Below are 107,220 nucleotides of genomic sequence, written 5' to 3'. Positions count from 1 at the left end.
ACCTTGCCTGCACACGCTTGCTTGCTCGCTCGCTCTGCTGCACCAGGTTCCAGCTGACCCCGGGCGTGCTTGGGGGGGACAGACGAGGGTGGGCTGGGGTGTGCTGTGGTGCAGACCAGCTTCCCCTGGGCCATCGCTGGGATGGACCCCACTGGCTCTGGGTGCAGATGGGTCCTGTAGTCTGTCCCGTTCCCTGAGCCTGGACAACAGGTGTTCTTCCTCTCTCCCCAACCCTCCTCCCGGTTACCGGTGACGAGAGGCAGCCATAGCTGGGGGTGGGAGGGATTCCAAATCAGCTGAGAGTCAAACGATGTTTATTTTCCAAATTTGCCATCATTCCCATAATTCCCCTGACTGGGGTCTTGCTTATTCCTTCACTCTGTCCCTAGAAAGGTTTCCTTGGGACATCCTTCCGGCAGTCTCGTGTTGGCATCTTGGGGCCCTGGCTGGACTAGCACCTGCCAGTGTGGGAGGTACAGGGGCTCGCAGGAGAGGCTGGGCCTGGGGGGCCTGGGGTGTGGCCTGCAGAGGGGTGCTCGCTCTGGGCTGGGGTTGGGGAGCCCGGGTTCGAGGCTGGGGAGCTGGGGCTTGGGGCTGGACTTGATGGTTGTTTTCCAGAGTTCGGGGGTTGCTTCCGACTGTCTGGGTCCCCGGGCTGCAGAGGGAGGAACAGGAGACAGTCTGGTCAGGTCAAGGTCACTTCGGCCCACCCAGAACCCTAAGTCTCCATTTCCCTGGGAGAGGTAGAGTCGCTGGTACATTGACCTCCCCGTGAGCTTGGATCAGCACCACTTAGTGCTGTGCGTAGGATGTCCCTCAGGTAGGATGTTCCTCAGACCCACATGCTCCAGGACTAGGCCGGGAAGATGATGGGGCAGAGCCCCTGCCGAAAGAGCGGGGGAATAGCAGGTGCACGCTGTTGGAGTTGAGACCTCGGGGTTTTCCGTGCGGTGGGAGGAGTAGGTACCTTGCCCAGGATTTCTGGACACAGCCCGTTGGAGGCCTTGAGGAAGGCGGGATCCTTCTGTATCCATGTGGTGAGGGAGGCGGCGGCGGCAGCGGAACGGGACGTCAGAGACACCCGAGCAGGGGGAATCTTCAGAGGCATCTGCCAGGTGCCCACGAAGGAACCCCAAGGACTTGCCTAAAAGGAAGAAGACATGTCGCTCACCCCCAGAAACTGACCTGTTGGCAGGACCCGTGTTCGCTTATTTCCACCTTTACCTTTGGGGTGGGGTAGAAATGAAACAAGTCCAAAAGCATCCCCCCACCCTGCCCAGGTTACCCTGTTTTGTCCGTTGACCCTTGCTGGCTCCATCCTGGGTCCTGGGGCTACACCGGGTGGAGTGCCCACTGGTAAGTGCCACCCACAGGCACTCACTCGATACAGGTTGTCCTGCTGGGGGAACTGGCGGGAGTCTGGGGCGCTCACGTTGCAGTATGAGTTAGAAGGAATTTTGGCAGCCGGAGATTCTCCCCCCTCTTGCTGTGGGTCTCGGAGAGAATGGAGGTGAGGGTCTTACCTTGGAACGGGGCACTGAAGGCAGCAGGTGACCACGGTCGTTGGCGATGACCTGGGTGTAGCCTTCGTGGGCTGGGATGCGCTGGGGTGGAAGTGGGGGGAAAGTGCTGGGGGAATGGGCTGGGAAACGGGTAGCTGAGGGCGAGGGGTGTGTGGGGAGGGAAAGTGAACCACACAGCACCGAGCACAGAGCCAGAACCCGGCCTGGGGGCGCTGAACTGAACGGGAAGGAATACCTCCTTGGTTGGCTTGGCCGGAGACCAGTTCTGCAAGTACTTGGGTGAGAAAGCTTTTTCATACTGTGGAGAGAGCCGAGCATTGCTGTGAGGCCCCCAGACCCCAAGCCCAGGAGGTGGCGATGGGAGGCTTTAGCGAGGACGTTGTGTGTTTGGTCTAAATGTGTTTGGGTCCCATATGGAGCCTCCAGCCACCCACAGCCGCTTTTGGGCACTTGAAATGTGACAGTCCACAGGGAGGTGCTTTGTCAATATCAAATACACCGGATTTTAAAGAGTTCATACACAGAAGGGAATGTAGAACATCTGATTATAACTCTTAAAGTGCTGATTGAACCCTGGCTGGCGTGGCTCAGTGGATTGAGTACTGGCCTGTGGACGGAAAGGTTTACGGTTCGATTCCCAGTCAGGGCACATGGGGCCAGTCCCCCAGTTTGAGAGGCAACAAAGTAATGTATCTCTCAGACATCAGTGTTTCTTTTCCCCTCTCTCTAAATAAAATCAGTTGATTAAATGTTGAAATAATATTTTAGGTTTATTGGGCTAAATCAAATGTTTATTTTAAAAAGGTTTATGTAGCTACTAGAAAATTAAAACTGCATTTGTGATTCACAGTCTTTTTATCAGACAACTCTTTCCTAGACCGGTGGTCAGCAAACTGTGGTGGTGGGCTGGGCCCGGTCTGTCTGCTTTGGGACCACCCGAGAGAGCCATGAATGGTTTTCATAGATGAACGTTTGCAATTGATTTGCTGGGAGGAAACAGTAACTTTGAGTCCCAATTAAGCAAAATGTTTCTCCCAAAAGAATTTTGTTCTTTTCATTAGTATTGTATAAAAGTTGCTCTCAGTTGTATTTTCTGTCATTAACGTGAGTACCTACACGGTACTTCTGATGTCATTTGGCCGACAAAGCCTAAAGCCTTAGGCCCTGGCCCTGTGCAGAAAGCTGGCCGCCTTCCGGTTCAGACCTCACAGCCAGCCGGGGTCGCCTCCCGCGGACCCTGGGCCCCCTGCCCAGTACAGTCTCGCCCCACCTGCCACCCGCGGGGTCCAGCCCCAAGACAGACTCTTGAAGGCAAAACTAAACCCGTCAGAGAACCGGCGCTCACCTGGTTGGCGCTGTAGTTGGCCATGGTCCTGCGACTTTAGCTGTTTACCTTGGTTGCCTGGCAACCACGAGGCCCGCCTCTCAATGAGGCGCCTTTGGGGGCGGGGGAGGGGGGTCCTCCCTCGCTTCTGCTGCCTTGGACGCTGCGGCCGCCCCCACCTTTTTCCTGGAAGCGAAGAGGAAATGCACACCTGGAACTCGGCGGAGCTGCGGCCCTGTCTTCCTCTCTAGCACGCCTCACTGCTGCTGATAACTGCCAGGGGCCTTCGACTGCAGTCCCGCCTTGGTGACAAGCCCGGCGCTGTCACAGCTCAGCCGGGGGCGGCTGCATCTCCCAGCACGTTGACGAGGAGCAATGTTTCCAAAGGGGTTCGACTCAACATCTGCCCCCGAAGGAAGAGCGTAAGTTTTCCGTGGTCGTCAGGGGGCGCCGTGTCCTCCGTCCTCGGGGATCACAGGTGAGCTGCTGGTCCGATGCAGCAGGTGAGCAGCGGGGGCTGGGCCCTGGCAGCACCGCGACAGAAGGCCTGTGGTGCCGGGACAGACGTCTGGCCTGCCATTTCCTGTGAGGGCACCGACCTTCCTCTCTTGGAAACTGCTGTTAATTCCCCCCAGTCCGTGCCCCGTAAAAAAAAAATAATTCTTTTTAAAAATTACTTATTGATACTTTTAAGAAGGGGGAGAGAGAGAGTGTGCGCACAAGAAACATGGATTTATTATTGCACTTACTGATACTGCTTGTTGCTGCTTGTATGTGCCCTGACCAGGGATCAAACCTGCAACCTTGGTGTTTGATGCTCTAACCAACTCAGCTACCTGAACAGGGCCAGGAAAATATTTTTGATAGCGCTTCCTGAGGAGTCTAGAGGACAAGCCGCAGTCACCCAGAACTACTGAAGAGAGACACTGGTGTCTGTCCCTGGCAGTGACAGTGAACTTAGGTTTACTTGCGCAACTGAGAATAGATGGGTATAGTGGAAACTGTGGCATGTGCTCCGCAATTACAGGGTGACCTCGGAGTCTGGAAATGGATACTGCCGTTTCACCCTCTGTGTGTAAAGCACAGCTGTCAGCGCGGGAGAGCAGGGGGGCTGCGTGAGAGGCAGAAGGAGCCCTGTCGTCAGAAAGGGGTAGTAACAGGGAATAGAAGCGTCCGCCTGGGGTCCGGTGCCGGGGCGGGGCCATGGCAGGGGCACTGAGGTTCTGTGCGGGAAGCCCCCAGCCCCTTCCTGCTTCTCGCCTGTCAGACTGCAGCACACGACACTCCCAACACCAGGTGTGCGGGGTTTTCCTCGCACCAGGCCATCCTGTGACACCATTTAGCTCAATTCTGACACCTGGAGAGAGCAGCTGGCCCCGCCAGTTAAGGGCTCAGTCCCATGAGGTGGCCCCCACCTCAGATGTAAGTCCAGCTGTCCCCTGTGCTTCCCACTGGTTCCCGTGACCCCCTCCTCGGGGCTAATTGATTTGCTAGGGCAGCTCACAGGACTCAGGGAAACGCCTAACTTACTGTTTGCAGAAGAACTTACCGATACAGGTGTGCGTCCAGGTAGGAGAGACGCGAGGTTGGGGACTGCGCGGAGGGGCCAGGCCTCCCCTCGGGCTCGCCTGCACCGACCACTCACCCGGGAGCTTCATCACACAGGCACATGGGAGAATGGGGCAGGGGGTTGGGACTGAGAAATCCCACGTTTCTGATCGTGGCCTGGCCTTCCAGGTGACCAGCCCCCATTTGGGAGCCACCCAGAGTCACCTCATTAGAACAAAGACAAGTCTATCCCTAGGAAATCGCAACAGTTTCAGGAGCGCTCTGCCCGAAAGGTGGAGGGAGGGCAGAGACCAGTGTGTCAATGCACACTTACTCTGTCCTCACACGTGCTCCAGCAGACGATAGCCCAAAAGAGGCGTGTGCGTTGCCTAGAAGTATTAGCATAAAGGTGACCATTAGAATGAAAGACAAACTCCCTAAATCCAGAAAGTATGTTTAAAAGGGGGAGGGGAAGAGGAGAAATTTTAAAACAATGAATTTTACTCCTGGGTCAAACAAAGGGAAAATTCAAATAGGGTTTTTTGAAAATAGTAGTAATGAAAACCAGAATCTATGGGAAATAGTTTAAACAGCTATTATAGAAGGATTTATAATATTAAATACCTACATGTACGTTAGAAGGTGAATTTGTAAGTAAACATACTTAGAAAACTAGTGGCAAAAAGGTTAACCCCAGGACAGCAGAAGAAAGAAAGGAGAAAGAATGAGAGAGACTAATGGGGTTTGAACACCAGCAAAAATAGCACGAACAAATAAAAAACTTTCTTTGGGAAAATAAAATTGATAGCTAAGCTACTCAAGAAAAAGGGAGGCAGCACAGTACATGAAATTAGAAATAAAGAGACACAAGAGGAAATAGTAAGAATATTCCGTGTAAGTATATTGGAAAATCCCCATTAAATGGACAATTTTGGAGAAAAACAATTTAACAAAATTGACCCCTGGGGAGAAAGAAAATCTAAACAGACTATTTAACATAAAAGAATTGGAGTTTCCCCACAGAGCAAAATAAGCCCAGATAGTGACACTAGAGGATTATATCAAACTTTGCAAAAAAAATTAACTTACAAAATGATTCGAGAGCAGACAAAGGAAGACTCCCACAGTCATGTTGTGAAAGAGGTGTGATATTGAGTCCCAACTCTGCCCTTTGGAACTGTGACAAAGACTATAACAAAAAAATACTGTAGACATTTCATTTATTAACACTGATGCAAAAATGTATCCAACATCATGTTTAAAAACATTAAGGCAACGCCCTTCTAGTTGCTCAGTGGGGTGCTGCCCAGTTTGTGAGTGCTTAATAAAGGCAATTCGATCTTCCAGTTAAAAAAAGTTATGACCAAGTGGTGAAGCAAGGGCAGACAGTCACGTTAGGGAGTCCATTAATGTCATCTATCGTATTACTTGATCCAAGGTGAAAGGAAGTATGATTATATCCACAGATGCAGATTAATGGGTTTTAATACAACAACAAAAAGCAAAAAGGCAACTGAGAAAAAATAAGTTAAAATTCTATTACAGAGTGTTGATATCTCTGATTTTTAAAAAGCTTCTAAAAGTACAGAAGAAAAAGACTAAAAACCTTACAGAAAACCGGGCTAGATGTATAGTCAGACATACCACAGAGAAAGAAAAATTTTTGTTAACCTTATGAAAAGATGTTCAACATTGCTCAAAAAATTTTTTTAAATGCAAAATAAAACTCATGAGACTGGCTCACTTGCCCTGACTCTGAGGAAACAAGCATCCTAGCAGGAGGCTGCACGTGGAGACGAGAACTGGCAGAAGCTCTGTGACGGGGAACGGGGCGATCTCTGGCCGGAGCAATGAGCAGTGAAGCAATCCCACGCGCAGAAATCTGTCCCAGAGACACTCTGGCAAAACTACGAAGAGCGGTGGACGCTACCAAACCCAGCATTGCTTGTAGCTACAGATGGGAGACATCCCACATGTCAGTCAAAGACCCCAGAGCCTCCCTCCACAATACTGAGTATTGGGCAACTTTCAGAATCAATGAGAAATGCACTGCTATAGAGTCATCCTCAAGACATACTTTTAAGTGAATAAAGCAAAGTGTAGGGCATGTGGATAGTATGCTATTGTTTATCAAAAAAAGGAGGTGCAAATATATGTATTTTAAATATAAAAGTGATGGAAAATTAAATGGTATAATTAAACAGTGATTACCTCCAGGGAGAGAGAAGATAGAAGGTGGAAAGTGTGGGGTAGAAAATAAACTTCTTTGAATGTACCTTGTTCTGCAGAGTTGATTTTGGAACCACACAAACATTTTACACAATTACAAAATAAAAGCAGTTTCTAAAATAAAAACAAACTCATTATTTTCACAAGTTTTTTTTTTAAAGAGATAGTTGGCTACAGTACAAAAGCTATATAAACAAGTTAACATCACCTATTTCCTATCGTTTTCTTTCTTGAGACCCAGTCTCCCTCTAGCGGAGGCTGGTTTCAGAACTAGCTGCCCACATGCTGCCCCACACAGGAAGAAAAATCTTTTGCACATTGTCTGCCGCAGCCACGCCGTGCAGTAACTCAGGTACCAGAGTCCCCAGGAGGATACAGGGGAAGACAATGAGCAATGGAACAGCAGAGTCAGCGTCCGTCAAGCTTTAGAAGGAAATTCGGGAAGAGAGGTGTGAGAAGCCCTAAGAACCAGGAAGGTCTGGGTTGCTCAGCTCAGCATCGGGAAGAAACTTCAGCTTCCTTAGTGGAGGGTTCCCACGACCTCTGGCCAGCAAGAGGTCATACACACGCCACAACCCTGCGTGCAAGGGAGTAGCTCCCTACAAGGCTGAGGGAGAAACCCTGGTGAGAAATGGTGCTGGGCAGGAAGGAAGTCTGACTCTCCTGAGCCAGACCCTGCTGAAGGGGGCGAGTCCAGGCCCCCCTCTCAGCACACAGGACTGTCCCTGTCTCACCAACCACTGACGTCAGGAGGTGATGAGGGAAGGTGGTGGTAGGGGCAACCAGAGACTAACCAGCCTGTATCCAAAGTGGCCTGTAGGGGGAATGAGGACAGAGACCTTGTGTCCTGGGCCACCCTGGGTCTCCTCTGGTCTCCACAGCGGAGGACCCTGTCTACGGGGAAGCCTTTAGGGTGGGCTGGGGAGGCCTGCGGCCTCCTCATGCGTCTCTGACCTTTACAGGTTTCAACAAGAATACAAAAAGCAATGATCATGAAAAACAGCCTAGTTTCCTGAGTTCATTTTCTGATCCTATAAAAGCTAACTTCTTACATAGTGAGATCGAATGCTATTTGTCTTTCTCCAACTTCTTTTCGCTTAGCCCAACTTTTTTTCACTTAGCCCTCAAGTTCATCCATGCTGTCAGAAAAGGCAGGATTTTATTCTTTGTAATGGATTGATAGTATTCCATGGTGTGTAGCACATCCTTTTTATCCATTCATCCGTCAGCAGATGCTTAAGTTGTTTCTAGGTCCTGGCTATTGTAAATAATGCTTCAATGAATGTGGGGTGCATATATCTTTTTGAATTAGTGCTTTTCTTTGGATAAACACCCCAAAGTGGGATTTGCTGCATCAAAGTGGGTAGTTCTCATTTTAGTTTTTCTGAGGAGCCTTCACACTGTTTTCAATAGAGGCTGCCCCAATCCACGGTCCCACGAACAGCACATGAGGGGTCCTCTTTCTCCACATCCTCCCTGGTACTTATTCCTTGCCTTTTTGACAACAGCCACTCTAACAAATGTGACATGGTATCTCATTGTGGTTTTGATTTGCATTTCTCTGCTGAGTAATAATGTTGGCCATCTACAGATGTCTTCTTTGGAAAAATGTCTACTCAGATCCCTGGTTCACGTTTTAATTGGATTTTTTTTTTTTTTTTGCTGTTGAGTTGTATGAGCTCTTTATATATGAGCATTTTGGATATTAACCATTTATCAGATATGTGATTTACAAACATTTTCTCCCATTCATTGGCCTGCCTTTTCATTTTACTGGTTTGCTGTGCACAGAGTTTCTGAGGCCGATGTGGTTCCATTGTTTAGTTTTGCTCTTGCCTGTCTTCCCTTGGAGGGAGATGAGAGTTAAACCTATTCAGGACCCATCTTCTCTCCATCCCCCCACGAGGCTGCAGTAGACAGATGACTGCTCACCTCCTAGTCATAGGGCATCTTTTATGTATTCCCTCGGGAGTGGGAGGCTCAGCGCCCTTCCCGCACGGCCCCCCTTCTGGGCTTCATTGCGATATTTGGGAGCTTCCAGCCAGGGGTGTTGGGAAGAGGAGCTGTGTTTGCCAAAGGGCGCCCCCCACGCACCTCTCCGCAGGCGATGCCCCTCTTCCCCGGGAGGCGGCGCTCACGCCCCCTTGCTGGACTTGCCCCTGGCAGCTGCCCCTCCCTCCCAGGACGCCCAGGCCAAGTGCGTACTTGGTGGGCCTGGTCTCGTGTGACGCTTTGTTGAAAAGGGGTTTGTGGGCAGTCGGGGTCCCTGGCCCGGGTGGGGCTCCAGCTGCACCCCTGCCCCGGAGCCTCCTTAACGTCAGCGTCGTGATCACCACGTGAGGCTGTTACTCCGTGCGGGGCTGTTAAGTGCCGAAACTCAGCCGGGTGCAGAGCGCCGAGCTACAAGCCCCGGAAAGCGCGCGTTAGCGCAGCAGAGCCCCCAAGAGCGCCGCTGGCCTCCGCGGGCCAGAGCGGTCCCCAGAGGCTCTTCCACCCGAGCCTTTCGGCGAACGGGTCAGAACGAGGAGGAGAGTGGACTTGGAGCAGCCGGGGCGCCGAGGCAGGCGCGGCCCCCCAGCGCCCCTGCCCGCCCCTCGCCGCGCCCCGCGCTCTGCCCGGCTTCCATCTCGTCGGTGCCTGGACCGGACCAGGTCCTCGTGCCCTTCAGTGTCCGGAACTGAGGACAGCCCTGCCCCGCTTTGGGTCCTGACAGGCGCGACTTACTGGAAGGCTCAGGACCGCCAGGGCAAGACCACGAGAGGGGGGCGGAGCCGTGGGCGTGGCCCGAGCGTCTGTGGGCGGAGCTGGGTCCCGGGGTCCGCGGGAGAGGAGGGACTGTGGGCGGGACCCGAGCGTCTGTGGGCGGGGCTGGGTCCCGGGGTCCGCGGGGAGGAGGGACTGTGGGCGGGGCCCGAGCGTCTGTGGGCGTGGCTGGGTGTGGCCCCGCGGAGAGTGGGGGCGGGGCGGGGCAGGGCAGGGCGGTGGTTACGGTTTTAGGCGAGACGGCTGTACCCTGAACGCCCCAGGGAATATGAAAGGAATCCATGTGACGAATGATTTTGGGAAAATGCGCGTTAACATGTCCATATTTTGTCTTTGTAATAAAAATTTACTCGAATTTACGTAACCAGACTGCTCTTTTCTTGTGGCGCCTGTTTTTTTTTTTTTTTTTTACCAGGCTTGAAGTTTGTGTTGCACTGAGTCAGGTCACGCACACTTCCTTTTCTATTTCTTCCTCGTAGTTTCTTTTTAATTTTAAAAGCTTTTGATATTTTTTGGAAAGGTACTATTGGGACGTAATAAAAATACACTCAAACCCTAGTGCGTGGAAACGGAAGTCTTTCCAGCTCACTCCGCCAGTTTCCACTCCCTTTGCCCGAAGCAGCCGCGTTACCAGTTTCTTGGATGTCTCGTGCGTTCTCTGTTCCTCTTTGGCATTTCTCTTCTTCTTTGCGGGGAAAATGCATTTCTCAGGCTCCCATCCCGTGCACAGTGAAAGCCAAATTCCTGACCATGCCCTACAAGGTACTTTGCCTTCCCCAGCTCATTCTTATCCAGCCACCCGGGTCCTTTACCTTTTCTGGAACACAACAACTAACTCCTGCCAGGGGCCTGGGTACTTGCTGCCCCTCAGCCTGGAAGCCTATCCCACAGATAGCCACATGGCTAATTTTCTCCTCCTTTCTTTCAGGTTTTAACTCAGAAGTAAGCTCAGGGTCTTCGCTTTTGCTTCCTTGGCCGCACTGAAACATAATCATCTGCTCCCCCAGACATTTCCTATCCTGCTGCCTTCTTTATTTCTCCTTAGTACTTAACATCCTTGAACATAGTGCAGTATGCATTTTATTGTGTTATTCTAGAATGTAAAGTCCAGACAGGGATTTGTTTCGGTCTGTCTTTTAGCTACGGACCCCCAGAAGTTAGAACAGTGCCCAGCACACAGCCGGCACGCTGTGAATATTTGTTTAATGAGGAATAGATGGTGGCATTGTTTGTCACAAAAGGGAGTGGTGACAACCTGGTGTCCATTTCAGGGGAAATGAAAGTAACGTAGGTGGGTGCACACTGTGCAGTTGTCCACAGCAGTTAGAAACAAGGACAAACATGCAGACAGCAATATGGGGAGAAGTCCCAGTGCTGTGTGAAAAAGTAACAGACACAGTGAAAAACAATTACGCCCAAAATAACCGAACATTTTACAAAGATACAAACAAGATACATATCAAACACACTGGAGAGGGGATGGGAGTAGACAATAAGGATAAAATAACAAATTAAGACCAAATAAAGCAAGAGTCTCATACCCTCGGTGCATAGAAGGCAGCGGAATGAGACTAACGCTGTACCTGAGGTTCACCCGCAGATTATTTAATACTGTGAGCATATTTTTGTTGTAATATAAACAAATACCTTAATAAGAAACTTAAAAATATGTATGTGTATGAGTATCCAGAACTGGCTTCCAATATTCTTTCTGAGAAATACTAAAACAGTTTTTCAAAGCTATAATAAAGCATAATTGACATGTGACATATTGGACATATTTCTCATATAAAGGCACTGGCCAGGTGGCTTAGTTGGTCAGAGCGCCACCCCAGTACACCAAGGCTGTGGGTTCCATCTGGTCAGGCCACACGTGAGAATCAACTAGTGAGCGCATAAGTAAGTGGAACAGACTGAGGCTTCTGCCTCTCTAAAATCAACAATAAATTTTTTTTTTAAAGTACAAGTGGTTAAGTTTTGACACATGGAGAGACCTGTGAAACCATCCTCACGATTGAGGACTGTCAGCACCTGTGAAAATGTTTTAGCTTGCTTTAAATTCAAAATGCTTTAATTTTTAAAAGCCTTTTAAATGTAAAGAAAATAACATTTTATATCAAAGAGAAATTTTATATATTAACATTTATACCAGTGCAGTTGTAAAATATTTCATATTCATATATTATTTTTTATATTTAAAAATCTTTTATGACAGGACGGGCCCATGAAGGTCAAAGTGCCTAGGAGCCAATGAAAGTGTATTGCAGCCTTAAGACAATTAAGATAATGAGCAAATCCATCACCTCTCCCAGATTTTGGGGGCCCCTTTATAGAATGGCAAGAGAACCTGCCATTCTCCTCCCCGTACCAAGTAGCCTCTGATCTGTTTTCTGTCATAGTTTTCATTTTCTATAATTTTCTATGAATGGAGCCATATGGCACTCTTTTTCGGTTGGGCTTCTTTCATTCAACATAACTATTTTGAGATTCATGCGAATGAACAGTTTGTTTCTTTTCTTTTTTTTTTCCGCCTGTGTGTTATTCCAGCGTATGGACAGACCACCTTCATCTTCACCTGTTGGTTGGTACTTGGGCCGTTTCCAGTTTGGGGCTGTAGCGAAAGAAGCCGTCACGCACCCTGGCGCACAGGCCGCGATGGTCAGCGCCCCGGAGGAGAGCGCGCTGGGGTCTGAGCTGCTTCCACTCCCCGCAGCAGTGCGCGTGCGGGGCCACCTGCCGCGGCTGACACGCGGGTGCGACGGACGTCTCCGTTTCTTAGGAGTCCTGATGACCGACATCTTTCCGTGAGATCATCTGCGGTCCCTCTGTCTTCCTGGTGAGGTGTCTGTTCAGCGTTTGCCCACAGTTTGGGGGGAGGGTTGGGCGTGAGAATAATTTTTTAATTGGAAGAAAGTACCCGTTGCTTCCACCTGGTTTAGGACCGGAGACATCAGGATTCCGGGTGGGACAGACCGGGAGGTCGCGGGGAGCACTGGGCGGGTGGCGGCAGGAGGCCGAGCAGGCGGTCGTGGCGGCGGCGACTTTCGAGGACGTGGCCCCGAACTAGACCATGGTCCTCGGGTCCGGGCGGAACGCAAAACAAAACGGAGCACACCCGCTGTTTCCGCCCGGTTTCGAACCGGGGACCTTTCGCGTGTGAGGCGAACGTGATAACCACTACACTACGGAAACCGCCGGTGAACTACGCCGCCAGGAGCGCCCTTGACATGCGCCTCGGCGCGTCCCCGCGGCCCTGAGCAGCCGCAAGGCCCGCCCCGCCTGCCGGCGGGGTCCAACGCTGGTGTCTGGCGCCCCAGGAGCGGCGGTGCGGGACCCTGGTTCCCGCCGCCGCCGGCACTTGGCGCCCCCTCCGGGCACCACAGAACCGACACCAGGCAGCGGGAGACGCCCGGGCCTGGCCCACATCGGAACGCGGGCTCCGGTTTGAAACAGTAACAATACTCCGTCGGTCGGCCAGCGCTTCTGCAGGAGACGCGAGTCGAGGAAACCTCACGTTGCTCCTTCCTATGCCTTTCTTTTCAGAAAGTCTCTGTCACTGATCACAACCCTCCCCACCCCCCGCCGTTAGCCGTGGGCCCCCCGGCGCCGCCACAGAGCGTTGCTGGGTGTGGGGACGGCGCCCCGCGCTGGGCGACCCGGGGCGGCGCGCGGGGAAGGAAACGCACAGCCGGGAAGGGCCGGGGTTTTCCCTGCGCGCAGACGGAGGAGACCGAGGTCTCCCTCTCCCGCACATTTTAGAACCCTGCAATTACAGAAGTGTTAGAGGTAGTTTAAAATGTGTAAAGACAAAAACGAAAAACGTGTCAAAACGAAGAGACGGAGAGGAGTGAATTTGACTTGAATGCGACGGCCAGGTCCCGGCATGTTACCCAGGGTCCCGGGGGGCACTGGCCTTGGCGTTGGAGGACGCAGGAGGGGTGGGCGCTCCCGGCTGCGGAGGCCCGAGCGAGGGTTGGCACCGGGCGGGGCGTGCGAGACCCGTGGACGGTGTCTGGGACCCCGAACACCCCGTGGGAAAGGACAGCCGAGGTCATGACCTCCTTTTCTCAATGGTGTGGCGGGAAATTGTGTGCGGAGGCAGGGAGTGGAGACAGTTTGAGGACGAAACAGGTGAGAAAGCCATCAGGAAAAGCAGAAAGGAGGATGAGGGAATCACATGTTGGGTGAGGCTAGTGCCTAGGGGACTCGAACGGCGCTGCCCTGGCCGACTGCTGCGGGAGCTGGGCCCTGGCAGGAGCGCAGAGGAGAGAGTGGGTGTCGGGTGAATGAGCCCAGGAGACGGCCTGGGGACCATAGGAGAGAACGCCAGGGCCGAGATGACATGGGCTGAGCCCGTGCAGAACTCGAGGGACATCGGAAATGCCAGTGGACTGGGTTCTCAGCGAATGGTAGAGAGTCTCCCAGGTGGAACCGCTTCAGCAGAAAATCCGGAAAGTGCTTTAATAATTAGGGGAAACATGACCTCATATTCCTTGGTAAATCTGGGCTTCAGGCAAGTCTTGATCCAGGCCCCCCCCAATTATCTTCTTTCTCTCGGTCCTTCTTCCCTCAATGTGGACTCTTTCTGAGCAGGTTGTCCACTCATGTTTTCAAAATGCCATCAGCGAGTTGGACTATGGGCTTCCTGCTTCATGTGCTGCAGGAGGAGATGTTTCTCCCAGAGCTCATTATTGAATAGGTAAAGGAAGAGGATGTGCTACTTAGTTTACCACGTCAGGGTTTCTCCTGAAGTCAGCAGTGGGATGCATCCCACTCAAAACCTATGGCTGACTGGTTCAGGCGTCTCCAAGAAGGAAGAAGGAGGTGGAAATGCCTACCTGGTACCCCAAACACTCTATACAGAAGGGAAGACCCACAATATGACAGCATAGGGAGAAACAGTCACTCCCGCTCCGGTGCGTGGGCTGCGAGGAAAGAAGGAAGTCTTGGCTCAGAAGCCCTTCGGAGGAGGGGCTGGCGCACCCCACGGGGCTCCGCCTGGTTGTAAGTAGGCAGGCCAGAGTTTGCAGAGGCTCAGAGGGTGCCAGGGAGGAGCCAACCCTAAGGTGGGAAGAGCTGCAATGGACGTAAGTGGGCCTGGACACCTGCTTTTGCTTGTGGAACTAAAACACTGGGCTACTGCTAGGAGTAGGGATTGGAACCCACACCTCCAGGTGAGACTGTGACCTGGACGTAGAACCTTAGACCGCTCGGCGATCCTGACCCGTTGGACACATCCCCACCCACCTGGCTCTCACCGGACCTCCCTCTGGTTGGACGGCTCTCCACGGACGGGACCCGCGCGGGCCGATAGGAGTAAAAACGGCCGAATGGCCGGCCACCCACGGCCTCTCTTCCACTCTAGGCCGCGGCACGATGCGCGCCCACCTGCTCCTCCTGGAGGCTTCGCTCCCCATCTCGGGCCTCTTGGTCTTGGCGCGACGCACGCGTTGAAGGGACTGGAGTTTTCAGCGCCACCCCTGTCGGGGTGGGGTCGGGACAGGTTTGGGGGTCAGTCTCCGGCTCCCGCTCTCCGGCTCTTTGTTGGAGGACGCGGCCAGTTCAGTGTCAGGTCGGGCGCGGGCGGGAAGCCTGGCTCGCACAGCTGGTCCAGGGCAGGCGCAGGCGCCGGCAGCCGGTGCGCGGAAAGTAGAGGCGGACCCGGGCCGTCCTCGTTAGTATAGTGGTGAGTATCCCCGCCTGTCACGCGGGAGACCGGGGTTCGATTCCCCGACGGGGAGGTGACACAAACTTTTGCTCGCTGTCTCCCTTTCTATCCAGCAGCTTCACCAGATGGGCTTTTTTCTTTTATCCCTGTCGTGCATCCCGAGTCGGTTGCGGCGTGGAGTCAAGGGTCCGGGACGAGTCCGGCAGCCAGAGACCCCCGAGAGGCGGCGGGGCTGGCGGAGGAGGCGACAGCGCGGAGCCGCCTGGCGAGGGAGGCGCCGGGGACGGCGTGGCAACTGGGGTTGGCTTCCCGGCCGACGCGAAGGGCTGCTCTCTCCGGGGATCCGGAGAACCGCGCGTCCTGTGCGCGCGCCGGTGCCTGTGGGTCTTGGGACCTGCGACGCAGGCCCGAGCACCCGGGAGTCAGGAGCCCGGCGGCGTGCGAGTGCGGGACGAGGGGCGTGCGGTGTCCTGAGGGTGTCGCAGGCAGGAGGAGGCCAGGGCGCGTCGGGGACCAGGAGACCGGTAGGACTTGGGAGGCAGCGCCGCGCGGCGGCCCGGAGGCTCCACGAGCTGGACTAGTGGCCGCGGATGCGGGAGTTCACCGCTCCCTGGTGGTCTAGTGGTTAGGATTCGGCGCTCTCACCGCCGTGGCCCGGGTTCGATTCCCGGTCAGGGAAGCTGCGCGGTTTCCGGCGTGTCCGCTTTGTTTTCTCGGCCCCGCCGACTTCCCGGGCTCCCCCTCTGCTCCGGGACAATCCCACCCAGCAACCGCCTCCTGTGCAGACCTTTAGCTTCGCTGGCCAACGGGCCGCCCCCGGCGTGTCCCCTCCTCCGTCTCCGGGGCCCGCCTCGCTCCCTCCCTCTGCACGTGCAAACCGACCCCGGGGAGACCGGGGCGCGGGGGGGACGCCCCGCAGACGGGCGGGTGGGGGAGGTGGAGGCCGGCCGGCGACCTGCGGACTCCTGGCCAGAGCTGCACCCCCGGCGCCGTCCTTTCTGGCGCATGCGGCGTGGACCTCGCGACCCACGAGGCAGAGGCTCTGTCTGCAGCTGCCAAGAGTGTCCACGTCGGGGTTGGCGACCGCGAGAAGAGGGTGACATCTGGGGAGTGTGGGTTTGCGGGGAGCCAGGGAGCCAGGAAAGGGTAAAAGGTGGAGAGTCAGTGTGTCGTGCGAGGTGGCGTTCGCTCCCTGCAGTGACACGAGTCACCCGAGAGGGGTCAGGCGGTGGGAGGGCGTGGCCTGGGAATCGGTGTGTGACCGCAGGACAAAACACCAAGTGGGTTGCATGGGCCGGGAATCGAACCCGGGTCTCCCAAGTGACAGGGGAGAATTCTCCCACTGAGCCACCCACGCAGCAGCGGCAAAGCCGCTTCGCTCACTGCACTAGTGTTCGCCGTCCGCGGGCGCCTCCCGTTTGTGCAGGAGGACACGAGCTATGACACAGGTTCCCGGCCCGTCGCGGGTCCTAGCGCCGGCCCGAGAGCAGGAAGGGCGAGGGGGCGGAAGAGGACCGGCCCTCTCTCGGCCGCCGGGGCCGCCTGGGTCAAGGCCAGAAGCTGAACTAGCCGGGCCCGCACCACAACCCACGCCGGTTAGGCCTCGTGCGGAGGAAGCAGCTGAGCGTCCGAGTTCCCTTCTGCGACCCCGAGGTGCGACCCAAAGCCCCTTGCGTGCCTGGCGGGGAACCGAGGGTGGAAGGTGGAGGCAGGAGGCTGCAGAGACCCGCGCGGCGCGAGCCAGGAACGGACCGGAGGCCGGAAGAGACTGCGACCAGTGTAGTGACGGGTGAGGAACGGGCAAAAGGTTAGCCAGCTGTCAGGAGTGGGATTCGAACCCACGCCTCCAGGGGAGACTGCGACCTGAACGCAGCGCCTTAGACCGCTCGGCCATCCTGACGCCGCGCCGGCCGGGTCCCAGTTCGCCTGTCTGGGCCGCCTGTGACCCGGCGCTCTCGGCGGGTCGTTCTGGTCGGAGGCTGTCCCGGTGCCCACCGCCTCGCTTCCATCCCGACGCGCGCCCACCCGCGACTCCCGGCGGCCCCGCTCGCTCTCTCGGTCTCCTTCCTGGCGCGGCCCCCGCGTTGGAGGCCAGAGGCAGAGCGCCCTCGGCGTTGTCCGCGCCTCCCTTGCTGGGGTGGGGGCGGCGACAGGCTCGAGGTCGGTCTCGGGCTGGCTCCCGCTTCGACCGCAGCTTCGCCGGAGGACGTGGTGGGTTCGATATTGCGTGGTGCACGTGCTCGCGACTTCAATGCACACAGGGTGGTGAGGCGCCAGCCCCCGCGCGGCGGTGCTCGTTAGTTTAGAGGTGAGCATCCCTGCCTGGCACGCCGGAGACCCGGGGGCGATTCCCTGACGGGAAGACCACCCGACCTTCTGGTTGTAAGCTCCGCCCTCTGTCCAGCAGGCTGCCCGCGTGGGGCCCTCTTTTCACCCTTCTGCCCTGCGTCGAGGCCCAGGATCCGATTCATGCCAGATGTTCCCCAACAAACCCTTCCCCCACCCTTCCTCCTTCAGGGCGCTGCACTGCCACAGCCCAGCCGAGTCTATCCCGCCACCGCAGCGCCTTTCTCCAGGCCTGCACGAAGTGGCTGGCGGAATGGGCTCCCAGCGACCCGACGCTCCGCAGTCCCAGGCTGGCGGGAGGCGGATGAGCGCCCTGTTGCCGAGGGCAGTGGCACCCAGAGGCGGAAGCACGTGGCAACCCCGCGGAAGGGGGACTGGAGACCGGTGATCCAGGGGAGGGCCCAGCGTGGAGCTGTGAGACTAGTTGCAGCCGAACAGCGAGAGCGCCCCGGAGAGGCGGTCGGGTGCGCGGAGAAGGCCACCTGCGTGGGCTCGGTGCGGGTGGGGCGCCGGAACGTTCGTCCGTGACGACCAGGAAAGCGCTTGGCTGGGGGCAGGCGAGGGAAACAGCGGAGACAGCTGGGACCTTGTGGGCACCTGCGGCGACAGCACAAGTACAGAGGAGCGTCCAGGGGGGTGTTAAGCAGTAGGCGTTGGTGGTATAGTGGTGAGCATAGCTGCCTTCCAAGCAGTTGACCCGGGTTCGATTCCCGGCCAACGCAGAGGTTTGACTTTTTGCCGAGCTGCTGGGCCCCACGCAGGTGGCCTTCTCCGCGGCCGCGCCAGGCCCGCGGCCGCCAGAGTGAGAAGAGCGGGCGCGCAGTGTTTTGAGGGCGCCACGGGCAGGAAAAGGGTGACGTCTCCAGACAGTGGGGACCGGGCAGTGGGTGGCTATACTCGGGAAGGCGGATGCCACCGCCGAGGACGAGCCCAGGGGGGTGGCCTTGGGGTGGTGGTCGCACAAAGAGGAGAAAGTCACAGGCTTGTTCTGTCTATCCCTGGTGGTCTAGTGGTTAGGATTCGGCGCTCTCACCGCCGCGGCCCGGGTTCGATTCCCGGTCAGGGAAGGTCTTTTTTTTTTTTTTTTTTTTCTCCTTCCTTTCACAAGCGCCCTTGAGTGAGCACACCCTTCTCTTAACCGACGCCCCGCACCTTCTGGCACCTACGCCTGCCAAGCCCTCCGTCTCCCCGCAGCCTCGGCCCCGGCACTGCCGGGCCACCGCCTCCCCTCCCAGCCTTTGTACTTGCTCACCTGGGGATGCAGCCCCAACCCGAGGGCCCCGGTGCCGCGTGTCTCCCCGCCGTGGCCCCCCACGCGCTCCGACTCTCCAGAAGCACGGAGTCGGCGGGACAAACCTCACAGAGGTCAGGCGGCCCCTTCGGAAGGCGGTCCCGGAAGGTGGGTTGGAAGGGAAAGGACACCTGCACCTGCGGGTCGGGACGCCTGGCGGAGCCCGCAGTACCTTGCTTGCCATCAGCCATCGCGTCTGTGGCTTTCCCGCAGCCACGTCCGGACCAGCTGCTTCTCCCATGGACTGGTGATGGTGTCCCAGGGACTTGGGGTGTCCCCGGGTGGGGGTGGGAATGGATTGCGGGATGTGGTGCCCCGGAGGTGGAGGTGTGGAGAGGAATCTGGACACCACGCCCCAGGAGCTGGACCACCGAACAGCAGCCAAGGTCAGAAAGCGGAGCTAGAAGAGGCCCGTCCGGAACACCCCGAAGCCGGCAGGTGGGAGGAGGTGGAGGCAGATGGGTGACCCGTGGATTTCGGGACATGTTGTTCAACTCGCACCCCCAACGCTGTCTAACCTACCCCAAAATGTTATGAGGGCACCTCCCTGGGCCCCTGCCCACCAGAGCCCCACGCAGGACCCTGGAGACCTGACTCCTAGCACCGTCCATTGCACCTGCCCTGCCAGCAGAGCGTGTCCGCCAGGCTTCGTGTCTCTGCGCACTCCTGCACCCGCCGCCTGCTGCTGGCGCTCCCCCACCTGACTCCCCCGCCTCCTCTCCTCCCCACCCAAACTCCCTCCCCCGCGCTGGGCAAAGAGTCTGACGTCTGTCCACGCACTGCTTTCTTTGGAGGCCTGGGTTTTCACACAGCCGTGTCCTCGGTGCCAAGGAGCCCCACGGTGGGCACAGAAGCTCCGCCTCTGTCACCATAGGCAGCTCCTTACCGGCCTTGCCCACGTGTCGGGGGTGAGAGTGTGGCCGGCCGAGGCTGAGGAGCGAGGGCCCAGGCTGGATGACCCCACGCACAGGGGCCCGCTGCGGGCTGGAGCTGCAGGGAGGTGCAGGAAGGGGGGCAGGGCGCCCCCGTGGAACTGGGTTTGGAGCAAAGCAGAGGGGGCAGCTGGTGACGCTGGTGGAGGCGGTGATGCTGCAGGTGGCGTGGAGTAGGGTGGGCTGGGCCTGCGGGGTTGGTGGCAGAGGGACTGGGGGTCCTGGCAGACTCGGGGCTGCTGCTGCTGCTGCTGCTGCTGCTGCTGGTCGTCCGCGGTTCGCGGGTGGGGGTTCTCATGGTGGAGCAGCGGCCAGGGTGGGAACAGTGTGGCTGCTGAGCGGGGTGAAGGGCACGTGGCTGTGTGTTGGGGAGGCCGTGGCATTATTTTGCGCCTCTGGCGCATGCGGCGTGGACCTCGTGACCCACGAGGCAGAGGCTCTGTCTGCAGCTGCTAAGAGTGTCCACGTTGGGGGTGGTGACCGCGACAAGAGGGTGCCATCTGGGGAGTGTGAGTTTGTGGGGAGCCAGGGAGCCAGGAAAGGGCTAAAAGGTGGAGAGTCTGTGTTGTGCGAGATGGCGTTCGCTCCCTGAAGTGACAGGAGTCACCTGCGAGGGGTCAGGGCGGTGGCCGTACGAGTCTGAGGTCCTGGCTCAGCGGTGAAGCGAGTATGTGATCAAAATGGTGATGCGAGCTGCATGGGCCGGGAATCGAACCCGGGCCTCCCGCGTGGCAGGCGAGAATTCTACCACTGAACCACCCATGCCCCGATAGCACCTTCCTTCAAGTCCCGCCTATTGGACACAGGCCTCGACTGCACCTGTTCGAATTGTGCGGAAGGCGATGGGCCGCCTCTACCCAAGGCTCCAGGCGTTTAGGGCTTCTGCGCGACGCACGGAGTCTACAGAGGGACCCAGGTGGACTCAGTCCGGCCCATCCTGGGTTTTCTTGGCCGATGGGAGACTGTCGGTGTCGCCAGAAGAGGCCAGGAAACTGACCAAGCCTGACCCGTTCCGGGATCCCTAGCAGGGCAGGCGACCTGTGGCGGGAGCAGGTGAGCGCCCACGGTGTCTTCAGCGACCTCCAGGCGCGACCCTAAGTTCCGTGGGCACCTGAGTTTCCCGCCCATTTGGGCTGCAGGAGGGAGGGCGCGCGTGGGCGGCAAACCGAGGGTGGAAGGTGGACGGGGGCCCCAAGGGTGCTAGTCGGGGACCGACTGGAAGGCGAGGAAGGGAAGCGATGGGTGTGGCCCTGAGCAAAATGTTGGGCAGCTGTCAGGAGTGGGTTTCTAACCCACACCTCCAGGGGAGACTGTGGCTTGAATGCAGCGGCTTGGACCGCTCGGGCCGCTCTGACCGCGAAACCGAAGACGTCCCCGCTCACCTGGCTGGGACCAGACGCGAGCACCTGTGCTCTCACCCGGCCTGGCTCTGGTCAGGCGGCTGTCTGGGTGCCCCACGGACCGGACGCGCACCGGCCGACGGGAGTGAGGACTAGCGGACCCATCTGGCTCCGGAGCCCACCGCCTCTCTTCCACCCTGCGCCGCGATACGACGCGCGCCCCCCTGCGACCCCTGGCGGCCCCGCTCGCTCCCTCGGTCCTCCTCGTCCTGGCGCGCCCCCCGAGTTGGAGGCCAGAGGCAGAGCGCCCTCGGCGTTGTGGGCGCCACCCTTGCTGGGGTGGGGGCGGGGACAGGTCTGGGGTCGGTTTCGGGCTCCAGCTCGCCCGCGGCTTTGTCGGAGGACTTGGTCATTATGCGGCGAGCCCGCATCCGGCAGGGCATCCGGGGCAGGCGCCGGCGGCAGCGGTCGTCCCCAGGTGCGTCGGCGTGAAATGCCACCCTGGTCGCCCTCGTTAGTATAGAGATGAGTGTCCCCGCCTGTCTCCCAGGAGACCGGGGTGCGATTCCCGGACGGAGAGACAGGGGTTTCTTTTGGTAATCGGCTCTGCCGCCTGTCCCTGTCCAGCAACTCGCCCACGTGAGCCGCCTCTCTAGTGCTGCATTCCGGGTCCGCCGCGGCTGGGAGCCCAGGGGCCAAGAGCAGCCGGGCAGCGAGAACCCTCCGGAGACGCGAGCGGGCCAGCGCAGCTGCGCGGGTCTGGGCGGCTGGGGCGTGAGCGGGCGCTGCTGCGATCACAGGGCTGCGGGGCCAAGGGGCGCAGCATCCAGGCAGGGCTGGAGCTCCCTGCGCTTCCCCAGTGGGGTCCACCTTCTCAGGCGAACGGGCCGCGAAGCGCTGGGGGCCGAGCGGTGAGCAAGGGGGCTTTGCCAGCGGTGGCTTTGATTCCAGCTAACGTGGTGCGCTGATGTTTTGGGGCTCCAGGGCCCTCGTGCGTCATCCTCATGCGAGAGCTGGGCCCTAGGCACTGGGCTCTCGTTTGCGTACGAGTGTGGGAGAATGAGGCACACGTTTTTAAAAAAAAATGTAGATTGATTGGGGTGACATTGGTGAATAAGATTATATAAGTTGCAAGTGTACCATTCTGTGATACATCATCTATATATTTCATCTATATATTCCAAGGTCAAATCTATTTCCATCAGCATGTATTCGACTCCCTTTACCCTTTTTTACCCTCACCCTCTTTCTGGTGACCACCATACTGTTGTCTGCGCCTGTAAGATTTTGTTTGTCTTATTTGTTCATTTGTTGCTTTCAGTTTTAAATCCCACATATGAATGATATCATATGGTTCTTAACGTTTTGTCTGGCTTATTTCGCTTAGCAAGATATTCTTAAGATCCATCCATGTCACAACTGCCAGTATTTCATCTCCTGTTATAGCTGAGTAGGGTATTCCATCGTATGTATATGTACCTCATCTCCTTTATCCAGGCATCTATGGAGGGATGCTTCTGTTGCTTCCAAGCCTTGGCCACCATGAATAATTCCACAATGAACATAGGGTTGTATATATTTTTTGTGAATGAATGTTTTCTAAATTTGGGGGTACCTACCAGAAGAGGGGTTGCTGCATCACATGGTATAGCTAGCTCTATTATTACTTTTTTGAGGAGCCTCCACACTGTTTTCCATAGTGGCTGTACCAGTTTAGACTCCTACCAGCAGTAAATGAGGTGGGTTTTTTGTTTTTGTTTTTGTTTTTGTTTTTGTTTTTATTTTTTCCCATCTCCACAACCTCTCCAACACTTGTCATTACTTGTCTTGTTGATAATGGCCATTCTAACAGATGTGTGATGGCATCTCATTGTACTTTTGATTTGTGTTTCCCTAAAAGCTAGTAAAGCTGAGCATCTTGTTCATATAACTGTTGGCCATTTGCGAGTCTTCTTGAAAGAAGTGTCTGCTCAGGTCCTCTACCCATTTTTTAACTGGATTGTGTGTTTGGTGTTGAGTTGTGTGAGTTCTTTATACGTTTTGGATATTAACCCCTTGTCAGACCTGTTGGTTGCAAATATCATCTCCTATTTGGTTGGTTGCCTTCTTGTTTTGCTATGCAGGAGCTTTTCAGTTTCATACAGTTCTATTCATTTATTTTTGCCTTTCCTTCCCTTTCCTTTGGGGTCAAACTTATAAAATCCTCTCTAAAACCAAAGTCAATCAGTTTCGTACCTATGTTTTCTTCTATGTTATTTATTGTTTCAGGTCTTGTATTTAGGACTTTGGTCCATTTTGAGTTAATTTTTGTGCATGGGGACAAACAGTGGTCTAGCTTTGTCCTTTTGATTGTGGCTTTCCGGGTTTCCCAGGACTATTTTTGAAGACGCTTTCTCTTCTCCATTGTCTATTTTTGGCTCCTTTATTAAAATTATTTGCTCGTTAACACTTGGATTTATTTCTGGGCTCACGATGCTGGGCCACACGTCTGCGTGTCTGTTTTTCCGCATGTGGTGTATTCCGCTTGCCGCGAGCCGCACAGGCGGGCGGACGCGGCCCTGGGCGGCGGGACTTGGCAGAGGCACAGGCCGGCTGTGGAGACGCTGTCGGCGGCCCTCTGGTCCTACGTGTAGAGGACACGCGGCAGACGCGCCAGCCACCGCTCCCTGGTGGTCTAGTGGTTAGGATTCGGCGCTCTCACCGCCGCGGCCCGGGTTCGATTCCCGGTCAGGGAAGCTCTGCTTTTTCCCAAACTCCGGAGTGTTTTCTCTGCCCTGCCTCGGCCGCCGCGCCGCGTCCAAACCTGGGCCGCTCGCTGGCCCCGGAGGCCGCGGGGTCTGCGCTCGGGTGGGGATGGGCGCGGGTGGCGGGACCGTGGCGCCCCTCGGGCGGAGTGTGAGGAGGAGCCCGCGCACCGCGTCCGGGGAGGCCCGTGGGCGTTGGGGGACGCCCCGCAGACAGGCAGGCGGGTGACCCGCGGACTCCCGGCCAGAGCTGCACCCCCGGCGCCGTCCTTTCTGGCGCATGCGGCGTGGACCTCGTGGCCCACGAGGCAGAGGCTCTGTCTGCGGCTGCCAAGAGTGTCCACGTTGGGGGTGGCGACCGCGACAAGAGGGTGCCATCCGGGGAGTGTGGGTTTGCGGGGAGCCAGGGAGCCAGGAAAGGGTAAAAGGTGGAGAGTCAGTGTGTCGTGCGAGGTGGCGTTCGCTCCCTATAGTGACACGAGTCACCCGAGAGGGCCGGAGGGCGTGGCCTTGGAGTCGGTGTCTGGCCGCAGGACCAAAACGTCAGGTAGGCTGCATGGGCCGGGAATCGAACCCGGGCCTCCCGCGTGGCAGGCGAGAATTCTACCACTGAACCACCCATGCTGCATAGCCCCCCGTGGGCCCAGCGCGGCCCAGTCCCGCGCAAGGCCGTGGCACCGGTTCCATTGGAGCAGGAGGCAGACGAAGGACCCGAAACAGAGTCTGCAGGCGCGTCCAGGGACGTGGCACGGAGACATCCTACCGCGGGGAGAGCGGAGTGGAAGGACAAGAGGACGGAAGAGGACTCGCGGCCGTCCAGGGCCACCGCGACTGTCGGCGTCGCCGGAGGAGGCCGGGAGCCGCACCGAGGCTGGCCCGCGCCCGGACTCCGAGCTGGGCAGGCGATGTGTGGGGTGAGCAGCCGAGGGCCCACGTTCCTTTCAGCGACTCCCAGGCGCGACCCAAACTCTCTTGGGCTTTCGTGTTCCCTGCCCGGTTAGGGCCTTGCGTGGGGGAAACCGGGCAGAGCGAGCCGGCGGAGATCGGAAGGAGACGCTGGAGGCGGGACAGCGCACGGAGCGTACAGACCAGGAGACAGACCGAAGGTGTGCGAACCTCACTGCCCCGCACCGGCCGACGGCCTGGGCCGCAGCCCCGCTGCGGTGGGTCGGCCGGGAGACGGGGGCACGGTGCGGGCTCAGAGGAGCCCTGCGGCCGACGGACGGGGCACCCGTTGGGCTTTGCTGCCGCGCCAGGCCGCAGCTGAGGGCGCAGAGGCCGGAGTTTGCAGGTCCCAGCCTGGGAGCGAGTGTGAGGCAGAGAAGGGCTGCGAGGGGTGGTGTCCAGCCCCGGGCGCGTGCAAATATTTTGGGCGCTTGTCAGGAGTGGGTCAGGAGTGGGACTCGAACCGGAACGCAGCGCCTTAGCGGTCTCGGCCGTCCTGACCGTGCGCTGGGTGCTCCTCGCTCACCTTCATGGGACCCGCCGCGAGCACCGCTGCCGTCCGCCTTGCAGGCCAGAGGCAGGCGCACTGTTTTCAGCGCCACTCATGTCGGGACGGGGGCGGGGGCTTGTTCGGGTCGGGCTGGCCGCAGTCTCGTGGGAGGGCCGGGGGGTTCCGTGGGCGGGGGGGGGGCACGCGCCCACGTCCAGCGGCGCGTCCAGGTCGGGTGCACGCGGCGGGGACAGAAGGGCGGGTGTCAAGAGTTGGCGCGGCTGTCCTCGTTAGTATAGTGGTGAGTATCCCCGCCTGTCACGCGGGAGACCGGGGTTCGATTCCCCGACGGGGAGGCGACGTCGACCTTTTGGTCGTGGGCCCCGCCCTCCGTCCAGCTCCTCGCCGGTCCGGGTCCTTCTCCCCGGTCCTCTGCCCCCGACTTTCCCTTCTTCCCCGCAGGGCACTCCGTCGCCGCAGCCGGGCGACGTCTTGCCCCGCAGCGCCAGGCCGCCCGAAGTGGCCGGAGGAATGGGCTCCGGGCAGGCGGGAGGCCGGACGAGCGCCCTGTCGCTGCGGGCGGTGGCACCGGCGGAGGTGGCCCGTGGCAACCCGGGCCCTGGGGACGCGGGGCGGCCCCGGCGCGGAACCGAGGGACCTGGAGCAGCCAGGGGGCCGAGGGCGCCGCGGAAAGGCGATCGGGCTGGCGCACTGAGGCCGCTGTGTGGGCCGGGCGCGCGTGGGGCGCGGGGTCGGTGGTCCGCGCCGCCCAGGGAAGGGCGCAGCTTCGGGCGCGCGGAGGAGCGAGGAGTCGGGAGGGTTGGGCGGCCGGAGTCGCGGCCGCGTAGCCAGGGAAACCGGCGGCGGCGCGGCGCGGGCCGTGCAGTAGCTGCCTTCCAAGTAGTGGACCTGAGTTCGATTCCCGGCCAGCGCAACGGGTGGCCCTTTTGCGGGGCTCCAGAATGACGTTGTGCTTGGGGTCCTGGGCCCATTCCAAACCCCGGCATGGCGTTCCGCCCGCGTGGAAAACGCCACAAAAGAAAAGCTTTCCGCGTGCAAGGACCCTAGAGGTCCCCTAAGCCTGTGGTTTCAGTCCCGCGGCCGTTGGCCAAGTGGCAGGTACGCGCAACAACCTCGGCCATTTGTGTGGTTTCCTCTCTGGAGGTGCCTTGCAGAGCGGTGACTGCCTGCGAGGGTGGCCCGGGGGCGCGCAGGCCGGCGGAGGCCCGGGGGCGCGTGCGCGTGCAGGGCCCCGGGCGGCGCCGTGTCCGCGTCCCCGAGGCTCCGCGCGCAGAAGGAGCGGTTGGGCGCCACTTCCCTACAGCCGCTCCCTGGTGGTCTAGTGGTTAGGATTCGGCGCTCTCACCGCCGCGGCCCGGGTTCGATTCCCGGTCAGGGAAGCTCGCTTTTTGCGTTTTGGCTTTTCCCCGCGGAGGCGGAGACAGAACCTCCCGCGGGGCCGGGGAGGCTCGGCTCGGACTGTGGCCCCCGAGCCCGCGGGACGAGCCGTTTCTGCCGCTTAAGCCTCCGAGTTTGTGGCGCTCGGTCGCGCAGACCTGGAACACGAGTGGATTCCGGGAAACCGGCAAGTCACCACGTCACCGTGTTAGTGCTTCGCCTCCCAGCGGCGCGGACCCTCCCAGAGCAAACGGCCCGTTCCCGGCCCTGCGGCGGCGGCGGAGGGGGTGCGGCCCGGGGACCCGGGCGACGGGTGGGACGCCCGCCCGCTGGCCCTGCCTCCCGGCAAGTCCCCGACCCGGCATTTGCCCCGAGGTTTTGTGCGTGTGAGGACACGAGTGGACGTGGTCCTGCGCTTTCTAGGCGACACCGGGCGGCGGTGGCCGCGCTCCGGACCTCCGGGCCCGCGGGGACCGCGACTCGGAGCCGGGAAGGACGCCCCCCGGCGGCAGGAAGTGAAACTGCAGGCGGTTGGGAAGCCAGACCTCCGACCGCGACGGCGCCGCCCGCTGCTCTCCGCCGCCCCCGGGACGTCCGCGCGGATTCCAAGCGTCCTCCTCGGGCGATGGCGGGACCCGCGGGAGGTGAGTGGGCGAGGGCCGGGCAGGGAAGGCGTCTGCTCTGTGCTCGCAGTGTCGCCTACCGCGGTGTCGCCACGTCCCCTCGGTTTTCCTGTGTTGCACCTCGCTGTGTCCGAAAACTAATGTACAGCGGATACACTTGTAGCTTCCTCTGTGCTAGAGAGACTGTCCCCTTCAGGGGTGGGACGACTCGTTGTTTGACTTTATTTTGTACTGTTTAAAGGTGGCTACTGGAAAATTGCAGTTTTCTCGTGTGGTTCATGTTACATTTCTGTCGAGCTGTGCCGCGACCAGCGCGGAGTGGGGGTTCCTGAGTGGGGTCGACGGGAGATGGAGAAAAGACACAACACAGACAGTTTAAGGAAAAGCGGGGGCCGGATGGGACATTGTCCTCTGATGGAGAGACCATGAGCCCTGGACATGGGCTCCGCGTTTGTTTTATGGGGCTGGTGAGATGCAGCTCACGGACGTTTGGCAAACTTAGGGAGATGCTGCGGGCACGGACCGTTCCCTTCCCAGGCTGTCTACTGATACATGTGTCTGCTGCACAAGTTACAGCCTCGTTCAGCTGAAGCTTGAGGTTATCTGTCTCCTGTGTAACCCCCGTGGGGTCCGGCTGTGTGACTCCAGCCTTCACCGTCCTCCGCAGGGCAGAGTTGTTGCTCTACAGGTGTACTTGGCCCAAATCACTCCTATCAGGTTCACCAGGAGGAGGTCTTCTCTTCTCCCAGCCGTCTGTTGGGGTGGCCGGGTGAGCGCGGGAAGTCAGCCTGCAGTGGGCCAACAGCAGTGGGCGTTGCCTTTGTTATTCACCAAAAAATTCTCCCTTTATCTGTAAACCAGCTCTCAGACTTCCAAGTGCTCTTTATAAAAATATATATATTTTACTGACTATGCTATTACAGTTGGCCCAATTTTCTCCCCTTTATTCCCCTCTGCCCTGCATCCCCTTTCCCAATAGCGTCCCTCCCCCTTATTCATGTCCATGGGTCGTACATGTAATTTCTTCAGCTTCTCCATTTCCTACACTATTTTTACCCTCCCCCTGTCTATTTTGTACCTACTGGTTATGCTTCTTATTCCCTGTACCTTCCCCCCTCTCCCTCCTTGCTCATAACCCTCCATGTGGCCTCCATTTCTGTGATTCTGTTCCTGTTCTAGTTGTTTGATTAGTTTGTTTTTGTTTTTAGGTTCAGTTGTTGGTGGTTGTGAGTTTGTTCTTATTTTACTGTTCATAGTGTTGGTCTTCTTTTTCTTAAATAAGTCCCTTTAACATTTCATGTAATAAGGGCTTGGTGAGGATGAACTCCTTTAACTTGACCTTGTCTGGGAAGCACTTTATCTGCCTTCCCATTCTGAATGATAGCTTTCCTGCATAGAGTCATGTTGGATGTAGGTCCTTGTCTTTCATGACTTCAAATACTTCCTTCCAGCCCCTTCTTGCCTGCAAGGTCTCTTTTGAGAAATCAGCTGACACACTCATGGAAACTCCCTTGTAGGTAACTGTCTCCTTTCCTCTTGCTGCTTTTAAGATTCTCTCCTTCTCTTTAATCTTGGCTAATGTAATTATGATGTGCTTTGGTGCGTGCTTCCTTGGGTCCAACTTGTTTGGACTCTCTGAGCTTCCTGGAAGTCTATTTCTTTTGCCAGATTGGGGAAGTTCTCCTTCATTACGTTTACAAATAAGTTTTCAATTTTTTGTTCTTCCTTTTCTGCTTCTGGCACCGCTATGGTTAGAATGTTGGATCGTTTAAAGTTGTCCTGGGGGCTCCTTAGCTCTCCTCATTTTAAAAAAATTCTTGTTACTTCCTTCTATTCTAGTTGAATGTTTCTTTCTTCCTCCTGTTGCAAATCATTGATTTGGGTCCTGGTTTCCTTCCATTCACTTTTGGTTCCCTGTATATTTTCCTTTATTTCACTTTGCATAGCCTTCTTTCTCTATTTTGTGTCTGTACTCAACCATTTCTGTGAGCATCTGATCACCAGTGTTCTGAACTCGGCATCTGATAGGTTGGCTGTCTCTTCCTCGCTTAGTTCCATTTTTGGAGCTTAGATCCGTTCTTTCATTCGGGCCAGATTTCTTTGTCTGGCCCTTAGGTATTAGCCAGGGCAGGACAACCCACGTCGCAGCGTTGTGGTGCTGAATGTGGCCCGGGAGGGAACAGTGCTGCTTGCTCTGTTCTCTAGGACCCTGTGGGTCTCTCCAGTGAATCTCCCGTGAGGCTGGCAGTTTCTCCTGCCCCCGCAACCCCCCCCCCCACCAGGTTTTTGCAGTCGGAGGTTCTGGAGCCTTGGGTTGCTTGGTCTGTCTTGCCCCCTAGTTCTTGCCCCCCAGTTTTCTCTCCCCAGGCTTATTGGAATGCAGATGTGGGGCTGCCCGCTCTAGCAGCGGCCGCCTCAGCCTCCCGGTCCTCGCTGCACATCTGCCCCCCCGCCGCCCCAGCCCTCCTACTGGTCTGGTCTGGATGAATGTTCCCACCACTTCCACACAGTTCCGTACAATTCCATTTTCTGGTTCTGGTTGTCATTGTTTAAAGATTCATTTTAGAGAGGGGAGAGAGAGAAGGAGAGAAACAGTGCGTGATTGCTTCTCAGCGTGTGGTTGCCTCTCGCTGGTCCTGTGACGGGACCTGGCCAGCAGCCCAGGTAGGCGCCCTGACTGGGAATCGAGCCGGCGGCCCTCCGGTCCCCAGGGCAGCGCTCCACTGGGCCACACCAGCCAGGGCTTTCTTCTTCTTCTTCTTTTAATTGGTTGTTGTCCTTCTTTTGGTTTGGGGAGGAGGCAAAGCGTTTCTACCTATGCCTCCATCGTGGCCGGAAGTCAACAAGTGCTCTTGATGATTTATTTGGAAGAATTCCCTGACTGTGAACACTTGATACTCGTTCCTGAACACAATTTTAAACCTGCCCTTTAAACCCCAGAACCTCCAGTCTGCTGCCAACGCAGCAGCACACTGTGAGCTGCCCTGCTTAACTTTACCCGGAGTGGAAAGCAACGAACAGATACTAGTTAACAAAAATCAGTCAGTCGGTGCAACATTGTTTTGTGAGGTTCACAGAGCTTCTTAGTGCCAGTTACGCTGAGGGGTTTCTACCTAAACATCATGTTGACTGTACTCAACGGTGTCCAAGTTCAGGGACGAACGTTCTGACTCATGTAAATTGGTGCAGATGCAGCTCATATGGACTTTCTCATCCCAACTTTTAATGAAAGAAAATAGGAAACACCTAAACTCTAGGGAAATGTTTCCCTGCCAGCTGTCATTTTAGAGAAGTGGACACCAAGCCTTCTGTCTGACAACTACTACAAAAAAGAGTCAGTAATTGAGGCCCCTCAGATCAGATATTCTTGCCTTCCCATGCCCATTTATTCAGTTCAGCAAAAATAAGTGTCGTGCATCTGTTGGGGTCCCTAGCCTTGAGAAGCTTCCAGTCCGGCGATCTTACTCTTGAATCATGGAAAGACGAATAACTGAGACAATCGGACAGGTGGACCTGGTAACCCGGAGGTCCTGAGTGGGAAGTGCAGGGGGGGGGGTGGAGAAGCGAGGACCCCAACCTCAGCACTTAAGAGATGTGTGTCCTGGGCCCACTCACAGCCCAGGGCCGGGCCCTGGTTTCACCGGATAAAAATGAAGGGTTTGGATTCCAGCATTCTATTCCTGTGATTCTATAAATGAATATTCTGCCCTTCAATTCCAGTGTAAGCAGCTTGAATCAGCTGTCACCAGATGTGATGCTTAACTTGCTTCTTTTCTTTGATGCAAAGAAGAAACCTACTGGTTTATCCTAAATTCTGGTTCTGAAACAAGGTGCCTGCATTCCGTTCCCTGCTTCCCGGGGGACTGGGAGTGGCTGGAGAGTATTTTGGTGGTACTACCGATGTCCAGTGGTAACACTTTCGTAGGATGAGTAATAAGAACAGCTGTTAAGAGCAGTTGCGATCATGTGAAATGAACAATTCCGGGTATGCTAATGGGGTAATCGGAAAAGACGTTGGAAAGAAAGCTGGGATAAGGCAAGTCTGCGAGTTAGAGAGTCCCGTGGTATGTGTGAGGGAGGCCAGGCTGCAAACCAATAACGAAACTTTGTGTCCACACTTCTGCCTGCAAGGAAGCCTGGGGAGGAAGGAGGGCGTTTGGGCTGGGGACTTCGAGGTTCTTGAAAGTTCCAGGAAGAGCTCTGACTGAGAGAAAAACATGAGATCATAGAGCTGCGGTCATATGGGGAAGGAAGAGTCACACGTCCAGAAACATTCCAAGGTTTCCGAACAACCTTCGTCAGCGCTCCTAAAAGCAAAAGCTACTTTTAATTAAGTACCATTTAGTTGGTAGCAGACAGTGTCCATTTTACAGATGAGAAAACCAAAGTTTGAGAGCCAAGTACCTTGTCTAAAATCCCATAGTCTGACTTTTTTTTTTTTTAAGGAAACTGTGCTTTAAAAAAAAACCCACACAACACATAACTCACTGCCAACCATTTTTCAAAGGGCAGTCAGCGGTGCTCAGCCTGCTGTGCAGCGGGTCTCCGGAACTTCATCTTTCAAAACTGAAACTCTGTGTCCACTCAGCGAAACAGCCCCAGCGCCCCGCCCCTCCCCCCAGCCACCACCGCCACTTTCTGTTTCTGTGAGTTGGGCCGGCTCTGGATACTTCCCGAAGGATCAGTGTGTGTTGTAGCACATGGCAGGACTTTGTTTTTTAAGGCTGAATACACATTTGAGTCACTCCCAGCTGTTGGTTTATTATGGAAAATGCTTCAGTAAACATGGCTGTGCAAACATCTCTTTGAGATCTTGCTTGGAATTCTTTCAGATAAATACCCAGAAGCAACATTGCTGGGTCATGCCGTAGTTCTATCTTTAATTCTGCGAAGCACCCACCTACCGATTTCCGTCACGGTCGCGGCGTTTTAGTTCCCACGAGCGGGCACAAGTGTTGCAGTTTCTGCACAGCTTCCCCAGAGCTCGTTATTTTCTCTCTGCTTTGTGGCCATTCTACCGGGTGCGAGGTGATACCTTGTGGCTTTGATTTGCATGACTCTAACAATCATTGATGTCGAGCATCTTTTCCTGTGCTTGTTGGCTGTTTATGTATCTGATTTGGAGAAATGTCTACTCCAGTCTTTTACTTATTTATTTATTTTTATTTCGAGAGAACGTGTATTAAAGCTGGAGACAGTGAAATAAGGCAGAACCCAGATTGGAGGAAGCTGCAGCAGGGAGAGCAGGCAGGGCGGCTCCACGCTCTAGAAACGCTGCAAGTGAGGGCGTGGCTGCTGTCATTCACTGGAGGGTGGGAAGTGAGGGGCCTGGTGGGCGGGGACGAGCTGTGGGGTCCCTCAGAGTTTAGGAGATGCAGCTGGTGGGGGAGGAAAAAGGGGAAGGGAAAGGCGTGGGTGTGTCCGTTTAAAGTCAGGGTTTTTTTGTTTTTATTGTTGTTGATTTGTAGAAATTCTTTATACATTATGGATATTAAGCTCCTATCAGATAATGATTTGCAAATGTTTTCTCCCATCCATAGGTTATTGTGCCCTCTGTTGACTGACGTGCAGAAGTTTTAAGTTTGATGTAGTTCCATTTGTCTATTCTTGCTTTCATATCCCCCCTGTCTGAGCTTTAACCCAGTACCACGCTGCTCAACCACCTGCACAGGATCCACAGCCTTGGAAGTGACGTCTTTCTTAACAGTTATTCTTGAACTTGAAAACTTCCTTTCGTGTCTGCAGGGTTGGGAGGAACCAGGTGTGAAGTCCAGGTGAAGGAAGAACAGTGGTGTATTACAGATTTTCTGGGGCTGAGTCCTTCCCACAGATGACTACTCCATTGGGCTGTGGTTGTTTAACGTAGTAGATTCTTATTGGCAGCACATATAAACGGGTTTCTTTATCGCGTCTGCATCACGCTCATTGAGAGCTGTCTGTGTGCCCCCCAGAGGTGTGCAGGGGTGTCTGGGGAGGCACAGATCCAAAACCCCACGCCGAGGGCCCAGCTCCGCTTCCCGGACATTCCCCAGCCCCTCACCAGCACGCCCACCCCCCACCCCCGCCCTGGCCCCAGGGCCTTCACCAGCACACACCGGAGTCTGCAAACCAGCAGACTCAGCTCCTGGTTTGAGTTGTTACTGCTGATTCGTGAGCAGAAACAGTCTGGTGACTGTTGAAAGCTGTGACGGCGGGTGGGGGAAACGGTTTCCTTCCTCTTCCCCCAGTTCACCTCCGCAACACCGCTGGACTCCGGCTGGGTCCTGGGTGGACTTGGGAGACCAGCATGCTTCGGCGTGTGCATCCCGGCAGCCCGTGGCTGCTTCGCCTGTGGACAGCGTGGGCTTTGCTGCTGCTGGGTGAGTGACAGTCTCCCCGGGGAGGGCGGTTTCAGCCCCTGGGGTTCGGGTGGTGAGGGGCAGGGCCCTGGGAGCCGGCCCCAGGTGGAAAGGAGGGCGAGAGCCCTGCGTCCCAGCCCGCTCGCTGGTCCCTACCAAACACCCACTCACTCTGCAGGGACGACATGAGGGCTGGAGCAGGGAGCGCGTTACAGGAGATGGAGGGGAACAGGCTCTGAGAGGGGTCCCGGGGGAGGAAGGAGCTGGAACGCACACCCCTCCCCCGCCCCGCAGCCACACACAGTGACATCTTGTCACACAATGACAGCTTCCCCTCCCCTGCACTCACTCACGCTCTTCTCATCCACAGCTGCTGCAGATGGGGGAGCTGGTGAGTCTGCCCGCGACTCCTTGCATTTGTGGCTGTTGCCTGTCCCACCAAGAACCGGGCTTGGGCTCAGCCCAGGCTGTTCCCCGCGTTGGGGGGAGCCTGGGTTTTGATTTGTGGGAACATTTGTACTGGATCCAGCAAAGACCCAGAGAAGTGAAGGGACTGGGCTGCAGGCAGCACACGGGTCCGTCGTGGGGTCTGTGATGGGCTCTGGCCCCCGGGTGCCCCTGGGAGCGCCTTTGCCGTCCGCGGCCCCTCCAAGGTCAGTTACCCCCTCCCTGTCTGCACTCCGCCCCTCAGCAGGTCTCCCGAAGGCCGTGGTGCGCCTGGAGCCCCCCTGGTTCAACGTGCTCCGGGGGGACAGCGTGACTCTGCACTGCCAGGGGCCCCACGGCCCCGGGGACGGCCCCACCCAGTGGTCTCGTGACGGGACCCCCATCCCGACCCAGGTCCAGCCCCACTTCAGCTTTAAGGCCACCATGAACGACACTGGGAACTACAGGTGCCAGACTGACCAGACCAGCCTCAGCGACCCTGCGCACCTGAACGTCACTTCTGGTCAGCGGAGGAGCCCCGGGAGGGTCCGGGGGACCGGGACCTGAGATCTGCTGACAGGGCCGCGGGGGCCGAGGGGCGGGGGTGGCCGGTCCCTGGGGGGCATGGCCGTGAGCTGCCGAGGCCTTTCTGCCCAGTCATTTCCCTTCCCACCCCCAGCCCCCGCCTTTGCTTCCATGTGGGGTGCCTCGGGACTCTGAGGTTGTTTGGCCTCAGTCCTGATTAAGCAAGAAGGTGGCAAGGCCACACGAGGCCACCGGGGGTGAGGGAGGCAGAAGGAGACCTTCCCACCCTCCCGGCACTGCGCTCAACCCTGGGGCAGAGGTCGGAGGCCACGGGTGGCACAGGCCGTCAGGTGGGGTGCTCTGGGCACGCCCGAGGAAGTTTGTCTGCTGAGGGCGCAGGAGGCCAGGGGAGGATGAGGTCGGAAGTGGGGGTGGGCTTGCGGATTGTTGCAGTAACGTACGTTATCTTTGATTTCTGTACATGATGAGGGTTTGTTAGATGGTTCTACTTAAGGGAGTCACCTGATCTGACTCAGGCTTAAGTGTACCCCTGAGTGTCCACCGTAGTAGAACCTGCAGAGAAATCCCCCCAAACACAAGCCCCCCCCCCAGGTCTGGGATGTGAGCACGCGTGTGCTGCGGTTGCCTCCGGCTGCGCCTCGGAGGAGGGCGGCATGGCAGCCCGCGGTGTTACAATCCGCTTCAGGGTGAGTTTCCGTCTCTTAAGGTTCTGGTCTCAGAGAGATCCTGGTGGTGGTCACTTTGTGTTGATGACACTCCATTGAAAAGGGAGTAGGTGTTGACGTGGGGATTCGGAACGGCCCTCCCCAAGGTGCGCTACTTTGCACGTGAGTTATTTTGCGCTGCAGGCAGCTGAGACCAGCAAGTTCATTGGAAACTCTTACCTCTCCCTTCAAGAATTTAAATTAAGAGTTATCACCAGAAATAACTTTTTAAAGAAGACTTTATTTCTACAGAGAGGGGAAGGGAGGGAGAAAGAGAGGGAGAGAAACATTGGTCTGCAAGCCCAGGCGTGTGCCCTGATGCGTTTTAACCGTGATGTGTCTTGGCTGGGACTCTCTGGGTTCATCTTGCCCGGGGCTGTCTGTGCTTCCTGCACTTGTTTGCCTCTCTCCTTCACTAGGGCAGGGAAATTTCCCGTCAGTATTTTTTTCAAACAGGTTTTCAACGTCCTGCTCCCTCTCTCCTCCTCCCAGCGCCCTCCTGACGTAAATGCTGGTTTGCCTGAAGTTGTTCCAGAGGCTTCTTTTACCTTCCTCGGTTTTGAAATTCCTTTTTCTTTGTACTGTTCTGATTGGGTGTTTTTGTTTCCTTATCTCCCAGGTCATTGGTGTGATTCTCAGCTTCCTCCCTTCCACCGCTGATTCCCTGTAAATCGTCCTTCCTTTCAGTTAGTGTGCCCTTCAGTTCTGACTGGCTCTTGTTCATGGTTTCCATGTCCTTTTTGGTGCTGTTGGAGTTCTCTCCAGGTTCACCTACTCTTCCCCTAAGTTCACGGAGCCGCATCTGCTAGACTGTCTGTCTTCATTTTATTTAGTTCTCTTTCTGGACTTCTCTTCTTTCATTTTGGGGCATGCTTCTTTGTCTCCTCATTCTGGCGGCCTCTCTGAGCTTCTTTCTATGTACCAGGAAGAGCTGCTGCGTCTCCTGGGCTTGGTGGAGCGGCCTAATGCGGTCGGTGTCCGTGGGGTCCAGCGGCTCAGCCTCCTCAGACACCCAACCTGGGCACCACAGCTGTGCTTGCGCCCCTTGACTTGCCCCCCTGCCGTGTGGGCTTGGAGCCTGAGGGCGACCGAGTCGGGGCTCCTGCTGCCCGTCGCCACCCAGCCAAAAAGCAGAGGCAGGGACGGGATTGTAACTGTGCTTTTGTTCACATCAGAGGCCGCAGTCTGAGAAGGTGGCAGGTAAAACCCCAATGCTTACCTTGCCTTGAGATTTCAGAAGCAAATTTATGTTGAGGAAATGTGGGAAATTGGGAGGGGAAATTCCTAAGGGGAGCGGAGACTTGCGGCGTTGTTGCTCTCGGGAGGAGGGAGCCGAAAGGGTAGTCCTGTGGCTTCTTCCCAAGCCGGCTCCTTTGTTCCAGTGTGTTCTCTCGATTCGCACCAGAATTCCTGTCTACGGGATGCATGTGGGTTATGGAGGGTTGGGGTCAGGAGAGATGAGGCCTGGCCGTTCGCCTGCTGCTGTGAGTTACTCCAGGTCTTTGGCCTTGTTTGATTGTCTTGTCTGTTTCCTTCCGCTGGCCCACGAATTCTAGCTTCTTACTGTCCTGTCTCAGGCACACGGGGTGGACACAACACCCTCTGGTTGTAGCCGAGACTTGATTGTTGTCTGTGCTTCGATGGGAGGGATTCACCCCCAGGCCAGTTGGTGTGACCACTGACCACAGTAGAGCATCGACTGGGCACGGCCCACCCGCAGAACGGGACGGACTTCAGCCGGCTCTGGTGCCCGCTGAGTTTGCCCTCCGCGTGTGTTGTCTGTCCGGTGGTGGTGCTTTGACGTGGACTGAAACTGCCCACTGCGTGCGCTGGCCACGCGGTCCCCTGGGAGGTGCAGGCCCAGGTGGCCCCACCTGTGTTCTGTCCAGGGCTGCCGGGCATGGGCTACAAAGGGGTCTGCAGATGATCCGCTCCTTGTGCTGGGCTTGGAGGTGCTCAGGTTAGTGCCGGGCCTGGGGCCATTCAGAAAGAGGTGCAGGCCAGATGTCGTTTGTTTGAGAGATTTTAGGAAAATCTGAAGCATGAGCCAAGACAAGCCATTCATATGGAAAAGCCACTGGGAACTGCTTGGGTGGGCCCCAGAGTTGGGTGGGGTGGGGTCTCAGGGCATCACCAGGGTGGGGCAAACAGTGTGAGCCAGGTCGATGGAGACTCAGGCCACCTGCCTGCCAGCTGGCTCTGTGGGGGCGGGGCAGGGGAGGGCTCTTCTGTCCGGGAGAAGGCTTTCCCGTAACTGTTGCCTTGATGTGGACACTTCCCTTCCTGACTGTGTCTGTCTGGTGCCTTTCAAGCTGCTGCCCCAGTGCTGGAGCTCAGAGGGGGTGAGTCCAAATAAGTCCATGTGCGGGTCCTTTAAGAGGAACTGCCTGGGACTCCAGGAACCTCAGTCTCATCCGCAGTCCCCGCTGGTTTTTACGGCCAGAAGTTATGGGCACTTCTCTTCCTGGCACTGGAACCTTGAGCCAAGGGACCCAGTGCGGGGCAGGCACCTCAGCAGCCCAGATGTCCGTCCTGATTTTTACCTGTCACGCAGGGGTGCGGGGCCAGCCACTCTCGTGTCCCCACCGACCCTACCAGTCCCAAATAGATTCTTCTTTAATCCCTTAGCTGTAGGAGTTCCGTCCAGCTTAGCTTCAGGCAGTTCCGAGTGATGGTTGTTCTGCAGTTTAGTTGTAGTTTTGATGTGGTTGTGGGAGGAGACGTACCACGTTTACCTGCGCTGCTGTCTTGCCCAGAAGTACAGAAGAATTAGGATTTAAAAAAATTTGGATCTGAAGGGCGGTTAGAGGGAAACCACCCGGTCTCACCCCTTCATTGTACAAAGACATTAAGCCCAGGGGGGGTCTCAGAGCCCAGAAGTTAATGGTAAAAGCCAAAATCAGAACCCTGACTTCAGATTTCTGTTTTGCACTGTCTTATCAACTATACCTTGTTTGGTCCTGGCCAGCAGGCGGGTGGGTTAGAGCATCGCCCCATACACCAAGGCAGTGGGTTCCACCTCTGGTCAGGGGACGTACAAGAAGCAATCAGTGCGATGTTTGTCTCTCTCTAAAATCAATCGATAAAAAACAAAACTATACCCTGTCTTTCATATTCAGAATATGGTTTTCTTAAATGTTTTCATTTAAACGCGGTGTAATAAATTATAGTACTTATTTTTACAGCAATTAGAGCAATGGGATTTGTTTCTAGACGGGTTTTGGGGAAACATTCCTTGTAGACTTGTCCTCCAAAGTACCTGCATTCTGGAATCTGATCGCTCTGCTGTCAGGAGGGAGGGGTGCCTGGGGGTGGAGCTGTTTGGGGGCAGCCTGTGGCAGCCGAATCTGAACTTGCTCCGCCCGTGCAGAGTCCCATCTGAATCCTGAACTCACACACTTTCACTGCTTTTGTGGATGGAAGATTCCATTCAGGGTGGGTGAGGCTTTCTTAGGGCTCTGCTGGTCGCTTCCTCACTTCCGAAAACTTGGTCAAATGTTGCCATTGAGTTAGTCATCCGCAGACCATAAATGCTGTGTCCACAGAAAGAGAAGGGTTTCAGGTCCTGTTCTGTGACTTCTGCTGCTGCTGAAATGTGCTAATTTCCCTACTGCAGTGCAGTGGGTTTCATTCCTCCTGCCTCACCCCCGTCTCCCCCCGGGGAGCGGGCTCCTACTCTTTGTATCTGAAACCTCTGAAGACTCACAGGGACACTCATCTATCTGCCAGGAAGCATCTTTCGTTCCCCACCCGAAACCCTCTCACCTCCGTGAGCACTGCAGCCCCAGGCACCCGGCGTCAGCATCTTCCCTTCCCTTCCGTGTCCTCCAGACTGGCTGCTGCTGCAGACCCCGCGCCTGCTGCTGCGGGAGGGCGACCCCCTCGTGCTGAGGTGCCACAGTTGGAAGAGCCAGCCCCTGTTCAAGATCTCGTTCTTCCAGGACGGCATAGCCAAGTGGTACTCCCCCGCCAATTCCAGCTTCTTCATCCCACACGCTAACGTCAGCCACGGCGGCAAGTACCACTGCTCCGGATTCATGGGGCGGAACAGGCACGAGTCCCACCCTGTGCGCATCGACATTCAAGGTGGGGGCCAGGGCTGTTCAAGGAGCTTCAGGCCTGGACGGATGGGTAGGGTGGGCTTCAAGGGGAACCCACGGGGTCCTGGCCCAACCTGTGTGCTGGGTGGCCCTGCGGTTCTGTTCCAGCCCCACGGCTAAGGGAGCACAGAAATGGTGTCATTCATTTGTAGTTTGAACTCTCGAGGGACAAAAGCCACCTTCCCATCCTCTCAGGTTCATCTAGCAGGACATCCACCCCCTTTCCCCTCCATTCAAACCACTCCGCTGTGTCCTGTGTCCCCCTGTCTGTAGGACCCCGAGGCCCGAGGGTGCCCCCCACAAGTCCCTCTCAGCCGAGGCTCCGCTCCGGGCTCAGGGCAACCACGTGGCCCAACAGTCTCCCAGGTACAGAGTCTGCTGTTGGGAAGCAGAGCATCGTAACACCCAGACGCGCCTCTTCAGGGGGCGCCGCCAGCCACTGCTGCTTGGCTGGGGCTAGTTAGCGAGCCACACCCAGCCCTGGGCACGGGAGCTGGTGAGAGAGCTGCTGTTGATGTGGTCTGTGGGTTCCCGAGCTCTCCATCCCCGAAGGCCGGGTCCCAGCCACGGAGCACCTCGCACGGCTTTTACAGTCCTGATGACACGAAGGTCCAGGAGGTGCTGTTGTGAAGAAAACGTTTCGACTCAGTGGCATAAGGCGTTTACCAAACCTCCATGCCCACAAAACCGTTTCCTCTGTCACCTCGTGGGGGAGGAAGGAAAATGTCCTTGACCTTTTCACCTGGTCTAATCCTTAAATTGACACGAGACAGGTCAATGAGAAATTGAGCCAATTTAGTTACATATGTGTATCTGGGAACCTCACAGACGAGCCAGGAGAGGTGCAGGGACAGAAAGGGGTGATGAGGGAGAGACGCCGCGGTGAGCGAAGGGCGAGGTAAGAGACCTGGGGCTCGTGAGAGGAGGTGACTGTTAGCGGGATGAAGAGATTCAGTACCTGGCAGTTTTCCTGCCCCCCAGACGGGCCATCAGACGTTATTTCTGGTGATAGCGCTGATCAGGGCCAAGGCCCCTAATTTACATTCTGTAAGGGACAGACAAGAGTTTCCTGTGAGCCGGCAGGGTCTTGACTGTCTTCAGCTGAAAAGCATCCCGGAGTGAGGGGAAGCGGCCCACCCCTGGGAGGGCGTCCTGAACCCCTGACTTGCGTCACAGTCCCTGCTCCCCGACGAGTGCCGGGTGGGCCCTGGGGGAGCGGGCCCAGTGCTTGGCTCAGGGAGATGCAGCGGAGAGAGGTGCCCTGCAGACTCGGACCTGCCTGCTCCCCACCGGGTCCTCGGAGGGATCTCCGGGGCCCGGCGGTGGGCCCCACGTTTCTGCCTTCACAGCTGTCATGTGTCCTCTGCCTCTTCCAGCAGACCCGGCCTTTCCATCCATCGCACCGGTCTCTCTACCGTGGCTCCAGATTGCCTTCTGCCTGGTGATGGGACTCCTGTTTGCGGTGGACACGGGGCTGTACTTCTCTGTGCGCAAGGAACTTTGGAGTTCGATGGGCGACCTGGAGAATGACATGGTCACATGGAGCAAGAGCCTCGAGGACAAATGACCCCTCATCCTGAGGCGTCACAGCTGCAGTGCCTCTTCAGGCCAGACCTCTCCCCCTTGCCCAGCCCCTCAAGCGACCTGGGCTCAGGTGCCCATTGCACAGGAAGGGCCTTAAGCTTCAGAGCCGAACGGCTCCAGGCCCTTACGGACCCCCGAAGGTCTAGGCACGGGCACAGCCGTCCAGCTCTGCCAGGACTGACAGCAAATGTGTTCTCGCGTGTCCTAGACAGAGGCTCCTCAGACACACAAAACTCACTAAATCCTGCTTCTGCTTTCAAAACAAACCCACCCCTCTGACCACTTCTTTGTTCGCCAGCCGCGTCCCTCAGCTGCCATCGTCCCTCGCTTGGAGGGCCCAGCAGCCTTCCCTACGGTCTGTTCTCACAGCTGCCAGTGACCTTTTAAAAATGTGTGTTCACTGTTCATCTGTCACTTCTGTCCTCAAAGCCGCACGGTAACTTCCTCTTGCACTTAAAAGCTACAGCCTCTGCAGTGTGTTTAGGCTCCCCCTGAACTTCCTCCTGCCCGGCTCTGGCCTCAGCCTCGTCTGTTTCTTACCCCCGGCAACACATCAGTCTTACTTCTGCTCAGGCTTCTGTTGTTCCCTGTTTCCCAATGTTCTTTCGTGCAGGTGTCTCATCGTGGTCTGTACCCAGCGCCTCCTGGCTCGGTCAGTGTGACTGCAGTCCCCCACGGTCTCCTAATCCCCCTCCGTGTTTTTCCTCATGGTATTTATCACCGACGGATACACTGTGTGGTCACCTGTGTAATGGTTGATTGTCCAGCCCTCCTGCCGTCAGAATTCACTACTGTATATACTTAGGGTCCAGGGTCAGTGTCTGGCACATGGTAAAGAACTCAATAAATATTTGTGGAATGAGTAACTTCTTTAGTACATGTAGAGAATTTTAAACGCGTGACGTAGTCCAGTCTCCTCATTTGAGCATTGAGGGAGCTGCGGCTGCAGCGCAGAACGACTTGTGCCAGGATGTCAGGGGAGCTGTGCCCCAGACCTTCAGAGACACCGTCTGGGACCCCGGGCCACCTTCGCTCCGCAGCTCGCTTTTGTGTTCAGCCGTAGCTCCGCCCCCGCCCCAAACTCGCAATGTGTGTCTAAGTCATCACTGTAGTGTCTGGCCTGTTTTTCAAGATGCTCAGACTAAGTCCGTCCGCGGGAACGGGATGCTGAGATGTAGCCTCCGAATGAACAGGTAGGGCAGGGAGTGGCGCCGGGAGAGTGTGGTGCGTGGTCCACGTCCGGCTTCACAGCCCTGGCTTTCGGGCTCGGCCTGGGGCTCTGGGCTGGGCGGGTGGGTGTTTGAGGCTGCTGGGGGCTGGGCCGGAGAGGTCGGGGGCGCTTGCACAGGCAGACGCTGAACAGGCCGGGCCACCCTCCCCTTCTGAGTTGGGACCCTGCTCTTGCAGTCCCTTGGCTAACTGTCCCCACTGTGACACCCAGGCCTGGCCGGCCTGGACCCTGAGAATGAATGAAGCTAAAGCCTGCAACTTGCCGAGGCTGATGGCGGTAGCCCTTGAGGAAGCCGGCAGAGCTCTGAGCCTGTCTTCCTGCTCCAAGGCCCCGCAGCTTCCCGCAGCTTCCCCGCCACCTGAGGAGAAAAGAGCCACTTCGGGAGCAAGGGGTTTCGGAGTCTCTTTAAAGAGAGTAGTAGTTTCCTTAGAATCGGGCAAATTACAAAGATTACCTGACAGTCGACCTTAAATGAAGACCCTTAACGCCGGCTGGGGACAGAGACCCCGCTCACAGATGCAGAGCTTCCTGGGCCGAGGGTTCGAGACCCAGGCGCGGCGGGTGCGCCTTCGCTTTCCCGTCCCCCCTCTGGCGTCCCCAGAGCACCCGCCGGCCCTTCAGCGGAACCCCGAGGTCGCGCCGGGCCTTCCAGACACAGGACAGAGAGCTCGAGGCCCCGCGCCCCTCGGGGTGCTCTGTGCTCACTCGGCCTCCTGTCCCCGGGGGCCGCGGGGTCACGCCGGGTCCCCAGTCCCCTGCAAGCGTGTCGGTGATGGAGAGGTGGCTTGTCCAGCTCGGAGTCAGAAGTTCTCACGGTGGCGGGAGGGGCACAGAAAAGGAGGAAAAAGGGAAAAACCCAAAAGCATACCCACGTGCATTGGCCGGGAATCGAACCCGGGCCTCCCGCGTGGCAGGCGAGAATTCTACCACTGAACCACCAATGCGCAAGCTGCTAGGTCCCTTATTTCAGTATTGATCTGCACCTCCTCCGGTCTCTGGCGTTCGCCCCCTTCCGGTCCCGAGGTAGGAGAGCGTTAGACTGTGTTCCGGGCCAAACGGTGTGCAGACTTTGCAACAGAACGACTGCACTCCTGGTGGGATTAGTAACAAGCCTCCGGAGCTGCCCGAGCCGCGGGCTCCCACTGCCGCCGAGTCCGCACGGGGTCCTGGCTCGCCCTCCGTTTGGGTTCCCCTGGCTTTCTCGGTGATCCGACCGGCGTGTGGGAAGGCTGATGGCCTGGGGCGAGTCCCCGCGGGTTTGGGGAGTCCCCTGGGCTCACCGCTGGGGGCGTTGCATCGATCACGTGGCTCAGGTTCAACCGCGCCTGCTTTCTTCGCGTCTCCTGTGAGCGCGCCACCGTGGTCTGCGGTCCACACTTTGCAGTTTAACTTTTTATGCCTTTGTTTTAAGCACAGGGTCTGACAGTGCAAGTGCTCACATAATCCCGAGTCAAGGGAGCCTGGTGAGAAGCAGGGGCAGGATGGGCCAAGTTCAACGTCAACTTGCACAAAGACCGAGGGCATAGACCAGGCCCAACCGAGTTTAATGCGCTTCTGGGACACCTGGGGGTCTCATAACGCGGAGGCCGAAGTCTGAGGTTCGCATTTCTAATGAGCTCCCAGGTTACCTCACTAATACAGCGACTCTTCCTCCGAGTTACTACCAGCAAAGGAAGGCTCAGAAAAATCCAAGTCATTTCCCAAGGCCGTAGTCTAGTAAATAACAAAGAATGCAGTTTGGCAGAGTTTCACTAATCGACCAAAAGTCCTTCCACTCTCACACTTAAGGACCTCACACATCCAAACTCTTTGGCTCGATAGTTCGCCCTCTTCCCCAAAAGATGAGATTTCTCCATAGTCAGCTGCTCCCAAAGCAGAGGATGGTTTATTCGAGATCTTCAAGAAAAAGGAGTTGAAACAAGCAACTCCAAGGCCGTATCTTTGTGACTCCACCCACCCTGTTCTGCCTGGTGAGTTCTTTCCTGCTTTTGGTGATGGGCGCAAGGCTACTGAGTTAGAGCTGGTCGTGGGAGTGGGTCTGGGCAGGGAGCCTGAGGTTTTGACACCAGCCTGTGCATGGAAAGTCTGGCCAACTGCAGCAGACCAGGGGCCCGGGGTGAGGCCTTTTCTTTCTGTCACAGGAGTCTTTTGTCCTACCGGGTATATCTGGTATATGGAAAAGGCTCAGTGCATTGCTGTCAATAAAGAAATCGATAATAGGCACTGAGAAGCTGGAATCTAAAGGAAAAAACTTTTTTTTACAGGGATGGACATTAGTCTCAACTGCTCCCTGATTTCATAGCCTAGTCTCCTGCCTAGAGGGAAAAAAAAAGCCCTATTGTATATTCGCCGGGCAGTACAACCTTCACAGGTAGATACGCAGGATGAACAGGTGGTGATTGATTCATAGTCCTTTCTCCGCGAATTCCTGTTGTTGCTTGGAGGAAAAAAGGAAGCAAGGAAAAGAGAACTGTCAGGAGTGGGATTCGAACCCACGCCTCCAGGGGAGACTGCGACCTGAACGCAGCGCCTTAGACCGCTCGGCCATCCTGACTTCGATAGAATTCTTTTTCTTATTTAATTTTAAATTTCTCCTAGCGTGCTGCGTCATGACGTCAGGATGCCTCAGTGCGGAGTTTATTTACAGTTTTACATAAAGTAGAATTGTCCCTGAACTCTTTGGCCAAGCAGGGAAAGTAAAACTGCCTCCAGGCCCTCTTTCCTATTTCCTCCTGCCTCAGCACATCCTAATCGGTGAAGACTCCTTCCTCCTGAGCCCGGTCTCCGGTGGGGCCGATCCATGCCTGGTGGGTCCCTTGCCAGCGGAGGGAGACCCTCGACCTTCCGCGGCAAATCGTCGTTGGAGTGAGACGCTCGGCGGACCCCAGTGCTGGGGCGCCCCGCAGCGGAGACCAGAGGCCGAGCGCGTCCTGAAGAGAGGGCGCCTCGGGGTTACAGAGAGGACACCGGGAGGCAGGTGCGGAAGGTGCACGGTCCACGCTGCGCTCATGTACCGCATTCCGGGGCAGCTCCTCGTGCGGCGTTGGTGGTATAGTGGTGAGCATAGCTGCCTTCCAAGCAGTTGACCCGGGTTCGATTCCCGGCCAACGCAACCTTTTCCTCGCAATGCCCCCGGTTCATTCTTTCCCAATTTTGTCATTTTTCAAACGCTGAGCCGGTTCATTCTTTCCCTATTTTGTCATTTTTCAAACGCTGAGCTCGGGGGAAGCTTTGAGCCGCAGTCGCCCAGAGTCCCAGCAGGTGCAGTTTGTCACTGAACTGAATAAATGGGCATCCCTGAACCCAACCTCAGTTCATCTCCTGGTGACCTCTGAGCACGTCAGGAGCAGCTCGGTCGTGGGAGCCCGTCCCTTTCGTCGACGAGTGGGTGACATCTAAGTTCGGACCCGGCCTCTCGCTTGGCAAGTGACCCTCCCAGCTCTGTTGTGTTGTGTGTGAGCGTAGCACACGTGCCTGTGTGAATACTAAGTATGAACAAAATCTGATGAATGTGCTGGGTTAAGGATGGAAATGATTGGCTGTTTCTGCTGACTTTTTAACGTGGCCATTAAGAAATTTAAATTCCTGTCCGACTCCCATTACGTTTCGGTTGTCACGTGGTCTACACAGCGAACTGCAACTTTGACAACGACCTGGGTCAGTGAATGCGAACGTGTAAGTAGCTTTATAGGCGCTGAATTTGCGCCTCCGTCCGCGGTTTTCCTCGTTAGTATAGTGGTGAGTATCCCCGCCTGTCACGCGGGAGACCGGGGTTCGATTCCCCGACGGGGAGACATGAGGTACTTTTTTCTTTCCTTCCCCCCGTGTCTCACCTGAGAATGTCGGGGACCAGGGGCGACCGCCGCGGTGGGTGCGCTTTGGCCCTGACCGCGAAATGCGCTGGGCCACTGACCCTTCCTTAGACTTTATACTTTGCAGGACACCGTTGGTGTTTTACACTTTCACTTTAAATTCTCGTGCGCTGATACCCGCGCCTGTGCACACGAATTCGGGAAACGTCCCAGCAGAACCACGGCGAGCGCCCGGCTCCGGTCCTTTCGCCCTCGCCGCGCCCCTTCTGAGCCTCGCGACCCCAGCAGGTGACAGGTGGCCGCGCGGGAGGAGACCTGCGGGGCTCGCGCGGCAGCCGCCCCGTCCCCCTCGGTTTGGAGAAGTGACGCTGCGACGAGGTTCTTCACTCAAGTGACTCGGCGCCGAAGCCACCGATCGCCTGTCTCTGTGGCGCAATCGGTTAGCGCGTTCGGCTGTTAACCGAAAGGTTGGTGGTTCGAGCCCACCCAGGGACGCGCGCCTCCATTTTGAGCCCCCGGGCCTCCGCCCCTATGCCTGCGGCCCCTTTTGGGAGGAGCGGCGTGGGCGCCACGTGAGAGAGCCGAGCGTGCGGGGCTGCACGCGCCCCGGCTGCGACCGAGCGCCGTCCGAGCTCCCGCAGCGACCTCTGCTCGGCCCGCGCCCGCGCCCCCGCGCGCACCGGGCGAGCGAGCAGCGGACGCGTCCCTCGGAGCGGCGGCGGAAGGACAGCGGTGGCGCCGCCCCGGACGGACAGGTGAGAGGGTCCGTCGCTCTGGTTCAGTGTCGTGGGCGGGTTTTCCGTCCTCTGCCTGAGGAGCGAGCAGCGGGTGGTAACACGCCTCACCGGGGTCAAAACCTTTCCGCCGGAAACTCGGACGGCGGGACGGAGCCGCGGCCTTCCCGCGGGGGAGCGGCTGGGAGCCCGGGGACTCGGACGTCGCAGCCGGACCCGGTCGTGCGTTCAGTCGGGGCGCCTGCGGCTGCCCGAGGCCGGGGCCGTGCTGCACGCTCCTGCCCGGGGCACGGGCGTGGCTCTGTCTTTTCTCTCCCCTGTCCCTGCCCCAGCTCCTTTCCGGGGACCATTTCTCCTCGTCGCACGTGAGCACACCATCCAGTTCTGACAGCCACGGCTCCCCGTCCCCAACCACAAACCTAGATTTTACTCGGGCCCCTGGTTTCTAGGGAGACGGACGCCCCAGTGGGGTGTGCCCCAGTCCGCCCTGGACCACCCTGCTCTTTCTTAGCCACACCCTTCGTGGACTCTGCTGTCTCTCCCAGACCCCCCAGCAGTCCCCACAGTCTGAGGAGTTTCGGGGCACCCTGACGGCACCAGCCTGGCAGGAGGGCACCGACCACGGTCCAGCTGCCACTCAGTTGTGATCTGTATCTCCAGTTACTTGAGGAAAATGTTCACACATCAAGGGTCGCCATCGGAGACTGTACTGCTGCTTGGCTGGGGCAGGGGCTGGGACAGGGCTGTGTGGCTCTGGGACCTCAAGTCCTGGGAATGCAGCTGCCCCCAGGGGCCCCCGGGGGCTCTCTCAGGTGCCCCCCGAGGATCACAAGCCCTTTGGGATTGCTTCGTAAAGTATATTAAATGTGGAATCACAATTTAATACACCAAAAACTAACCTAACAGTGCACGTCAACTGTAATTAAAAGCAAACTTTAGAAACCAGATCGAGCACTAAAGATGACAGTAGTATTTGTAAAAAGCAGGCCTTTCTTTTTCACTGGGGACCACGGAAAATGGAGGTGGGCGAAGGGCCCGCAGCCGGGCTCTGAGGTGCCGACTTCCTGCTCTTCCCAGAGGTGGGGGCTGCGGGCCACGGCGTGGGGAGCACAGCGCGGGGTTCGGAGACTGTTTTCATTGCTCCTGCGTGTCCTCAGGGCTCTTGCTCCACGTGGCTTTGTCACTCCTCCCTTTCTTCAACGCGTTTCGAAGGTCCCTCCGCACAGAGAAATACAGCCCCGTGTCCACGGCGAACAGGAGTCCCAGCAGCAGGCTGATGGTGACCAGCCTCCCCGGTGGGGCAGGTGGGATTGCCACACCTGTGAGGACAGGCGGAGGGACAGGAGAACGGCAGCCGTCAGGGCAGAGATTTGGGATCAAGAACAAGGCCCTTCCTTAGCGGAGGGTCCTCCTGACAGTGGCTGAGCCGGGTTCTCAGGGGCAGCGGGGTCTGCAGGAAGCCTTCGCTTCCTCCCAGGCTGCCCCCCCCCCCCCGGAGCTGCCCCCTCGGGGCACAGCCCTCCAAACCGCAGCGGAAGCAGCTTCCTGTCCCAGGGAGGTTGCGCCTGGGGAAGCCGAGCAAGTGAGGGTGTTGGGTTTGGTGTGAATTTACAAAGGTCGTCAAAGTTCAAGTTGGTGTGAGAACATTATGTCTCAACTCAGGAGCTTTATCTCGGGTCGGAAAATGACACTCAGCGTGTGGTTCGCTGTCAGTAAAGGAAATCTGGGAAATGAAGCAAACCGTTGGGATGTGCTCCTTACTGGCAGAAAAACGGACGCTGTTTCTTCGCTGAGAGGCGCAGGGACTCCTCTGCCCCCCAGGAGGGAGCGAGGCGGGCTCGTGGGTTCTCACTCTCTTGGCCCTGGTCGTTCCTGAAAGCCCAGTCCTCGCTGCTGTCTACAAACTGGTGTTGCCAGACTGGGTTTTTAATTTCAAGTTTGTAACTCTTAACTTTGACTTAATTGCAAACTTACGGGAAGTTACCAGAATATTAACGATGAACTCTCTCATATATATATATATCTCCTACCTTTACTAGTTGCTGGCATTCTGGCCCATTTACTTCATTATTTGCCCCCTCTTTCCCTCACCTGTTGAGAGTGCTGACTTTAAACTGAAATTGCAATGGAATTATTGTCACACAAAGTATGGCTTTGCTTTGTTAGAGTCCCCAAAGGTGTGTGTCTCTGCTGCCTTACTGTGTAGTCTCGGTCCGGATGCAGGGGATGTAACTCACGTCCGGGAGTCCAGGAGCACCGTGTGTGTGTGTGGGGGGGGGGGCAGAGCCTCTGACCCCCTCCTCCCCGGGGTGCTCCACAGAAACTGGGCAAACATCTCTCAGAGCACAGGGGTGCCTGTCTGACTCCTTTTATCAGGTGTGACCTGAGGGGCAAGGTAATGACCCCTGTTTTCTGCCTCAGTTCCTTCCTCTGTGCCGGGGAGCCGATGGTGCCCTACCCATCCGCATGGTCGGAGGTCGGGGGTGGGGGGTCCCAGGCAAGCAGACACTTAGGCCAGTGTATGGCCCAGGGGGAGCCCGATGCACGCCCCCCTCTTTGTCACAGAAACCGGGGCTCAGAGAGGCCCGTGGCTTCGCCGCTGCCCAGCCGAGCGCCCCCCCTCCCCCGGGCCGCACCCTGCTCACCAAGCACCAGGACTTGCACGGCCTCGGAAGACTCGTTCCGCCGGTCGTGGATCATCCCCCGGCAGAAGTAGGAGCCGTTGTGCTCGCCCGTTGCCACTGAGATGCGGAACTCAGAGTTCTGGCGGGAAAACTGCCTGCCTCTGCCGTTCTGGAAAAACTGGACCCTGTAGACAGGCAAGTTCTTCCAGCTGTGGCACCTCAGCACGAGGGGGTCCCCCGCCTGGACCACCCAGCGGCGGGCCTGGAGCACCAGCCAGGCTGAAAGACACAGATCACAGGCCCCGGAGGCCTCAGCGATGGGCACAACGCACTCTTGACGGGACCCTGGCCGCCAGATCCCCAGGTGGACAGCAGACAGGGGCCGCTTCCCACAAGCCCCCCCCCCCAGGAAAAAGCCCCCGCCAACCCTCCAGGCCTGCGTGAGAGCTGGAGCCACCCCACGACCTCTGTCTAAGGGGGGTAGAGGGGCAGACACACAGTGAGAACCACGGCCAGGACAGAGTGACTCCAGGACGAGGCAGGCGAGACACCGTCCACAGGGTGGAGGGCTGCCCTTGGTGTGCGAAGGCAGGCGGCAGTGGGCCCAGAGTGTTCTAGATCCCAGAGTCAAAGTGGCACTTGACAATGGTGACCTGCTTCCTTAAAGGAGAGGCAGGCCCAGAAGGGACGTACAGTTTGCTGAGACATCAAGAGATTCCTGCAGCAGCAGCTGGTCCCTGGGTGGCCAGAGGCATGGCTGCAGGTGAGGGACAGCTCAGTCTAAAGGTCAAGGAGCAGAGAGATGGCGTGCCCTTGGGCCTGGGGGTGTCTGGGGGCCACGGGGCCTCCGCGGGCCCGTCTGCACCCCTGAGCTCAGCCTTCAGGAGCGAAAACACTGAGGCCTCCAGCACGCGGTGCTCACAGACTCACAGCGGCCTTGCCCGGTGACCACATTCCGCACGGAGGGAGCCTGGACAGTCACAGATGAGGGGCAGACAAGTTGTGAAATGACACGAGAAACAGTCGTGAGGTGACATTCAGTGAGAAAGACAGGATGCAAAAAGTACGTACTCGCAGAAGCCGAACATGAAGGATCACACCCTTTTTAAAAAAAATAGTAACAGGTGTCCTGTGGTTTGTTTTAATTTTCTTCCTTTTACTTTTACATATTTTTGAAAATGTAATGAGGTTTGTAAGAACAAAACAATAAAACTTACTCTTAAAAAATTAACTCTTTCCATGGACCTGCGAACAAAAAGATCACGGTTCGATTCTCAGTCAGGGCACATGCCTGGGTTGCAGGCCAGTTCCCAGCAGGGGGTGCACCAGAAGCAACCACACATTGATATTTCTTTCCTTCTCTCCTTCCCTTCCCTTCTAAAGATAAATAAATTAAATTTAAAAAAATCAACTCTTTCATGCTAAACAAAATTGGCAGGACATGGAAATTCTCTACCTGGAATGTTTCCCACGCAGAAGGTGGCCTCCGTTGTTTATTAACAGAAACCATGTATCAAAAGAGGCCCGGTGCCTACACGCCCACGTGCCGCGTGAGCAGAGATGGATTCTCTTAGCGCCACACGGTGGTCGGGAGGTGCCCCACGTGCGCCCTGAGGTGCTCCGGTGGCCTTTGCCGGAACACACGGGTCCCGGTCGGCCCTGCCGCTTACTCAGTGAGCATCCCCATGTGTTCGTGGGACAGATGTTTCGTCGAATACGCACTGGGGTTGTGCAGACTGGGGGTACCCGGGAACCGCGCCACACGACCCCGACCTCCGAGTGACTCAGAAACAAACAATCGCGACAGAAAGCGGCAAGTGGGACACCGTCTAAGATCCCAGGACTCTGGGGCGGAGAGAACAGGCGGGGGGCTTCTGCCCAGAGAAAGTCAGGAAAAGGAAGGGGCCTCGGCGGAGAGAAGTGAGGTGCGTGGGGGGCCGGGACTGGCCTGGGGACGCGGGGGGCCCTGGCGCGGTTTCACACAGTCCTCCCCGACGGGACGTCAGAAGCCGGGCCCCCGAGCCAAGCTCCAGGCCGACTACCTGCTCCCGGAGTTGACTGTTCCCTTGCTGCCTGTGGGTGAACCCCTGTCTTACTCTGCCGGAGGTGCCGTCTCTGTCCTGGGGGGCAGCAGACACCCTTCCTGCAGCTTCCGAGACACGTCAGCTCAGTGGGCAGCCAGTGGCTAAGGAGCCCCCAAAACCAGCTGCAGGGGCCCAGCCCCATGGAGCCCTGCTGTGGGTGCGCCTGCACTGCCCCCCCCCCCAAGCCCAGCCAGTGTGTCAGTGTGGTCGCTGTCCCCGGGGCAGGGCAGGGTGGCACCCCACAGAGACCCCGCCTCCACACTCCCCGCCTGCCTGTGGTGCCCGGGGGCTGTGGAGGGCACCCGGCCTTTCGTCCCACCCAGGGGCCGATGGCGCCTCTGGGTGCAGGCAGCCCAGTTACGGGTGAGTCTGCGTGTGGCGTTGACGGGACAGAGATGGGCGGCTCGGCCATCGGGGCTGGAGTGGGGGCAGCTTGGGCTTTGTGTGTCGGAGACTGAGGAGGACAGGGAGGTCTGAGAACAGACTCATTAACGTGCACGAGAAGGACTGGTGAGCCTCAGAGCCAGCGAGCAGGGCGGGGGGGGGGAGGCTGGCGTCCCCTGCAGCCGCTGCTCCTGTGACTGGGAGGGGCAGCAGTTGTGCCCCTGCCACCGCCAGGTTTGACGCAGTGCCCTCCAGCAGTGCAGAGGGACCGCGGATCTCCTCACCGTGGCTCTGATCCCCCAGAATGTCCCCTTCCGGGGCCCCCCCAGCCTTCCCTGGCCTCTGGTGTCACCGGTTGTGGGCAACCCCCTCTCCCATCACCCGCTCACCCATCACCCGCTCACCGGCGACAACTTGCAGCCGCACCGGATGGCTGAGCTCGGAGCGGTTGGTCCGACACCGGTACTCGCCGCTGTCATTCACCCGGGCGGACGCGATGAAGTGGCTGGAGGCCTGGTTGGGCAGGAGGGTCCCATTGTGCCACCACCGTGTGGACTTGTCCTCCTCCGTGTGGTCCCCCCGGCACGTCAGGGTCACGGGGTCCATCTCGAGAAGCCTGTCCCATTCAGGGTACAGGGACAGCTCGGCCTTCGGGAGACCTTCTGAGGAGACAAGACAGTGGGCCAGGGTGGGCGGTGAGCAGCCCCTGTTCTGCCTCCGGGAGGCGCAGCGCTGGGGTCAGCCCCACAGACCACGCGGGTCTGAGACCCTGGCTTGGAGCCTCTTGGCCCCACTGTGGCTGCTCTGCGCCTTCAGGAAAGCTGGCTGGAGGAGCGCAGGGCCAGGCCTCCCGTGCGGGGGAATTGCCCCTGCCCCCCCGGCCCCCCGCCAGCAGTGGCCACAGCCCGTGGCTCCTACGGGCCTCGCGAGGTCAGTCCGACATCCTGAGAGCCAACTCACCAGCCCGTGTGCCCGTGGAAGCTGCGGGAGAGAAGAGGAAGATTCGAGCCTGAGCAGAGACCGCGACGTGCAGAGACGGCCGCTGTCCTCGCTGGTCTCCAATGTCCGTGCCTCCAGCCCCCTCCCCCACGGCTCACCCGAACCCCTGTTTTCAACACCATCCCCTTGCTCCTTGGCCCCTGTTCAACCCCCCAAACTAAGGATATGGACCGACTCTGCCTGAGAGAAAGCTTCAAGCAACGGTGACCCCAGTCCCCTCCCTGGAAGGAGCAGACATTAAAAGTCCTGGAGAGGAGGCTGGCCGGCCATGATGGGAGAGGCCCTCCGGTCCGTGCGTGGACGAGGGCGCTGAGAACCGGGTGTCACCGTCCCCTCCGCCTCCCCAGCATTCTCTGCATCCCCAGTGGCTGGTCCTGGGAGCCGGGCTCAGGGCTGCAGACGCCAGAGGGGCCCCCTCCTGGCCTGACCCCCGGCACCCTGAGTGCCACTCTCACTCACCTAGAAGCAGCAGCGCGGTGGGTGGCAGCAGCTGCCACATGCTGGCCCCGAGAGTGACACCTGCTGTGACTGGCGGACTTGGACTTCCGAGGAGAAGTGAAGCAGCCTCCCCGCCCCCTTTTACTCAACAGGATCCTGCTCTGGGAACAGCACTGATTGTGGAGTCTGACCTCAGGCACGTGAGCCGCGGGCAGGGGGGCGGTGCCTGGAGGGGAAGCTGAGCGGTGGCGTGTCCCCTTGTCCCTCGAGGGCCCTGGTGGCAGCCTGTGGGGCACCCTCGGAAATCTCAGGATATTCGCTCCACCCAGCGGGGCTCGGTCCACCCAGCACCAAGAAGGGGAGAGAGCGGAGACTGGGGACCAGACAGGGACCAGCGAGGGTGGTCCCTGAGGGTCTGCGTCTCACACCTCCTCCCTCCTGCCGGGCCCAAGTGCAGGGAGCAGGCGTGTCGCCCTGGAGACCCTACAGGCCCCTCACCCCAGCGCTGTCTCCACTGACATTGTCTTCCAAAGTTAAAGATGCTCCCGCCTTCTCACTTCCCAGTGTGAATTCGCTCACAAGGCTCCCAGAGTCTCCGGAAAGAAACCTCTGCCCTCGGGGAGAAATGGGCCCTGCGGAAAGCAAGGGGCCAGCGGAGACGTGGGGGGCTGAGGGGTCAGGGGCGAGGGGAGGCGAGGCCGGGGCCCTGTACCTCCACCCCGTGGCACCAGGGCTGGGCCGGGCCACAGCCACTCAGGGGGGCCAGGCCTGCTCAGGGCTTGGGGAGGAGGGGGAGGAGGGGGAGGAGGGGGAGGAGGGGGAGGGGGTGCAGGTGCAGGACGTCCACTCTGTCCTCTAGGTCCCGGTGGTCCGCACGAGCACACCCTCCCACACACCCACCTCCCCCTCGGTCCAAAGCGCGTGAAACTGATGTCCCTTTTCATGCCAGAAGTGGCCAAAACCACTCCTCAGGTTTCGGTTTTTGTTCGTTTGGCTGGTGGGTAGCGTTCGTTCGTGGTCCCTCCCCGTCCCCATCTCTGCCCCACACGCCTTCTTGCAGCCGCCCCTCCCCCGCGGGCCCGGGGACTAATGGACGCCGGCGGGGAGCCAGGCAGGGGTCCCCGAGCGGCCTCTCAGAGGCTCCATTCACATCTTGCCAAATGTGGGCCCCCCCCCCCGCCCACCTCCGCTGCTTGTGGGGACCCAGCAGCGAGGGCACGTCCAGGGACCACAGTGGCTCCGCCCGGACGGCGTTCACTCCGGTTTTCCTTCTGGGAGGATTCACTCCGACTCACCTGGGTGTGGCCTTCCAGGGAGGAAGGACGTGTTAGTCTGGCCGCCAAGACTGGGAAGCACGGCTGGCACGCTGAGGGTTGCCGGGGTGGGTGGGTGGGGCTGACTTCTAAGGTGGGCCGAGGCCGAGGCAAGCAGGTGAGAGAAGGGGGTGCCCTTGGAGGGCTGGTCCCCGCTGCCCTGCCCTGTCCCTCGAGGAGACACCAGAGCACCAGGCACTGGGCTGTGTCTTCCTTTACCAAGGGCGACTCTCATCATCCCGGGGCCCCCGGCTTCCCCTGGGGAGACCTCTGGATAAGCGTCTCCGAGAGCATTTGTGAAAAGCCGTGTGTGCGCAGAGACGGCCGAGGCTCATTCTGTGAAGGGAGGAATGAGTCTGCACGGAAGACAGGACCCTTGGTGGCATCTCAAGAGAATGCTGTGGCTGGTGCGTCTGCAGAGCTGGGCACGGTCCCCGAGATCAGCTGGCACCACGAGGCACCTGGTGGGTTAACGGAGGGGAAGGTCAGCTCCACCGCCTGCGCCTTCTGAGCCTCAGTCTCCCGCTCTGTGAAATGGGGCTGAAAACAGCAGCCTTAAGCCGGAGGAATTGTTGAGGACAATGCCCCGGTGGCTGTCGGTTCCCTGTCCAGACCTGTGCCTGCTGGTCATTGTTTCAAATGCCAAAGGGGAGGTGGGACTCCCTGGCTCCCCAAGTTAGGCTGTGACGCCGGTGCCCTGGCCCCTGTCCCCTGGCCTCCTGCAGGAGCTTGTCGCTTCTGTGGACTGTGAGGTCTTTGAGGGCAGGAATCGGTTCCTCTGGCAACCACCGTGCCCCCAGCATTTCGCACACAGCCTGGAACGTTCTAGGCCCTCCCTGGGTGCCGCCGAAGGGCCCGGTAGGTCATGGTGAGCAGCGGGCGCTTCCCGGGGCTGCCCTCAGAGTGAGATTCACAAAACGGGAAACTGATCATCGAGATTCGGGCCGTCAGGCAACCGAGCAGGTTCACACGGTGGTGACATGACTCCGCCAGCCAGCCTGGAAGTGGGGGGACGTCGGGGTCGTCCCGGTGAGAGAAGGGGGTCCTGTAGGAGCAGAAGGGCTGTCAGGAGGGCAGTGCAGCGGCAGAGCGGGCGGGGGGCGCTCCCAGGGCCAGGAGGGGCGTGCGGGAGGGTCTGGTGGAGCTCAGAGGGTCGGTCGCAGGGGTCAGAGGCTGGCGTGCACTTGGGACAGGCACACAGAGGGGGGGTGCAGGCCCGGGAGGAGGAAGGGGGCGGAGTGAGGGGGTCGTGGTGATTTCGGGTGAGACGTGCAGGAGGCAGTGGGACACACAGCCCTGAATGGGGCTCCCACCAAGGACGCCTTCAGCAGGCCCAGCACGCTGATGTTCTGAACTGATGAACGCTTCGTGCGTCTCCCAAGGAGAAATGCAACTGTCCGTGCTTTCCCTCTCCGGGCGCGTGTGCCTTCCCGGCGCCTCGTCCCCCTTCCTCCCGGGCGTTGCCCGTGCCTTTCCCCCTCCCGAGCTCCAGGGTCCCTTCCGCTGCCCCTGGCACTTGTCTCCCGAGCCCACGCAGCCCAGCTGGCTCACCTCTTCTGCCTCTGTGCTTTCTCAATAAACTTTCTCTCAAAACTCCAAAAAAGAAATGACAACATACACTGCATTTTCCCTGCAATTCCAGATGCCCCCTGGGAGCCCACCCGAGGGCCCAGGCCAGGACGAAGTGTGGGCGAGCGCTCTCTATCCTGGGACTGGGACAGGGGAGGGGACGGGGACAGAGACTTGGCACTCGGCCACTCTCGCTGCATGTGCAAAAATAGAGTTGCTGACAGAGCAGACTGGGAAGGCGGGGCGGCGAGGAAACCGGCCCCCCGAGGCCCCTCCCGGTGTGAAGGGCGGAGGACAAGGCCGGGCTGCCACCCAGGAAGTAGCTGTGGTCTTTGCTGCCGTCATTTCAGGGCTGGGGTTGGGGACAGAAGCCTGACCGCTTCTGGCTGAAGGTGGAGTAAAACAAAACACGGTCTCAGTGACTGACCGGTCCTCTTCAGAACCCTGTTACGAAGGAGCAGTGAGCGGTGGTCCTGGCTCTCCAGGAGCCTCTCCCGCTCTCGGCAGCACCCCATTCTCCCCGGGGGAGCCCCACTGCGAGTCGTCTCAATAGAGAAACCAAAGGGGCCGGACCCCCCTTTCCCACTTTGAGCGGTGGGTTAAACTGGGTCTCCCCGGAACCCGTATGTTGAAGCCCAGGACCTCGGGACGGGAGTGTGTTGGGAGGCAAGGCCTTGGAAGGGACGACTAAGTTAGAAGGGGGACTTAGAGGTGGACCCTAACCCAGTACGACTGGTGTCCTCACAGGAAGCGAGGAGGACACAGACACACGCAGAGGGACGCATGGGGACTCCGGGAGGACGCCCAGGAGGGAGGCCTGGGAGGAGCCGGCCCTGCCCACACCTGGGTCTCGGGCTCCAGCCTCCAGGACAGCGAGGAATAAAGGTCTGTCGTCCAAACTACGTCTGTTACGGCAGCCGGAGAGCAGCCCCGCTTGTCTCCTCCGGGTTGCCGACCCCCCAGTAGGGGACACGGGAGGGAGATGGTCGGGTCTCAGTCGTCACCCCAGTGGGACCGGCTGACGTGCCTGCACTTTCCACGCAGGAGGTCCCTGTCCTTTGCTAATTCCTGTGGTCTCTGGAAGACCTGCTCCCAGTGAAAGCCCTGAGGGACGCCACGGGACGGGAGACTCGAATGTTTATGTCCTGGAGAGGACTGAGGGGAAAAGGGAGAGTTTATCTTGTTTGACGGGAGACTTGAACTTGTTTACCAGCTGCTGTGACAAATGGCCCCCCTTCCCAGGGCCCCGCGCGGGTCGGGCAGTTAGGAGTCCCCCCAAGGGCGGGGACATGGGTCCGGTCTCCGGGTGGAGAAAGCGAAGGACGACCACTGAGAAGGTCGTACTGTCCTTCTAGAACTTTCCCTACACATTCCCATTCATGCGAACGTGCCTCTGCCTGGACCTGTGAATTTTGTCCATTTTTAGTTGTTTGTGTTTACCCATGACATGATTTTCTGCAGCCTGAGTTTTTACAATAATCCCTCATACACACAGGCACATAAACGCACCCACCACTCATCATTTTCCACATTTTTTTGGATTTTTGAAAAACTTCCTTGTTGTTCACTTACAGTTGTCCCGCATTTCCCCCAATTGCGCCCCCCACTCACTCCCGCCCTTGTCTGCGCCCGTGAGTCCTCCATCCACGTTCCTTTGCCTCCTCCCCTTCTTTGCACCGCTGTGCCCCTCCCTTCATCCCTGTGGTCACGGTCACTTTGTTCTCCATTCCCCATCTCAGTTTCTGTCTTGCTCATTTGTTTTGTTCGTTCGCAGACCAGCTCGGCTTAGCCCATTCTGTCTTAACGCACGTCGGCCGGAGTAAGGGCCACTCCTTCCCATCCCGAGTCCACCAAGGGATGACCAGCGAAGGCCACAGAGGGGCCCCGAGACCTGTGATGGTCTTCTAAGGAAATATTCTACTTGCTCACTTTCATGACGAAGTGCAGGAACCTCTAAAGTGCAAACGCAACAGGCATCGAAATCTCTTAGGAAGCACGTTCCCCACTCCATCTCTAGTCAAATGGGGGAGAGCGCTAGGAAAGGAAACTTCCAAAACACGAAAGTGTGTGTGTGTGCGGGGGAGGGTGGACAGGCTGCGAGGGAGGGGCAGAGACACTGGTTGGGGGGGAGGGTGCAGCAGAACCGATAGGAAAAGCCGTGCAGACAAAGGTCCTGGGACGGAGCTGGACGTGCATGTGCCCAGAGGTCTGGAAGCAGATGCCCGCCCCGCCCCGGCCAGGAAGGACACGCGGGGAGGGTGAGAGAGAGACTCCAAACCCAGGAACAGACCGATGGCCACAAAAGGGGAGAAAACCACAGAGAAACGAAAGTGGTTGCATGGGGCCGTCTGTGCCCGCGGCTGTTAAAACACTGTGGCCTGTGGGCCTGGGAGAGCGTTCCGGAAGCTCGGTGCTACCTGCCAGCCTGCCAGCCTCATGTCAGGACACACACAGACCCCCCCGCCACCCCCCTCCAAACTGGCAAAGCCTTCAAGTTTCGTGCTCGTGCTGTGTTACGAGTGGAGCGCTGGTCGGGGGGGAAGTGATGCCGGTTCCGGTTTCAGGATGGCAGCGGCTGGTTGAGCCACTGGTTGCTCCCCAGGCCTTTGCTTCTTCCTCTGCGGTGAGGTCACTGGGCCGCACCGTGTCCATCTGTCTCTGTCTCAAATGTCCTCTGGCTCTGAACGCCGGGTTCCCGTGAAGGTTTCTAGACAACGCAGAAGGCAGCAGTGACTGTCGCGCACACACCCCAGTGGAAGCCCCCGGACAACTGCTGGGAGCCAGAGGGGTTTTCTGGCAGAGCTGGCAAGTGGCTGCCTCTGGGGCCTAAAGTTCGTAACAAATTATGAAAGCTCTTGCTGTTACTCACATGCAAACGAGGCAGAACCTGTGAGGAAGATGAAGGGCATCGGCAAGAGGAAACCTGGGGTTTGAACAGGGGACGGAAGGGCTGGTTCTTGCTGCTCTGTCGTCGGTAACGACCCCCCTGCGGACAAGAGGAAGCCCCCCTCCCGTTCCCAGGGCTTTGATGCAGGCGCAACTGAGAACATTTTGTTTCAAAACATACAAATGATCCCTCAGAGTCCCGCTGTTGAAAAAGTGAAGCAATTCAGAAGTAAATAAAGTAAAAGGGGAAGTGACCTCTGTCCCCCAGCTTCATGCCTCTCTCTCCTCGGGAAGACCGCGGAGAGGTCTGGTGAGCCTTCCAGAACTTTCCCTGAACACTCGTCCTCACGTAAACACACGTCTACCTGCCCGTATTGTATCTTCTTCGCTTTTTGATGTTTATGCTTGCACATTTCATGACAGGATTGTCTGCAACTCGATTTTTTAAATAATTCCGCAGACACGCAGGCACACATGTGAGCACACCACGTTTCCACGCTGTTTTTTAATAGGAGAGCTGCGGAGGGATGGTGGACAGGAAGAGCAGTGTCTGTCCTTCGACTTTTGTGTCCTTAGAAGACTGGGCACCAGGACCAGAGCGTCCCCTTCGTGGGGGTTGGCTACCCCGTGGCTGTTTCTCCCTCTTTTGCTGCGAGTGGAACATGGTTCTGTTCAGATAGGCGGGGGCTGTGAGCCCCAGCAATGGGGAGAACCTTCTCAGCCAGCAGATGACTTTGGGCCGGTTTGGGTCTGTGGCTTTCAAATTTGAGCTGCCCCAGTGTCACCTGGGAGGCTGTGGAGAGCAGATTGGTGGCTTCACTCTCAGATTTCCTGATTCGGGTGTGGGGGCTGAAAATGCACATTTCTAGCAAGTGCCCAGGTGACACTGAGGCTGCTGGTCCAAGGACCACACATTGGGGACCCATTTGCTGCTGGTGATCGAGGATGGAACGTGTGATACCATTCTGGACAAGGAGCCCTCAAAGGCAGTCGGCTGTGGGGGTTCTGGGACACAAGAAGTAATGGGATGAGATGTTTCAGGCTTGGGATGAGATGTTTAAGGACGTGATACTCGGAGCTGCTGCAGCCCTCTTGTTTCCATGAGGTACGTGGCTGCCACGCTAAGATAACAAAGCAAATAGAGGAAAGAATCTGGAGCACCACTGGCATTATTGAGATACAGAGTAACCAAATCTGGAACCACCCTATCTTCAGACAACTTGATATGTACAGTAATGAAATATTCGTTCTCGTCGAAGCCTTGTGAGAGCCATTTTCTGGAACTTGATCCACACGCCTCCCTCTCAGTGCCCAGGGCGCCCCAGCAGACACAGCCGCGGACCAATTTACCTAAAGCCAGATGCTGGACAATTTTTAGGTTGTTTCTGATTTTTGTTATTTTAAAAAATATATATTTTATTTATTATGTTATTACAGTTGTCCCATTTTTTTCTCCCCTTTATTCCCCTCTACCCTCTACCCCCTCCCCTTCCTCCCACCATCATTCCCCCACCTTAGTGCAAGTCCATGGGCCGTACATATAAGTTCTTTGGCTTCTCCACTTCCCCTACTATTCTTCCCCTCCCCTGTCTGTTTTCTACCTACCATCTACGCTTCTTATTCTCTGTACCTTTTCCCCCTCTCTTCCCCTCCCACTCCCCACCGATAACCCTCCATGTGGTCTCCATGTCTGTGATTCTGTTCCTGTTCTAGTTGTTTGCTTAGTTTATTTTTGTTTTTGCTTTAGGTGTGGTTGTTAATAATTGTGAGTTCGCAGCCACACAAATGTGGGCCACTGCTCCGCCAGCCGCCACCCTGCCCTGAGTTCTCTCTGCCTGGCTGCGCGTCTCTGCCCCTGCTGTTGCTCTGGATGATGTTTCTTCTTTAACTCCCTGGTCGTCAGACTTCTGATCAGTTCGATTTTCTGGCAGTTTTGGTTGTTTTTTGTTTTTAAATTTGTTGTTGTCCTGTTTTTGGTCGTGTGAGGAGGCACAGTGTTTCTACCTACGCCTCCATCTTGGCCGGAAGTCCTAATTTTCATTATTTTCAATAGTGCTGCAAAGAGCAATGGTATTTTTAAAAATATATTTTGTCATAGTTCCAAAGGCCATTTTCTGAGAAGTGAAATTATGATGTTATAGGAATATATATACATTCCTAAGATTTTGACGTGTTTCCTCATTTCTTTCTACAAGATTTGTTTGAATTTGCTCTTCACTAGGAAGTCTGTGAGAACCCACAGTTACGTTCTCTCTCTGCACCTCGGGTGAGTCCGCGGGTGGGAAGCGGGGCCTCACGTTCCAGTTTGCGTTTCTTTGATGGCTCGCGTGTCGGATGCTCCCAGGGGCTCGTGTTTCATCGTCTGGGGCGCGGAAGCGTTTGCACACTCAGACGGTGACTGACAATCGGGGTCTTTGCTCGTCTCTGTGGGCATCCTGGCCTATTTATCAGGACTGTAGGTTTTCCTTATTAATTTCTTGTATAAAAAAATTACCTCTTTTGCGAGGTTGAAATTAAATTCTTTTTTTTTTTTTAACAGTTTGCAGTTGGTCGTTTCTTCTGGTTCGATTTTAGTTTTGTGTTATGCAGAAACGTGAGCATTTTGTCCTGTCCTCGAACAGCGGGGCAGATCTCGAGAGCTGTCCCGTCTTGCCAATCTGACCCCCGTCTCCCCTCCTCCAAGCCCTTGGGACCCAGCTTTGTGCCTTCTGTTCCTGTGATGGTCACACGTCAGAGGCTTGAGTGGCATTGTCCGGATCTGTCCCATGCGGAGTGGCCTGTCTCACTCTGGGAGGTCCCCGAGGTCCGCCCACGCCGTAACCTGTGAGAGCACTTCCCTCCTTTTTTAAGGCTGCGTGTTCGGCTGCGGTTACGCGTCCCGTTTTCTTTATCTCCTCTTCCGCTGATGTCCATCTGGGTTGTTTCTGTACGTCAGCTACTGGGAACGATGCTGCCACGAATCACTGTGGGTGCGGGCATCTCTTCGAGATACTTCTTTGACTTTTACCCCTCACGTAACGCAGGCGGGGCTGAGATATTTGGCAGGGAGAACTGGCAAACTGGATGTGGGTTATGGCAGAGAGGAAGGCCACTGTGGTGATGTCCAGACTTCTGGCTTGGGAGCTGCTGATTCCCGAGGCAGGAAATGTGATGAGAAGAAGCGCAGCCGGGTGGCTCTGGGGTGCAGGCTCAGGTTGGGGTGCTCTGCACGTGAGGTGCCCTGGGACCAGCGCGGTACCTGGGAGGAGAGGCTGGGCTAGGACTAGACACAGACGAGAGCTGAAGTGTGCGGAGAAAGCCAGCTAATGCCCTGGCGGTGGTTCCTTCATTGCTGAGGCCTTTGCGGGGTGGGGGTGGCACCTGTTTCCAGGAAGAGGATTTTGAATCACTTAGAACTTCACTTACCATCCTTCACAGGTTGTTCAGAGTGTTTGGTTGCTCCCCAGCAGGGGGCGCTTCCAGCGATCTGAGCACCCAGGGCTGAGAGGATTCCCAGGCTCAAGTGCAGGTCAAGGGCAAAGCAGGCGGAGGGTCGCAGACCCTAAACGCTGGGATCTCACTGCTCTTTTTCTCCTGCACTTTCACGTGCCACGCTCACCACTGAGGGCCAGGCGGTGGGGGAAGGCACAGGTCTGCTGCCGGGAGCCACCACCTGAGGCCAAGAATCACTGAGGCAGAGAGCAGAGCAAGTGGTTTAAAACGAGAGCATCGGCTCCTCACACTCTTCTGGCGTTAAAACCCTCCAATCTGTAGTTTTCTTTCTTTCTTTCTTTCTTTCTTTCTTTCTTTCTTTCTTTCTTTCTTTCTTTCTTTCTTTCTTTCTTTCTTTCTTTCTTTCTTTCTTTCTTTCTTTCTCTCTCTCTCTCTCTCTCTCTCTCTCTCTCTCTCTCTCTCTCCCTCCCTCCCTCCCTCCCTCCCTCCCTCCCTCCCTTTCTTCCTTCTTTCTTTCTTTTGATTTTATTTAGTTTTCTTGAAAACTGGGTACCTTGCCCACTTCATTTCAGCAGAGGGCAGTAGAGAGCCACAAACAGCCCACATTCCTCAGTACCGGGGGGAAAAACACAACCACTCAATAAAATGTCAGTTTGTTACAACATTATGCCAATGTCACGGGGCCCCAAATGCGGCACAACGTACTTCCTGTGTTCTCCAGCAGGAGAGATGTTTGTAGAGGCGGGGCAGGCCCTGGAGAGTCAGCCACGCGTGGTCTTCCTGCAAAGAGTGGAGTTGTGTGCAATGCACAGGCGAGTTTCTGGAGAAGGGGGTGTGTCTTGCAGAATGAGCAGGAGTTGTCCAGATAGCTTGGTTCACAGACAGCAGCGTGGGTGGGCCCACGGCGAAGGCGGGGGGCAGCAAGAGGGGCGGCCCTTGTGAGAGGATGGGGTTGGGGCGGGGATGGCAGATGTGCGCACTCCGAGTGGCTCTGTGGTGTCCTGAGGGCTTAGATGTCGTCCGTCCAAAGCCTGAGCAGCACAGCCACCTGTACTGAGGCAGCGTTGGGTTTTTTGTTTTATTTGAGGCGTATACCGGTGCTGTCAGTCCTTTTAATGTTAGCTAATCAGGTAGGTGTTGTAGGGGAGGAAAATTTTCCCTTCTTCCCTTCTAGGTGCCGTGGCTGGTCTAATTGTTCAATAGATGTAGACAGATTAGCAGGAGAGAAAAAAAAGCAATGCATACAAAGATACAGCCACACAAAGATGCAGACACACAAAGATACTACCACACAAAGATACAGGCTCAAAGAAGCCATCAAGCTTTGGTGCCTCTAACCACAGGAACGATGGATTTCTGAAGACCTGACGAGGCAGAGGCTTGGGCTGAGGGGGTGTGGAGAAGACTGAACAAGTTTTGTTTATACGTCTGCTTGGCTCCAACGCCCCCCTGTGTTCATAGGACGCCCCCTCCCACCGGGTTCAGGGAGGGCGCCTTTCACTTGGGAGATTTACCTGCTTGTAGGAAAGAAGGGCCAAGTGGGGCGGGTCAGAGGGGACTTTCCGCTTCCCCCTCTTTTTTGAAACTCCTTCAGATTAAACTATTCCACGTGCTGAGGTGCCGTATTTTGGAACAATGCGCTCTGAACCTCTTCAGTGTATGGTGATGCTTACTGTGTTGTTAATTTGCAGTTTCTTGATAAGTAATGATGCTTGATGCTGGTCTTCGGATGGACTTAATTGGCCACTTAGATACCATCTTCTATGAAGTGTCTAGTTGAATTTTTTTGATTACTTTGTAATTAGGTTGTCTTCTTTTATTTTTTTAAGTTTTTTAAAAGATTTTATTTATTTTTCTTTAGAGGGGAAAGGAAGGAGATAGGGAGAGAAACGTCAATGTATGGTTGCCTTTCGTGTGTCCCCTGCTGGGAACTGGCCTGCAACCCAGGCATGTGCCCTGACTGGGAATCGAACCTCAATACTCGGGTTTGCAGACCCGTACTCAATCCACTGAGCTACACCAGCCAGGGCTGTCTTCTTTTATTTTTAAGATTTTATTTACTTATTTTTAGAGGGAGAAGAAGGGGGGGAGAAAGAGAGGGAGAGAAACATCAGTGTGTGGTTGCCTCTTACATGCCCCCTACTGGGGACCTGGCCCACAATGCAGGCAGGTGCCCCAGGTGGGAATCGAACCAGTGCCCTCCTGGTTTGCAGGCTGGTGCTGAATTGGTGGAACCACACGAGACAGGATGTACTTTTTCTGGTACAGATACAGCTGCACCCACTTCCTTTTGGTGGCCACGTGTGCGGCATGTTCTCTTCCACCCCTTCCCTCTGGGGCCAGGCGTGTCTGTATTTCCGAGCAAGTCTCCCTCAGGCAGCAGGGAGTTGAGTCTTGTTTTGCTTTTTAAATCCATGCAGCTGCTCTGTGCCTGTTGGCTGGTACATTCCATCCCTTTGTGTTTGGAGTGATTATTGGTATGTAAGCACCTACTATGCTGTTATTAGGATTTGCCGTCTGGTTGATGTGTATCTCCATTGTTTCTTGAGGTGTACGGTTAGGATGTTTTCTGTCTAGAAAGGGGATGTTTTGAAACGCCCTCGGCAAAACTGCCTCGGAGGCCGGCCCAGCCATGATGAGGGGACAGCAGGAGCCCTGCTCCGGCAAGGGGCGCTTGCAAATGTCCTGCCCTCTGGGCCCGTTGAAACCCCCTGGAGCCCAGCTTTCCCTGCTGCATGGCGCTGGCATTGCGTCCTCGAGCCTATGCCGTTTGAAATGCAGACGTGAGTTTAGTGTGGGCACCATCCTAACCCTTCACGGCGCGCGCTTGCCGGTCTCAGCTGCCGAGGTCCTGTGTGTCCTGTTGCGCTTCTGTTCCTGGCACTGATGCTCAGACCCGCCTCGTGGAGAAGCTGCGGAGGTGTCTGGCGTGACAGCCCCTTGGAGGAAGTGCTTGGGATCTACAACCCACGCTCGTTTTTGCACCCACGCCGTCCTCACGTTTTAATTCCAGCCACCAACCCAAACCACCCTTCCGCTCTGCTGTTGCAGGGCAAGACCGGGGCGGCCTCCTGCGGGTTGCGTGTCTGTCCCCGGCATGTACCCTCCGTCTTCCCCTTTGTGGAGCCTGCCTCAGACCAGAGACCCTTCCCAGTTCCTCTCTCCCACTGCCCCGCACCCTCCGTCATGGGCCCGGAGGCCACAGGAGGTTGAGCCCTGGGTGCCGGCTGGGTCACTCTCTCTGGCCGGCCCCTGCCCTTCGAGGGCCTTCTCCTGGGCCCAGCACCTGCCGCCTTTGCCAGCGTCAGGGCCACCTCCCTGCTCAGGGAAGGACGACCACTGCTCAGGACGACCCGGCTTCCCTTCTGCCGGGGCCCCAACCTGCTCCACCTCCCCCCTGTACTGCTCTGTGGCAGAGGGATCTCCTCCTGGAACGCGACGGGGGCCCAGGGAGGGACAGGTGCTAAGCTGGGGCCTCCACTGTCTTGTACAAAATACGTTCCCCCAGTTTCTAGACTGAGGCCCCGAGGCCCTGTGGAGATGCTTCCGTACAGCTCGCAGGCACTGCAGCCCGGACTCTGACCCTCGCCCACCCCCTGATTCACGGCCTCTGTCCCTTCCTAGCATCCCGCCCTCAGCGCACAAGAGGGGTTCACGGCGGGAACTCGGTGTCGACCAGATTCGCCCCACGCTGGGTCTGTCTCCGACCCCGCGCCCTCCGGGACTCCCGCCCTGGCTGAGGGGTTTGCCTCCTGCTTCTTCTGCTTCCCTACGGGGGGGGGGCTGGCGTGGCTCACCCCTCCCGGGGAGCACCCATTTCAGGGTGCACGCGGGGCGTGGTCCCCCGTCTCAGTGCTGCCGCGGGAGCAGCCTGCCTGGGTCTCCCTCGGGCTCCCAGCTCTCGCCTCCCGACGGTGGCAGAAGGTGGCCCCCTCTCGCTGGTCGTTAGAACTGAAGGGACGGTCAGCTGGGTGAACTGGCAGTGAGGCAGGACTTGTCTTCATCAGCACGCAGGCTGACGCTCTCACATGGCAGGTGGCCATCGGCGAAAGAACAGACAAATGAGCGAATGGAATGGAACAGAGAAGCCCAGAAACTGACCCCAGGAACGCGGCCCGGTGACCTTGACGAAGGAGCAAGGGCAGTACAATGGAGGAAAGGTCATCTTTTTAACAAATGGCTGGAAGAACTGCACAACCACGTGCAAAAAAAAACCCCAGTGATTCTAAACACTGACTTGTGTCCTTCACTAGAATTGTCTCAAAACAGATCACAGACTTAAATGTAAAAATGCAAAACCATGACAACTCCTAAAAGATGACCCAGAAGAGAGACCTAGATGACCTCAGATGTGGCCATGTCTTCTAGATACAGCACCAGAAGTCTGACCCGTGGACGAAATAAGTGGCACGCTGAACTTTATTCAATTAAAACTTCTGTTCTGTGCAAGACATGGTCAAGAGAGGGAGAAGTCAAGCCATGGACAGGCAGGGAGAAAATATTTGCAAAAGTCGTGCCCGATAAAGATGAACCTTTTCGAATCCCTTGCCGAGGCCCAGAGAATCGGTGGGGGGGGGCCAGACCACGCAGCGGCAGAGCCGGTCTGACGCCCGGTCTCCGGGTCCGTCTACAAATGGACACACACTGCAAGCATCCAGTGCGATATTGCGATAAAAAAGAGCGAAATGTTGTCGTTTCCGACCGCACGGGTTCACCGCTGGGCATTAGCCTCAGTGAAATAAGTCAGGGAAAGAAAAGTGTAGAATATGAAGAAACCAACCAACCAAGTGGAACTGAACAAACAGATTCACGGAAACAGACGCCCAGAGGTGGTTGCCGGGGAGGAGAGGGGAGGGAGGCGGGTGCCTGAGAAAGGCGAAGGGATAATAGTCGGTGACACTGTGACAAGTCCGCACGGTGACAGGTGAATCGGTGGGGTGAGCACAGCGTGAGGTGGGAAAACGTCGGATCTCTGTGCTGGGCACCCGAAACTCACGCCGCTACTTGTGTGCCAGCCACACTTAAATTTAAAAATAAAAACAAATACGTACGACCAGGTCTCATCGCTCCCCTCCTAACCCAGGTCCTCAGAGACAGACCCCCCTTTGTCACGGGCGTTGGCCTCCTGGTAGCTCCTCTCCTCTCTCCTCTCGACCCGCCGGCGCCAGTTCCGAACCAGAGCGGCGAGCAAGCCGCGCCCTGGACTCACCACTGGTCACGAGCCCCGAGCGTCTGCGTCACTGAGAAGACCGTTAGAGGCCAGGCCGCTTTCCCACACGGACCCCAGCTCTCGGGGGACCTTTCCAGGCCGGCCGCCAAAAACGCCTCGCCCATTGCCGCCCTGCTTCTCCTTCTGTGGTTGCCTTTCCGCCCGAACTTCCTCCGCGGTGGGGTCAGCAGTTGACTGTGGCGATGCCGGGCAGCCCAGCTCGCAGGAAGCGCGGGAAGGAGGAAATCCTAGAGCGAACGGGGCAGCAACCACTGGCAGGGACCAGGGCGTGCGTGGTCAGGGTGTCAGGAGGAAGAGAAATGACACCCAGTCAAGCAGAAGACGCAGAAAACAGTGCTCGCCGAGCCGAGTGGCTGGATGCTCAGCGTCCAGAGCTGGAGCCTCGGGGGGCGCCTGTCCTGCTCGGAGTGGGACCACCCACGCCAGTCCCCACTGGGAACCGTGGGCTGGGTTCTCTTCATCTTAAACAATGATAAACGCTAAAGGCCAGGTTCTGCGTTGAGAATTGTTCAAAACAAGACCACAAGCCCAAAAGCAGCCGCGTATGCTGAGTCTCATGTCGTCAAACGCAGGAAAACCAAGTAACTCCCCCAAATGGCCCACGACACCACCTTAAATACCGTCTTCAGCTAAAGACGGAAGAAGGTTCTGTTGGTGGGGGAGAGACTTCTGGGAGGTTGTCAGGACAAACAGGAGAGGGCAGCTGTTATGCTGATTCAAGCCTGGGGATAAGAGTGTCCTGTGATGGGCTCGTCCTGGGTGGGGGTCGGCAGGGCGTCCTCCCACCTGTCAAGTCCTCCTGGGGACCTTCAGGTGCCTGCCACCGGACCGTGAACTTCGGTCTCTCACTGGGTCCATTGCTCGGTGCTGTTGCTCCATCAACTGACCAAGCTCAGCATTTAAGGAGCGATTTGGATGCCCTTTACTCAAGGGAAAGCCGTCCGTGGGTGGGGGAGCCCTCCTCCCCGGGGACTCGGGCCGGATCGAGTTTGAGAGGGAGTCAAAGAGGGGACTCGGACGTGAGGCGTGACAGAGGGGCCAGCGGGTCCTGTTTTCCAGGGCAGGGCCAGGTGGCCAGCTGGGCTGGGGACCGAGACTGGCCGACCCGGCACAGGATGACTGACCGTAGGTTTGCGCAGTGGACCGGGCGGTCGGGGCTGCGCCCGTTCTGTGCATCCTGGGGCGTGTGCGGCAGGAATGAGCTCCGTCATCCTCCCCGTCCCCGCCTTGCTCGGTAGTGAGATCCCCGGTGCTGCTGTGGGGTCAGGGTGGCTCCCGAACTGGAACTCACAGTCTGGCACGTCGAGGGCTCGGCCCTCACCTGGCTGTTTCCTTCATCCCATCGTTGGGGTCTTCATCGAGGGGGGGCCCCCTGTCTGGTCACCAGTGGCCGTGTGCTTGCATGTAAAGCTTTGGTGAGAAGGGAGCCCCCCGGAGACCGTTGGCAGAAGGACAGCCCGCACTCAGAGGGGGCACCAAAGCCGCCCCGCCCCCACCCGAACCGACCCAGACGGGAGAGATCGGGGACCTTGCTGAAGAGACCACACGCTCAGGCCAAGCGGCTTGTTCAATGGCCTCTTGTGGCCGAGTCTCCGCTTCCCCCAAAGTGCGAATCCAGGGCACCAAGTGGTGTTTTCCGCAGGGCAGGCACCTCCCTCTTCAGCCAGAAGACAACCAAGGGTTCTCCTAGCCCTTGACTTTGGGCTTTGGCTGGAGAGTCTAGGGGCTTTTGAGGGGCAGCTGCACTGCCCTAATTGCTGCGAGCTGGAGGGTGAGGGACCTGCCAGGCGCCTCTGAACCCTGGAGCCTCCTGGGAACTCCCATGTGAGTGGGCTGAGAGGTGCCGCCCAGGGCGGCGCGGCGGCCTGGCCGCGGGCGCTTGGCCGGAGCCACAGCTCCCACCGTTTGCCTCCTGTGCTCCCCGGGTGTGAGGGGGCGCCCGTCCTGCAGAGGTGACAGGGACTCGGGCCGGGCTCCCACACAGGTGGCCTGGCCGTGGGAGCGAGAGCACAGCGGGGGTGGGAGGGAATCCGCCAGGGCTCACCTGCCGGGCGCTGCTGCTCAGTCTCTTCCTGCGGCTGCGACCTGGAGGCAGGGAGGCTGACGGGGTACAGAGGGGGCTCCCCCTGGTGCAGAGAGACTGAGGCTGCCCCTGGGACCAGGGAGATGTCACAACAGGCAGCGCCGCAGGTCACAAAGTCACAGACCCAGCGGGGTCCTCGGTGCGAAACCAGGGGTAGAATAGATTCCTGGGAAACATGACGGCAGCGGTCCCCTTCCAGGCCGGGGCAGAGAGCACTGTGGCCATGCAACCCCGGCCGTGGGGGACGCAGTCTGTCTGCTTCCTGCTGCTGCTGCCGTGGGCGCCTCTCACCCTGGCCACCGGGCTCCCGGCTCTCCAGAGTGTGCGGAGGGGCCCGTGACGTCCTGTGGTGCCTGACCTCTTGAGCTGGGACCTCCGGACCTCGGCTCAACGCTGTGTCATCCTGTGTCATCATCGGGGTGGCCGGGTGGGAGCCCTGCTCCGCAGGACTCTGCCCCCGAGGCTCATGCTGGCAGGAGTCACAGTAAAACAATGACAGACCAGACTAGAAAACACCCCCGGAAAAAGATACGAGTTTTTCACTCCAAGTCAGGTAAGAGCTGGAGGGGCCGGTGGCCGAGCCTGTGGTCAGGGCCCGTGGGCTGAGGCTCTGAAGGCCCAGGTGCCAGTGTCATGCCCTTGAGCATTGATTGACTGCCCCTTGCGGACACTGGGCGGGGCCTGCCCTGGGTGACAAGGACAGAGAGGGTGAGGACAGAAAGTGAGAGAAGGAAGCAAGCGTTCAGGGGATGCGCCCCTGGCATGGGCACCTCGAAATCACCCAAATCCTTTTTATTTTGCCAAGTCACTTCTCAACCAAGGGGACACGTCCGTGTTCACAACCAGGGGTACTAGACACCTGACAAGGTAGGGCAGGTCCTCGCTACGGGGTCACCTGGCCCCAAATGTCACCGGTGCTGATTCTGAGAAAGTCCTGCATGGAGGGCCTTCATTTTTTGCAGGCGAGGGGCCGGAAGTCCCCGGAAACTGTCTGGGGTTCCGCACCCGCACCGGTGCAGCTCCGAGCTTGTACGCCAGCCCTTGAGATGCGAACGGGCTGGCGGGACCAGCTGGCGTGCTCCGGAGTTTGGTGGATGCAGGAGACGGTGGCGGGCGGATGAGAAAGGGGACAGTGAGGATGAGCGCCGTTGTCCCCTTGGTCCTGACACACCTCCCCGTCCTTGTCCCACCCCTAAAAGGGAGTCGGGATTAGGACAAGGAAGACCCCCAGTGACGGTGGGGGTCTGTGCCCTTCACTGGTTCCAGCAGGGCCTGTCCGGTGTCCAGGCCTGTCCATGGGACTGCAAGCATGACACGCCTGCGCCCTCTCCGGAGTCACCTTTCTTAGGAGACAGGAGGCCCCCAGCCCGGTCCCACGACTGTTTCTCCGCGAAGCTGAGCCCGGAGGTGACCCCAGAGGAAGAGGTGGAAGTTGTTTCCCAGTTTCTAAAATTTCGGTGAATTTGGAGCCGGGCTGAGCCCGATTCTGGGAAGCCTCGCGTCTGTCTTCAGGGAGGGAGCAGTTCGGAGGAAAGAGGCGGGGAGGGGCCTGAGATAACACACTGCCTCTCACTTCCGCTTTTGGACTTCAGAGCCGGCCGGTCCCCTGGGGTGCAACCAGTGAAACCTGCCGAGAGTCCAGGCTGGCCTGCCGGTGCCTCCGGGACACGGCTGCAGGGGCGATGGGGGTTCCCGCCGTCCTGCCCCTCCCTGCTGCCGCGAGTGACCGGGCTGGCTGCCCGTCCTGCTGTCCTTGGGGCCGCATGCTGCTGTGGACAGCCCTGCTAGTCTTGGGTGAGTCAGGGTCCCTGGGGGGTGGGCAGAGGAGCAGGGATGGGGCCGGCGTGTCCCCCTGGGTGGGGCCGCCGAGCCTGGGCAAGGACGTGAGACGGCCTGGGCAGGTGTCAGCAAAGTCGGGCTGCTGGAGAGCGCGCTCGGGCAACCTGCCGGCAAGGCGGAGGGTGACGGGGGCAGAGGGTGACGGGGGCAGAGGGGGACGGGTTTTAAAGCGTCTTTTGCCCAACCTCCCCGGGCACCTGGGTCTCTGACACTCCGCCGCCACCACCTCTGAGCAACCTGCTTCGAGGAAAGTCTAGGGACGTGCACTTGAGTGACTGGGGGCGGGGGGCGGGCGGCTGCTTTCCTTCCTCGTGGGGAAGGCTCTCGGACGGGGGGTAGGGAGGAAGCCAGAGGACACCTGGGGGGCAGTGGCTACTCCCTGCTCCCCTAACCCCGTGTCAGGCAGCAGAGGCCTCTCTCCTCCCCTGGGGTCACCGGGGACACCCCATCACACCTTCTTGCACTGCAGGCAGGTGCAGCCCGGGCCCCGGTCAGGGAAGGAGCCAGGGTCTCGGGCCACGATGGAGGCTGACCGAGCTCTGCCAGGGCCAGGGCCTGGGGCTGCTGGGTGCCGGGTGCGAGGAAGAGCCCAGGGCAGGCCACCGAGGGGACCTGCTGCCGGGACTGTCCCCAAGCCCAGTTCCTGGAGCTGCCACCTCACTCACCTCCAGAGGGAGACACACACCTCTCCCTGGGGCCTGAGTGTGACGGTGCCTCCCATGTGACACTCAGGCCTGGCCACCTGCCTCTGCCCCTCGGCCACCACCTCCGCCACCTGGGAAGATTGCGGGTGACTTGTGCCATTTCCTTTCATTTGTCCTTTTGCTACGTCACCAAGGACCTGGTCCTCTTTTCTACTCTTTGTTTAATCCTCAACCAAGGACATGTTTATGTAACTGAGAGAGAGAGAAACATCGACCGGCTGCCTCCCATGTGTACCCCCACCAGGGACTGAACCCACAGCTTTTGGTGCACAGACGATGCTCCAACCCACTGAGCCATCCGGCCAGGGCCACCTTTTCTATCCTTCTCAACGACAATTTTTACAGCGCCCAGGCTTGGGGGCTCCTGCCTCCTGCTCCCCGAGTCCACGCCTCAGGGGCCAGAGGTCCGAGGGGCCCTCTGCCACCCGGCACACTGTCCTGTACGTCCTGGTTCCCAGGTGCCACAAACGGCCTGGTTTAAACAGTCCGTAAACGCCGGCGCAGGCTCTGGTCTAGGGACCCGTCAGCGAGCGGGGCGCCAGCCTCCCTGACCTGCAGCCGGCCTGTGACCCCTTTGCGGTGGCTCCGCGGGGGTGAATACTTGGTGTCCGTGGCTGTTTGTGGGGGGAATGAACGGTGGGGGCTTCTCTGCAGGTCCTCGGCTCTTTCCTCTGCCTCCTCCGCCCCCATCTCCGTGTCTCTGGCCGGCCCCTGTCTCGCCGCCCCCGGCCCGGCCTGCCTGCTCCAGGTTCCAGCTGTCCCTCCCCCGGCAGCTCCCCACCCTGTCGCTCTAGCTGGTGTCCAGCGCAGTTTCCCAGTGCCACCTGCTGCTGGGACACTCGGGCCCTGACTTGCTGGCTCAGCACAAGACACACCCGAAGTCTGGCTGCCCACACACACGTCCTGCGCCCCACCCTCTGTCCGGTCAGGACCCTCGTCCTGCGCCAGCTCCCCTCACTCCCGCCTCTTCCAGGTCCGTCCTGAGTCTCCCCTTCACTTCCTGTTGTCGCTGCAATGTGGGGCCGTCGCACCCCCCGCCTGGCGTCACTCAAGGGACAGTTGGCAGAGTGTGGGCCCTGCAGTCAGTTCGGCCGCGGCCCTGCTTGGGGGCTCACCCCACTGAGGGTGCGAGTGGGCTGAACAGACCCAGAGACACAAACGCAGCTGGGGGAGGGCTGCGGGGCGTCCACGGGGTGCCCCGGGGACAGCTGTGGGGCGGGGCAGCCTGCTGGCACAGGGTGATGTGGGTCTTCCTGGGGGCCCCACTGAAGCCGGTTCATTTAGCCCCTGGGAGAGTCAGAGCAGGGGCCGGCAAAGACGGAGGCCCGGGTTGGCGGCTGGTGTGACTGGAGCTCAGTCAGCAGGGAAGGGAGCCCAGAGGGCAGCTGTGTCCTTGGGATCACGGACGTATCTTCTGCTGAGAGCAAAGGAAGGCCGTCGAAGGCACACGGGAACACAGGGATGAGATCCAGTTCCGTGTGTTTGAAATAGCGTCTCGGCGGGAAAGGGGTTGTAGGGGAGACAGAGGCAGGGAGAGAAGCCGGGAGATGGGGGGAGGCCGGGGGCCACTCAGGACCCAAGATCTGGGTTGGAAGCAGACCCAGCAAGACCTGCGGTGTGAGGGGGGAGGGGCCTGGGGGAGGGTGCAAGGAGAAGGCAGCCGCCGGGCGGGAGAGGCTGGGTAGATGGTGTCGCGTGGAATAGGGAGACTGGGAGGGAATGTCCCTCTTATGGCAGAGAATGTCGCAGTGACCAGAGGAGACAGGGTGGCTTACGTAGAAAAAATGGAGCCGTGTGGCTGTGAGGGGAAGGGACAGATGAGTGTGGAATTCCGCGCGGGGTCTGGGGAGAGGTTCTTCTGTTTGCGGAAGGTGTTGGAACACACCGCCACCACTGGGAGCACGGGGCTGAGGAGGAGCTGGGTGCAGAGGACAAAGAGGGCAGCAGAGAGGGACCCTGGAGAGGGGGAGGGGACCAGCCCCACAGGGAGGTGGAGACGCTGCTGTCCCGCAGGGAGCGGAGCGAGGACAGAACAGAGTGGAGAGGCGGGCGGGCCGAGGACCTGGTGGGGGAAGACGGCAGAGTCCCAGGGGACAGGAGAGGACAGGAGAGTCCCTCCCAAGGGCAGCAGAGCGCGTGCACGAGAGAAAAGTGCCACGTGGACCTCAGGGTCGTCGGGCACACAGTGACCACGAGTCTGCTGAGTCGCCCGTCCGCCCGCCGCCTGCCAGTCTCAGTGATGCCTGGCCCAGCACGGCAACACGGGAGGTTTACTGGACAGCGGAGGGCGGGGCCTGCCGGGCATCTGCCAGGACGTGGTTCACAGCGCCAACCAGTGACGTTGCCTTCTCTCCTGCAGCTCCCTTGGCCTCCGCAGCCGGGACTCCCAGCCCACAGGGTAAGCCCAGCCCCGGGCCCCCAGCTGCCCTCCCACTCTGCTCCCAGCACCTGCCTGCACATCTGCGAGCCCCTGGGCCCAGCTGGGGACAGGGAAGGCAGCCGCTCCCTCCCCTCTCACCTTCCTCTGCCCCCTGCTCCCAGCTGCTGGGGGTTTTGGCCTTCTGGTTCAGTGCTGGGGACAGGCATAGACTCTGTCACCTGAGTAACCCCACCCTCCCCTCAGCCACCTTCCTCCCTGCGGAGGTGCTCAGTCCCACCGTGAGAGGAGTCAGCCCTTCGGCCGCCGGGCAGCTGTGCAGGCGCTGCTTCCCGGAGCACGGATCACGGCTCCCAGACCACAGGGTGGGAGTGTGGGGGGGGGGCTCTCCCAGGGCCTGAGCCCAGGGCTCCCTGCACTGGCCCCCGGCCTTTCCTGTGCTTTCCCTGCCCTTCTGTGCCTGGGGCGGGGGCAGGTCTGTCCTGACGGATAGAGGAGGACTTGGGGTCAGGACAGAAACCAGGCACTGGGCCCTCCGTCTGGCACCTGCCCCTCTTTTGTCACCCAGCTCTGGGGAGGGTTTGCCCACCGGGTCCAGGTTCAGGGGCGGGAAGTGAGTCCCCACAAGGGGTGTGTGTGTGAGAGAGAGGGAGAGAGAGCGCCAGCTGGCTGGGGTTCCCTGGCGAGCTACCTTTTTCTAGGGTCCGGCCTGGCCCCTGCCGCTTTCTCCTTTGCTCTTGCCCAGCCCGCGGAGCAGCCGCGCCGCCCCCCCCAGAGGCCCAGGCCCCACGAAGGGGGGTGGCAGGTTTGTCCTCAGCCACACCCCGTTCGGGGCTGCCTCTCCTCCTGGTGTCCCCAGCAGGACCACAGGGGCTCCCTGTCTGAGGTCGGAGGCCGCTCGGGTCCTGCCCTCTCAGGCTCCTCTCTCCGCCCCTCAGCAGGTCTCCCGAAGGCCGTGGTGCGCCTGGAGCCCCCCTGGTTCAACGTGCTCCGGGGGGACAGCGTGACTCTGCACTGCCAGGGGCCCCACGGCCCCGGGGACGGCCCCACCCAGTGGTCTCGTGACGGGACCCCCATCCCGACCCAGGTCCAGCCCCACTTCAGCTTTAAGGCCACCGTGAACGACACTGGGAACTACAGGTGCCAGACTGACCAGACCGGCCTCAGCGACCCTGCGCACCTGAACGTCACTTCTGGTCAGCAGAGGAGCCCCGGGAGGGTCCGGGGGACCGGGACCTGAGATCTGCTGACAGGGCTGCGGGGGCCGAGGGGCGGGGGTGGCCGGTCCCTGGGGGGCATGGCCGTGAGCTGCCGAGGCCTTTCTGCCCAGTCATTTCCCTTCCCACCCCCAGCCCCCGCCTTTGCTTCCATGTGGGGTGCCTCGGGACTCTGAGGTTGTTTGGCCTCAGTCCTGATTAAGCAAGAAGGTGGCAAGGCCACACGTGCCCCTGGGGCGGGGAGGCAGAAGGAAACCCGACTTCAGAGCCCGTGCTCCTGGCACAGCTGGGTCCTAGCCCTGGCGGGTTCCACTTGTGGAAGCTGATCTGCTCCACCCTGAGCCTCAGTTTCCCCTTTGCTCCGTGGCGGCACCTGCCCCCCTCCAGGCATGTCCAGTCTGGCTCAGGGTGGCCCCGCTGCTCTGCTGAACAGGGGGCTGAGCTCACGGAGCTGCTGGCAGCAGGCGGTTATCGGTGAAGTGCGTTGGTGACTGGGCAGTGAGGCCATGGTCGCTGGTCCCCTCCCTTCAGCTCATGCCCAGATCTCCCCAAAAAGTGCACAGGAGGCAAGTGGGCTTCTGTCCCTTGGCCCAGCAGCCAGGGACAGGCCCCGAGGGAAGGCTGGGTGGCCCCAGGAAGGGAAGGGGACCCACCGAGACAGGCGAGTCCCCACCAATGGCCAAACCAGCCAACGGGACCAGCAATGAGATGGGTGCCCCAGTGGATCACCAGTGGAGGGGTCACCAATGGAGGGCTTGGTGACCGGCCACCAGAAACTCCGGTCCCCCACTGGGCCTCCCGGGGGCAGGGGCAGCTCACACGTGACTGTGGGCACAGCTCCCCACGGCAGCAGACCAGCACCCAGGCCAAAGGCGTCCACCCACCCTGCCCTCCGCCAGCCTCTCAGCGGGTCCCTGGTCATGGCCGCTGCGGGTGCTGAGCGACGGGGGTGGCCGGTCCCTGGGGGGCATGGCCGTGAGCCGCTGGAAGCTGTGTCTGCCCGGTCATTTCCCTTCCAGCCCCACCTGTGGCCCCTGCCTGGGTGTGGCTGCAACCAGCACCCCCAGCCCCACGCACTGGGGCCCACATGTGCCCGGGGCCCTAGCCGGGAAACTGATGGCAGGAACACTGGACCCTGGGCCGCCCGGCTCCCCTGAGGCCCCGGGAGTGGGGCTGTGCGTCACCCTAGGGCCTGTGCAGGTGCCGGACTGGGCGGCGAGGAGCCCACAGGCCGCTGCCCCGCCCCTGAGCAGGGCACAGCCCCTCTGCCTCTGCCCCCCAGGCTCTCGTCGGGCCTCCCTGCAGCTGCGGGGCCTCAGACCAGCCGCCCCGCTGCAGCCAAGGTGAGGCGGGTGCTGCGGGTGGCACCCCAGGGCCCACGAGCCCAGCTGGAGGTGGCCAGCACCTGGGCACTCGGCTCTGGTACCTTCCTCGAGAGCAGGTAGCAGTAGCAACTGCCCCGGGAGTGGCCCAGGACAGCTGGACCCTGGCCGGTGGCCCACGTGGGGCCCGCGAGCCAGAGAGGTCAGCAGGACGCGGGTGCCCCTGAGGCCGGCAGCTCCACCCACGTGTGGGTCCAGCCCCGTCCCCCGCTGGGGCTGCAGCCCCACCAGCCTCAGTACTGACAACGCTGACTGTCCCTCCGCCGCCACTGCCAGGTCCCTGCACCGGCCCGACAAACCCAGGGTCGCCGTGGGGCGGCAGGCTGAGTCTGAGGAGGGGCTCTGTGCTTGCGGCCCAGCACCTCCGGGGGCGGCAGAGAGAGCTGGGCCAGCGCCCTGGTGGGGTGCCTGACACCCCAGCAGGGACCCAGAGCCGTGTGCGGCCGGCCAGTGAGCGCCACCCCCTGCCTTGGCCACAGTGTCCAGACGAATGGGTGACTCACACCCCCACAGGCCACTGGGAAGCCCCGACTGCCACCCGTGTCACTGAAGGCTTTTGTATCCAACATGAAGCAGAACCAGAGCGAGAAGCTGTGGCTGATCAGCCAGGACAGGGCTGAATGAGACTCATTCACACACCCTTGGGAGGGGGTGGCCTGTCTGCCAAGCAGACAGGAAGGCCAGTGCCCCGAATGTCAGGCAGTCCCGTGCCTCCCAGAGGTTCTGTTCCGAGAGCTGTAGCCGCCAGTTCTGGCTGAAGACAGAAAAAAAAATGAGCGAGTTTCTAGAAGCCCGTTGGGCTCATCCAGCAGAGATGCCAGGACCCAGGGCCAGCGTCACCGTTGAGGGGCTGCAGCAGCAGGGACACCCTCTCCCCAAGACGTGGAGAGCTGGGCTGTGCGGCCCCCACCCTGTGCCAGGCGGAGGAGGGCTATTTCTGGCCCCTGGTCTGCAAGGCTCCCAGGGGCCTGCACAGGCGTTTCCCAGGCAACCGATGGAAAGACCCTTTTACTGCTCGGAGAAGGACGTCCCCCTGGTGCCGCGAACACAGAGCTGGGCGCCGCCCCTGAGAATGGCACCGAGGGGTGTCTGCAGGGACCTTGGGGCTGCGGGGCCGACCAGCCTAAGGCACGCCCTCCCCTCGGTCCCCTTGTGACCTGGAGCAGCAGAACTTTCCGGGGAAGGGAGAGCTGGCCCCGCAGCGGCTGTGCCCGTTCTCCGGCTGGGACTCTATTTTAAAAGGCCTTGGCCCTTCCCTGCCTCCCCACCCACCTACCTGGGGCGCCCAGGGCCTCATTCCCTGGGGGTCAGGATGTGAGGGCGCCGACACTGGAGAAGGGGCGGCGGTGTGTCCCCAGCAGAGAGGCAGGGTGTTCCAGCTCATGTGGCCCGCTGTCCCCCCGCACTGTCCCCTGGCCGTGGTGGCCCTGAGCTTTCTCCTGCATGCTGCCAGCCGGGGCAGCCCCGGGCGGCCTCGTTCCGATGTGTGGTGGGGACAAAGAGGGCGTGTGGCTGCTGTCATTCCTGGCAGCCCGGCCCCCTTCCACCGTGTCTGTTGCCTTCTGGCCGGCGTTTCTGTCTAGTCCCAGCCCCGCAGCTCTGGGGAGAAGGGGCCAGAGCTCCGGCGTCCAAGTGCCCCTGTGGACGCTCTTCCCTGTGCAACAAAACACTCGACATTTCCCTCCTCAGTGAAAGGGTGAAAAGTGGGGGAACTCGCACAGAAGACGAATGGCCCCCCTGGGACACAGAGGTCTTCCAACAAAGACCCCTGAGGGAAGCGCCACACTCCCCAACTCTCACCAAATGTCCACGGCTTTCTACGGTCCCCAAAGACATGGGTCTCCTACATCAGCGTGGACCCTTTCACCTGCACCCCGGGGTCTTCCTTCCCTGCAGAGGCCTGTCAGGCAGGACGCGGTGGCGCCACCATCCCCCGGGGCAGCAGACGAGCAGACGAGCGCTCCCCGAGCACCCGTGGCATGCGGTGTCTTTCTGTCCACCCTCATGGACGAGGGAGCCAGAGGGAGAAACCGGGGCACCAGGGTCTACACTCAGCCCCTCCTTCCCCACAGCCTGTCCCCTGGTCAGCGTGCCCTGGGTCCCAGAGCTCGGTCACGACCTCTGGGGTCCCTTGTCCCTTCCGTGTCCTCCAGACTGGCTGCTGCTGCAGACCCCGCGCCTGCTGCTGCGGGAGGGCGACCCCCTCGTGCTGAGGTGCCACAGTTGGAAGAGCCAGCCCCTGTTCAAGATCTCGTTCTTCCAGGACGGCATAGCCAAGTGGTACTCCCCCGCCAATTCCAGCTTCTTCATCCCACACGCTAACGTCAGCCACGGCGGCAAGTACCACTGCTCCGGATTCATGGGGCGGAACAGGCACGAGTCCCACCCTGTGCGCATCGATGTCCAAGGTGTCCCAGAAGCAGGTGAGGCAAGGGGTGGGGCTGTGGTCGTGGGAGCCCCATGGAGGTCTGGGAAGCGCCCCCGCAGTGCAGGCGACCCCCGGGGTGCAGGGCAGGGAGGCGGGCCAGGCTCAGAGCCGCCCCCCCAGGGGAAGAGGCCCCACACCAGGACAGCGGCACAGGGCCTCCCTCACCAGTTCAGGGGGCCCTGAGGCCCTGGACGTTCCTGAGATCTGAGGCCTTCATGTCTGTCCGTCACCCACTGGGGCCTGTGCCCAACAGCTCATGGCTGTGCTGGGTGTGGGGACCGTGCTTGCACGGCCCCTGACTCTCAGAGGACCACCCTCCCCATCCCAGTGCACCTTAGGTTAGCAAACAGGCTGAGGGTTGGGGCTCACAGGCCCAGCCATGGAGGCAAACCCCCAGCAGGTGGGGCTGGGGGGCCGGAAGCACGGCCCCTGTGAGTGGCCCAGGCACAGGGATCCGCACTGGGAGGGAGCGGGCGGCCTGTCCTGAGCTCTGTCTTCCCCAGCAGCCAGTGAGAACCTCTTCCCGGTGATCATCACTGTGGCCGTGGTGGCCGGCATCGCTGCAGTGGCCGGTGTGGCTGCCATGGTGGCCTGGGTCTGCCTCAGGAGGCACCGGAGCGCAGGTTGGTGGCTTTTTCTTGTTTCTCGTGTCCTGGGCTCTGACGTGGCCCGCGCCCAGCGCCGGAACCCTCACCTTTGGCCCGGAGGCTCCGCGGCGCTCAGAGGCGGCCCTGGGTTTTGCGTACTCGTTCACTTGTTGACTCACGCATGGGACAAGGTGCAGGCCCTCTTTCTTGCTCACCCGGGGAGCCCGTGCCAGACGCTGGGGACGAGGCCCAGACAGGAGCACAGCCTGCGCCTCAGGGAGCTCCGTGCGTCCCAGGGAGACGGAAGCACAGATGGTCGTTACAACGAGACGGGATGAGAGCGATGGTGGACAAAGGCAGAGGCCAGGGGTGGGGGCAGAAGCGTGGGTGGCGCGTCAGGGACGCTTTCACGGGCACCCCTCTCTCAGGGGGGCCCGTGCTCAGTCTCAGGCCCCCGGTCACGGCGGCGTGGCCTGGGCTGAGCTCCTCGCTGAGCCCGAGACCCAGTCTCCTCTTCTGGGCGAGAGGCCACTCACGGAAGTGCCGTCCCGGGGTGGTGGGAGGAGGCCGAGGCCACGGGTCTCACAACAGTGGCCACCGTGTAGGCAGAGCATTGTCATCGTGCAGGAGGTGACGCTGAGGGTGGCCGTGAGCAGGGGCCATGGGGGTGAGGACTGTGTGGCCGGATGGGCTTGGGGAGCGTGTGGGCTGCACAGGACGAGGCCGGGACACGGGACAGGAGGTGGCCGGGACAGGAGGTGGCCGAGGGAGTGGCTGACTCGGTCTCCAGCCCGCAGGCGCCCAGCGCAGTGCCTGCCACCCACTGGACCCACACTCAGCCAACACTTGCTCGCGGACCGGTCGGCGGGAGGACTTTACATTAATTTGTACTAATTGAGACCAAACAAACTCGAGAGGGAAGGGAGGGCGCCCAGAAAAGCAATGAGCAGATGGTCACTATTCCTGTCACTGAAAAGCCAGGAAAGGCTCTGGATGGGCAGGTCCGTCTGCAGCCGGGGCAGGAGAGGCGACAAATGGGAGGGGAGGGCGTGTCTGAAGGCCCCCAACCCAGTCCCGCCCTGGTCCTCCAGCGGAGGACTCAGGCCCCGCCCCTCACCTACTGACCTCCTGTGTGCCCTCCCAACCCTCCCAGGAGCCCCTAAGAGCAGGGAAGTGGGAGAGACCCCACCCGAGGAACCAGGTGAGTGTAGCCCCCGGGGGCTCCTGCTGCCCCACCCGGGGCCGCCCCGGGCCCGGGAGCAGGACACGGCTTGTGTGAGGTCAGCATGGCGCCCGGGACAGGGAGGGGGCGGGGGAGGCGGGCGGGGCTCAAATCGCTTGGTCAGCTCTGAGCCTCACACCTGGGCCTGAAGGGGACCGCTCCTCGGGGGCGGGGCGGGCAGCCCACCTGTGCCAGGTAGACGGCGGGGATTCGCCAGGGTCCGAATTCCCGGGGCTAGGAATGCTGGGAAGTCTCCAGACAGGAGGAAACCCGAGACGGTGGGGTCTCCGGGGGCTTCGGCAGCAGGGTTGGCACGGGGGGGGGGGGGGGGGGGGGAGCAGGGGGTCGGGGGGCAGGGCTCTCGGAGGGCAGACCCTGCGTTTGTCAGGGAGCCCGCTCAGGCCCAGCTGTCACACCAAGGCCCGGGCCCCAGCGGCATTGGTGCGCCCTGTGGGCGAAGCCCGGCTCTCAGAGGCTGTGGGCTGGCTCGAGTCCTGCCTCCCTCGGGCAGTGGGACCTTTAGTGGGTCATAGGCCTCGTGGGTTCTGTCCCCTGCTGGGGACGAGAGCGCCTTCAGGTCTGAGCTTCTGAGAGCCTGGCCTTGGTGGGCCTGCGGGGAGGGGTTCCAGGTGGCTTCTGGACTGTCCTCAGGGCCAGAGCGTGAAGGAACTCGGGGCAGAGTCGGGCAGGGACGGGGCCCTGGAGCTCCGCCTCAGACGGCCAGGGTGTGACTCAGAGCAGAACAACAGATTTGAGGGCTTGAGCAAGAGGCGCTGTCCAGCTTCGGGCCGGGTTGGCCCGGCCGAGGTGGGACACGGCCTGCACGGGCTGCTCTGGGGGCTCAGCTCTGTGTGCGTGGGCGCGTCTCACGGGGCACGGACTTCGCAGCCAGCACCGGGGCCGAGGCTGCCCCAGAGGCGCGGCCGGGAGCTGGGAAGGTCGAGGGGCCGCGGGAAGGAGCATCCAGGGTGGGGACTGTCCCAGAACTCGGAGCGTGGCAAACGGGGACGCTTCGCCCGGCGCACGGGGAGGACACTGCCTGCCGTGGTCTCAGGCGCCTCCCAGGCCGTGCAGACACCGAGGCTGCTTTCACGGGGAAGGAGTTCGTGGGCAGGAGCCGGAGGGGACGGCTGCGCTCCCCCCCCCGGGACTGGCTTGCTGGCGCCATTCCTCCTCCCTCTGCCTCGCTCTGGGCTTGTTCTCTCCTTTCCTGTCCCGGAGTCACCGGATTCCTCGCAGCTCCAGCAAGGGCGCACTTCCTCAGCCTGGCACGGCCCGAGTCTTCTCACCTTTGAGTCTGTGGCTGCAAAAATCCAGACTCGACCTCAGTGCGACACTGAGCCGCCCGCCTGTGCCCGGGGCCTCAGATCTCAGAGGCGGCTGCTTCCTCTGGGAAAACGCAGCCACCCTCTGAGAAGGTGCTGCCTTGCCGGGCGGGCGAGGGCGGGCAGGGGCGAGGCCTCGTGGACTCCGGCGCTCTTTGGCCTGGGTGGCAACCGCAGCGCACAGTAGGTCCCCTCCTGCCGCAGGGCCCGGCTGACCTGTTCCTTTTGCCCGCAGCCAACCTCACCCACGCTGAAGAGGCTGCCAAAGCGGAGGTGAGCCCCCAGGCCCCGCCCCTCCTCCCCCTCCTCCCCAGCCTCCCGTGTGGCTTCTCCACGGTCCCTGTGGCTGCTCTGCTTTCTCCAGGCCGAGAACACCATCACCTACTCCCTGCTCATGCACCCGGAGGAAGACGCAGGGCTCTCGGATTACCAGAACGTGTAGCCGTGGGGGCGAGAGCCGGGCAGGCCGGGTCGGTCTTCCGGCCCCACGAGACGCCCCCGAGGTTCCCAAGGAGCAGGACTCTTCGGGGGGAGCGTCCCCCACCCTGATGCCCAGGCTCCTGTCCCGAGGGCCATGGACAGCGCCCGCCCCAGCCTCGGCACCGGCCACCGTCACATGTCCTCGGTCAGTGTCCACGTGGCCAGTAAGCAGCCAACACAACATGCTTTTATTAAGACAGTGTCGCCACACGGGAAGCGCTTGTGTTACACGTTACACGGGAAACATTACATGAGTGTCTGATTTCAGATGTGACGGACAGAGTCACACAGGCCAGCATGTTAAAGCGGTTGTTTCGGGGAGATGCGGTTTGAGGACGTTCCTTTCTTTCCCTCTACACAGCATGTATCAATTTTATAATAAAGCACGTGAAACAACATTCCCGCTGCCGTTTAAAGGCTGTGTGGGTCGAAGGGTGCACTGCCCGGGGTGTGTTGCTCCTCGGTGACGGTCTCGGGAAGGTGGCGATGGGTACGAGGTGGGGGAGGGGGGCCAGGGCCCCCTGCTCGTCCAGAGACCTGCGCTCTCCTCTCCGTGTCTCCTTCCTCTTCCTCCCCTGGCAGACTCACCACTTCGGTCTCGTGATGCCTGTTCACAGGAAACCACGCTGTAGTGGGTCCCTGGTGGGGACTGCTGAGTCCTCCTGTCCTGTCCCAGTCATGGCGACCCGGAGGACGCGACCTCGAGGACGCCACCCCAGCGGGTTGGGGACGTGCCTGACAGCTTCCCTGGGGGCTCGCGGGGGTCCTGGGAGAGGCCTCGTCTTCTGGGGACCCTGACGCGCTTCCCTCCCGCGGCGTTCTCGCTGCCAGGACACAGCAGCTTCCCTGTGCGGTGACGCCCAGGCACCACGCAGTCCCAGTCAGAGCCCACACTCACGTCGGGCTGTGGGTCCGTGATGACAGGGTTGGAGGGGCTGACGTTCCGCCAAACCCTGTGCTTCGGAATTAGAGTGTGGGGATTAGCCATTCACATGTCTTCCGTGGTGGTTTTTCTGCCCACGTACTCCTGCCCATTTTTACAGGAATGGTGCACGTCTCCTTATAAATCACAGCATGGCGGCCCACTTTATTTATACACACAGTTCTACTCTACTCATTTAAAAAATCAAATTAAAACACAGATAAGCAGCCCTGGCTGGTGTGGCTCAGTGGATTGAGTGCCGGCCTTTGAACCAAAGGGTCCCCAGTTCAGTCCCCAGTCAGGGCACATGCCTGGGTTGCAGACCAGGTCCCCAGTAGGGGGCGCTCAAGAGGCAACCACCCACTGATGTTAAAAGAAAACAAAACTACAGGTAAGCAAGATCATTAGGATCACCTGCAAACTCACGAACCAGACAGAATCCAGGTGGCGTTTCAGACATGTGTACTCATATTTTTTACTTGGATCACAGTGTTTTCACATGCTCCTACATATGCACAGGCAAAAATTTATGCTCCTCCTGAGCACGTAAACTCAAACGATACAGAAACATAAACAGTGAAACGGAAGTTTCTTTCTGTCCTCACTGCCCGCCCCCAATCCTATAATGCTTTCAATGGGTGACCAGTGTGGCACATTTCATGTATGTTTCTGAATTTTTGGTATGCACCTATACATTTTTTAAAGGTTTTATTTATTTATTTTTAGAGAGGGGAAGGGAAGGAGAAAGAGAGGGAGAGAAACATCACTGTGTGGTTGCCTCTCACGTGCCCCCTACTGGGGACCTGGCCTACAACTCAGGCACATGCCCTGACTGGGAATTGAACCAGCATCCCTCTGATTTGCAGGCTGGCACTCCGTCCATTGAGCCACACCCAGCCAAGGCACATTTTTATGGTTTTGTTGTTGGTGTTTTTTTAAATTTATTTTTTAATTGATTATGCCGTTACAGTTGTTCTATTCCCCCCTTCATTCCCCTCTACCCTACCCCCCCATCCCCACCATTACCCCCCTTTAGTTTATGACCATGTGTCTCAAGTTCTTTAGATTCTGTATTTCCCATGCTATTCTTGCCCCCCCATCTATTTTCTATCTACTGTCTATGCTACTTATTTTCTGTACCTTCTCCCCTCCCACTCCCCTGTTGCTAATCCTCCACGTGATCTTCATTTCTATGTTTCCACTCCTGATCTAGCTGTCCTTTTAGTTTGCTTTTGTTTTAGGTGTGATTGTTAATAACTGTAGTTTGTTGTCCTGTCACTGTTCATGTTTTTTTAACTTCTTTTTCTTAGATAAGTCCCTTTAACATTTCATATAATAAGGGCTTAGTGATGATGAACTCCTTGAATTTGATCTTATCTGAGAAGCACTTTATCTGTCCTTCCATTCTAAATGAAAGTTTTGCTGGATAGAGCAATCTTGGTTGTAGGTGTTTGGATTTCATGACTTGGAATACCTCTTTCCAGCCCCTTCTTGCCTGGAAGGTCTCTCTTGAGAAATCCACTGACAGTCTGATGGGGACTCCTTTGTAGGTGACTGTCCCCTTAGTTCTTGCTGCTTCTAGGATTCTCTCCTTCATTTTAATTTTGGCTAATGTAATGATGATGTGCCTCGGTGTGTTTCTTCTTGGGTCCAACTTCTTTGGTACTCTCTGAGCTTCCTGGATTTCCTGGAAGTCTATTTCCTTTGCCAGATTGGGTAAATTCTCCTTTATTATTTGTTCAAATAAGTTTTCCACTGGTGGCTGTTCCTTTCCCCCTTCTGGTACCCCTATAATTCGGATGTTGGAGCGTTTAAAGATGTCCTGGAGGTTCCTAAGCCTCTCCTCATTTTTTTGAATTCTTGCTTCTTCACTCTTTTCTGTTTGGCCATTATTTGCTTTCTTCTTGTCCACTCCATTGATTTGAGTCCCAGTTTCCTTTTCATCGCTATTGGTTTACTGTGCAATTCCATTCATTTCAGTAAGTTTTGCCTTCATATGTTTGTCTAATTTGTGGCTATAATCAACCAGTTCTGTGAGGATCCTGATCACCCGTGTTTTAAACTGTGCGTCTGAAAGTTTTGCTATTTCTTCATCGCTTAGATTTATAGGCTCTGGGGCTTTGAGATCTTCTTGAGCCATTTTTGGTCTGTTTGTGCCCGTTAAGTATGACGAGTGGAGCCTTGGACTCCCAGGTCGCTGGGTTGTGACGCTGTATGTGGGGGCGTGGTCAGAGCGGGGAAATGGCGGCCCCCTCTGCTGTTTCTCGCCGCTGGGTGAGGAGCAAAGCCTCAGGTGGTTCACCTGGGCGGGGCCACTCAGGTCGCTGGGTTATGACGCTGTATGTGGAGGCGGGGTCAGAGCAGGGAAATGGCGGCACCCTCAGCAGCCGCTTGCCGCTGGGGCTGCTGGCTCTCGTCCAATCGCCCACTCCCTCGCTTGTCTATCCACGCACGGATGCGAGACCACAGTCAACCCACAGCCCTGCTCCCTTGCTGTTTCCCCGAGGTCGCTCGCTGAGTTGCCCACCAGGTCCAACCCTGCGCCTGGATGTGCCCGAGTCCGTCTGACCGAGTTTTCCTGTGCTACGCGGCTCCGCCAGCTGCTGGTTTCACTCCTCTTACAGGTCAGGCTAAAGAATTTGTTGTTATCAGACTTCCGAAAAGTTCAATTTTCTGTGTTCTGGCTGTGTTTTCTGTTGCTATTATTTAGTTGTCTCTAAACTTGGTTGTGTGAGGAAGCACAGCGTCTCCACCTGTGCCTCCATCTTGGCGGAAGTCTCTGTTGGTTTTTTTTAACGCGATCGTACTGTGGGTAGGCTTATTTTGATGGACAATGGACTGTGGAGTTCATGCCTTGGGTGTTCCTTTTTGATGGTTGTGTAATATTTCACATCATGTCGGGTTGCCCATTTCCCAACATTGGTCAACGCTGGGCATTTTTCGTTGGCAGGTTCTGCTGTAATAACCCCTGGCCTTGATACCTTTTGTAGAAGAGACCTTTGACAAACATATTTTTTTCTGTCATTATTGGTACACAGCTGGGTGCTGAGTGTTCTTCATTTCAGAGGATAATGCGTGTGCCTGCACTCATGTTCCCCTCTCACTCGGAGACCTGGGGTCCTCTCCTATCAGTGAGGGCGACTTCAGATGGAAATAACAGGAAATCGTGATTCCAACCGGCTTGAACGATAAGGAAGCGTACTATCTCCCATCATGGAAAGTCCAGAGACCGGGTGTCCGGAGCTTCTCTGGGAGTGGCCCTCGGGGGTGGAAGACACATCACCACCCAAGGAGACACAGGGAATGATGGCCTCTTCTGTGCGTCTCTTTCTCAGGAGCGAGGAGACCTGTCTCCAGCAATGTCCCCCTCGCGTCACATTGGTCAGACCTGGGACACACGCCCCTCCCTCAATCAATCACCAGAAAAGGAATGAGATGAACCCACCTCCCAGCACTCAGCTGAGCCCTTGGGAGTGGAACGGTCGCTGGGGCGCTGGTCACTTAGGTCTCCGCATCTGTTTGTCTTTCCCGGGCCTGCCAGCGGTTGGCCTGCTTTATCTGTCTTGTCACAGCTCTTGACTTGACCAGCAAGTCTCTGTCCTTCCTTTGTTGCCTGATGTTGCCTTTCTTCCACGTGATTGGGATTCACTATATGGCTCATTTATTTATCAACTGATTTTACACAAAGCCACGAACGGCTCTGACTTTTCCTCTTACTGCTGCTTTGGCCACATCTCTTGTCATTGTTGGCTTCTGAATCATCTCTAACTTCGGTTTTATTTTCCTCTGAACTCAAGGTTTAGTGAGAATGATTTACTTCACTTCCACTGTCTTTTTGCTGTTCTTGTCTCCCACCTTATTGCCCAGTGGCGTGGTCCGTAGGATTTGTCTGCATGATGATGTCTTTCGCTGTGTATGTGAAGACACTGCTTTGTTTCGTTTTTCAAAGTAAAACTTTGAGACTTTGAAAGTTTCTATTAAAGTGAGTTTGAACTGGGTCACAGGACCCAAGGCTGTGACAAGAAGGAGCTGCTTCTTGCTCATCCCTCGCACCCCCTCAGTCCTGTTCTCGGAGGCAATTTCTTCAGCCAGTGTCACTAGGCCTCCTGCTAATTTACCGCCGTGTTTCGATTTTCCTGTGTCAGCTGGCGCCTCCCTGCTTCCTGCTGTGGGGTCGGAGCCCTGGCCGAGCTGCCGCAGGTCCACACCCTGCCCTCCTTCCCCACCCGGGGCTCCTGTCAAGCATCCTCGCCGCCCTCCGACCGGCGCTCGCTGCTGAGACAGGGCTCTCTGATTGCGCTTCCTTTCCCCAGCCAGCTCTTTTCCTTCCAGAGATAATAACTGCTTCGTTTTTGTCTTTCGTTTGGGTTTCTATGTACCTATTTTTAGTTTTTCTCAGAGGTTTAAAAAACATTCTGAAGCAGCTTAACCCTATTTCCCATGGTGTCAAATGACCAAGTAGTTTTCCTTTTCTCTCTCTCTCAGCGAGAAGCCCCTCCTGGGAGGATTCTCTGTCTTTTGACACAAAATTGGGTTGTCCCAGCTCTCTGCTCCTGCGAGCCGCTATCTGGGACTTCCCTGCACCTGTCTTTTGTATTAAATCCCCTTTTCCCTGAATCTTACATCTTCCAGTTTCTTGATTTACTTCCCTGCCTGGCTGGAGTGTGCTTGCCAGGTGTCCTGAGACAGGGTGGCTGGTGCCCAGGTGCAAGTGTCCGTGGTGCCCACCTTGTCTTCCCTCGACTCACCTCAGTTCACTTGTACCTGCTGCCTGGTTCGGCTTCCCCTGAGAATTAAACTAGGGGGCCGGGTAGAGCAGTCGCCTGGAAACACCTGTGTCCCCACCTGTGGTAGGAGAAAGGCCCCAAAAAGCCGGCTTTCCAGCTGTGCCCGCCTTTTCAAAGCCATTCCTGACCCACCTCTTGCATGGCCCCCCAACTCCTCTGGTTCCTGAGCCGCCCCTGGGATCTTCCAGGGGGAACGTCTTGCTTCTCATCGGAAGTCCCTCCTTAGGGACATAGTCTCAGTGCCCTGTAACTGAATTTCCTAGGACACATGACCGATGTTCTCACGTAGATACCAAACAAAACGCTGTTAGACGGTCAAGTACCAGAGAGACACCTTCATCTCTTATTCTGTTTGTCCTAATTGGACTTGTCAGAGATCTATTTTATTGCTCCGTTCACAAAATTACCTTTGGTTTTCTGGTCAAGTTTTCTATTTTGTTTACTTTCTAGTGTGTACATTGTACTCTCTTCTATATTCATAATAAGTTTTAGTCTTCACTAATATCCTCTTTCTTATTTCTAATACTTTTGTATTTTTTAAGTATTTAATTTTTTAGAGAGAGGGGGAGGGAGAAAGAGAGGGAGAGAAACATCAGTGTGCGGTTGCCCCTCATGCGCCCCCTACTGGGGACCTGGCCTGCAACCCAGGCCTGTGTCCTGACTGGGAATTGAACCAGCGACCCTTTGGTTCACAGGCTGGCACTCAATCCACTGAGCCACACCAGCCAGGGTCTTTTGTGTTCTTTAACACAAAGATATATGTATAGATTTAAAGTCATCTGAGATACTTCCTCCATAGTTTCTTTGTTTTCTGTGTTCCTGTGTCCACTGGAATGAAATACGCCCTATTTCGATTTTATTTTTGAGAGAAGTGCAATTCCATCAGAGTATGTAAATGGCACAGACATTTATATCAACAGGATTACTTCTCACCAAACACCTGTAACAAGTGCTTCTGTAAGCTGCCCACTGGTGATTTTCACACCTCCAGGGGATCTCGCTGTCCGGGAGAGCCCGTGCTTTGGGTGCCAGGGCAAGTCCTCCCGTATTTCTGCAGAAGGCGTGCAGCTTCCCACTTGGCATTGAAGCCCGTGACCGGTTTCTGGTGCCGTTTTGTGGGTTATGAGCTGTGGGTGGGCCCGGGGCTGCCGGGTCACTGCCGGCACCCTCCCACATGCCCACGCTCAGCTGCCCCGGGCTGCTCGGGGCCACCTGCACCGACGCATACGCCTCGAGAACGGAAACCGTACTGGAAAGGCTTATTTTAGATTTTGCAAAGTATCCGCCCTCGGGGGCAGGGCGCTCACAGGTCTGCTCTCACGGTGGTTTCTCAGCTGAAGGGCCAGGCCGGCCCCCTTGCCTTCCCCATTTCTGGGGGCTCAGGTGTCATCTCCCGCAACCCCTCCGGGCCTGGACGGGTGGGCGGTGGCAAGGGCAGCGGAGGGTCGTCCCTGTGGGCGGAGCCGCAGTCTCAGGGCAGACAGTGAGGGGCCGCGCAGTGGTCTGCGAGCCGGAGCAGACGCTGCGGCCTGCACGGGCGCCCCCATCCCTGGGTCTCCCCGGGTTTCTCCAGGGAGTGGGGGCCTCGGGCTGAGCCCGAGCCCGGGCCATTCTTTCCGCCTCCCAGGCGCCTTCTCTGCGTCATGCTCGGACGGCTGCTGGCAGAGACGGGAATCCGAGGAACCCACGGACAGATGCGCGTGGGCCTGGGACAGCGGGAGCCCAGCAGGGACCCGCTGGTGTCTGACTTGGTGCCGTTTCCGTCCTCTTGCCTCCGTGGCTGCCCTGGCTGCATCATGGCCACCGGAGGCACGGAAGGTGTGGAACAGGACACGGCGGGACCGGAACTCTCCTCCCGGCCCGCACGGTGGTCTCTGTGCAGCCTGCGGGCATCTCGCCGCCTCTGTCCTCAGCGGTTTTGCCTGCGAAGGGCACCGCTGCTGCCTGGCCCAGCACGTCAGGCCCCAGCAGGCCCGGGAGCTGTCTGGGATCTCGGGGAGCGCAGTCCTCAGGATGCGGCGGTGGGGGGCGCCTGGAACCCCCGTGACCCCAGCCGAAGAATGGGAGCCAATCAGGGTTGAAAGTGGGCTGCAGATGCGAGGAGAGGAGACAGTTAGACTCACTTCCTCTTTTCTAATTTGAGAGGTTTCATGTTGATGAAAATCAGGGTGTCGGCTGCTGCAGAGACCCTCACGCAGTGGCCATGGCGCTGGGTGGCCTTCTCGGGGCCCGCTCTCCCCCTCCTGTGCTGTGGGTGCTGCTGGGTGAGTAGCAAAAGCACTGGGACACTGCGGGGCGGGGGCAACGTGGGCCTTCAAAGATGCGGCATTCAAAGGGATGCGAAGGGTACACACAAGGAATTTGTTTTTAACTCTTTTTTCCTTTTATTTATGCCTGAGAGAGGGGAAGGGAGGGGGAGAGACACTGATCGGCTGCCTGTTGCACGCGCCCCAGTCGGGGCCACACTCACAGCCCAGGCACGTGCCCTGACCAGGAACTGAGCCGGTGACGCCCACTGGGCCACACCGGTCGGTCAGGGCGAAACCGGGACGTCTGTGTGCAGGGCTGATGGGCTCTTTCCGAACACAAACCTTTCAGCCTGGCCGTCCCTCATCCCTCAGCGGTGCTGCTCCCTTCAGTGACTTGTCAACTGCTTTTCCTTTTTGCAGACAAGTGTCTCCTGCGCTTACTGCCCCCATGTCCTCACTGCCACTCGGAGCTCACAATCTGGCTGCTACTGGGTCTCTTTGGCCCAGGTGGTGACGTCTGTGCTGATGGGCCTTCCTGGGCTTTTTAGTTCCCACCCGCTGGGCCTGACCGCTGCTGTCCCTCGTCCCCCAACTCCTCCTTCCCCGAACCCCACGCATCACCGTGCCTTTGCCATCATCCACCTCAGTCCCGTTTGGTGGCTTTGCTGCTCTCCCCTTGGAGTCTGTCCTTCCCGTGCTGCTCCTGTGCCTCCCTACTGTTCTCTCTGCACTCGGCCTCCCCCGTGAGCTGACTGACTTGCAGGTGTCGTTTTCACCGCCACACCTGTGCCACTGAGTCCTAACCCACCTGCACCCCCACTGCTGCGTTTGAGCTTTGCACCCAGAAGCCCAGCTTTGCACAAGGTGGGCCTTCTGCGTGTCTCCCGGGACCGCGGCGCCAGCTGGCGCTCTCCGTCCTGTCTCACGTGCGGCCACAAGCTTGGGGGACAGGCTTCTCCCCCTCTGCTCGGGCCCTGAAGATGGTCAGTTATCAGGTTTGGCAAGGGTCACCTCTTGCACTGTCCCAGGGCTGGCCAGAGACTTCCCAGCCGACCGCCCTGTCTCAGCCTTGTGTCCTTGAAGGGCGCTCTGCTCGTGGCCCACCCACGCTCCTTCTGGTGACACCAGGGCCCCTCGCCAGCCTGGCCGGGCGACCTCCGCGGCCTTGGCCATCCCTCAGCCCGGCAGGAGAGGCTCCAGGACACCCCCAGTGGCCTGGGTTCCGGCATTCTCACGCCAGACTCTCACCCGTCTCTAAACTCAGCTCACCTGCTCCCTCTGCCAAAGTGGGCATCTCACGGCCCCGTCCCCCTCTCGCACCGCAACTTCCGGCGTCACCAAACCCTCAGCCTTGGTGGCACCTTCGCCAGGATGCTGCCGTCGAACCCTCGCGAGAGGGAGACTGTGTGCACGGGCCGTGCCGTCCGCCCAACTCAGTTCTTTGTGGGCAAGAGAAGGCCTTCTCGTTCTGTCTCTCGGCCTCGCCTTGCCCGTGCTGGAACTCTCGGCGCCTGCGTCGTCCCCGCACAGCCACGTCACGGAACCGTTTTACCGGGTGCACAGAGACAGGGCCGGGTGTCCGGTGTGGCCCGTCTTCGAAGGACTGTGTCACTTCTCATGTCTCTGGGTTTGGTTGTCTTACTCACAAAGCAACAGGCAAGTGCCTGGTGGCCTGAGCAGGTCTTAGGTCGGAAAAGGAGAAGAGGCCGGGTCCCCAGGAGGGACAGTGGGGGAACTGAGAAGGGGCGGGAGCCGAGGGGGCGGGAGAGGATGTGGCACCTGGGCCTGATGTGGTGAGAATTAGCAAGGAGGGGGGGCCACGCAGGGAAGTGAGTGGCGAAGTCCAAGCAGCGTGCGGGGCCACTGGGAGGCGAGAGGCCAAAGGGGAGGGGACAGGGGAGGACGGAGTGAGGAGTGAGCTCATGGCCATGGGCCGGAGGGGGAGAGAGGACCGGAGCATCGTGGAGCAGAGGGGAACGGAATTACCTCGCTGGGGACACCCGTGGAGCTCAGAGGCAGGTTGAACAGATTCGGTGAGAAACCATAGCTCTGACTCTCAGCCGGGAAGCAAAGAGCATCGCTCTCTGGTCACCAGACTGGGAGTAGAGGGTCAGGGTTGAGAAGGACATGGGGGGACATTTCAAGGGACAAGGACAGCAGGGCAGCGATGGCTGAAAAGTGGGGACCTAAAGAATGGGAGGGGGAAGGAGGAGACACCACTGGGAACTGAGAGGTACGGGGGGGGGGGGCAGTACTTGGGGGCCAGGGGCCAGGTGAGTTCGGGGCCAACACGGTTACGGAGGACAGTCCGCAGGGAAGCCGGGGGCTGGAGCAGACCAGTCTGCGCAGTGTGGCAGGAAGAGTCCCGGCTCTGCACTCAGCAGGCCTGGCTGTCCCGCCCATTCCCTCCCCCCTTTAAACTCAGGGTTAGTTCGTCCTGTGTCCTAAGCCCGTTCCTTAAAGACTCACAAACCGGGGGCAGGGGGTGAGTCAAACACTCGGAAATCTTGTGACGGTGAAATGAGCACATGTGCGGAAGAGCTTGGCCTGGCCGGGTTCGAACTGACCCCTTCCCTTCCCTCCTGTTCCATGTCTGCTGGCTCTGGGGTCACCTGGTTTCCTGTGTCCACAGCAGCCAGATGTCACACTGGCGGGTTCGCATCGAGCCAGCCTCTCCCCTGCCTCTTCCCCAAACCGCTGAGCCCTCCCCGAGATCCCAGCAGCTTGGAAATCACACCAAAGACCCCCAGAAGGACCCATGGGGGGTCTGTGGATGAAAAGGCTTTGGGGTCCTCCTATTCTCACTCTAAGAAGGGGGTCCCCCAGAAGCAGGAGGAACCTCTCTCCTGTCCTCTTTCTCCAAGTCACAGGGTCACTCTCTCGGCCGTCGCCCTCCTCCGCAGCCAGCTGGGAGCCCCTGCAGTGTGAAGGGCCGGCGGGCACCGGGGACGGCGGCTGCCACACTGGCCGGCACCCCACAAGCTCCAGGGAGGTGGGCTTCCAGGCCAAGAGCTACGTGTTCAGCCAGCCCTTCCATCTGATTGTGTCCTACGGTGAGACCCTGGGAGGGGCTGACGGGTGCAGGCCCGCTCTCCCGTCCCCTCCCACAGCCCCTCGGGCAGGGGCCCCCCGGGAAACTGGCACGGATGGCACTCAGCCTTCCATATGATCAGCCTGCAGACCGGGGCGCCCACAGGCCTGGGCCCTGGAGATGTCACTGGGGCGAGGGTTCCCGGGGCCCTCAGAGAAAGTTCTGGGGTCTGGGGTAGGCGGTGCTGGGGGGCTTCCACGGCAGACAGTGGGGGACACTCAGCTCCTGCTTTGGGTCACAGACTGGCTGATTCTGCAAGGCCCAGCCATCCCCCTATTTGAGGGCGACCCCCTGGCTCTGCGGTGCCAGGCCTGGCAGGACTGGCCCCTGACGCAGGTCACCTTCTACCGAGACGGCGCAGCTCTGGGCCCGCCGGGGCCGCGCCGGGAGTTCTCCATCGCTTCGGCGCGCAAGGCGGACAGCGGGCACTACCACTGCAGCGGGGTCTTCCGGAGCCCCGGCCCCGGGCGCCTGGAAACGGCGTCCTCCTTGGTGCTCACGGTCCAGGGTGAGAGCGCGGGCAGTGTCCCTGTGGCAGAGCAGGGGCCGGGGGTGACGCAGAGACCGACCGGCTTTCGGTGGAGGGGCGGGATCGCTGTCGGCCTGCGGGTCCTTTTCCAGTCCCTCAGTCCCCCTCCCAGGCCACGGGCTTCCAGCCCCTGTCCCACGGGGTCCGAGACGGGGCGTCTAGAGTGTCGTCAGGGGCACCGGTCGCCGGGTCTGTTCCAGTCCTGGGCACAGGGAGACGGGGACACGCCGGTGCCGTCTCGTTCTGAAGAGGGCGGGACCTCGGAGGCCTGAGCCCCGCCTTCCTGCCTGTCCCCCCAGAGCTGTTTCCAGCCCCACTGCTGCGAGCCACACCCTCAGCCCGGCCCCGGGAGGGAGGCCCGCTGACCCTGAGCTGCCAGACCAAGCTGCCCCCGCAGAGGTCGGCCGCCCGCCTCCTCTTCTCCTTCTACAAGGACGGCCGGGCCGTGCGCGGCAGGGGTGTGTCCTCGGAGCTGCAGGTGCCCGTGGCCGCGGGCGGCCACTCCGGGGCCTACTGGTGTGAGGCCGCCACCGAGGACGGCCAGGTGTGGAGACGCAGCCCCAAGCTGGAGGTCAGGGTGCAGGGTGAGTGGGCGCACCAGTCCGTGTGTGAGAAGGGTTGGGGGGTGCGCAGGACAACCAGCCCCCCGGGGCCGGGGCCGGGATGGTGTGAGCAGGTTCGCCAAGGACACAGAGGAGCCGGGAGTCCGGGTCGGAGGGACGCCCCCTCGGACAGTGGAGACCCCGCCCCAACCCGGGAGGGGCAGCCTCACAGCTGCTGCCCCAGGCCTGCCACTCCCCGCACTCAGCCTGCGCCCTGGTGGGCGGTCAGTGTCCGCATGGGGACAAGACGTCCGGTCCGGGCCCAACCCGGGAGCCCCACTAAGGAGGCCGCTCCTGACCCGAAACACACCCAGAGGAGCTGTCCGGGGCAGTGAAGGGACTGCAGGCTGTGTCGTGAGAGCAAAAACAACAGGAGGGGCAGGAGGGGGGGCTCATCCTGAAGGGGAGGTGACTCGGGGGCCTCCAGAGTGTCCCCCAAATGCACAGCACGAGGAACTGCATGCATGGCACACGCCACTCAGGGGGAGCGCTCCTGTCCGGCTGAGGGGCCCAGCCACAGGCTCAGATTTGGGCCCGGAGGGACTGGAGGGGCTTTATGGCTCTGCCGCCCCGGGCCCCAGACCTGAAACTGGGGGTGGGGCCACAGCCAGGCTTCCGTGGGCACAGGTGTGTGTGTTTCCCACCCCACCCAGGTCCCTCTGGCCCTGTGGCGCCGGCCACCTCCAACCCAGCTCCTCCGAAGTCCTCGGCTCCGGCTCCGGGGACGCCTGCTGCCAAGCCCCTCGGCCCTCCGCCTCCACCGCCCTCCCCTCTGCAGGCACCTGACCCCCACCTGCACCACCAGATGGGGGTCCTCCTCAAACAAATGCAGGATGTGAGAGCGCTCCTTGGTCACCTGGTCTTGGAGCTGAGGGACTTGTCCGGCCACCTGAAGCTGGAGACCAGGAAGGGTCCTGCCAAACGCAAGTGAACCTTTGGCCTGTAGTGTTGCCCAGCCCCCCCCCCCCAATAAACCGCATTCTCGTTTCCCTCTGTCCTGTCCGCGTGCGCGGAGGCGTCTCTGGGGCGTCCGGAGCCCTGGTCCAGCCCTGGAGGTGGGTGAGCGCCAGTGAACTTGTACCTGCTGGCAAGTGGAGTCCAGCCGTCCACTCCCTGCCCTTGCCCAGGGTCTGGTGCTTGAAGGGCAGCAATAAGATGGTTCCCCACTGGCCCAGGGGGTGCTTGGGAATGTCTGGAGACCTCTGGGATGTCAGTTTTTTTGGGGGGGTGCCACTGTCTTCTATCGAGAACACAGGGGTGCTGCTGACACCCTACGATGCACAGGGCAGCCCCCACCTGGAAGGGTCGTCTGGCTCCAAACGTCCGCGGTGCCGGGGGCGGAAGCCCCGGCCTGGCAGAAGCCTGGTGTCCGGCTGCGGGGGTGGGGGGTGGGGGGTGCTCCGCCTCCTCCGCTCCCTCCCTCCATTCCAGCCTCACTCAGCAAATACTAACTAATCACACGCCGGCGCAGGGGTGAGGTGGCTCTGCTACTGCCCGAGGTCACGATCTGTCAGGTACGCACACAAGTCAGCATCTCTGCCTACCAGTCAGTGGACTGCTTCCCCCGCACCCCGCCCAAGATGCAGCAGAGTCTGGAGCCCCCACAGGCTCCTCTGGACCCGGAAATCCGAGGGGAGCCAGCTGTGCTGGGGCTGCAACAGCTTGTTTGGACGACTTTGTCTCTGAGCTGATATTCTTTAAACACACACACGACTCTCTCTGGGGCCGCACCAACCCCTTCCCTGTGCTTGGCCTGCGACCGTCCACTCCCAGGCCGTGGGGGCCGGCCAGCCAGGCCCCACAGAGGCGTCTGGTCGGAAAGGCCGCGTGCGGTTCTGCGCTGACCACAGCCCACGTGCCCCACGCCCCGGGGTGTCACCCGCTTCCTCTTTCCTTGCGCCGACTCCTCTGTGCTGGTGGTGACCCTCGGTGACTGAGGAAAGACGTGTCTGTCCAGACAAGCCACAAAGAAACGAGAGCACGGGCCCTGGCCGGGTGGCTCCATGGGTTAGAGGGTCACCCCTCGTCCCCTGCACGCCAAGGTTGCGGGTTCCATCCCTGGTCAGGCAGGGCGCACGCAAGAGTCAACCAATGATGCGTCACTAAGCGCAACAACAAATCCATGTTTCTCTCTCGTTCTTTTCCTTCCTCTCTCTCTAAAATCATTTAAAAAACAAAGGAGGGGATGGAATCACACTGGATGTTTATGAAGTGACATCTGGGAGGCATGGGACATGGTGTCCGTCACACGTGATCTGGAAGAGAGCCAAGAATGCAGAAATGTTGGGGGGGGGAGTTTTGGAGCCAAACTCTGAGCTCTGGGTGAGGTGAGCCCTGTTGGTGCTCCTGGAGGTTTCCAGGGACGGCCGTGTGCTTTGTGAGTTTGGGCCGAGACCCGATTTCTCGTGGGATCTGGCCGAGAGGCTGCACTCCAAGTGACGAGAAGCCAGATGGGAGTCACCTGGTGTGGGTGAGCCCCCGAGGGCTGCGGGGAGCCCACACCGTCGGGCGGGGACTCGGAGGTAGGCGGGGGTGGGGGGGGGTGGGGGGGGTGGGGGGGGTGCAGTCCCAGAGCAGGCAGTTCCTGGTCTCCGTCCCCAGCACTCGGCTCCTCCCTCCCTCCCAGCTCCCAGGCCCTGATGGAGCACTGCCCACCCTGCCTTCCAGACTCGGGGACGCCATCCCTCTCCCATCAAAAGCTGCTCTCAGCACAGGATTGGAAGTGGCCCCAGAATTGAAACGACCAGTCCCATTGTCCCAGGAGCATTTTGCATGCGTGACGAGGGCCAGCACCTCAGGAGACACTCTGTGGGAATTCTCAGAGCGCAGCCCTGGGTGTCCCCAGGCAGGAGGGGAGGGGACGGGCTTCCCCAGAGTGGGCGTGGCCTGATGGTCTCCTTGGGGCCAGGGCTCCCAGGGGCGGAGGTGCCCGTGTTGGGCGGCCGCAGGCGGGGACAGGACCCAGCCCCACCAGATACACTACGAGACTGGAAAACTCATTAACTATTTACCCGAGAACACCGGCTCGCCACTGCTCAGGGCGGATCACGTGGCTCGGAAAGCCAGGAGGTCGCATGCACGGCGTCTCTGACGGCCAGTGTAGGGACTTCTGTGCCACGGGTAAGGGGCGTCGGCAGGCGTGGCTGGGGGGGTGCGGGGCGGGTAGGAGGAGCAGGAAGAAAGGCTCGGTGGGTGCAGGGGCCACAGGGCCAGGCGACTGCGGGAAAGAAGAGTTTCTAGCTTCTGAGGGTTTAGGGCCGCAGGAAGGGGGAGGACGGGGAACTCGTTCCATTTCTCTCCTCGACTGGGAGGCCGCGACGTGTCTTCCTGTCCACTCCCTGGAGGGAGGTCAGCCTCACGAAGCCGCACACCAGTGTCTGTCCTCGGGGGTCTGCTGGCCTGGAGGCTGCGCCTCCCCAGCGGAGGCCCACGGGGCTGGCTGGACGGCGGGCGGCAGGGTCAACTGCTAGTGTCTGGGCTGCGGGGCACAGACCGTGCGGCTGCCCTGAGATGTAGGGGCGCTCTTGCAAGGTGGGGTCGGCGGGGCACCTGAGGGCTGACACCTATGCAGCCTGGCTCCTGCTCCCCGCAACCCACTGGCAGCTGACAGGCCGGCGGCGCCCAGGGGTCTGCACCGGCCCCTCCTCTGCTGCCCCTCCAGGCAGCCTCCCTTTTCGGTGCAGCGGCCGCAGGCAGACCTGTCATGTGGGCTCTGGCAACCCTCCTGCTCCTGGGTGAGTCCATGACGGGGCAGGGGACTGGGGTGTGCATGCGTGTGTGCACGTGTGTGTGTGCCGGGGCCACCCCATCCCCCACTCCAGCCGTTTCACTGTCTTGGAGGGACAAGGGGGAGGGAGCTTTCTCCGAGCTGGAGAAACTGAGGCAGAGGAAAAGCAGGACTGGGTTCCGCCGAGTCTGTTCTGTGGTCAGGGCGCCCCTCCTCACCTCCAGCACCTCCTTCCTCCTCCTCCTCTCACTCCCGTTTTGCAGCTCCCAGCAGTGGACAAGCCGGTGAGTCCCCAGCCCCCTCAGCCCCAAGTTTCGACACCTCTCCCTTCAACCCCAGAGTGACCTGCCGGGGCCCTTCCCCCACCCGCACCCCTCGGCTGCTGCGGGAGACCCCCCGCCTCTTCCCACTCAGCCACCATCCCTGCGACTCGGCTTGCCTGCCGGCACTGACCCGGGGGTGTCACCGGGGGGCTTGGGGACTGGCACTCAGTAGCCCCACGTGGTCTCTCTCCTGGGGGGCCGGCTCCTGGAAGCTGGGGTTTCCCGAGACTTCCTGCCCAGAGAGCACAGCCTCGGGGCCCTCACCGTGGTCTCCCTCCCCGTGCGGCCCTGCCACGCGCTCCCAGCTGCTCTGGAGAAGCCCACGCTGTCCCTGCAGCCGCCCTGGACCACCATCTTCAAGGGAGAGCGGGTGACGCTGCGCTGTGACGGGCACCACCCCCTGGCCCTGGAGCTCCGGCCGGTCAGCACCCTCTGGTACCTGGGCCACCTGCTGCTGCCTTCTCACGGGAGGACCGTGCAGGTGCAGGCCCCGGGGCCGTACCGCTGCCAGACCCGGGGGGCGCCGGTCAGCGACCCAGTCCACCTCTCTGTGTCCAGTGGTGAGTGGGGGTGGGGGCGGGGAGAGAACGTGGCTGCCCTGGTGACGCTGGCTGTCCCGTCAGCGGGGACGCTGGGCCACGGCCATGGGGGCGGGAAAGGGGGGCCGTCTTGAGTCTCCAGAGAAGGGGGTGCATGACACTATGTCCTGTCCCTAAGGCCCCTCAGGCTCCCGCCACCGTGGGAGGCGGAAGGACAGTGCTGCTGGTTTAGGGGCCTGGGTCCGAGGGTCTGAGGAGCAGAGGCCCTGAGGGCCCAGGACGCTGGTCAGAGAACCGGCCGTGGGGTGGGGGTGGGGACGGGCTGCGCAAAGCAGGCCCGAGGTCCCCGGCGGGCAGCGCAGCTGCAGGGTCTCGCTGGGCTGACAGTCCTCTGTGCCTGCCATCGGTAAGCAGGGCCAGTGTCCCCGCCGCCCACACCGAGTGGCGTCAAGACCAAGCATGAATCACAGGCTGTGGAAGCAGAAAGGCAGCAGGCGGCCAGAGCCCGTGGTCAGAACTCTCATCCAAACAGGCCCACGTGGCTGCCTAGGGCTCAACGGGGACACTGGCCCCGGGGACCTCTACAGGATAAGAGAAATGACGAAAATGTGTCTGTCGGGGCCCTGTACTGGCTACTTGTGGGGAATGTTAGGTCCCCTGGGCCCCGTGGGCTACAGCGGTGCCCAGAACTTAATGACCATCACTCAGTGCAAAGACCGGCACCCACACACCGCATTTCTCGGTTGGCAATTTTGGTGAGTGTGGGTGAGGCACTGGCCGAGATCCACCGCCGCTGCTGCTGCTCGTGGAACCAGGATGCACAGGGGCTGCGGCCGGTGCCTGTGAATTCCTTCTCCGTGCGAAAGGCCTGCAGTGCGTCCCCCACGATCTCAGCTGTGCCAGTGTTGGTGAACACGGGGTGTGGTGGGAGGTGCCTCGGGCCGTCCGGGGGTCAGGGAGCTTTCCGCAGGAGACAGGGTCTCAGCTTTGACCTGCAGGACTGGTGGGCCTCGACCGAATGGGAGAAGGAGGCAGCAGGTACAAAGCTCTTGGCTCTGAGCAGGGTCCAGTTTCTCCAGGACTCACCTGCACAGGAGTGGCCAGTGGGGAGGTAAAGGGGCAGAGGGGAGATAAGCAGAGGACAGGTAGGAAGGCCCCCACATCCTGATAAGGTTAACCTGGCTGCCAGTGGGCCTTTCTCTTTGAGGCTGGAACCAAGTCTCAGGCATCTTGGCCCCCGCCCCTTCCCTGCCACTCACCAGCCGCTTAGTAGGTGGAGTCTGCAGGCGCGAGGCAAAGGAGAGCAGCTGGGAGTGGGAGGGAGGCGGAGGAGCGCGGGAACCCAGGGCCCTCTGTGGTGACTGTCGCAGACTGGCTGATTCTGCAAGTGCCCTACGCCGCGGTCTTCGAGGGCGAGCCGCTGGTCCTGCGCTGCCGCGGCTGGTACGACAAGGAGGTGTACAAGCTGCACTATTACCGCGACGGCCAGGCCGTGCGCTACTTCCACTCCAGCGCCAACTACACGGTGCCGCAGGCGCGCGCCAGCGACAGCGGGCGCTACCAGTGCTCCGGCACCATGCGCATCCCCGTGGAGAGTGCGCCCATGTTCTCTTCCAAGGTGGCCGTGACCGTGCAAGGTGGGGAGACCTGGGGCCCGGGGTTGAGGGTGGTGCGGTCGAGCGCTGGGAAATTCTGGGTCGGGAACCAGGCGGGGAAAGGAGGGGCGGAGGAGGGTCAAGTGGCTGCCGGGTGGCGGTTTCTCTACTGGACCAGGCGCGCTTTCTTTTCCTGCTCTGCAGTGAAGGCGCACTTGACAAGCAGCCGGCGTGGGGACGGGTGTCGCCTCCCCCACGACACACACCCCAGCTCTTGCTACTGTGGGGACCCCACGTAGGGGGCGGCGGCCATGGCGGGGATCCCTGTGGGACTTAGGGCGAGGCAGGCGCAGTGACCCGCTTCCGCGGATAGCCCGAGCTGGGTGTTCCCTCCCTCGTGGACTCCTTGCCACGTTTCAGGAGCCCTTCCTCCCACCCGCCCTTTGGTCTCCCGGCGGGCAAGGAGCCCTAGCGGGGCACCGGAAGGAGAGCAGTGTCGGGGGCTGGGGACTGCGCGCCCCGGCTCCTGGGACGCCGGCTCCGGCTTCACTTGCGCGCTCCGCCCACAATGTCTCCGCAGAGCTGTTCCCGGCGCCGGTGCTGAAGGCGGCGGGCCGCGCGGAGGCCGGTGGGGTGGTCGTGCGCTGTGAGACGCGCCTGCACCCGCGGAAGAGCGCGGTGCCGCTGCAGTTCGCCTTCTACAAGTACAGCCGCGTGGTGCGCCGCTTCGACTGGGGCGCGGAGTACAGGGTCCCCGAGTCCGAGGCCGATGAGCTGGAGTCCCACTGGTGCGAGGCAGCCACGGCCTCCCGCAGCGTCCGGAAACGCAGCGCGTGGCTGCAACTGCCTGGGCGCGGTGAGTCGCGCACCTGCACCCCAGTCTTCCTGAGCCCCCTTCCGTCCCGGTCCTGCGCGTCCCCTCCCCCCACTCCCACCTGCACTGCCTCCCGCGCCGGCTCTCTCCCCCCACTCAGCCCGCGCGTCTCGTGGTGTGCGTCCCGCAGGGCCATCTCGGGACACGTCCACCGCTGCTCCGGGCCCGCAGGCCGCACCCTTGGCGCCTGGGAACAAGCCTCTTTCCTTTCGAAAGCCCCTGGTGTCCACGTCAGTCCCGGCGGTCATCTCCGTCCCTAACGCCACTTCAGCCGGGGGGCGGGACCCCGCGGGCGGAGGCCCCAGCGAAGCGCCTGCCGGATGCGAGCCACCGAAGCCCCTGGGACATTCTGCCGGGGCCCTGCAGTCCGACGTGGACGTGCTGCTTCGAGAAATGCGGCTGCTCAAGGGCCTTCTGAGCCGGGTGGTCCGGGACATGAGGGACCCTCGGGCCTTCCCCGAGCTCGGGGCGGCACTCCAAACACCCTCCGCTCACTGGGCGGGGACCCAGGGAGTCCCGGAGACTGGCACTGTGGGGAGCTGAGGGACAGCCCCTGCCCTCACCAGGCCCGTCTGTCCCCACCTCTCCTGCTTCCTGTCACCTGAGGCCTTGCAAAGCCATCTGTTTGTGGCCTTTGTTTTCTGCGGTTTTTCAGAAGCGCATAAAGTGTGGTGGCCACAGTGGGTCTGGCGTGTGTTTGAGCTGCAGGCCCCCCTCTGATCACTTCCTTCTGCTCCGCAGGAAGGAAGCGGCGGCCCGTGTGCGCTGCGGGGCTTGTGTCTGGGAGTTAACGGGGCCCCTGAGCGTTTCCTGCAGCCCACCGCGGGCGCAATTCAGGTCCGGGTAGTTCGCTGGCATTGAGGTCACTGAGGAAGCTGAGTCCTTTGGGACGTGTCAGGGTCAAGGAGTAACCATTGATCATTTTGTGCTAATTCTGAAAAGACAGTCCGTTCTATCTCTGATGGACTTATACCCTGAAAGTTCTGGGTTTGGTTTAGTTTCAGAGGCTGAAAGGTACCCGTGTGGGTCTCCATATGTGGGGGTGGTTATAGGGGTCAGTGCTGCGTGACCAGGGGGGTGGACATCCTATCTGCAGGTGGCAGCAGGCAGGCCCTGCTCGTGTCAGCCGTGAGTTACCACCAAGTGGAGCCACGGCTTCCAGAAACGTCTTTGAGGAAAGTTTGAGACAGATCCTCAAAATCGCTGAATTCTAGTTTTTAAGCAGTTTTTTTTTCCTTCTGGAAGAGCCACTGCAGCACCAGTACAGCTAGACTCACACCCCGTCACCCCCCCCCCCGCCGTGACGATACTGTCACCTGAAGGGAAAAAGCAAGAGGCCATGTCCACCTTGGTCCTGGGGTGTCTCCCTGTGGGCCTGCTCTCACGACCCCCATCTGCCTTCTGGAGCCACCGATTCCCCGTGGGACCTGCGCTCGGCAGCTCTCGTTTTCACTGGGTCTGTGCCCTTCCCCAGTGAGCTTCCCTTAGAATGGACAGCAACCCCCTCCTCCTCTCTTCACTTGAACTTGGTAGATGGGCAGCCACAACCGGCTTTCCCGAGTTCCTGTGAGCGATTAAGTGGAAGAGCACCCAGTCCTTTCGTCACACTCTTCTCGGTATTGTCCTTCCCCGTGTTATTCCCGAGTCACTGGAACGACCCAGGAGGGGGTGGGGCACCCCGGAATCACAGTGAAACGGGGGGGAGCTGTGGCGGACACGCAAGACGCCTCCGAGTGGGGAGGAGGAACGGATCGAGGACGCCGCCGTGTCATGGAGACAGGCAGGACCCCAGCGAGGGCTGCACATAACTGGGAGTGCCCGGGGGACTGTGGGTGTTATGGGTGCTGCAGGGGGTGTTTCGGGGAGAAGGTGGCAGGGGACGATCATGGGTGGTAGATCAGGACTGGAACAGGAAGTCTCGCTGGGAAGGCCTTTCACCTGTTGGCTACCTGGGGCGGGTACTTGGAAGCCTCCTTCACCGGGGCATCAGTGAGCCTGACTGGGGGGGGGGGTTGCCCATTTAAAATTGGAAAAGAAGAATTGAGTGAATGGATCTCAGTGGGCACATTCTTATCGCTGAGAAGGCAGGCCCGGGCCTGGGTTCTGGGTGACCGGAGGTTGGTGGCTTTGCCTTCCAGCTTCCCTGTCCACGTTCGTCTCACTTCTGAGAACCCCACTACCAGCGAGCCCTGCTGGGCCAGCCCCACCATACACCTTCTTCTGACCCTGTTCCCCTTGCCCCACCCCCATCTACACAGAAAGGGAGCAGCGTTAGTGCCGAGAGGCTTAGCGATCAAGGATCTCAAGTCATAAAAAAGGAATCAGTTGGTTATTTTGTAAGACAGGAAACAAGGGCACTAGACTCCCCCCGCCCTGAAGAGAGCTGGGGGGGGCTGGCTGTCCCATAGAATGTCCTTCCAGCCGTCACCTGTCTCCAATCAGAACTGCACTCAGGAAGCAGGCAGCCAGCCAGGCCAGTGGGTCTCGGGCTCGTTCCCAAGCAGCAAACGCAGCAAGAGTCTGGGGCCGAGGGCTGGGAGGAAGCTGCCTCTGTCTGCTTCTCCGATCAGCGCTGTGTGTCAGACCCCAAACCTGAGGGTGCCTGCACCAGAGGGCAGGTAAGGAGCCCGAGCCTTCCATCGGACAGCAGCAGAGGGCCTGGCGCGTCCCACCTGGTGCCCGCCTTCCTCCCTCGCTCTGCTCTCCCGGGGCCTCGGTTTCGTGCCTCGACCTTACGCCGTGGACAGAGGGCGCTCCTTCGGTTCTACGCTGCGGGTTTTCTCTGGGGGCTCGAATCAGTCCCCTGGGGGAAGCCCACGCTCCTCTGGTGGCTCACAGAGCCCATCCACCCTGTGCCCGGCCACAGGCTCTCCGCCTGGCACTCCAGCCTCATCCTCGCGGAGGGACCTCGCCCTCTCTGGGGGCCGCAGGAGACTCCGCGGAGCCCAAGCTTCCCCGTGTGCGGAGAGCAGATCCTTTCACTGCTCAGGGTGCAGGGTTCGAAGCACAGAGGAGGGGCCAGTCCCCACAGACAGACCCACGGACGTCCCTAGACGTTTCTGGTTGGAAATTGTGCCGCGGTGGGTGTTCTCACACCTCCACCCTCGTGTCTACATCCTCGTGCACGTATTTCACTGTATCTGGGGGGCGGACAGCAGATACACTGCTGAGGTCGTGACATTATCCTTCAAAGAGGTTTAACAGTGTGCACATTCTGCGGGAGAGAGCCTGTCTTATTTTACCCCCCCTCTTCCAGGACAAGAGCCTCACTTTTACTTGTTTATTTATGAGAGAGAGAGAGTTGTCGCTCCCCTCATTTAAGCATTCATTGGTTTGGTCCTTGCTTGTGCCCTGACCGGGGATCGACCTTCTGACCCCACAAGCTGCCTGGCCCCGCCCACTTTTAGTTCCGTCAGACCCAGGGAGCCTCTGGCGTTCACGCACCGTTGAGTGCCCCCCACTGGATCCCGGTGGCATTACGACCTGGCGGGAGGCGGCTGCCAGTGGGTAGCGCAACCTGGTCAGGGTCCCCGGTTGCAGAGCTAACCCGTCCTGTCCTTTCCTGCCTCGCTGGTCCCCAGTCACTGAAGTGAAGTGCACTCCTGACTGCCCTTCCGTGTTAAATGCAAACTTTGTCCAAGCGGAGCCCTTACATTCTAAGCCCGATTATCCCAATTCTCCGCCGAATTTCCATGAGCACAGGGAACACGTGCTACAGCTGTCCTGTACGGGTTTATCCCGCTGTCACGCCGCCTGCAAAGGCCTTTAGCCTCCGTGCCTGACGCCTGCTTTTTTGAAAAAAAAAAAAGATTTTATTTATTTGTTTGTTTGTTTATAGAGAGAGGGAGAGGGAGGGAGGGAGGGAAAGAAACATGGATCAGTCGCCTCCAGAAGACCTGGCTCGCAGCCCAGGCCGGTGCTCTCACTGGGAATCCGACCTTTCCCCTGGAAGGCCTGCGCTCAGGCCACTAAGCCACACCAGCCAGGGCTGATTTTTTTCTTTCTGTTGTTAATAATGGATGTGCACTCCGGCTCAGCTAACACCCGAGGGGAAAGCGTGGGTGCCATTCACGGGAGTCTTTTTCAGATCAGAGGAGCCCATCTCGCTATGGGGACTGGGGAGGGGACCCTTGTCCCACCTGTCGGCGTTAAACACGCCCTAACACCGCCCAGGAGTGACAGCCATGCTGACTCACTTTGGACCTGGAGGTGGGAGAGGGCGGAGGTTCAGATGTCACTTCTGTGACTTAGCACCTGTGTGGCTCAGGCTCCCGAGTTCTGTCTCCTCATTGCAGGACCCTAGGGTGCACCAGCGAAGAGGGGGCAGGGAAAGGAAACGGTGACCCAGTGACCGCACCAGGTCCTTCCAGCTTACTTAGAAAGAGAATTTTAAAAACTCCTGACTGAGCCTTACAGAGGCATAAAAAGGAAAATACACGAGAAGCCAGTTGGGTAAGGTCTTCCCAAATCTTACTCACAGCCAGTCTGACTTTTCTGAATCACTTCTCCACTCAGGCTTAATGGTGTCCGAGCGTTCCTGGTCTTGGACATCCTCTTTCCTCTGAAAGGTTAGTAAGCCGCGTTCTTAAAAGTGTCTTAGAAGCTGTGATAGTTACATTGTTGCCAGACTTATGTGCTCACTTACTCTGGAATGTTGCTAAATGTGTCTGATTCACCCCACCCCACCTCTGCCCACAGAGGACAGGTGTCCCTGCTGTCTCTAGAAATTTCTGGACGGCT

At 59.0% G+C, this 107,220-nt stretch overlaps 7 protein-coding genes, 1 long non-coding RNA gene and 16 other non-coding genes across 38 annotated transcripts; 16 read left to right on the top strand and 8 right to left on the bottom strand.

Annotated features, from left to right (window-relative positions):
* Nucleotides 1–337: 337 nt before the first annotated feature.
* CFAP126 (cilia and flagella associated protein 126) lies at nucleotides 338–2,892 on the bottom strand. The gene is made up of 5 exons (XM_053659353.1): nucleotides 2,869–2,892; nucleotides 1,759–1,821; nucleotides 1,524–1,604; nucleotides 968–1,144; nucleotides 338–655 (listed from the first exon to the last, which is right to left on the bottom strand). Exons 1-5 carry the CDS (start codon nucleotides 2,890–2,892, stop codon nucleotides 452–454), a joined length of 549 nt encoding a protein of 182 aa, XP_053515328.1. The 3' UTR covers nucleotides 338–451.
* A 9,614-nt stretch (nucleotides 2,893–12,506) lies between these two features.
* TRNAV-CAC (transfer RNA valine (anticodon CAC)) lies at nucleotides 12,507–12,579 on the bottom strand. The gene has a single exon. It is a non-coding gene; the product is annotated as a tRNA-Val (tRNA).
* Nucleotides 12,580–15,056: 2,477 nt separating this feature from the next.
* On the top strand, nucleotides 15,057–15,128 carry TRNAD-GUC (transfer RNA aspartic acid (anticodon GUC)). The gene has a single exon. It is a non-coding gene; the product is annotated as a tRNA-Asp (tRNA).
* A 534-nt stretch (nucleotides 15,129–15,662) lies between these two features.
* TRNAE-CUC (transfer RNA glutamic acid (anticodon CUC)) lies at nucleotides 15,663–15,734 on the top strand. The gene has a single exon. It is a non-coding gene; the product is annotated as a tRNA-Glu (tRNA).
* Nucleotides 15,735–16,669: 935 nt separating this feature from the next.
* LOC119052436 (low affinity immunoglobulin gamma Fc region receptor III-like) lies at nucleotides 16,670–41,728 on the top strand. 10 transcript variants are annotated; one of them, XM_053659345.1, is made up of 8 exons: nucleotides 26,495–26,748; nucleotides 26,965–27,185; nucleotides 33,392–33,523; nucleotides 33,873–33,893; nucleotides 34,194–34,451; nucleotides 39,010–39,264; nucleotides 39,552–39,644; nucleotides 40,655–41,728. In XM_053659345.1, the coding sequence occupies exons 2-8, from the start codon at nucleotides 27,167–27,169 to the stop codon at nucleotides 40,843–40,845; spliced, it is 969 nt and encodes a 322-aa protein (XP_053515320.1). In that variant the 5' UTR covers nucleotides 26,495–26,748; nucleotides 26,965–27,166; the 3' UTR covers nucleotides 40,846–41,728. The 10 variants fall into 10 exon arrangements, with proteins under 10 accessions (XP_037005656.2, XP_037005645.2, XP_037005652.2 ...); XM_037149774.2 differs by having other exon boundaries at nucleotides 26,495–26,828; XM_037149761.2 differs by lacking the exons at nucleotides 26,495–26,748; nucleotides 26,965–27,185 and adding an exon at nucleotides 16,670–16,862.
* TRNAL-CAG (transfer RNA leucine (anticodon CAG)) lies at nucleotides 16,873–16,955 on the bottom strand. Its single transcript has one exon. It is a non-coding gene; the product is annotated as a tRNA-Leu (tRNA).
* TRNAG-UCC (transfer RNA glycine (anticodon UCC)) lies at nucleotides 18,052–18,123 on the top strand. Its single transcript has one exon. It is a non-coding gene; the product is annotated as a tRNA-Gly (tRNA).
* Nucleotides 18,397–18,468, top strand: TRNAE-CUC (transfer RNA glutamic acid (anticodon CUC)). The gene has a single exon. It is a non-coding gene; the product is annotated as a tRNA-Glu (tRNA).
* On the bottom strand, nucleotides 20,319–20,389 carry TRNAG-GCC (transfer RNA glycine (anticodon GCC)). Its single transcript has one exon. It is a non-coding gene; the product is annotated as a tRNA-Gly (tRNA).
* On the top strand, nucleotides 23,628–23,699 carry TRNAE-CUC (transfer RNA glutamic acid (anticodon CUC)). The gene has a single exon. It is a non-coding gene; the product is annotated as a tRNA-Glu (tRNA).
* TRNAG-GCC (transfer RNA glycine (anticodon GCC)) lies at nucleotides 24,262–24,332 on the bottom strand. Its single transcript has one exon. It is a non-coding gene; the product is annotated as a tRNA-Gly (tRNA).
* TRNAD-GUC (transfer RNA aspartic acid (anticodon GUC)) lies at nucleotides 25,428–25,499 on the top strand. Its single transcript has one exon. It is a non-coding gene; the product is annotated as a tRNA-Asp (tRNA).
* Nucleotides 26,472–26,543, top strand: TRNAE-CUC (transfer RNA glutamic acid (anticodon CUC)). The gene has a single exon. It is a non-coding gene; the product is annotated as a tRNA-Glu (tRNA).
* Nucleotides 41,729–42,966: 1,238 nt separating the features above from the next.
* On the bottom strand, nucleotides 42,967–43,037 carry TRNAG-GCC (transfer RNA glycine (anticodon GCC)). Its single transcript has one exon. It is a non-coding gene; the product is annotated as a tRNA-Gly (tRNA).
* Nucleotides 43,038–44,564: 1,527 nt separating this feature from the next.
* Nucleotides 44,565–44,647, bottom strand: TRNAL-CAG (transfer RNA leucine (anticodon CAG)). Its single transcript has one exon. It is a non-coding gene; the product is annotated as a tRNA-Leu (tRNA).
* A 486-nt stretch (nucleotides 44,648–45,133) lies between these two features.
* Nucleotides 45,134–45,205, top strand: TRNAG-UCC (transfer RNA glycine (anticodon UCC)). The gene has a single exon. It is a non-coding gene; the product is annotated as a tRNA-Gly (tRNA).
* A 609-nt stretch (nucleotides 45,206–45,814) lies between these two features.
* TRNAD-GUC (transfer RNA aspartic acid (anticodon GUC)) lies at nucleotides 45,815–45,886 on the top strand. Its single transcript has one exon. It is a non-coding gene; the product is annotated as a tRNA-Asp (tRNA).
* A 440-nt stretch (nucleotides 45,887–46,326) lies between these two features.
* On the top strand, nucleotides 46,327–46,400 carry TRNAN-GUU (transfer RNA asparagine (anticodon GUU)). The gene has a single exon. It is a non-coding gene; the product is annotated as a tRNA-Asn (tRNA).
* A 175-nt stretch (nucleotides 46,401–46,575) lies between these two features.
* On the top strand, nucleotides 46,576–47,719 carry LOC128626551 (uncharacterized). The gene is made up of 2 exons (XR_008390488.1): nucleotides 46,576–46,660; nucleotides 47,185–47,719. It is a non-coding gene; the product is annotated as an uncharacterized LOC128626551 (long non-coding RNA).
* LOC119052423 (low affinity immunoglobulin gamma Fc region receptor III-B-like) lies at nucleotides 47,540–53,327 on the bottom strand. Of its 2 annotated transcripts, none has more exons than XM_037149702.2 (5): nucleotides 53,190–53,327; nucleotides 52,692–52,712; nucleotides 52,136–52,390; nucleotides 49,285–49,542; nucleotides 47,540–47,958 (listed from the first exon to the last, which is right to left on the bottom strand). In XM_037149702.2, the coding sequence occupies exons 1-5, from the start codon at nucleotides 53,227–53,229 to the stop codon at nucleotides 47,774–47,776; spliced, it is 759 nt and encodes a 252-aa protein (XP_037005597.2). In that variant the 5' UTR covers nucleotides 53,230–53,327; the 3' UTR covers nucleotides 47,540–47,773. The 2 variants fall into 2 exon arrangements, with proteins under 2 accessions (XP_037005597.2, XP_037005589.2); XM_037149694.2 differs by having other exon boundaries at nucleotides 52,136–52,393; nucleotides 53,190–53,325.
* Nucleotides 53,328–53,438: 111 nt separating this feature from the next.
* LOC128626550 (uncharacterized) lies at nucleotides 53,439–57,511 on the top strand. 2 transcript variants are annotated; one of them, XM_053659347.1, is made up of 5 exons: nucleotides 53,439–53,828; nucleotides 54,028–54,140; nucleotides 54,826–54,945; nucleotides 56,798–56,935; nucleotides 57,095–57,511. In XM_053659347.1, the coding sequence occupies exons 1-5, from the start codon at nucleotides 53,794–53,796 to the stop codon at nucleotides 57,403–57,405; spliced, it is 717 nt and encodes a 238-aa protein (XP_053515322.1). In that variant the 5' UTR covers nucleotides 53,439–53,793; the 3' UTR covers nucleotides 57,406–57,511. The 2 variants fall into 2 exon arrangements, 1 of the variants encoding a protein (XP_053515322.1); XR_008390487.1 differs by lacking the exons at nucleotides 53,439–53,828; nucleotides 54,028–54,140; nucleotides 54,826–54,945 and adding an exon at nucleotides 56,402–56,644 and having other exon boundaries at nucleotides 56,798–57,305.
* Nucleotides 57,512–71,250: 13,739 nt separating this feature from the next.
* On the top strand, nucleotides 71,251–83,640 carry LOC119052404 (low affinity immunoglobulin gamma Fc region receptor II). Of its 4 annotated transcripts, none has more exons than XM_037149672.2 (8): nucleotides 71,251–71,475; nucleotides 74,584–74,622; nucleotides 75,543–75,797; nucleotides 79,354–79,623; nucleotides 80,132–80,251; nucleotides 81,369–81,416; nucleotides 82,998–83,035; nucleotides 83,127–83,640. In XM_037149672.2, the coding sequence occupies exons 1-8, from the start codon at nucleotides 71,364–71,366 to the stop codon at nucleotides 83,202–83,204; spliced, it is 960 nt and encodes a 319-aa protein (XP_037005567.2). In that variant the 5' UTR covers nucleotides 71,251–71,363; the 3' UTR covers nucleotides 83,205–83,640. The 4 variants fall into 4 exon arrangements, with proteins under 4 accessions (XP_037005567.2, XP_037005549.2, XP_037005558.2 ...); XM_037149654.2 differs by having other exon boundaries at nucleotides 75,540–75,797; XM_037149663.2 differs by having other exon boundaries at nucleotides 71,252–71,475; nucleotides 75,540–75,797; nucleotides 80,135–80,251.
* Nucleotides 83,641–90,261: 6,621 nt separating this feature from the next.
* FCRLA (Fc receptor like A) lies at nucleotides 90,262–96,410 on the top strand. Its single transcript, XM_037149633.2, has 6 exons — nucleotides 90,262–90,334; nucleotides 91,095–91,215; nucleotides 94,065–94,253; nucleotides 94,533–94,799; nucleotides 95,120–95,404; nucleotides 96,076–96,410. Exons 2-6 carry the CDS (start codon nucleotides 91,155–91,157, stop codon nucleotides 96,351–96,353), a joined length of 1,080 nt encoding a protein of 359 aa, XP_037005528.2. The 5' UTR covers nucleotides 90,262–90,334; nucleotides 91,095–91,154; the 3' UTR covers nucleotides 96,354–96,410.
* Nucleotides 96,411–96,493: 83 nt separating this feature from the next.
* FCRLB (Fc receptor like B) lies at nucleotides 96,494–103,572 on the top strand. Its single transcript, XM_053659348.1, has 8 exons — nucleotides 96,494–97,892; nucleotides 98,090–98,542; nucleotides 99,106–99,156; nucleotides 99,413–99,433; nucleotides 99,778–100,032; nucleotides 101,382–101,648; nucleotides 102,187–102,462; nucleotides 102,611–103,572. Exons 2-8 carry the CDS (start codon nucleotides 98,497–98,499, stop codon nucleotides 103,021–103,023), a joined length of 1,329 nt encoding a protein of 442 aa, XP_053515323.1. The 5' UTR covers nucleotides 96,494–97,892; nucleotides 98,090–98,496; the 3' UTR covers nucleotides 103,024–103,572.
* Nucleotides 103,573–107,220: the final 3,648 nt, after the last annotated feature.

Source organism: Artibeus jamaicensis, unplaced genomic scaffold (genome assembly GCF_021234435.1).
Source record: "Artibeus jamaicensis isolate MK-2021 breed Jamaican fruit bat unplaced genomic scaffold, CSHL_Jam_final scaffold_625, whole genome shotgun sequence".
NCBI classification, from domain to species: Eukaryota; Metazoa; Chordata; class Mammalia; order Chiroptera; family Phyllostomidae; genus Artibeus; species Artibeus jamaicensis.
Note: the sequence above shows the minus strand (reverse complement) of the source record. Positions and strands in the feature narration are given on the sequence as shown.

What these genes read in the sequence shown, in the direction of transcription:
- CFAP126 (XM_053659353.1), bottom strand. Translation starts at nt 2,892, where the DNA reads ATGGCCAACTACAGCGCCAACCAG. An exon ending in CCAACTACAGCGCCAACCAG is followed by an intron (nt 1,822 to 2,868) that starts GTGAGCGCCGGT and finishes CTCTCTCCACAG; the next exon opens with TATGAAAAAGCTTTCTCACC. An exon ending in CGGCCAAGCCAACCAAGGAG is followed by an intron (nt 1,605 to 1,758) that starts GTATTCCTTCCC and finishes CTTCCACCCCAG; the next exon opens with CGCATCCCAGCCCACGAAGG.
- LOC119052436 (XM_053659345.1), top strand. An exon ending in GCACCTGAACGTCACTTCTG is followed by an intron (nt 34,452 to 39,009) that starts GTCAGCGGAGGA and finishes CGTGTCCTCCAG; the next exon opens with ACTGGCTGCTGCTGCAGACC. An exon ending in GTGGCCCAACAGTCTCCCAG is followed by an intron (nt 39,645 to 40,654) that starts GTACAGAGTCTG and finishes TGCCTCTTCCAG; the next exon opens with CAGACCCGGCCTTTCCATCC.
- LOC119052423 (XM_037149694.2), bottom strand. Translation starts at nt 53,229, where the DNA reads ATGTGGCAGCTGCTGCCACCCACCGCGCTGCTGCTTCTAG. An exon ending in GCGGCTGCAAGTTGTCGCCG is followed by an intron (nt 49,543 to 52,135) that starts GTGAGCGGGTGA and finishes TGTGTCTTTCAG; the next exon opens with CCTGGCTGGTGCTCCAGGCC. An exon ending in CGTGCAAGTCCTGGTGCTTG is followed by an intron (nt 47,959 to 49,284) that starts GTGAGCAGGGTG and finishes CTGTCCTCACAG; the next exon opens with GTGTGGCAATCCCACCTGCC.
- LOC128626550 (XM_053659347.1), top strand. Translation starts at nt 53,794, where the DNA reads ATGGGCCCTGCGGAAAGCAAGGGGCCAGCGGAGAC. An exon ending in TGGCCAAAACCACTCCTCAG is followed by an intron (nt 54,141 to 54,825) that starts GTTTCGGTTTTT and finishes CATTCTGTGAAG; the next exon opens with GGAGGAATGAGTCTGCACGG. An exon ending in CTGGCACCACGAGGCACCTG is followed by an intron (nt 54,946 to 56,797) that starts GTGGGTTAACGG and finishes GTGTCCTCACAG; the next exon opens with GAAGCGAGGAGGACACAGAC.
- LOC119052404 (XM_037149654.2), top strand. Translation starts at nt 71,364, where the DNA reads ATGGGGGTTCCCGCCGTCCTGCCCCTCCCTGCTGCCGCGAGTGACCGG. An exon ending in CGGGACTCCCAGCCCACAGG is followed by an intron (nt 74,623 to 75,539) that starts GTAAGCCCAGCC and finishes TCCGCCCCTCAG; the next exon opens with CAGGTCTCCCGAAGGCCGTG. An exon ending in CAGGAGGCACCGGAGCGCAG is followed by an intron (nt 80,252 to 81,368) that starts GTTGGTGGCTTT and finishes CAACCCTCCCAG; the next exon opens with GAGCCCCTAAGAGCAGGGAA.
- FCRLA (XM_037149633.2), top strand. Translation starts at nt 91,155, where the DNA reads ATGGCGCTGGGTGGCCTTCTCGGGGCCCGCTCTCCCCCTCCTGTGCTG. An exon ending in CCATCTGATTGTGTCCTACG is followed by an intron (nt 94,254 to 94,532) that starts GTGAGACCCTGG and finishes TTTGGGTCACAG; the next exon opens with ACTGGCTGATTCTGCAAGGC. An exon ending in CTTGGTGCTCACGGTCCAGG is followed by an intron (nt 94,800 to 95,119) that starts GTGAGAGCGCGG and finishes CTGTCCCCCCAG; the next exon opens with AGCTGTTTCCAGCCCCACTG.
- FCRLB (XM_053659348.1), top strand. Translation starts at nt 98,497, where the DNA reads ATGCACGGCGTCTCTGACGGCCAGTGTAGGGACTTCTGTGCCACGG. An exon ending in GGCAACCCTCCTGCTCCTGG is followed by an intron (nt 99,157 to 99,412) that starts GTGAGTCCATGA and finishes CCCGTTTTGCAG; the next exon opens with CTCCCAGCAGTGGACAAGCC. An exon ending in GCTGCAACTGCCTGGGCGCG is followed by an intron (nt 102,463 to 102,610) that starts GTGAGTCGCGCA and finishes TGCGTCCCGCAG; the next exon opens with GGCCATCTCGGGACACGTCC.